This window comes from Malus domestica, chromosome 03, assembly GCF_042453785.1.
Source record: "Malus domestica chromosome 03, GDT2T_hap1".
NCBI classification, from domain to species: Eukaryota; Viridiplantae; Streptophyta; class Magnoliopsida; order Rosales; family Rosaceae; genus Malus; species Malus domestica.
In genome coordinates, this window is record NC_091663.1 from 23490300 (window position 1) to 23605999 (window position 115700).

Sequence of the window (115700 nt, forward strand, 5' to 3'; positions counted from 1 at the left end):
CTGCTTCTGTGGAGGCTGCTGAGATCTGTGTGCTTTTAAAACTAGATCTGCTTGAAGTCATGGATGTTTATGCCAAGTTTGTTGATAGCGGTAAAAAGGTTGTTTGCCCAAGTTCCTTTGCGAAACATGTATACCCAATATAGAAGGACTGCTCTGCTTGCTATGATGCATATATAGCAAGGATATCAATGAGGTGGCGAAGATTATGGCAGCTGAAGCTTATTCTTCAGCCAAGGAGATCAAGAGGTTGGATTCTGAGCTTGTTGCTTTGAATGGGTCTAATATTTCTGCCCCTACTTCTTTGCAGCTTGAGACCGCTCGCCACGAGATCGTTGACTTGAAGACTAGGCTTGACGTGATCCAAGTTAAATATGAAAGTGCATAGAAGGAGATTGAATGTTACAATACCTTAGATTCAAGATCTTGAGTTTGCAGTTTCTGAGCTTCGTTTTGCTGCTTATGCAAATGATGAAAAGTTGATTGCTGCTTATGCTAAGAAGATAGTGGATGAGCTGCAGCGCGTCCGTGTTAGTCTGCTTGAGAAGAATGAGCAGCTGAAGGGTGAGAATGATGGGCTTAAGGTTTCAAGACCTTCTCTATTTCTCCGGAAGACTTGCTTGTTTTTACTTTTGGGGCTTCCATTGGTGAAGTAGTTGAATAAGTTAGTGCCCAAGCTGGGGCAGCCAGAAGTGCAGCGCCGGATGATGCCGCTGCTAAGAGTGTTACGGCTTCTGAAGGTGTGGAGACCGAGTAGTCGTGGGATGTCTAAGCTGCTGTAATGTAGTATTCTAGGTAGCTTTTAGGATTTTCTTTGTTTTTCTTGAACTCCTTCGGCCTTTGCTAGTTGTTTATAAACATGTTTATCTTCACTTTTCTTCATCTTCGCTTCTTTTGTTCATGCCCTAACCTTTAAACTTGATAGACCAGTGGCAGGCATGTTACTTATTTATAAGCAGACAAGCTCGCATAGCCTATGCAGCCGTAGGTGTTGGTGTAGAACTTTGCAAAGTTGTTAGCCATAGGGTTGGCAGCCAGATGCCTTACTTACAGAAGCAGACAAGTTCGCGTAACCAATAGGCTGTTAACCTTGACTTTCTCCAATTCCGTAGGTTGCGTAGCAAGTATCACAACACTTTAGGACTTGGTGTAGGTTGTTCCGTGCTTGGTAGAGGTGAAGCTTATTAACTATGTAGCATGTCGACAGTGGATAAAACTTCGTATATGCACGCTAGCTTGTTTAACATTTCACAAGAATATGCGGTTGTATAAGTCTAACGTGGCTTTACTGCTCGAAGGGCAAGCCGTAGGCAGTCTTCCGGAATCCGTAGGCTACCTTAGTGCACTCGGTAGTAGCTTTAAGGTTCCAGGGCAGCCGTCTGTAAGGCGTCTTTAAGGCCTGGTTCCTCGAGGATTAGGCTAAAAGACCCAAAATCCTTTAGTTAGCTAAGCCTTGAAAAAGACCATTGTGGCTACTTCTAGGAATCCCGGCGTAAACCATCATGCATCTAGTTATACTAGGGCAGCCAGGCTCATCCACGTTTGGATATTCAGAGTGTAAAGTTTATCCTCTCGTCTTGGAGAGCTGACCCATATGGGTGTCGGGGAATTGGTTTACCCTCTCGCACTAGAGAGTAATTAGTTTACCCTCACGCACTAGAGAGCAGGGTTGGTCCCTCGAGGGGGCGCAATTCCTGCGATGGGTCCCTAAGAAGGGCGCAGTCTTCTTTTGAAGTGCTGGAGTGATCAGTTGTTGTAAGTATGCAGCCAAGCCAAGTTGTGATTACTTCTAAATTCCTCATTGAAAAACGAGTGAAATGAATGAGAACTTAGATGTAAGGTATGAACTGCATAACAACTGGATAGTCCCCGACTTATTAGGTGGTGCCCGTCGAGCTTCTTGAGTCTTCGGACTTTGATGTAGTGGGAGGTCACACATGGTACTTCTTCAGATTGTAGGCACTCCACTACTTTTCGATCTTTTTATCGTTTTATGGTGGCGATGGTGTAATTACTCTTGCCGCCTATTCTGCTGATCTTGTACGGACCTTCCCAGATGAGATCCATCTTATTGGAGCCTTCTTTGTGGGCAATGATAAAGGCTTTTCTTAGGACTAGATCTTTGGGCTGGAACTATCGGATCTTGGCCATTTTGTTGTAGCTAGAAAGGAACTGCTGTTGGTAAGCTGCGAGGCAGGTGATAGTTTGCTTGCACTTTTCCTCTGCCAGATTTAAGCTTATAGCCATCTCCTTTCGGTTGCTCGTCTTTTGGTGGTGCGATATGCCCATAGACATCCAGGGAGTTTGTCTGGCCATTTTCTTTTCTTACTGGTGGGGGATTTCTTGTGGCAGTCGATGATCATCTTGGTGGATACTTTGGCTCGCCTATTGCCTTGAGAATATCTTGGCGTAGACATGTGCTGCTTGATGCCATATTTTTGGAAGAACTTCGCCAAATCTTTGCCCATGAATTACGGACCGTTGTGGGTGACGATGGATTAAGGGATACCAAATCGGTAAATGATGTTCCTCCATATGAAGCGTTTTATGTCCGTCTGAATCGTGGTCGTCATGGGCTCTGCTTCTACCTATTTGGTGAAGTAGTCGGTTGCCACGATCATCATGCCTTTGCCCCTAGTAGTTTGGCTGGTGATTAGCTGGGAATCGGAATGAATTGAACGCTTTTTCACCGCCAAGTCTTTTGTCATTTGAAGGCCTGCTAGTGGGGCTTCGTACTCTGCTTCGTTGTTAGATGCCTTGAAACCTAGAATGATCACTTGCTTGGGCATCGAACCGCCTGGGGTGACAAGGACCACGTCTGCTCCTGAACCTTTGTAGTTGGATGCGCTGTCAACATGCAAATGCCAGAAGTTTCCATTGGGTGGAGCAGGCACAGCTGAAGTGTGCTCAGCTACCTTCAGGGCATCATTGAGCCGCTCTGTTACGTTGTCAAGGCTAAGCGTGAAGGCACGGTAGGGAGCCGTAGAACTGGGGCCATGTTACATGTGGCAAGAGATGATCAATTGCCGGTATTGGGCCACTCTAGAGCTGAATAATGGAGCAGGGTTGGCTAGGGCCGTGTGACGCACAGCAGGAGGTAGTGCTCAACTGCCGGTACATGTTGCTCTTATGTAGAATCTTTTGGGGCGACGAGGACAAAACTTGCTTCTAAGTGTTCCTTCCAGTGTTCGTCTGCCTTTGGCATGTCTTTTGGGCTGAGTTGTTGCCTTCGTAAAAAAACTTTGCATCCGCCAAGGTCTACGCCTTTATTGTCACGCGTCTGGATTCGGCAGAATAGTACGTCATGATGATGACTGCGTGCATTTGAAGGTAAAACTTGAGCTTTTAAGTTACAGCAACTATTGCCAAAGTTAACTTTTGAATTTCTAATAGCATCGAGGAGAGCTTTTGAATTGTAGAATACAGTGTAGAATACAGGTAGTTGGGCCCCTAGCTCTTCTAGCATGATGATAGAGCTTATTGCTGCTCTAGATACCGTCAAACACGTGAATAAGTCATCTACTGCTTCCAGTTTGGATAGTAGGGAAGTGACGTCGGGTATTTCTTCAAGTCTTTAAATGTGCATTGGCGAGCCTCGTCCCAAAGTGCATGCTTCTCTGCCAGAGCGAAAGAGTCTGCCAGAGTTAGATCTTCTTCCATGATCAATTTTTCAAATAGCGGGTGGTCTGTTGGAAGTCATTTTTGGAAGGCTGCTTTAGTTATCGAGTCGTTGCATCGGACTATCCTTGCCTTTTCTACTTTGAACCTCATCACATAGTCGTGAAACAACTCCTTTGGGTTCTTCTTGACGTCGAACAAATGTTCGGACTTCTTTTTGATCGAGCGATAGGATGAATATTCTTTGGTGAAAACCAAAGAAACTTCGTCAAAATTCCGGATTGATTGTGGCAGCAAGGTGTAGAACCAATCTTGCACCTCGCCTTGTAGAGTGGTGATGAATATCTTGCACATGAGATCATCGTTGTTTCGATAGAGGATCATTGCGCTTCGGTAGTGTTTTAAGTATCTATCCGAGTCTTCATCCCCTTTGAAATATATGAAATGTGGCATGCTAAACTCGCGTTGAGGCTCTGCCTGCTCGATCTCGTCCGTAAAAGATGACCTACTTATGTTGGTCATGTTCCGTCGTAGTGCCTCATCGGTGACCTCATTGCATTGGAAATTGCGCAATCGCTTGGTCAAAAGTCTTTCTACTTCTGCCTGAATTTGCCTTTGTTGGGGATAACGGAGCTCTCGGCTGCCCCCAATCGTGACTTACTGGCCTAGGCTGTTCTTCCATGTGTTTGGCTCGTCTATGCCGCAGATGATATGCATGTAGGGCGTTCCTAGCAGGCGAGCAAGTTCTTCGCAGGCTGCCAGTTGAACTTGAGCCGTATTGAGTGACTGCTTCTCTCCGTCTGTTGTGTTGCCTACTCCGATGTGAGGTGGTGATGCTCCTTGAGGGCTTAGCCGCGAATGAACACTTCGCCTGGAAAGCTGCTCATGTTGACTATCGGAGTGTGACCCCAACCGTGAATGTATGCTCGTCTGTGGGCTAGTTGAGAGTGCACGCTCCTCCGCACTCTAAGACAGGAGTATAAGCTATCTCTAGGGCCCAATCGGGAGTGTACACTGCCTGAACGCTCGGTTCGTGGCTAGTCGAGTGGCTGCTTACCGAGATGCTGCTGGAGAGGTTCTTTGTCTACCCTTGTCCTACTTCGGGACACCTAATCTGGGGCACATTGCATTTCGATGCGCTGCAAAAGCTAGTTAACCGAGGTTGTCTGCTGTGCGAAGGCACTCGTTAACTCTATGACTTGTCGAGACAAGTGTTGTTCTCCATTTGGGTTGGAAGAGCTTGAAAGGAATGTTTTTCCTTGAGTAGTGGAAGTATGGTAGACTCCAAGCGCGAGATTTGAGTTGGAAAATGTCAAATCCGTGAAAAAATATGATGGGAATGCCCCCGGCTCGATGATAGGTCTGGATAGTTGAGATAGTCTTGGGCTGACTTAGGCTGCTTGGAAAGCCACGGGAGCAGACTGGGCCATGAGAGCAGGCTGGGCCGCGAGAGAAGGCTACTCGGTGGGAATAGGCTGGACCACAAGAGTGGGCTGCTCGTCGGGAGCAGGCTGGGCCACAAAAGCAGGCTGCTTGGCGGAAGCAGGCTGGGCTGTGAGAGTAGGTTGGGCCACGAAAGTAGGCTGGACTGCGAGAGTAGGCTGCTCGGCGGGAGCAGGCTGGGCCACGGGAGTGAGCTGCTCGTCGGGAGCAGGCTGGACCACGGGAGTGAGCTGTTCGTCGGGAGCAAGCTGCTTAGCGCGTGATGCATGCGAATGCGAGGCTTGGGCTCGGACTCGTGCAAGCTTGGATGGCACGGCTTGGGCCATGGTGGAATCTCGTAGTGGTGGTACCACTCCACCTATGACCATTTAGCCTCGTGGATTGCCGCGGTCCCATTTCTTGAGTATTAGAATTTTCACTTGTGGAATTTTCTAAATTTCTAGCCATTATATTTTTCTTATACGTTTTATCAAAGAACCTTTGCAAATAAAAAATTCTAATAATAAGAACGTATGAAAAATATTCAAATGGACTAGAAAATAGAGAAAAACCTTTTTATGCGAGAGTCTTCTACGAGTATGGATCTCAGCTCTTAATGAAAGCACCAATTTGTGGATGCAAATTTCTTCCTCCTTGATCTTGGACAATTTTGCACCTACAAAACAATTAATACCTTAGGTTAAGGCCAAGAGCCTCATGCACCCACGATGAATGGGGGGGCTTTGGCCGAAGAACCTCCGATGCCAAAGTTAGAATTTAGAGAGAAAGAGTGTTTAGAGAATTTTGGGATTTTTGCCAAAGTGTTGGAATGAGTGTTTGGTGAAAATGGGAGCCTATTTATAGGGCTAGGCCAGTACACTTAGGAGAGAAAGTGGCCGACCAACTTGTGGATTTTTTGTTGAATTTGTGGTTTAATTAGCCAATTTATTGGCTAATTAAATATGAAAGAAATAAATGGGGGGTTATCAAATTGAATGACTAACTTTATTTGGGTAATAAAGTGGAGAAAATAAGAAAGGTAAGGAGCAAGGGGAGGTGGCCGGTTTTGACTAGCTTTTGGGATTAATTTGGGTGACTTATTTGATATAATGGGTGATTAATTGATTAATTAGGAATTAATCCATTAATTAGCCAATTAATCTCTATTTATATGAAATAATTTATAGGTTATGAAGTAATTACCTAAGATGAGGATGGATGAGATAACTTTGAATTTGTTATCTTTTTTGGGCACTTTTAACTTGATTTAGGGATGATTGCCCTGCTCGCATGTAGGAATCCCAGTATGCCTCAAGGGTATTTTTATCCTCTTTTACCCCAAGAATCCACGTGTCGCCTTGTGATTATTTTTGGCTTCACAATATCCTTTGCCAAAAGGATCAAAAATAGGAATCCAAAATGAATTCTCAAGAACGAAAGAATTCCCAAGAATGAAAGAACCATCCCCAAAGCCTGAACCACCGGGATAGGAAACTCGACGGGGGCGAGCTGCAAGTCGAACTCCATCAACGGCATCCAGTAATCGAACATGGCAACATGTGCCACCAGATCATGCAAATTCACCACCAAAATTAACGCCAAGGCTATTAGCCTTAGGACTAGGCCTGGCAATTCCTGACACGACCTGATAACCCGACACGACACGACAGGAAATTAACAGGTGTTCGGGTCTACACGATAACGAATCGGGTCGTTATCGGGTAACCCGATAAGCACCTGTTAAGATAACGGGTTGATTCGGGTATACACGTGGGTAACACGATAAGCAGAATATTGATTTTATAATTTTATAACCCTAAAAAAATATTGTAATAATTATATATATATATTAATTTAACAATTTTATACCCCTAAAAACTATAATAAATATATATATATATATATATATATTAAATTAACTATAATAATTATAATAATTATACCCCAAAATATTAATTTTCTATAATAATTATATATATATATATATTAAATTTTGAATTATAAAAACTATAATAATTATTAATTAATATGTATGCGTCCATTGATTTGAATTTTGATTCCATAATTGATCAATTCCATTCCCTGCTGCAATGCCGCCCTTTTTGAAGAAAAAGGGAGGGAAAATGAAAATGATAAGAAAAGTTGAAAAGGAAACAAAAAAGAGAGAGAATTAGGGAAAGATGGATGGATAGGGTGGAGGGAAAAGTGAAAATTATATGAAAAGTTGAAAAGGAAACAAAAAAGAGAGGGAAAAATGAAAATTAATAGAAGTGCAGTGGTGAGAATATTTTTTTTAAGTTATTAACTTTTTATTGCACATGATATATCCCACTATTTTTATAATGACACGTGATGTACTACTCTGTGTACCGGTCAATTATACATACAAAATAAATAGATTTAAATCTACTTAATATATATATATATACACACATACACCATTGAACTTGATGGGATATGAAAACAAATTTCAACGATCACAACCGTCAAACTTGTTTGTATATGCTTCGAGATCACATCAGCAAAAAATCACAAAAAACAAACATTCAGAGATCAAGTAACGGGACAAATCTTTTCAACGGTTATAAACGAAAAATCACGATTTAACGGTTATTTTAACTCCGATTTTGATGATTTTTTACAGCTACACTCCTTGACCCTATATGAATACAATGAATACATTCGATCTTAAATTTAAAATATTTACACAAGTGGATACCACAAAATCTTATGTTATACTTAATGAAAGTATAAATAAACTCTAAGTGTTAGTCAATCTATTGTTTTGATGGGATACAAATTCTCTGAAACTAATTTCAACAATCTCAACCGTCAAACTTGTTTGTATATGCTTCAAGATCACATCAGCAAAAAATCACAAAAAATAAACATTTAGAGATCAAGTAACGGGACAAAACTTTTCGACGGTTATAAACGGAAAATCACGATTTAACGGTTATTTTAACTCTGATTTTGATGATTTTTTACAGCTACAGTCCTTGACCCTATATGAATACAATGAATGAATTCGATCTTCAATTGAAAATATTTACACAAGTGGATACCACAAAATCTTATGTTATACTTAATGAAAGTAGAAATAAACTCTAAGTGTTAGTCATTCTATTGTTTTGATGGAATACGAATTCTCCGAAACTAATTTCAACGATCCCAACCGCCAAACTTGTTTGTATATGCTTCGAGATCACATCAGAAAAAATCACAAAAAACAAACATTCAGAAATCAAGTAACGGGACAAAACTTTTCGACGGTTATAAACGAAAAATCATGATTTAACGGTTATTTTAACTCCAATTTTGATGATTTTTTACAGCTACACTCCTTGACCCTATATGAATACAAAGAATGAATTCGATCTTCAATTTAAAATATTTACACAAGTGGATAACACAAAATCTTATGTTATACTTAATGAAAGTATAAATAAACTCTAAGTGTTAGTCAATCTATTGTTTTGATGGGATACGAATTCTCGGAAACTAATTTCAACGATCCCAACCGTTAAACTTGTTTGTATATGCTTCGAGATCACATAAGCAAAAAATCACAAAAAACAAACATTCAGAGATCAAGTAACAGGACAAAACTTTTCGATGGTTATAAACGCAAAAATCATGATTTAACGGTTATTTTAACTCCGATTTTGATGATTTTTTTACAGCTACAGTCCTTGACCATATATGAATACAAAGAATGAATTCGATCTTCAATTTAAAATATTTACACTAGTGGATGTGGATATCACAAAATCTTATGTTATATACTTAATAAAAGTATGAATCAACTATAATAATTATATATATTAATTTAACAATTTTATACCCCTAAAAACTATAGTAATTATATATATTAAATTAAATTTAAAAAATTGATGACCATTTGGATCGGCTAAGATTTAATCTTTTGAGAAAGACTTACAACCTTGAAAACAAAAACTCTTTCATTTTGCATATCCTTGCACATTTAATATTTGTTATAGATTAGTAGTGTATGTATTATTTTTTTATTAGGCTCTTATTTTCGAGTGTAGTTATAGTACTTAAATGACAAATGTTTTAATGTTTTGAAGTAATATTTATGTGGCAATATGTGGTATGTGCAAATTTAAAAAAAAATATATATTTTTCTTAACGGGTCATAACGGGTCGGGTCACTTTACCTGTTGGGTAAAGTGACATGACCTGTTAAGGAACCGTTAAGATAACGGGTGTGACACGACACGACCCGTTAAGATAACAGATGTTACACGAAAACGACACGAACACAACAGACACGACCCGTTTGCCAGGCCTACCTAAATATACCTAATCATATTGATTAACTTAAGCAGAATTTCACTAATATTATCTCCACAAAACTTTAGTAAAATTATGCTTGAGTTAATCAAAGTACAGATAATATTAGTGAAATTCTCTCCTATCAACAAAACTAAAGATAAACAATTAAAATAAAGTTATAAGCAACATAGTAAATTACATACAAAATAATTTTATTGTTTTTTTTTCTCTCTCCCCCATAACCATGTAACAACATCAGTTGGCCCCATTTTTCTTTCACCTCCCTCTCTCTTTGACCTTTTTCCACTTGCTCTCACAGTAACACAAATTCTCCATTAAGATTAACAACAATTATTTCGAAAAGTCAAGTCAAGTTTATCGACAATATATTCATAACATATATTATATATACAATTGAAAAGTTGAGTCATCGACAATATAAATAATATTCAAGACATATTAGAGAAAAATTTATTATGCTAATGTGGATGTAAACGTGCAGAAGAAAATTACAATTAATCATGACAAAATGGATGATGTGCAATTGTTCAGAAATTCAAGAAGTGGAGGCATCCATCATCATTGGATTTAATTAATACGAATATCGACGGTGAGGATTATGTTTCTATTATTATGACCTGTCATAAATAATTGTTGATAGAAATCAGGACCAACGACCTTAGCAATAGTCTGGAATGACAAAAAAAAGAAAAAAACAGAGTTGTATATAGTTAGTAAACGGTTCCTTCCAATTGGAGAGATGAGCAGTTGCCAATTTCATCAAGAATTTAAAACAAAAACTGAACGTAATACAAATAATTTAAAACGTATTGGTTTCAAAATGTTGCTTCTCAAATTGTTCATCCATGGTGATTGAAGCGAGAAGAGAAGGGGAGAAGAGAAGGAGAAGGAAATGAGGAGAGGAGAAACGGGGAAGGAAGGGGGAAGGGAGAAGGCACCGATGCAAGGAAGAGATAGAAGGGTTTTATTTTGGAAAATTTTCATTACTATCGGTTAAAACCGACAGAAACATTTTTTAAAATAAAAACCAACAGATAAATTTTCATTATTGTCAGTTATAATCGATACAAACAAAATGGCAGCAAAAATACCCCAAAATTCCCTCCCAAAATTTTAAATTTCCCCCCCCCCTCAAAATTTTTGTTACGGTTTAAAAAAATAAAATAATAATTGTTTGATTTAATAAATAAATAAATAATATGTATTTAAATAGAATACATTTTTAAAAATTAAATAAATAATTGTTTGGTTTAATAGATATTACCTATGTAAAATATGCGATAAAGAAACAAAAAGATAATTGTACAATGAAAATGTCATCACACAAACTAAATATTGTCTAATCAATACTTGAAAAACATAAATAAAAATTTAGCACAAATTACTTTTCCCATTTCAAAATTTAGGCAAATTTAACGGAGATATGCATTCTACGAAACTAGTTTCCATGATCTAACCGTCAAACTTGCTTGTAGATACTACAAGATCGCATACGTAAAAATTGCAAAGAAAAACATTTAGAGATTGGGTAACGGAACAAAAGTTTTCGACGGTTATAAACGAAAAATCACAATTTAACAGTTATTTTAGCTTCAATTTTGATGATTTTTTTACAGCTACACTCATTGACCCTATAAGAATGCAATAAACGAATTTGATCTTCAATTTAAAATATTTAAACTAGTGGATACCACAAAATCTTATTTTATACTTAATAGAAGTATAACATTAACTCTTAAGTGTTTATTTAATCTACCGTTTTGGCACGATACACATTCTACAAATTTTTTTCCAATGATCTAACCGTCAAACTTGTTTGTACACAAGCCGAGATCGCATACGTAAAAAAATCACAAAAAACAAACATTCAGAGATTAGGTAACAGAACAAAAGTTTTCGACGGTTATAAACGAAAAATCACAATTTAACGGTTATTTTAGCTCTGATTTTGATGATTTTGTTACAGTTATACTCCTCGACCCTATAAGAATGCATTGAACAAATTCAATCTTCAATTTAAAATATTAACACTAGTGGATATACTTAATAGAAGTATAACATTAACTCTTAAGTGTTTATTTAATCTACCGTTTTGACAAGATACACATTCTACGAAACTTTTTTCAATGATCTAACCGTCAAACTTATTTGTACACACTCCGAGATTGCATACGTAAAAAATCACAAAAAACAAACATTCAGAGATTAAATAACAGAACAAAAGTTTTCTACGGTTATAAACAAAAAATCACAATTTAACGGTTATTTTAGCTCCGATTTTGATGATTTTTTATAGCTACACTCCTCGACCCTATAAGAATGCATTGAATGAATTCGATCTTCAATTTAAAATATTTACACTAGTGGATACCACAAAATCTTATTTTATACTTGATGGGGAAGTATAACATTAACTCTAAATGTTTGTTTAATCTACTATATTGATGCGATACGCATTCTACGAAACGTTTTTCAACGATCCAACTATCAAACTTGTTTGTACACACTTCAAGATCGCATACGTAAAAAATCGCAAAAAACAAATATTCAGAGAGTAGGTAATGGAACAAAAGTTTTCGATGTTATAAACAAAAAATCACAATTTAACAGTTATTTTAGCTTCGATTTTGATGATTTTTTACAGCTACACTCCTTGACCCTATAAGAATGCCATGAATGAATTCGATCTTCAATTTAAAATATTTATACTAGCAGATAAATCTTATTTTATACTAAATGGAAGTAGAACATTAACTCTTAAGTGTTTGTTAAATCTATCAATTTGATATGATATGCATTCTACGAAACTAATTTTAACGATCCAACCATCAAATATATTTGTATATACTTCGAGACAGCATGTGTAAAAAATCGCAAAAAAAAAAAAAAACATCCAGAGATTAGGTAACGGGACCATAAGTGAAAAAAAAAACATTCAGTAATTATTCTAGCGGCCGCCCAAAATTTTGCTTTGTTTGTGTCGGTTATATCTGACAGGGCCATGAGTGAAAAAAAAATATTTAAACCATGTGTTTATTTATTTATTTATAATCAATATAACATTTTAAAATAATAAAATAGTCAATTTCTGTCGGTTATAACCGCCATCATTAACTTAAAAACCGCCGGAATATGTTAAAAATATTATAAAAAAAAGAATTCAAAAATACTGGCGGTTATAATGATTTTATAGTGGTTGCATCCATCACTAAATATCCTCCAGGAATTTATGTCGGATATAACCCATAGGATTTCATTGTTATTCGACACTAACTGAATGATGTGTCGGATATCTTTTATCCGACATAATGTCTTATTAAACCGTCACCATCATTCGACACTTAAAGCTAATATTGTAGTAGTGGCATAGAGGTATCATCCTACTCTCCTTCACTGACCACCAAGCAGCATCTTGATAATATCGTATTCACCTGAAGATAATACCAAATGACAAAGTTGGCCAAACCAGTTTTTCACAGGTTGGCAAACAAATTGCTTAGAATGATACGAAAACTATAGAGTACCTGCATCAATGATGCTAAGGCAAGACACCCCGGAAATACTTTCCACATACTGTACCGAGCTCAGCATTGTCTGAAAACAGAACAAATGGTAAGCCAGATGAAAAGATACAGGTATAGTAGGCAAACTAATTCTCATTTTATTAAAATAAAATGAATAAAAGCATAAGACTCGGGATTCTGCAGCATATATGATCATACTTATGTTATACATGGGAACACGAAGAAAGACCCCAAATACTAATAAGTAAAGGGCATTCCTCTTCCATACAGGATACAAAACTAGATGATAATAAAAAGGCATTTTATGCATGCGAGAATATCAAACATAATGAGAGTAGTGTGACCTAAGAGTAACTCAACTAGACTAAGCAACAACATACTACCACAACAAACCAATATTTCAGGGAAGGAAGATACATGTTCCTAAATCACCCAAACATAGAACAAGATATGAATGGAAGAACTGATGAATACCCACAACGAAGTATACCGTCCAGTGAAAATCCAAGAGCCAATAGGGTAAGGTAAGATGACCACGACAATCATGCACCATGGACTAATCGACACAGTGAGATAAGTTGCAACATCTAACAGCCAATACATATCCCATTAATCTAAACCTTATGGCTTCTGCGTACCAGCAATCACAGAACAATCAAACAGCTACATCCCTATCCAAAAAGATTGAAAAAGAGTATCTATCAAACTATAATGAGGAGTGGGGACAACAAAGCGTCCCTCAAATGGTCTTATTTGAGGGATATACATATGTTAAACACATTGGACAGGGATCAGTTTAATACACTGACAACAGAGCAAACATCTTTAGATACTTGAGGTAAAACATTTGCATGACAATATTGCTATAGTGCTACCCAAATCGAGCAGTGTAATATATTTATCTAACTCTAAAGGATTATCATGGCTCTTTACACATATAAACAACTACAGAGGTTTAACATATGTAAATCCCTCGAGATTTAACTTTAATTATCCTCATAGTTCCTCCACAAACCCTAATTTTTTCCCCAATTAATTTTTTCTCAATTAAATTTTTCCACAAACCATATCCCTGATAACACTAAGAGAAAGCTATGGTGAAAAGCAGAGAAGAACTAGAGAGCTTTCGAAGAGAGAGAGAGAGAGAGAGAGAGAGAGAGAGAGAGAGAGAGAGAGAGAGCGAGCGTGTGTGTGTAGAGAGAGAATCTGTTATTTCATTATATCTCAACTATTACATCATTCATCCTTATAAATACAATCGCACATCACTAACTTCTAGAATCTCCACTACAATTGTGACACATGGCAGTGTAAAACAATACTAACTTTTATTCTAACATTCCCCCTCAATCTTATGCTGGGCATTCCCAAGCATAAGATTGGTGCAGTGAGAACTAAACATAGACCCTTGGTAAGAATATTAGCAAACTTTTCTAAGGAATTAACAAACTGCATCAAAATTGTGCCTTGCTGCACTCTTTCCCGCACAAAACGACAGTCAATCTCTATGTGTTTAGCTTTAGAATGTAAAATGGGATTAGTTGCTAAAGCCATAGCTGATATATTGTCACAGTGGAGCAATGAAGTTGCTGTAGAAAATAGAGATAGGTCATTGAGTAACTAATGAATCCATACAACCTCAGCAGTGGTAGTTGCCATTGCCTTATATTCTGCCTCAGTCGAAGAACGACTAACTGTATGTTGTTTCTTAGAACTACAAGAAATCGAATTATCACCTAAAAATACAATAAAACTAGTGGTTGACCTTTTGTCATTGGGATCCCCAGCCCAATCAGCATCTGTGTAAACTCTTATATCCAGATTTCTAGGTCTAAAGCACAAACTAAGAGTCATAGATCCTTTGAGATACCACAAGATTCGTTTCACAGCAACAAAATGACTTTCAAGAGGAGAATGCATAAACTGGCATACCTAATTGACTGAGTAGGCTAAATTAGGCCGAGTGAAAGTCAAGTACTGTAAGGCTCCAACTATACTTCTGTAAAGACCTGGATCATGAAATAGAGGACTACCATGATTTAAGAGCTTTTGGTGAGGATGATAGGGAGTGGTACAAGGCTTACTATCAAACATATGTGCCTTATGCAGCAAGTCCTTAATATATTTGGACTGATGAACTAGCAATCCCTGAGGTTGATACTCAATCTGTAGCCCAAGAAAATAGTGTAAGAGCTCTAAATCCTTCATATCAAACTCCCTGGTTAATTGATTAATCACATACTGTACATGGGAATCATCATCTCCACTAAGTATAATGTCATCAACATATAATAGCAACACAACAAGAGAATGACCATCACTCTTGACATATAAAGAAGTATCTGCATATGAAGCTTTGAACCCCAAACTGAGAAGAAATCTGGAAAATATTTCATTCCAAGCTTAATGAGCTTGTTTGAGGCCATACAAAGACCTTTCTAATTTGCATACAAAATCTGGATGATCCTTTTCCATAAACCCTTATGGTTTAGACATGTATTATTCTTCATTTAGAAAGCCATTTAAAAAAGCGTTTTTCACATCTAACTGCTTAAGTTTCTAGCTCTTTGTTGCAGCTAATGACAACATCAACTGACCTGGTTTGCATTGGATGAGTATTGAGACTGACCACAGATACTTGTTGCAAATCTGGAGCCTGAAAACTAGTTACATCAGGATGAATCTTAGATGGCATCAAGGAAGATGAGGAATCTAAAGTAGAAATGCCTCTATTAGGACCAAGATCACCATTTGATTGGGAACATGACTGAGTAACAGGTATCGAAGAAGATGATATATGTGGAAATGGTATGGGAATAATAGAAGGATGATGAAAGGTAGTATGATGAGTTATGATAGCTCGAAGTGACTCAGAAGATATGGCAGGATCGGAAAATGAAGAAGACAACTCATGTTCACTAGGAAAAACAATTTCATCAAACAAAACATGCCTAGAAACAATTAATTTGGTATCCCTTATAGCATAGCATATATACCCCTTATATTGAGCAACATATCTCAAGAACATACACTAAGTAGTCTTAGGGTCAAGTTTATGATGTCTATAACATTTTAAGGAAGTATAACAAGCACAACCAAAAACCTTTAAATGATTAAGTGTAGGTGGAGATTTATACAACACTTCGAATGGAGATTGCATCTTTAAGACAGAAGTAGGCAGTCTATTAATAAGATAGGTAGTTGTGGCACATGCATGAAACTAGAACTTAGATGACAAGAAGACTTTTTGAAGTAATGTAACAACAATTTCAACAAGATGCCTATTCTTTCTTTCAGCTAAACCATTATGTTCAGGGGTGTATGAACAAGATTTTTGATGAACAATGCCCTTGGTTGTGAGAAAGTTTTGAAAAAGAGTACTAACATATTCACCTCCACCATCACTTTGCAAAACTTTAATATTTGCAGAAAAATAGTTGTGAATATAAGCATGAAATTGGACAAATATCTCAAAGTCAGCAACTTTATTATTCATGGAGAAGATCCATGTATATCGTGTACATTCATCAATAAACAACACATAGTAGCTATACCCTTCTATAGACTTAGTAGGAGAAGAACCCCACACATCTGTGTGAATGACTTCAAAAGGAACAAGAGACTTTTAAGCCATTATAGGAAAAGACAACTTGGTGAACTTGCCTTGTAAACAAGCAGTACAAGTTTGAGGTGATGAATTACAAGGGAAATTAATGGCTGACTTACTAAGAGTTACTTGAGTTACAGAATTAATGGGATGACCCAATCTGCAATGCCAAAGGATTGCATTTATTTAATGTCTAAGAAATGCTGCAGGATTTGTCTTTGGTGATTTGAGAATAGGAAGTGGGTAGACAGCTTGGTTACTCAATCCTTGATATAGAACCCTGTTGGTGACCTTGTCCTGTATACACACAGAAAACTAATCAACAATACACCTACAATTTTTGTCTTTGCATAATTGATACGTAGACAGTAAATGTTGTGATAGTTGTGGAACATGTAACACAGATTTTAACTCAAGTGTATGAGAAGGAGTAGATAAACTAGCTTGACCAATGTGTGAAATTTGTAAACCTTCACCATTAGCACTAGTCATAGTCTCTGAGGAAGCATATGGAGTAACAGCTTGCAGCTTAGAAAGATCGGATGTCATATGATTAGTTGCTCTGTAGTCCAACAACCAATACTCTTGTTGTAAGGTTGTTGGACAAAAATTGGTTCTGGCAGGAAAAGCAACAGGTGAACTCTGGTGAGGAGACATCACCGCATTAGGAAACTGAGATGGAGACATCATAGTGGGAGGCTGCACTTGAGATGGAAAAGAATTTGGAGACTGAAGATGTGGTTACAACTGTGAATGAGTAAAATGATATGAATGCTGCTGAAACATCATAGGAGATAGAGAGAAAATTCGAGACATAGGCATAGTCATAAATGAAAGATTGTTTCTGTCAAAACAATAGCAGTTGTGTGTCCCTTTTTGTGATAGATTTGGTAGCCTTTCTGAAAACAGTTTAAAGCTACATGTCCCTTCTTATCACATATTTGGCAAACAAGTAGTGGTTGAAAAGATTGACCTGAAACCATTTGAGTTCCAGGATTTTGAAACTATGACTGAGACTGGAGGGGAGGTTGTGCAAAATTCGGATATATAGAAGGTTGTGGATAACCAGCATTGAACCTCTTCCCTTTACCCTTGGATCTATAGTTATTCCCCCTGAAATTGTTATAAGTTCTAGAACCAATTTGAGAAACAAAAGCAACATAACCATTGGAAGAAAGAAATGGCAATTGTTGAAATTGAGCCATTGGTGAAAAGGAGGAACCATTAGATCCAAGATCAAAGTTGCCAATATGTGATTTAGAATTGGAAGAGCCACCAGTTTCATAAGTTGAACTAGAAGTATTGGCAAACATAGCTGCCATTAAATGGGGTGGTTTAAGAACTTTTTTCCAAAGTAGACTCTTCGGCCTTGAGCTAACACCTAAGCTCTTTCAATGAGACCAAACTCTCTCTGCCCCGAATCACAGACTTAATGGTATTGTATTATGTAGATAAACCTCGTAAAGCCACAATGATAATATCCTCATCAAAAATCACAACACCAGTAATAGTTAATTGATCCATACACTTTTTAATTCTCTGCAGATAAGCATCAATGGATTCTGGCCCTTTCTTAATGTTCTGCAGATCAATCTTCGTCTGAACAATGCTAGTGCGAGTCATATGGGCAAATATTTCTTTCAAATTATTCCACATATCACTGGAGCTTTAACATCTAATAACACAAGATAATGTAGCAGTAGAGAGTGTTGTAGTGATCAAGGTCATAAGAGCTTTATCATGGATTTTCCAAACTTTATAAGCATCAGTCAATGGATAATTATTAATAACCGACTCATCATCAGATTCCAATTTAGTATATTTCTAAGGACATGGAACAGATCCATCAATAAACCCCATAATTCCATTCCCTTCTAGTAACAATGATATCTGAAAATTCCAAGTAACATAATTCAAATCATCCAATTTCACAGTAATCGTGTTTCCAACACTAGGTATAAGCGAAGAAATTGAAGATTGTGTAAGGGCTAATTGTGTAGTGGTAACCATAATGCAACAACATAGATCAACAGTTCAACAATGGAAGTAACTTTCAAGAACCACAAAATCTGTCGTCGATAGTACGTAATCGCCTAACACAACTCCTTTACTCAAGAAATCAACAGAAGCACAACGAATCACGCAGCAAGAATTGCCAAGAATCAACAATTTGATAGACACGGAACTATCAAAGCAAGAATGGAAAGAAAACTCCTCAATTGTAGAACCACGGCTGAACAAATTGCAAAGTAGCAGCAATTGCAAGGATCGACGAACAGAGCAACAATCTTCGACGACATAATTGAACAACCAACAAGAAGAAATTCCACCGAACCACCAATACCGATCACTGGAACGACGAAAACGAGCGAAAGCACATGAATTGTTAAGTAATGGTGTTAACCATGGCCGACGAAGATACCATGATAACAATAAGAGAAAGCTGTGGTGAAAAGAAGAGAATAACTAGAGAGCCTTTGAAGAGAGGGGAAGTGTGTGTAGTGAGAGAAATTGTTATTTCATTATATCTCAACTATTACATCATTCATCCTTATAAATACAATCACACATCACTAACTTCTAGAATCTTCAATACAATTGTGACACATGGCAGTGTAAAACAATACAAACTTTTATTCTAACAATCACCTTCCCCAATTAATTTTTTCCCTACACCCATACACTCATCCCTTCACTCTTCCCAACCTTCTTTCACTCACTTTCCCATCCCCAAATTCTAAATCCAAACAAATAAATAACAAAATTTTAGACAAAAGGAGCTTACCAGAGGAAGGACGCCGAGCCGAAGAACGAGAGAGATCGCTAGAGAACGAGAAAGATAAATGGCTTCTTTTAGATTAGGGTCAAGTGGTCGTTGGGGTTCGAAAATGGCGTGCAAGAGTGAAAGTGTGAGGAAGGCAATGTTGGCAAATTGAAAAATTCATTAAACCAATTTACTGTTCACCCCGTGTTTTTCAATAAGGTGGTTTTTTTTAAGCTGCTTTTTGCAACTTCAGATTTTTGGCTTTTTTTTCATCCTAAACTTTGAAATAAAGTTGGTTTGGGGTGTTTACCAAACACCAAAAACTCTCCCAACTTTTTTTTATACCCATTTTTTTTTAAAATCACCTCAGTACCAAACCAAGGCTAAATATCCAGTCTCACTACTTTAGTACGTTTCACGCCTACTTAATTATCCTTCCCCTAAAAACCTATGGATAACTAGTTGGGAGAAACAACGCTCGCATTCGTGAATTCCTTCCTCCGTTCCATCACCTAGGCGTTTGCAAATTGCTTCCTCAGTTCCAACGTCTGGGCGACTGGCGACTGAACTCCAAATATTGCTTCGTCTTCTTCTTCTTCTCTATTTAGTCTTTCTCTCACACAGTTTCTCTCTCTCTCTCTCTCTCTCTCTCTCTCTCTCTCTCTATATATATATATATATCTATCTATCTATCTATTTATCTATCTATCTTCCTCCATTCCCCTCTTTTGTTCTTCCCTCTCTCAAATTTTCTTGCAAATTTTTTTTTTTGTTGTTGCTTGATTTATGTATTGAATCAAACTAATAATATTATTATTGTCTTGTGAGATTGCAAACCAGACTTCATAATTTGCCTTGTGAGGTTGCTGTCAGGCTTCATAAACATTTTGAATTTAATGTATGGAATTTACTATTTTTTTCTTTCTATTATTGTACATTTGTGTGGTTTCCAATTGGTATAAATATGAGAAAAATTCAACAAACAAATAAGGACTTGTCAAAAAGATTTTTTTTCCTTATCCAGGTGCAGTACCAAACACAGTACAAATAATATAGCCATTAGTCAGTTGTTGCCCTGAGTGGGCAATAGAGAATAGAGCATCTTTAATTTCTTCTTCATACATATTCCTACCTTAGATCAACAGGCTCAATTATAGGAAATAATCTAGGTATAGTTCGATATTGCACCAAACGCCCGACTAATTTAGTCAGTACTATCTTATGACTACTTTTTCTATCCGACTAAAATAGTCAGTAAAGTCCGATGTCACATCCCAGACCGGCTCCGCCGTATCACGATATTGTCTGCTTTGGGCCCCGACCACGCCTTCACGGTTTTGTTTCTGGGAACTGACACGAGAACTTCCTAGTGGGTCACCCATCCTGGGATTGCTTTTACCCGAACTCGTTTAACTTCAGAGTTCCGATGGAATTCGAAGCCAGTGAGTTCCCAAAAGGCCTCGTGCTATATTGAGGTGGGCATGTACATATAAGGCACATCACCCTCTCTCCGTTAGTCGATGTGGGATGTTACAATCCACCCCCCTTAGGGGCCCGACGTCCTCATCGGCACACTCGCACCACACGACAGAGTGGCTTTGATACCATTCTATCACATCCTAGACCGGCTTCACCGTAGCACGATATTGTCCGCTTTGGGCCCTGGCCACGCCCTTATGGTTTTGTTTCTGGGAACTCACACGAGAACTTCCTAGTGGGTCACCCATCTTGGGATTGCTCTTGCCCAAACTCGCTTAACTTCGGAGTTTCGATGGAATCCGAAGCTAGTGAGTTCCCAAAAGGCCTTGTGCTATATAGAGGTGGGCATGTACATATAAGGCACATCGCCCCCCTTTGTTGGTTGATGTGGGATGTTACATCAGAGCTACCAAACGAGGCCATATAGTAAAAACCGTTCAAGTACCACTACAAAAAAAACACCTCGCTAAATGAAAAAGTTTTGTCGGCTCAAAGCTCGTTTTGTTGTCGTAGCCTTTAGCCAACGAAGGTTCTTCGGGAAAGATTAGTCGAGCAAAATCCGTAGCATGAAACCTTAAACGAAGACAACACAATTCCGTCGCCCAAAACTAAGTTAACTTGACGAATGACCCAATGAAATCTTCTTGCCCGAGAAGGATATCTCGTTGACCAGCAAAGAATTAAATAATTTTGTGAACTTGATGACGAAAAAGTAGTCGGGCCAACTCTAAGATTTAAAAATAATATAAATTTTGAGCGACGAAATCATCAGTTTGGCTAACATTTTTTAATATAAAAAATATTTAAAAAAAAATATTTATAATAAATAATTTATTCATTCTATTTTTAAATTATAATAAATATTAAAAAAATGATATTTACATTCGAATTAAAATTGTTTGTACGATTACATGAAAAAAAAAATTAGATAAACGTAAACTATGGGTGCTGGGGTGGCTGGGGGAGTGGCTCCTGAAGGTTGGCCTGGGGCTAGGGAATCCTGATGCCAGAAGTTGACAAGGATTAGGATACTCGTTCATAGGCACACTCGGTTGATGCTAGGAGAGGTTGGTGACATATTCGTTCTTCTTCTGCATCATAAAAGCTTACCCAAAAAAAAAAAAAAACAACAACAAAAGAAATCAATTAAGATTATGGATCAGAATTTAAACCTTATTTATTGTAATGAAATTGACAATCAAAACACAAAAGGTAATACATACAAAAATGTCGTTGGCGATGTCGTTACCATAATGGGCATGCGTCTCCCGCCAAACCTCCAGGAAAGGCGAACCAGTAGAGCCCCCAATTTTATCACGACACCCACCACCCACCACCCACCACCCACCACCCACCACAATTTCCAACCCTCAATTTCAGTTTTCTTTAATTTTTTTAGCTGTGAATAATTTATGCTTAGTTGGAGCTGAATTTGTAATGTTTAAGCTTGTTGGTAATTTTTGGTGTGAAGTTTCAACTTCAGTTCCAAATCCCCTACAGTGTCCTCTCTTCTCTCTCTTCCACACTCGCTCCCTCTCACCCCACAAAGGCAAACCCACCAGTTGGAACACAACCCACACTTCAGTTCGAACAAACCCACTACTCTCCCTGTTCGAGACATGCAAATCCATGTCCCAGCTGAAGCAAATCCAATCCCAGATGATCCTTACCGGCTTAATCTCCGATGGGTTCGCTTCGAGCCGCGTTATCGCCTTTTGCGCGCTTTCAGAGTCTCGAAATCTTGATTATTGTATCAGGGTTTTATGCAATGTGCATAACCCAAATGCGTTCTCTTGGAATGCGGCCATTAGAGGGTATTCTGAGAGCGAAAATCCGAGGGAAGCGATTGTGTTGTATAAGAAAATGTTGAGGAATGGTGGGTCGAGACCGGATAATTATACTTACCCGTTATTGATGAAAGTTTGTGCTAATTTATCGTTGAGTTTTGTGGGTGGTGAGGTTCTCGGGCATGTGATGCAATTGGGTTTGTATTTGGATATGTTTGTTCACAATGCTGTGATTCATATGCTTGTTTCGTGCAGGGAGTTGGAGGCTGCACATAAGGTGTTTGATGAAAGTTGTGTGAGAGATTTGGTTTCTTGGAATTCTTTGATTAATGGGTATGTCCGATGTGGGTTGGCGTGCGAGGCGTTGAGGATTTATCGGCAAATGGAGGTGGAAGGAGTGGTGCCGGATGAAGTTACAATGATTGGGGTGGTTTCTTCTTGTGCTCAACTTGAAGATTTGAGTCTCGGGAGACAACTTCATTGGTTGATTGAAGAAAATGGACTAAGTTTGACTATTCCTCTTACTAATGTGCTTATGGACATGTATGTGAAGTGTGGGAATCTTGAGGTTGCTCGAGCTTTATTTGACACTATGAAAAAGAAAACTATTGTCTCATGGACTACAATGATATTTGGATATGCCAAATACGGGTTTCTGGAAATTGCTTGCAGGCTTTTGTATGAGATTCCGGAGAAGAATGTCGTGCCATGGAATGCAATGATTAGCGGCTATGTCCAAGCCAAGCATGGAAAAGAAGCTCTGGCTCTGTTTCATGAAATGCAAGCGAGAAATATACTTCCTAATGAAATAACCATGGTTGGCTGCTTATCCGCATGCTCACAAATTGGAGCACTTGAGGTCGGAATATGGATTCACCATTATATTGAGAAACAGGGTCTTTCGTTAAATGTTGCATTGGGGACTGCCCTTGTTGACATGTATGCTAAATGTGGGAACATCACAGAGGCTCTCAAGGTTTTCCGGGACATGCCAGGAAGAAACTCTCTGACTTGGACAGCTATTATTTGTGGTCTTGCCCATAACGGACATGCACATGATGCCATAACTTACTTTGCAGAGATGATCAAAACGGGATTGGAGCCGGACGAGATCACCTTTCTTGGGGTGTTATCAGCTTGTTGTCATGGAGGTTTGGTTGAAGAAGGTCGTAAGTACATTTCGTTAATGAAATCGAAATTCAATCTTTGCCCCAAAGTTAAGCATTACTCTTGCATGGTGGACCTTCTAGGTAGGGCTGGACTTTTGCAAGAAGCAGAACAGCTTATCAATAGCATGCCAATGAAGGCGGATGCTGGGGTCTGGGGTGCATTGTTCTTTGCTTGTTATGTTCATAAAAACGTTTCGATGGGAGAAAGAGCAGCTACCAAGCTTCTTGAGTTGGACCCTGGTGATGGCGGAATTTATATTTTGCTTGGTAAAATATATAGGGAATCACATATGTGGGAAAAAGCAGAGAAGATACAGAATTTGATGAAGGAGCGAGGAGTAGAGAAGAGTCCTGGTTGTAGCTCAATAGAGGTGAATGGCATTGTTCATGAGTTTATAGTCAGAGATAAATCACACCCTCAGTCTAAACATATATATGATTGTTTGATTGAGTTAACAAGACAAATGGACCTTTATTTGCCAAACATTTAAATTAACATCACATCCAATATTATGCCCTTTTTGATCATTTTACTTGGTATCAAACACTATAACATTGCATTTTTTGGTACCCCTGTATGCAATCTCATTCTACAGGTAGTACATACATAGTTTCACTTTCACTTAACTACGCTTCTTAGTGTCACTTAGTATACTATTGTCTAGTGATATTCCTCTTCATTTGTAAGTGAGAGGTTTTAGGTTCAATTCTCGTCGAAGGAAAATTCGAACCAGTTTATTTTGACCGGCCCCACTTCCTTAGTGTAAATACATGGTTATGTTAAACCTTAGGGACTAAATTGAGGAGTTAAGCTAATCTCATATTCATGAACCATTTTGGTTAAAAGCCTTGAAAATAAAATAAATAAATAAATAACACTTCTTAGTACTTTGCCTTGACCACCATGGTAGAAAGCAAAGACGCTTCCTATGATTATATATGACCACCCTTGTCATATATAGTTCTAATTGCTCCCCCGTTACTAGTTACCACAGGGTTTAGATAGTGGGTTATAGGTAGTTAATTGTTAGGGGAGGGAATTGATATGGACCAAACTCGCGCACGAAGGTACATAGACATGATTGTTTTCCGTCACTGTAGAGGTCAAGAGAGTTCAGCATTTTTAATGTGTATGTTTAACGTGGACTGATGCCATCAAAATATGCAAGAAACAAAGAGCGAGAGAGAAGATTATGACAGCATATGGAACACAGCTTCAGATCGGTACCAACATTAATACGTATAATTAAGCTTAAATATTTAACAGTAGGAGCTTGCAACAGCTCCTATAGCCAGGATAATGCGAACAAAACTCCCAGAATATGGTGTTTAGGAGACGAAATCCTCTAAACTAGGTTATTCAGTGAGAATCCCATTAATTAATTCCAAAATTTTGAAATATAACTCAAGATATGAAATGATGTTTTCTTTCATCAATATCTGTAGCTATCTGGGGGTGCCGTTGTCCGTTCAGTTTTACTTAAGCTCCACCAGAACCATACTTCTTTCCGAACACTAGCACCTGAAGCTTGTCGTAACCTGCAAGCACACCCGCGCCAGCAACTGCACGAAGAATGTTAGCACCAGCACCCTTGAAGAGAGACCTCGCACCCTCATTCTTAAGGATTTGAGAGAAAGCGTCGAGCGAGCTCTTGTACTTGACGGCTTCACCAGATGTCATCATCATCCTTCTACGGACAGTGTCAATTGGGTAAGATGCAAGTCCAGCGCCGTTGGTGATAACCCAACCAAGGCCAAAGCTAGCAAAGAAACTATCCTGAAATTTCCAAAAAAATGTGAGATAATCCCCATTAGTTTGTGTATATGGACAGTGGAAATATGACTTAGTGCACAAGCAATCCACTTACCTGCAACTTTCCAGTGAGGATCACAGGCTTCAAAGAATCATACATTCCAAAGTAAAGACCACGGTAAACAATGATTCCGACACAAGAAATGTTGAAGCCGCGGTAGAGGCCAGCAATGCCATCTGATTTGAGAGTCTTTTTGTAGACATCAACCAGGCCATTGAATTGCCTCTCTCCTCCCTTCTTTGCAGCCTTGGAATCATTTGCAAGACGGGTACGAGCATAATCCAAAGAGTAGACAAAGAATAGAGAAGAGGCACCCGCAGCACCTCCAGATGCCAAGTTACCGGCAAACCATTTCCAATAGCCATCCTTGTCCTTTCTGAAATTGAACAGGCTCTTGAAGTAATCTTTAAACGCGAAGTTTAAGGCCTGAACAAAGGGAAAACAACGTAAGCACACTGCAGTAAGACTCACAGATACAAGAGATAGAGTGCGAGAAAAAGATGACATAGTTACCTGAGTTGGGAAGTAACGGATGACATTTGCCGTGTTTCCTCTCCACAATGCTACCATTCCCTCATCTTTCATTGTTCGGCTAAAACAATCTCCAATTCCCTTGTAGGGTTCAGAGAGCCTGCCAGCCTTGATCATCTCATCCTGATTTTGAATTAAGAGCTTTACGCGCTCAATTGGAGCAGCAGCAGTCTTGGATACAGCAGCAGAAACTCCACCCATTAGAAAATCAATTGCAAAGCCTGAAAATCCTTTCTCCTTCGGGGCTTCGACACAGACAGGCAAGGAACGTGAAGCCACCAACGGATCATTAGCTCGACATGCTTGGTTCATGGGATATTGCAATGCTGCATTTGAATAACTTCCATATGAAAAACGCCTTTGATTGATAGAAGGCCTCTGGATGACCCCATAGTGGCTGGAACTCAGATGTAGCTCATGACCAGAAAACTTTTCCGTGATAGTTGGGTGCTGGCGCCTATCAGCCATTACTTGGAAAAGAATCAAACACCTGTAAACTCATCCGATCTTGTAATCAGAAAGAAGGCCAAGGGAAAATATCCACTACGATTCCAACAGTTTGACAATATCATGCAAAATATAGAATTCGATGTTTCCAGACAGATCAAACAAATTATAACAGAGACTCCAACGGATTAACGGATCAGCAACAACAATGAACCCTAAGTTAATTTTTTTTGAAAATATATGACCGGAACAGTATTCAACTGTTGAACAATGTTAATCACGTAAGAATAAAAGGAACCCGCTGACAAATTGCTTCTCGATAACTCTAAAGGTATTCCATCTGTTGCATTCAAAAGTTATAAAAACAACGTAAACTCAACATTTCCAGCTTGAAGTTAGCAAGATCATATGGGAACTCGTTGCTTAAAGTTTTAATACAGTTCCCTAATAGACCATTTAAACTCCAAAATAAATAAATAAATGAATGAATGAACAAAGATATTGGTTGAAATGATCATTTTACAAATCTCAATTGTTGTAATGACTATTGTTCAATCGATATGTCATCAGTATTTAATTTTGATCATATCAGCAATCGGAATAACCAAGCAACTGGGATTTGTATGATCACTTCAGCCAATTTCCCAAAAAATAAAAATAAAAACAATTAATAACACTGAGTCACTGACTGAATATGGATTTCTAAACATGATGAAAAGCTTAATTATATGGTAAAAGGAAGGAGTAGAAAGCGAGTGAAGGGAAAACTATATCGTTAAGAAAAAAGGAAAAAAATAAACAAATCCACGCTTCACATAAAATGATAGGAGTAAGCAAAAAAAGGTTCAAAACCAATGAAAGCAATCGACAAAGCATATATCAAACGTGGATCACAAAGGGTGCCAAATATTTAGACTACTATTTTGATAGATTGGCACTTCTGAGTCCTGATCCAACTTATTTTTGTGCTTGGTAATTGAGTTAACAAAATGAGAATGCATTAGACCACCGAACAAGCACGAAGAGTCGACAAAATGGAGTGCAAAAATGGCTACCCTAACCCTAAACAAGAACCGAAGGTACATTCAACAAATAGATATACCGTTTACACCAGTTGATGTATGCGATGCAGAGAGAGAAAGGGGAAGAGTGGTAGATTTATGCGACCCAAAAGAAAAAACAGAGATTTGAAAAAACCCTTTTGATGATGGTTTATAACAAAAATGAAAATACAACAAAATATTTGAACTCCGAAAGTTAAGCAACGTACGAGGTCAATAACATAAACACCACATAAAAAATATTAGGTCAGAGAGAGAGAGAGAGAGAGAGGTTACCCTTTGAGCTTGGGAAGCGGAAAGTGAAAGGAGGAGAGATTAAGGAGGAGATATGATGGGGAGGCCAATGACACTGGCAAGGGTTTGAAACCGAAATGAACACTCCCTCTTATACTTATAGCCTCTGAATATTTTTTATTTAAATTTTTTGCCAATAGAAGAATGATTTTTTATTTTTGGTTCTTTTAAGCAAACAGTTTTACAATATTTCCCTAGTGGCCCGGTGATTTGGAAGGTAATCTACAGCTGTTGATATGGTAAAATTTAAATGTTTGTTTGGGAGATGAGTGAGTGGACTTGGTGGGTATTGGATGCACCACTTTTTTAGGAAAGTTCTGCATTTGGCATGAAATTATTTTTTCCTTACAAATTGGTATGTGATTAAAGTGATTCTTCGAATTTAGTTTGGTTGGTTCTTGGTTTGATTCAACAATTAGGTTGTTCTTAGAAAATATCTTAGTAGCATTTTCATGCTTTGAAATCACCGTTTTACATTTTTTTTGTTGACCGGAAAGTTCTTCACTAGGCAAGTTTTAAGGGAATGTAAAATGCAAATACAAATTTTTCCTCAAATTTACATCTTTAGGAGATGAATCTTGTCAATCAAGAAAAGAAAAATAAATGAGATTGTAAATTTACATCGTTCTCACTGGCGTAGATTCACATCTACATTTCCTGAAAATATGATTTTTACATTTCAATTTGAAGATGATGCTCTTGACAATTTGAAAAGCCCATTGAGTTCACGAATTAGAGATTCAAGAATGAGTATGAAATTTCCTTCTTGTTTGGCAAGTACAATTATGAGAATGCCAATTGTGTTGCATGGGTTTCAAACTCCCAGAATTCGAAAGCTTCATGGGTGGTATTGGGATATGATTTATTGCATATGTCCACGATATTTCACATTAATGCTTCGTGATAGTAAGATGTTTTGCTAATCAGGCCGCATGTCTAATAGAAGGACGCAGTTATAGTTTATGATATTCACGTCTGGGTATAAATATTTCATGTTATTCTATTTACATTATCTTGTACAGTAGTACCGCCGTCAGTCATAATACTTCCATTTAAATTTCACCATCCTTATTTTAAATCCGAAATGAACTTGAACACCTCCAAGAACTTTCCCGCCCCCACACCTTAAACCTTAAACCTTAAACCATAAACATTCCCCACACAAAGGAAAGCATGTTGAGAAAGAATATGACTCGACATACTTCACATTCAAAATTGTAATATTTCAAATTTCAAAATATGAACCATAAGAAGAAAAATCATAAAACATAAGAAAATCTTCAACCTAACCAGATTAATATATTTAATTGAACAACTTATTCTGCACAATGTCACGTAGTCATCCATACGTACTACATAATTCTCTCTTCACTCTTATTGTTCAAGCAAATATTTGTAGAGAATGACTCTGTCACTTCTATACCCATTCTCTAAGCCCTCTGCGGGTCTTGAATGACATCATATTTCAACATACACAAGACTACGGATATTCAAAATATAGATAAATGCCCCAAACACGCACCCTTGACAGAATCACCCTTACAAGTTGTGGAGCAAAAAATAATCGAGAAAAATATGGAAGCGACAAGTGGATTCTAGGGTTAAAAAGGCAAAATTACCCTCGAGGCACACAGAAGCTTCTATGTGCGAGTAGCGGACAATCATCACTCAATCGAGGTCAAAAGTGATCAAAATAGGTATTTATTCAAAACCTATATTTCATCCATCCTCATCAAATCCTCCCCACAAGATAACTCTCAAATTATTTCTTTCAAATTATATTAATTAGCTAATTAATTAATTTATTACTCAATTAATTTATTAATTAGCTAATTGATTGTAATTAACAACAAAAAATACCACATATTGCCGGTCCCCATTCTCCTAATAAGGCCGGCCATACCCCTATAAATACCACTTCATTTTCTCAAAAAACCTAAGTTGAATCCTCTTGCAAAATTCTCAAAACACTTTTCCCTCAAAGTTCTAACTTTGGCATCAGAGGTTCTTCGGCCAAAGCCCCCCCACCCCCAATTCATCGTGGGCGCGTGAGGCTTTTTGCAGGTGCATTTTCGTCCAAGAACAAGAAGGAAGAAATTTGCATCTACAAATTGGTGCTTTCATTGAGGGTTGAACTCAAGCGCTTGTAGAAGACTCTCACATTCAAGGTTTTTCATTTTCTTGTTCATTTGTAGATTTTTCGTACGTTCTTATTCTTGGAATTTTTATTTTTAAAAAATTCTTCAATAAAACATAAAAGAAAAGTACAATGGCAAGAGATTTAGAATGAATAGAAATTCCAACGTTCAAGGATTAGGACCACGACGATCTACAAGGCTCAACACAATGATGAGTGGAGCGGCACCACCCCCACGGGGCACCACCGTGGCCACCCTCAGCAAAACCCATGACGCCAAGGTCACGACCCAAGCCGTGCCACTTTAACCTTTAAGGGCCTAAGTCCTAGCCAAGCCGCCCAAACCCTAAGCGAGCTCAACGCGTTGCCAAGCTGAGCCCTAGCCTCGTACCCACGTGCGCCACACGCCGAGCAGCCTACTCCCATGGCCCAGCCTACTCCCGTGGCTTTCCAAGTAGCCCAAATCGATTCAAGATTAGTTTAACCGTCTCGACTTTAAATTTTTGGGACTACGATTGAACTAAGGGCAGTTTCACCACACTTCTTCGCGGATTTGACATTCCCTAATTCGAATCTCGCGCTCGAAGTCTACTATACTTCCACTGCTCAAGGAGATGCATTTCTTCCAAGCATTTCCAATCCGAATGACGAACAAAACTTGTCTCGACAAGTCATAGAGTTGACAAGCGCCCTCGCACAACAGACGACCTTGGTGAATCAGCTCTTGCGGCGCACTGAGATGCAACGTGCCCCGACGAGGTGTCCCGAAATAGGACAAGGGCTCAGACGAAGAACCTCTCCAGTAAAGTCCCAGTAAACAGTCACTCAACCAGCCATGAATCGAGCATTCAGACAGAGTACACTCCCGATTGAGGCCCCGAGATAACATATACTTTCGTCTTAGCATGCAGAAGAGCGTGCACTCTCGACTAAGCCCACAGAGGAGCATAAACTTATGGTTGGGGCCATACTCCGATATTCAACGTGAGCAGCCTTCCAAGCGAAGCGTTCATTCGCGGTTAGGCCTACAATGAACATTATCCACATCACATCAGGGTAGGCATCACGTCAGACAGAGAGAAGCAGTCACTCAATCTAGCTCAAGTTCAATTGGCAGCCTATGAAGAATTCCCTCACCTGCTAGGAACAAACCACATGCACCGTCGTTGCGGCATAAATGAGCCGAGCACGTAGAAAAGCACTAGACCAGTAGGTCAAGACTAAGGGCAGTTGAGAGCTCCGCTACCCCAACAAAGGCATATTCAGAAAGAGGTAGAGAGGCTCTTAAACGACCGATTACATGATTTCCAATGTAACAAAGTTACCGATGAAGCACTACGACGGACATCACCAACATGAGCATGTCACCCTTCACGGATGAGATCGAGCAGGCAAAGTCTCCACGTTAGTTTAGCATGCTACATTTCACATCTTTTAAAGGAGATGGAGATACAGAGAGGCACTTGAAGCACTACCAAAGCATGATGGTTCGTTATCTGAACAACACTGCCCTTATGTGCAAGATATTCACCACCACTTTACAAGGCGAGGCACAAGATTGGTTTCACACCCTGCCATCACGATCCATCTGAAGTTTTGATGATATTTCCTTGGTTTTCACCAAAGAATACTCATCCTACCGCTCGATCATGAAAAAGTCTGACCACTTGTTCAACATGAAGAAGAACCCAAAAGAGTTACTCTGCGACTAGGTGAAAAGGTTCAAAGCAGAGAAGGCGAAGATAGTCGGATGCGACGACTTGATAACAAATGCAACCTTCCAAAAAGGACTCATAGCAGACCACCCACTGTTCAGAGAGTTGATCATGAAAGAAGATCTAACTCTGGCAGACTCTTTCGCTTTGGCAAAGAATCATGTACTTTGGGAATAGGCTCGATGAGCAGACAAGGCACCCGAGCAGCCTCGAAAAGATTTGGCAGTGGCTTAAAAATGAGGATGGGAAGCAGTCCAATAAAAGTATGTTGGAGGCCAAACGTAGGGACCGACCCACGACCAAGGAAGGCTTAACAACCAGGAACTACTCTAAGTTCTCAATCTCGATCCATTAAATCTTTCGCAACATCAAGAACGAGCCATGGTTCAACCTCAAATGTTAGTTTTGTTTAAATTGGGACTCTTCTTTGGAGACGTGATCTCAGTAGACAATATTCTTTTCTTTTTCCCAAAAGGTTGTAGCGGAAGAAAGTTGGAATTCTCACAAAGTGTTATGAAATTCAAGATATCTTTGGTCTTGTCAATTTTATCGACAGTTTGTTAGCGATTTCTCAGCTATAGAGTTTTTCCTCACTTGTCGATTGAGGAAAGTTAGTCTAGTCTGTGATGTTGATTATGAATAAAGTTTCTGACAACCAAACAGTTCTCTCACCTCACATTTGTTTTGCACTTTTCGATGACATTGATCATTTCAAAATCCACGATGACGTTTTCTATGGATGTCTTGGTTGTGTAGATGTAGCATGACAGAGTATCTGTTATATTTCCCAACGGTTGGAACCATACGAAATGAACCATCTTACTCATGACTTAGAGTCAACAGTTACAATCTTTATTTGAAAATTGAATGACACCTCTCTGTGGAGAATGTGTCCAAAATCTTTACCAAACATATACTTCTCAAATACATCTACACTTGAAATAAGCTAAATTTCTAACAACGATGATGGAAAAACCAAATCAACGTCTACGATTACATTATTATGTATTACCCTGGTTATGCAATAGTTATTATTTGCCACATCAAAAGACATATCTACCCTTGAACACCTTCAGTCTGTCCTACCTCATTTCAATTGGAAATTCATGAGTATTGATATGACGTTACCTACAAATCATCAAGAAATCGTTCGAGTGGTTATAATCACTTTCTGTATCTAAATGGAAATTGGGAAATATCACCATAAGGTTTCCGATATGAGGTATCTTATGTGTATGGAGATTATGATGATGTTTCGGTGATTATCGACCGATTTAACAAGTTAACTCGTTTTTCGTTGGTCTAGAAGGACTACATTTTAGACCACTTGGTGAAAGTTCTTATTTTTGAATTTATCAGATTTTCTAGCATTTCGATCGACATCTACTTTAACCGTGATTTCATAGTCACCTCCTTGTGCCTGAAGGCATTCTAGTTAACCTTGAGTACGCGTCTACCATACTGCATTTCATATTATCATTAAAGCAGACATACCATCAAGAAGAATCGCTCAAACATTGAAGTTTTAGTTTTGACCATTAATTCCTCAATCACCCCACAAATACTCTGCTAAACGAATCCTTATCGTTTGTGATTGAATTTCTTGGAAACTACCGTTGTAGTGAGATGTCATGCATTAATTCCAGTTACCTTGTATTCTAGATTTGATGGACTTGTTTTGACCCTCAAATTCTTGATTGTTCTTTTAGCCTTCTTGACATGGTTTTTAGCTAAATTCGAGAGAAATTCACTATGAATATGCTCGCTAAGGGGTTATGAACTACATTGTTTGGCTACATGGTGTGCATGTCACTATTGTATTTTATCATGATGTGCGGTGGTTTACTTTCAAGTCTTTGGAAGCCTACTTGAAGGTTATGAGTACTAAGTTTTGTCTAGTACCACATTTTACCCACAGACTAATGGTCTGTCTGAATGAACTATCTAGACCTTAGTGGACATGTTGCGTTTATCTGTTCTACAGTTTTAGTATGATTATAACAGACGCTTATGATGTGAAATATATAAGCACACAAATTAAACCCTCTTTTTATCAAATGTAGTAAAGTATGTAAGTAGGGATCGTTCTAGGCCGGGGATTAGGAGGGATTGCTAAACACTTGAAAACTGACTTAAAAACATAAAAACAAAATTTAAAACACTAAACTAGACTCAAAGAATGCAAAACTATACTTTAAAATACTTAAACAAACATAAAACTCAAAACAGCAACCTAATGACTCAAAACTGCCTAAAAACCACTTTCTGGGCAGTTTTGAGAACCTAACAAGAACTTGGACGAAGTTGGATGAAAACTTGAATCAAAACACTTAGAAACACAAATCAAAACACTTTCTAACTAATCTAAGACTTCAAAATAAAGGGGGATTTGTTTGGGACGAAAATTGAAAACAAAACAGAAACTTTAAAACAAAACAGATTGTAAAACGTTTTTGGATGAAAAGGATGGATAAAAGGCTAGTTAGGAGGTTCTTCTCCACACATGACACACTTGCAAACAAAATGATTTTCAGTTGTTCTTTCAATAAATTATGAAACTCAACACCCCAAGTTAATTAGATACGCTTAAATTAACCTTCAAGTTCTCCTTAAGTTAATGAATTGGATGGAAAAGCGCATACAACAATTCAAAGCATTCCTCAAAGGTTCCTTACGTGATGAGCACAATAAAGATACAATCAAGAATCATGAAGCACAATGAGAACTATAAGTGTTGACGAGGCATTCGTTACTATGATGAGCATGAAACTAGTGCCAAGAATTCATTCAACGCGATCGTTTTCAAGCGACCTTCACTACTTGTGATTATAAGATTGTAACTATTAGGTGAAACTCCCTCATAATCTAGCATCATATTCATGCATGAAAACTAAGCGTGCACTCTCAATCAACATACACAAATAAGTTATCAATCAAGTAGATGAACGAATTGAATCCGCAACTTATGAAATAACAACTTAATGTAATCAAATCATATTGCAAGCATGTACATGGTTTCGAATCACCCCCCAACTAAGGGGGTTTAGTTCCTCATTCTTGCAATACAAAGATACATAAAATTAGACATTAAAATCAAAGGAAAGAAAACACCTAAAATGCTCCAACTTGGAAAGCAAGTGCATCAATGGATCTCCCTTCCTCCTTGTTGCGGCATGAAGCTTGTGGACAGATTTTTGGGTGGATTTATGGTGTAGAATGGATGGGGAATGATATGGAGGGGTTTAGGGTGAGTGTGGAAGAGTGTTTGATGGTTGGAAGGTGGTGGAGAACTAGGCAAAGAGGGTGGAAGAAGGTGGAGTGGCTGTTATGTTTTCTAGGCACTAGAATGGTGTTTTTGGGGTGTTTTGCTTCCTAGGGTGTGTATGGACGAATTTCTGTGATAAAATGATGAATATGGGGGATTGTTCTTTTGCCAAGGGGTGTAAACATGTATTTATAGGCCCCAAAAACCTTAGAAAATCAGGTTAGGTTAAGGATGAAATGCATGGCAATTTGTGTGTGTGGTGTGCAATGGTCCAAGGGTGAAAATGAAGTGATGATGCAAAGTGTGAAGGGTAAAATGGAGTGGTCTTGAAGCTAGGGAGCATGAATGATTGTGTACATTGCATAGAGATGGAAAGGGAGGTGAAAATGTGTCAATAAATGGGTCAAAGGTGCAGCAACATGTGGTACACAAGGCATGGGATTCCAAATGTGAATGATGGAGCATCAATTGGTGCATGCAATGGATGTAAATGTTGTCTAAAATCTAATGAGTGAAGGGAACAAGAGGTATCAAGCAATTGAGTGTAATAATTAAATGAATTGAAGCATGAAATTAGAAATTATGTAGGAGACAAGAGTGATCAAGCATGGCATGGAATCCAAAGGGAATTCTATGTGGTTTGCATGGCAAGGAATGCAAGTTGGGGTGACAGATTTTTGGGCTGTTTTCTTCATCTTTTGGACCATAATTCTTCATATTCTTGGCCTCTTTAGTTCTCAAATTCGTCCATCCACTTGGCCCATGCATTTTCTATCCATTCCAAGCCCCGAAACATGCTCCAAAGGCCTCCAAAATGCATCTTCTTGCATACTTTGTCCATAAAATCTGAAAACAAACGAAAATGACTTTAAACATTAAAATAACTAAGGAAACACGACATAAATGCACAAGAACAAGCCAACTAAGTCGCATAAATGTGCTCCTATCAGCTTATCCCTTTTAAAGTTGTTTGTAACTACAGGTACTATTTTGATTTTTGGTATAGCACCATTTAAGACGTATAATACACGATTGGCATAACAGTATTGAGAATGGGTATTCGAACGATTGAGTTTACGGTATAGGAAATTGCGTACTTTTGACAATGTCACCCGAGAGGGTAGTACGTAAGCATGATCAAGGCGTTATTCGGTTGATTTATGCATATTTCCCAATGGGGGTAAGATGGTAATATTGCACCCTCAGGAATTATTCACTTGCTTATCGTGACGACAGTCAGTTGTCGGTATTGCAAGTTGCAGACTGTAATATCGATAACTTATTCGTTGGATTCGTTAAGCAAGTGGATAAGTAGGCCCGCCTACGTTAGTATTTTTTATTCATTTATTTATTGATTTATTGTTTGGGCTTGACCCAAAGATACTATATAGTATCTTCAGAGTACGTGAAGCTACGAATGTGTAGGTGAAAAACTTTCTATTTTCAGTTTTAATTTCAGTACAATTATTTTAATTTTATATTTTTATATATTATTACGTTATGTTATTATATATCTATTTTTTATTTTATGTTTTTATAAAGGTTTTATATTATAGTTTTGTACTAAAGGAGAAGGAAAGTATGAGTTTGGAGGCATGAAAGAGGAATCATTGCATTTTGATCGCGATGGAATGACATTTTCTTTTATGCAACCGCTCTAACTTGATGCCTTTTTTACATATATTTTTCTTCCATCTCTTCACTATTTTATGTACAACAACTTATTTCAAATTTTGAGGACGAAATTTTTTTAAGGTGGGTAGATTGTAACAACTCGTCCTTAATTTTACAACTTTATAAATTTTAAAAGTGTGAATTGACGAAAATGCCCTTAGAGACAAGGATCTTGACTTTCATTTACCATCATTTAGAAGGATGTATGACCCATTATTTTAGCTTACCCTTATAGCACTCAACGTTATGAATGCGTAGGCACAAGCGAAATTGAATTTGGAGTTACGACGAAGATTTTACAGATTTACGAATCCGAAAGATTAATTTTTCGAAATTACTGTTTTAATTATTTTATATTATTTTTATTACTATTTAAATATTTTCTGATTAGATATTTTTAATATTTTATTAATTTTTCTTAAATGTGAGGCCCACACCCATACTAAACTCTCCATTCTTTCCATGCACATGTTTTATTTTCCCCCACACTTTGGGGGACACTCTCTTCCGTCTTCCCTCAGACTCTCTCTCGTCCCTCTCATCCTTTCTGGCCTTTTCTCTCTCTAACTTCCCTCTCCGTGAGACTTGCCGGACAACCACACCCATCATCATCTCCTACGAGTATCATTGCCACGAACCAGAAGCCCACTTCGTCTCTTGGCCGTGAAACCGAATACCTAAGCCTTGAGCTGCAAACACAAACCCAGACTGTCAACACCATGTTTTTAGACGAGAAATTTGAGAATTTCAATGTGGGTAATTTCGAAAACCACTCTAGATCTTCATGGATCATATTTAGGAGTACAATCAGAATGTTTTTGAGACTTTTTGGTGGCTTTTGGTGCAGAGACAAGATGGGGAAAATCGTCCCCAGTTTTTGGGTGAGAACCGACAACTTTCGAGCTGTTTTCTAGCTAACTTTGGTCACGATCGAGGAACCCAATGGTATATTTCGTGTGAAATCCCAATCCTGGATTTCACTATTGTAATTTACATAATTTGTATTCGCGAGATTTTATAGTATTTTTACGAATTTAAATTAATTTTAGATTTTAATTACTTAATTACAAACTTTGAATTTTTAAAAATAATTATTTAAAATCCGTAGACCTTCAAGGGTCGCTATTAATGTTTTCGAATTGAGCTCGTCCCCACGAGCGCATAGGCGAATGCCATTCGTGAATAGGGACGAGGAAGAAAAAGTTACAGAAGATAGAAGTTTCTTAAATAAAATAGAGATTTAATATTTTTACGAGTTCCCATCACTTTGGGAAGGAAAGACCCAGCAAACCTAGACCCCTCTTCGACCCACTGACCCAACTCGACCTTATCTCCCTATTCCGACCACCGCTGACGATGTGACCAGTGCCATATTGATCCTTACTTCGAACCCAATCGATCTCTCTTCCATATTTAACCAAGCTTGACAAGGATTGGCACCTTTTTCGTGAAGAATAGAGTTAGTGGCGCAGAGGGGTGCACGATGGCGATCCGCCATTTCTAAAATCAACACCATCAATCACCACTACCAATAGACTCCCCTCAACCACAGGAGCAAGGCCCAAGCATTGGATGAGGCGTCGGAGTTCGTTTTGGCAACGAATCAAGAACACCCATTTTTTGGGTTTCCGGGGGATCAAGGCGTTTTCAGGCCACTTCCCGGTCGAATTGGACTTCATATGAGGTATGAAAATTATTCCCCTTTACTTGCTCTACATTTATGTGAAAATTGGTAATTTTTGGAGTTCGTCAGAAAAATGGGTTTCTGTTTGCTGGAAACTACCACTTGCGGCGGTGAGTGGCCTGTGGGCCGACTTTGTCTTCTAATTCCATATTTGACATCTGATTGATAAAATCCCATTGTTTAAACATATTTTTGTTAGAGGCCGCCACTTGATCATTATAACAATCGACAATTTGACCGTTCGATCGTTAACAAACTTTAATATGTTATTATACGTAATCTTTGAGGATGTTAGGAACTTACGGATTGGAAATCCGGTGGGCGGATCTTTCTGATTGATCTACTATGGTTGATTTTGATCAAAATGTTCTTAATCATTCTTGAATACTAAAATTTGTATTACTATAGACTACGTAGGGCTTAGTGAACCTATATCGGTTAGTGAGCTATCTCAGGTAATACATACCTCAGTTTACAATATGGGACGCTTTATTGTGATATAGATGTGTATTTATCTTCTTGATAATACAAATGACATGTATGGTAACTATTATGATAATGTGAGACTAGAATCCTATTAGAATTATCCTGTGGAACTTGTATGCTTGCGTGACATGTTGGTCAGTAGTCACGAGAAATTGATAGTGCAAGTGATTACGTTGTAAATCATAGGAGAGATAAGGGTAAGTAGGTTGTGTGTTGATCTAACTGCACCATGTAGCAGTGGTACATGGATGGTCCTGCTTTGTATATCTGCAATAGCGGACCATACGTATTTCAGGGGTGATCATGCTTGGTATATCCACGATGGGTGATCACCGCCTGCACGATTAGACTATGCTTATGGTTCTGCTTGGTTTATCCGTAATAGGGAACCATACTTATTCTAGGAGTGATCATGCTTGGTATATCAGCGATAAGTGATCATTACCTGGAGTTAGGATATGGTCCTGCTTGGTATATCCGCGATAGAGGACCATACGTATTTCAGGGGTGATCATGCTTGGTATATCCGCAATAGGTGATCATTACCTGGACGATTAGATTATGCCTATGGTCCTGCTTGGTATATCCGCAATGGGGAACCATACGCATTCTAGAGGTGATTAGGATTAGTTGTACTTGGTACATTTCGATAGGTGACCATATTTTAGTTAGATTCTGTTGAGTGGTTTAGAATCCCTATTCTTGCTCATTTCCATAAGGTTAGTCCAGCCCTAGATTCGAGTGAATATGAATTGCTCACAGACAGTCAAGGTTCTAAAAGATGCTAGGTGCTAGTCGAGCAGCAAGCTGGGGCCTAGCTCCTAGGCGGACTAGGATGATTTAAGTAAATATATTATATTTTATGTAAATAAGTGTCTATTTATACTTAAAATATATATAATTTCATTATAAACTACAAAATAGAATGACATATATATTAGGAAGTATTTCAACATAATGAAAACATGTATATAATGTATATTCATTTAAGTATTCAACAAGTCTCTTACAATTTATTGAAAAAAAAAAATATGCAAAATGAAAATTATCTATTTTCTAAGTGAGTCGCAACTTCAGCGAGTGCCTGGGCGTGTCTCGGCGGGTGCCTAGGCAGTCTCGACGGGCGCCTCAGCAGGTTTAGACACCATTTTTTAATTTTCAAATGCCTAGGCATTAATCAGGACGGTGGCCAACCGCCTAGCACTTAGGCGAGGCTTAGGCAACGCTAGGCGGGGATTTCTAGAATAGTGCTCACAGTAGATGTTGTGTTTCTAAATTAGATTTGTCATATTATTGCTTGGAATCCAAGTAGGGAATTATGTAGAATTCCTTTATTAAATTTCATGAATTGATATGTGATCTTATTGATTGATTAACGTAATTAAATGTTAATATTGTGCATCTTTGATTCTTGGGATTGATTAATTGGAGTGATTGTGGAATGATGTTGGATATGATTGTTTTTACTATGATCATATTTGTTCACCAATGTGGCTAGAGAATAATATTATGCTTCGTTGGTTTTTTTTCCTTTTTTGAGATGCTGCATGCTATAAATTGTGGTATTATGTTGAAACATAGTGATTTATATGATGGATGAAGTGGAATTCTTGATCGTCATGTGGGTTTGCTATGTAGCCCTGAGCCTAGTAATTTCATCATTGTCAAGTTCTAATAATTCATTGAGGAATGCTATGCTTTTCTACTTGAACGTACTGTGATAAACGTTGAAGTGTAGTAAAAGGTGAACTATGAATGGCTTGATCCCTTCTTAGGGTACGCAGGCAATCTAACACAAGGTTAGATGCAGCCATGAAATAAAGAAAATGACTACGTGGTTAAATCGTTGATTGTGTTTTGGTCTTGTCTTGGAGGCGAGACATGATAGACAAACAAGAATTTGGCAACATCACATGTCGATCTTGGTCATATGTCAGGATCGGGGCGTGACATTTCGATTCTTTGTTTCATAGGCTTCAATTTGATATATCAGGTTGCTACTTTTAGTTGAGATTTGAAGCTAAACGGAGCCGGGGAAGTTTCCCGACCAAATTTCCCAATGTTCAGCCTTCTTCTTTGTTGGGTCCGGTCGACTTGCAAGCCCAAACGGGTCAACCTAATCCGAGAGAAAAAAAGGGCCCAACCGGATCCATGGGCCCATAACTTGATCCGGCCCATTTCTAAAATGGACCTAGAATATTCCTAGAATATTCTCTAGAATTTTCCTTGCTTTGACTTTTTCAAAATTTTCTCGAAAACCCTCCAAAGCTAAATTTGAAGTCCCGAGTCCATTTTTGGCATCCATTTAGTGAAATTTTGAAGTTTTAACGTAGTTGACCGGCTCGACTTCTCCGTTAACTTTTTAAGGTTGATTGTTGACTTTTTATAAAATTTGTCGGGACCCTTCTTAGTGTATTTCAACGCGCTGATTCTGAATCCGTTGTTCGTTTCTCCAAATTCAAACGTTTTAATTGAGTTTTACTAATGGGTCTCGATTATGCTTAGGTGCGATTACTATCAGAGACCCCAACTTTGCTCGTTTGAACAGTTACGACTTTGCAAGTATCTGTGAATGGGTCTTTTCTTTTATATAGTACATATATGTATATATACTTGTTTAGTTTTCATATATACATCTAATAACGAAGTTCCTACGTGATTTCCATAATTAAAATAACGTTTATAAGAAATGTCGTATCGTTGGGGAATTATGAAATAATCATACGGGATGCACATGTAAGATTACTATAAGGGGATGCCTTAATTAGATTTATGATTATGAATAGCTTTATGTTGACTAGAACTATCAAATAGCTATGGCATGACTATATTTATGTTATCTGCACATCATGTGCAACACTGGTGTTTGTACTTGCTTGGGCTAGGGCCAGTCTTTCAAGTGTATGTTCACATCGCATCGTACACTCACTTTTGATCCATTATAGGTGCCAGTCCTATCCTAGATTGCTATAGGTAGTTAGGAATCATATGTGATGCACATAGCACCAGCCTTCACGTGATTGTAGTACTAGAGCATAAATCATGATTACACCCGATCCTCTTCATATCAGAATATCTTTGCATGAACTCGTGTGTCAACATATGTCAATGAGCACTTAATATGATATATTTGTTATGTGAGATTATGTGATTATCGAACATTAGGTGTTTATTTATGAAATATTATGGTGTATATTAATTCTGGAAATATTGATGGCTATGGTAAGTAATTTCATACTATACGTAGTATGTATATTTTAGAAACTATAATACTTGTTTTATGGTAAGGGGTTATTATGTTTTCGAAAAGGTTTTTACAAAACTTTATTTTTAGGCCCACTCACCCTTGTTTTTCGCCCCTCTAGGTTCTAGTAGCAAAGCTTTCGTATTGACAAGGATTCTTGGCAATTATTGGTATAGGTGATCACCTTCGATGGTATAATTCCTATTCTACCTTTACTGTGTTTTACTTACGCTCTGACATCACGTGTGAATTGGGTTCATTCCTGCTCACTAACGCACTCTTACATATAGGCACTTTTAGGTTTAAATTTACTCATATTTTTCATATCACTACACTTTATGGCTTCGTTACCCTCAAAGTGTCGGCCAACACAGCTCGATTCGGAGTTCAAGTGGACATTCCGAATCGGGGTGTGCCAATGAGGATCTCTGGCAGATTTTGACGTTCACTTTTGATAATGTAGGAAGTTATTTCTATTATCTTCGTATAAATATTCTTTCTATTTCTGCACTTTTATTTATGCTTTGACACTACATGCATTGTAATAAAGGCTCATCCCACACTATGCACACTTAGTTTAATTTTATCTTGATATGAACAAAAAAAAAACCTTGTCACGCCCCGATCCCAACATACGTCGCAAATCGACACATGGCAAAGGAAAAATAACATTCATTGAATATGACATACCATACGGAATGAAATACTTTAATTGCAACCCAAACTAAAAAGAAGGCTCAGTTTTTCACAAGATATTTACAAATATGTACATTCCAAAAAGAAGCATAATTTTTTTTGCTTTACTAAGAACAAGTTTGAAATGCTTAAAAGAAAGTCCCAAAAGATAAAGTACAAGAGTGAATCAAGGGTAACCGAACGCTCCACGTCTCTAATAACCGCACTGCTACCCCTACCTACGGACTTCTCGGAGTCTACTCAAACCTGTCACCTGTATGATCAGTGTCTGGAGTCCGCGCTAATGCACCTTAGCACAAGAGTCAAGGCATCACGTTCTATCACCGCCTGTGGCCGAGTCCAATTTGGCCGGGAAGGCCCTCAAATTGGCTTGCACCCGTCGAAACCCTAAGGTAGGTGTTCTTCAATTCGGCTTCCTTGGTGTTCCAACGCCCTACCCACCAGTTGGATTTTGTTCTTGGGTCCAAGGGAAGTTGATTAAGGGTGATGGTGAATGGTGATACTCTCCAGAACGACAATTTGTCGTCGAGAACCCCTGAGTTCTCCTGTGGAGCTACCCGAATTAGGCCTTAAAAATCCTTGATTTTTTGTGGAGGTGTAAGGAAGAAGATAGTTGAGCAAGTTGCAGGTGAAGGAGATAGGAAAATCAGATGAGAAATGGAGGGATTGGCCTGAAATTGGCCGGTTTGAAAGTGTGCTGGTGGAGCACACATTTTCACAAATGGGGGAAGGAGGATTTTTGCTTTTGTCCTTTTAATTGGTCCTGTCTACCCTCCAAAAATCTGATTGTCCCCTTTTTATTATTAGACTAACTTAATCTTTAGCCCACATGTGGAAATTAAACAATTCCCACAATCTATAGTTCACAACTTCAAACGTCAGTAACTATACCGTTATAATTCGGACTCGCAAACGGTTTTCCCCTATACGTTCGTGGGTTTGAGATCTATTTAAAAACACTAGTTGTAACTTCGAAATATCAACGAAAGACAAAGATTGATTAAGAAACTTCCGACTCGATAACTAATCAATTACTAAACTTATAATTAGCGGAATTAAAATTAACTAATAAAGATAACGTAATCGCGAAATACGAATTTAAAATACAAAATACGTAATAAATGATGAAATTCTGGGAATGGGATTTCACAAAACTACACTTAGTAAAGGGACATAAACCTTACCCTTCTCGAAAAAGAAAATACAAGAAAAAGATGGGACATAGGTCCAAAACCCTCTAAAATTCAATATATACTAAAACTCAAATATAACTGAAACACTGTTCATAAGCACAGTGTGTTTCTTTTTTTGCCTCTATTAGGTTTTTGTTATTATAGGTATGCCATTGTTTTACAAATTATATATATTGATCTTTTTTATTTCTTTCTTTCCTTTCTTCTCCGTTCTCTCTCTTTTCTCTCGCTCCTTTCCGTGACTTTGCTAGCAACGACAACAAGCTGTTGCCGTCCGAACGCCGGCGAATTAGACCTCATTGTTACTGCCAGTCATCTCCCGTTCATCTCAGGAACAAGAAACAGCTGTTGCATGCCTCGAATCGTTACTGTTTCGACGAAGGTTTTCGAAATTAACCCCAATTGTATTTCAATCTCTCTCTTTCTGCATTTTCGATAGGTTACAGTTTTCACGTTCTATTGATTATGAATTCTGATATGTTGCGTTCAATTTGGGTTTTTGGAATTTTGAATTTGTACCCTATTTCCTATTTTCCAAAATTATTCCCTAATTTCACATTTTTCATTTTGTACAGGCGTGGGTGGGACGCGTAATTCTACAACCTCTTCAAGGTGTACACGCAGCTAGGAAAATTTCAGCAAGAAAAATCCCCAGAAACTCCTCCTCCTGTTCTGTCATTGATATCTCAGCTCTGTCTCTCTCAATCTTGAGGTACCTGACGTTGGCTTCCATTTTCGATCTGAAATGTATAATTATTTATTTGAGTTTGCTGGGATTTATTCAATTCAACCGGGGTGGGTTTTTCAGTTGTTTGGATTAATTTTTTTTATCAATTTAGGTTTCTGGGTTTTTTTTTGTTGGTACGGTTCATATGCAATGAAAAATTTATGCGTTCTTTTGATTCTTGGGCATGCATCAAGCTTCTGTCTTTTTTTGTTTTTTTTTTGTTTATGAAATCATGTTCAGTGAACTTATTTTCTCGGGGATTGAATTACCCAGATTGCCCAAATACACACACACACACACACATACTGTTTGAGAAGGCAATTAAAAATTTACTCATTTCTAGAATATGACGAAAAACATATTGTAACTGTTTTGTTTTATAAGAAAGTATATTATCATCATTATGTCATTGGCTATTCTTTGGAGAATTTGATTGCAAGTTCTTGAGGTTAGCAATTGTAATTAAGATAACGAAAAGATTTGGACTGTCAAATACCTACCATTTCAAAGAAATATACACTAAACCCAACAACATTCCTATGTTTTGTATAACAGGTTATTGAACGATACCATATTTCAAAAATATTTTAAAATGAGTTGAGGTAATGGATGCTTTGAAAATATTAAGACCCCTGAGATTTTCTTATTAATGTTTAGTCTATTTCATCTTTTTTTTTTTCTGTATGAAGTAATACAACATTTGTGGCTGCTTGAGAGCTTAAAATAAGCCTACAAGAGCTTTTATGATAGATATCTGGTTATGATATTGTAATGAAAAAGTTTGTCATATGATTGTGTCTCAATTGATTTAGTCCCATTGAAAAGGGATCAACTTTTTATCATTGTTTTAAGTATGCTATACACTGGCAAACAAAACTTTGTTCTACATCGCTCATATATATACATGTAATCACTTGATTTACCTATATTATGAGGTATTTGATATGGAGCAGACACAATTATATGACATTGTCGTACAATGCTTAAGAATGTCTAAAATTGAAGAATTTATATGCTTTGTATATATATATATATATGAAAACTTGGTTTTGATAGGCACCAAAAGTTTGGCCATAATAATTTGTCGTTACAGTAAGATTAACGATTCAATGGGGTTGTGTTTAACTTTTTTGGAGTTTAAATTAAAGGGTTGAGCTTGATGGCTTATAATTTTCTTTTTCACCTTTCCTTTCTGCATTCTGTGTAAAGTTCAAATGGATTCTTCAATATTTTTTTTTTTTTTTTTTTTTAGTTTTTTGGAGTTTTCTTCGGTAAAGTTTGGTTTTTTATGGTGAGTTCTTAACTGGGTTTTGCTTATTTTTCTGTCTCCAAATATAAGTTATTCGATGCTTTTTTTTTTCCTCTAATTTTTAAATTTATTTTTTTGCTATTTAGTGTGAGAAAATGGCTTCAAAATTGGAATTTCCAATATTTGGGCAAAGGACAACAGGAAGAGAACACCAATAGTGGTGACGATGGAGAATCCCTTCTTTGCAGTGGAAATCGACGATCTATGTGCAACATTCAGCGCAGTTTATAAAAGCAGGGGTCAAAATGAAGAATCAATGAAATGGGGATTTGTTTAATTTTATCAAGTTTTGTACTGAGGTAAAACTCCCCCCATTTAACATAGTTTTAAATGCTTTTTAGTATGTGTGTAAATAAGATTGTGAGCATGGTTGTATATATATATGTAGTAGTAGTAGTAGAATTAGAAACATTGTTATAATTATGGGTAACTAGAGTTGTAAACCTGCGGAATCGCGCAGACTTTGCTTGTAAAACCTAATAGGGACAAATTGGTATCAGAAATATACATATCCTCGGATTCTTCGTTATAAAAAGAAAATCGAAGATGTATGATGAGAAGTACAATCGAGTCTCTTCTAACCCTTCTTTTCACCATGGTCATAAGCATAGTAATCTTGACATGAAGCCTATCTTGTACATTGTCCAAGAATTTAAAATATGCATATCTCCATGTCTTCTTAACAATTAAAGAACCACACACTCCCCAAAATCCTACGATGAAACCTAGTACAGTGAAAATATACAACCATGGAAATTGATGTTCACTCTCCACACCTTGGTTGTTCTTACTATCTGCATCAATGCCCTTAATTGTTAGACACTCATTCGGAAGTGAAGAGCCACAGTTTTGAATTCCCCTCAAACGCAGAAGCATCAAAACTTTGGAGTTGAGTGCTTGTCGGGATTGGTCCTTCGAGATTATTGTACTAGACAATGAAAGATTTTAAGAAATTAAGGCTTGCCAATGACAATGGGATGTTTCCAGACAAATGATTCATGGAGAGGCGCAAAGTCTCTAGATTTTTTAGGTTGGATATTTGTTCTAGAATGTTGCCGGAAAAGTAGTTGCCACTAAGTTCCAAGTTGTGGACAAGGTGTATTTGGCCGATCTCATTAGGTATTCTGCTGTGAATGTGATTGAGAGAGAGGTCTATTGTTGGTGGAAAGCTAGACAATCTTCGTTGGTTTGCAGCTGTGAAGATAGGGAGGTCAAAATTATCGTCTACTTGATTTGTGGTCGGCTTTTCATGTACCAACGTTGGTAGTCTATAAAGTTCTTTCGAAAATTCACTGGAAAATTGGTTGTCTGCCTGTCTGCCAAGCTCAAGTGAAAGAGTTTGGGAAGAGTCCCAACGATCTAGGAATTGGCCCTGTAATTCTGCTACCTCTCAAAACCAAGATCTCTACATTCTTGAGTTTGATAACCATAAATGCATTTGACCAATGAACTCACAATAATAAAAAGTCAACATTTGAAGATTTTGGAACCCACCGAAATCAACCATGCCTTCATCAGCTGATGAAAACGAAAAGCGGAGTATTCAAAGACTTTTGCAATACATTAATATTTTCATTGCCCCAGTAATGTTGGTTAAGTCACTTAGTGCGAGAAAGGTCAAAGATTTCAATGAAAGAATTTCAGGTTGTATTTTTCCCTCTATACTTTTTGCAGTCAAACGAATAGCTTTTAGGGACTGGCATGAATAAAAGCTTGTTGGAAATGTACCAGTAAAGTGGTTTTGAAATAGGTCAAATTTACTGAGATGACTGAGTTTCGATAAGTTGAGCATGGAGATATCTCCTCCCAAATTGTTGGCTGTCATATGTATTTCTACAAGGTTCGTGCAATTCATCAATGATGGGGGCAAAGAACCTTCAAAATGGTTGTAATCAAGAGCCAAGATTTTCAATTTGGAGAGCTTCCCAAAATGGAGAGGGAGCACGCCACTCAACTGATTAAAGGAGAGGTCAAGGATTGCAAGGTTGGTGAGGTTGAAAATTTTCTCACTTATGTCTCCATGGAGTGAATTGGAAGGGAATGCAATTTCTTCAAGTTTAGTGGCATTGTAGATATCCTTCGGGAGTAGCCCTGAGAGGATATTGTTACCAGAACGAAAAATTTGCAGTTTTGAACACTCCCCGAGTCCAGGAGAAATGTTACCACTGAATGCATTGAGGGAAAAATCCAACAGCCTAATGAAGGGAGAAGAAATAAGACATATAGAGGATGGGATCAAACCTGAGAAGCTATTGTTTTGGACGTTGAAACTAGTTAAATTATGAGCTCATTGAAAGAATGATGATGGAATTGCACCATGGAAGCGATTGCTTGATAAATCCAACGTCTGTATATTGTGGGATGACGGAAAAAACGGTAGCTTTCCAGAAAGAAGATTAAAGCTTAAATCAAGGATCTCAAGACGATTCAAAGACGAGAAGAAATCAGTTTCAAGTGATCCGGAAAGTGAACGGTGAGAGAGATTCAAGTAGGTGAGGTGTATGAGATTTCCTAGTGATGATAATGAGAGGGAAATAGCTCCTTTGAGACCCTTGGAGGATAAGAGCAAATGGGTGACCAAACCATCCCGATTACAAGTGATGCCCTTCCAACGACAATAGTTAACTGAAGTCCAATTTAAAGGGCGAGAAGATAAGGTGGAGGCGAAGGACAGAAGAGAGGCACGCTCAGTTTGGTTGCATGCATGAACATTTGTGGAGATGATGTGAGAGAATAAGAGGATGAGAAGGAAGTCATGAGCCATTGGGTTAGAAAGTAAGCCGCTCTAGCGTAGATATGTTTCTTTACATTCAGAATTCTCAAAGGTATATATAGAGCAACTAATTGCATACACAGTCCAAAGTTTTTCCTGTCTTCTTCCTTTTAGCCAGCAAACGATGAATCATTAAAGCTCGAAAACATCTCTGCAATCTGAAAATTTTGCAAACAACCATAACCATACAAATGTTCTGAATTAAGGAGGGGCCAGTGGCCACCATGAAGGGACCCGAGCTTATGCCTTTTTTTCTACACGGTTATTTAAAAACAAAACGGAGCTTTAATTTAGGGGAGCAGAAGAATATGAAGTGACACCCGTGCAGTTTTCGTACATACGTGTTGTTTAGTACTATCAACATTTCATATTTGGCGTGCCAAAACTTGAATTGACCCAACTGAACAACTATTTTAAACATATCTATTCTAAAATGCAACATAGAAGTTATCTAGTTTCTGATTAGTGTCACCTAAGCAGTATAGATGGGTGCCTAGGTAGGTGTAGGCGCCGTTTCTTATTTTTAAACGCCTAGGATTTAATCATGGCGGTGACCAACCATCTAGCATCTAGGCGGGCTAAGACGGCCCTAAGCGGGACCTTTTAACATAGCATTTCAAGTCTACGACAGGCCATGTTTAGCAAATTAGACGAAGACAACATTCAAAAGCACTAATGCCTTTCCTGCTAGGTAGTTGAAAAAAAGAACAGAACATTTGAATTTTGGGGAGTATAGCTAAAATACAACGACGCCTATCGATGGTTACATATAACTGTAAACAATATCAAAGTGTCGTACACAGAAAATGCATGGCCTGAATTACCTCACAGTAGTCATACAAAATATCAAATATTAAAATATGAACCAAAAGAACAAAATCATAAAACATAAGAAAATCCTAAAACTAACCAGATTATACTTCGGTCTATGAATTGACTCAATTGAACAACTTAGCCATGCAGTCTTCCGAATCGTGCTATGTTAATTCCCTCTTCAGTCTTTTTTGGTCCGAGTAACATCAACAATGTATTGATTCAAGTGCTGACCAAATATTTTGGTTGAGAATGACTGACATGCCGTCGTGCTTCTATACCCATTCCCTGAGCCATGTGCGGGTCTATTATGAATTTAGTCGTAGCCAAAGAGACCTCTCTTCGGTTACAGTCACACAGAAATCCCGTTTCACGATTCTTAACTCTCTACAGTGCCCCCACTGTTGCACGCAATGACAGGTTTATGAGCAGCTATTGCCTCCAGAGGTACAATCCAAAGTGCTCATCCTGCAGTTTTGAATATCTCACATCAATTTAATTTTCCCCACAATATCTAATCAACAGAACAAAATTATGTGATTTTCACCTTTGGTTATAAAGGACGCATAGGCATTGGGAGAGAAGTGCATTTCTTTCTGCTATCGAGCAAGAGGTGATGAAGTTAACTTGATTGGACACTCCTTCCCTTTCTACTAGACTTCTGAGCTCCTCTAAGTGCTCAACATTTTCTCTTAAACGATTATCAAAGCCACCTAAAACATGTTGTGCTACAATAGCACCAAACCAATTGGAACCAACTCAAGCTAACCCACAGGAAATATATCAAATGAAATGCAAGAACAAAATATCAAAGACACCAACATTTTAACGAGGTTCCTCAACAGTCAGTTTAACTGGAGTACGTCCTCGGAGCAGTAGGAGCTCATCCAATAATTCGTTATCAACCAAATGGGAGTTTACAAAATGTTGGCAAGCTCACAACCTAAAACCCCAATACAACCAATAGCTCTCACACACCAAAGAAACAAATAGAGAAAGAAATATAGTGATTAATTTCTTCTCTATACAAAGCTCAAAACTAGTACAACAATAAAACTTTGATGGAGTGAGAACTAAACAATGAGAGGGCACACTTTCTTCTTCTCCCCAATACAAAGCTCAAAGCTACTGAAAAATCCAATCTGTGCTCTTTATTTTCTGCTACTATGTGGCTACCCTTGCTCTCTCAAAGATGGGCTAATAAAACAAATGTGCTCTCCATCTTCTCTGTCACATTTGGATGCTAAGTTTCATCCTTTTTAAAGCACCCAAAAACAAAACCAATAATAAGACTACTTGCTAGCCTTTACCTTTTTTTTCTACAAACATCATCATGACCCATTTTATCTTTTCAACAAACATAATGAGGTTGTCTACTTCCTTTTGTTTATTTTATTTAGCCGAAAGTTGTTTTGTCATTTGGCCATAATTCAACAATCTCCACCTTGGCCAAATCCTGAAAACGCCATGACGAGCCAACCAACACAAAGATTACTCCCAAACACTAGCAAGAGAACAACTCATGCCGAGCCAAATGCTCCAAAAACTCCTACTGCTCAACGTCTTCTTTATATAGGCAAAATGTGAGCCAAGTTCAAACAATGAACAAACTTGGCTACACCAATAACCTTAGTCAACATATCAGCGGGGTTGTCTTTAGTTGGAATCTTCTAGAGAATAATCTCTCATTCACCAATGACTTCACGCATAAAGTGATAACGCACATTTATGTGCTTGGTTCTCGCATGATGAACCTGATACTTAGCCAAATAAATGGCACTCTGACTATCACAATGTACCTCCACCTGCTTCTGATCAATCCCCAAATCTCTAATCAGCCCATGTATCCAAATGGCCTCTTTTATAGCTTCAGCAACTACCATATATTCAGCCTCTGTAGTAGACAAGGCAACAGACGACTGCAAAATTGACCTCCAACAAATTGGCCCTTTAGCCATAGTAAACACATAGCCTGTAGTAGACTTCCTTCCATCCAGATCACCTGCATAATCTAAATCAACATAACCAACTACAAAATGACCAATACCAGAGTCATCTGTCTCAAAGCATAAACCAACATCTCAAGTACCATGGAGATACCTCAATATCCATTTAGCTACTTGCTAATGCTCTTTACCTGGATTATGCATATATCAACTCACCATGCCAACCGCATGAGCAATATCCGATCTAGAGCATACCATTGCATACATCAAACTACCAACCAAATTTGCATATGGTATATTTTTCATTTGCAGCTTCTCTTTATCAGTTTTAGGACATTGTAAAGAACTCAATTTAAAATGAGGAGCCAAAGGGGTACTAACCGGTTTGGTTGAATCATGAACTCCAAACTTCCAAATCAACTTTTCAAGGTATTGTCTTTGATTCAAACTGATCAAACCCTTCTCTCTATCTCTATTGATCTCCATGCCAAGGATCTTCTTCGCTTCACCAATCCTTCATCTCAAACTCATTCTTCATTTGCTTCTTCAATTTCTTAATCGTTTCGACATTCTTTGAGACAATCAACATATCATCAACAAATAAATGAAAGACTCATCTTGCAACTTCTTCAAGTACATACAATGATCATATTGTTGAATTATGGCCAAATGACAAAACAACTTTCGACTAAATAAAATAAACAAAAGGAGGTAGACAACATCATTATGTTTGTTGAAAAGATAAAAAGGGTCATGATGATGTTTGTAGAAAAAAAGGTAAAGGCTAGCAAGTAGCCTTATTATTGGTTTTGTTTTTGGGTGCTTTCAAAAGGATAAAGCTTAGCATCCGAATGTGAGAGAGAAGAAAGTGAGCACCATTTGTTTTAGTAGCCCATCTTTGAAGGAGCAAGGCAGCCATATAGTAGCAGAAAAATAGATAGCACAGATTGGGTTTTCAGGAGCTTCATTTTGAAGAGAAGAAAGTGTGCCCTCTCATTGTTTAGTTCTCACTCCATCAAAGTTTTTATTTGTTGTAATAGCTTTGAGCTTTGTATAGATAAGAGATTATTCATTATATTTCTCTCTATTTGTTTCTTTGGTGTGTGAGAACTATTGGTATATTGGGGTTTTGGGTTGTGAGCTTGCCAACACTTTGTAAACTCCTATTTAGTTGATAGTGGATTATTAGGTGAGCTCCTACTGCTCCGAGGACGTACTCCAGTTACACTGATTGTTGAGAAACCTCGTTAAAATCTTGGTGTCCTTTATATTTTGTTTTTGCATTCCATTTGATATATTTCCTATGGGTTAGCTTGAGTTGGTTCCAATTGGTTTGGAGCTATCCTAGCACAACAATTGGTATCAGAGCACTGGTTGCTCTTGGGTACTGTCTAGTTGCCAAAGATGTTAGACGGGTCTTTTGGAGGCAGCTCCGGGTTTGCAAGAACTACGGTGCAAAATGCAAAGTTCGAAGTGGAAAAATTTGATTGCACAAACAACTTTGGGATGTGGCAATGTGAGGTCAAAGATGTGTTGGCTCAACAAGATCTACTTGCCGTTTGGGAGAGAAGTCGCAAGCTATGTCTAAGCCGGAATGGGAAAAATTAAATTTGTGGGCTTGCTCTTCAATTCGGTTGTGCCTTGCAAAAACTCAGAAGTATTTTGTGATGCGAGAGACACTAACAAATGTGTTGTGGCAAAAATTGGAAGACAAGTATATGACGAAGGGTGCAGAGTACCGGCTACACCTGAAGAAAAAGCTATACCGCTTCCAATACAAAGAAGGTACAAAAATGATTAGACACCTTGATGCTTTTAATAAGTTGATTGCCGACTTGTTAAATTTAGATGAAGATATTAAGGATGAAGATAAGGCCTCAATATTGTTGAATTCTTTGCCGGACTCTTATGAGCATTTTGTTACCACTATTATGCATGGTAAATAAATTGTGAAATTTGAAGATGTGTCAAATGCCTTGATGAATTATGAAATGAGGCATAGAGATAAAAATCATGATAGTACCTCTGAAGCTTTATTTGTTAGAGGTAGATCATCGGAAAGGAGATCATCTTCTAGTAGGAAAAAATCACTCTCGACCTAGAGGAAACTCTAAAGGTAGAAAAACCTTGGAAAGGGATGAATGTGCCTTTTGTCATAATAAGGGTCATGGGAAGAAAGATTGTCCTAAGTTGAAGACCAAAGGAAAAGAAAGTTCTGAAACCAATGTTGTTGAGGTTGAAACAAATTTTTTTTATTTTGCTTTAACCACTTCCTCATCATTTGATTGTGCTACTAAATGGGTGTTGGATACGGGTTGTACTCATCATATGACTCCTCACAAGGATTGGTTTTCAAGCTTGAAAGAGTTTGATGGTGGTGTTGTGTTCATAGAAGATGACAATCCTTGTACAACAAAAGGGATTGGTACAGTTCGTTTGAAGTTGCATGATGACATGGTTAAAGAGTTGACAGGTGTTCGGTATGTACCGAATTTGAAGAAAAATCTTATTTCTTTGGGTATTTTAGAATCCAAGGGCTTAAGATTTCATTCAGATGAGCAGACATTGAAAGTTACTTATGGTGCACTTGTTGTAATGAAATCTTCTTGATGTGGTCATTTGTATCTATTGCAAAGAAGCACCGTAACAGGTGAAGCGTATATAGTCTCAGAAAATATGGGCACATTTGATTCAGATACTACTAGACTGTGGCATATGAGATTAGGCCATGCCAGTGAGAAAGCTCTACAAGAGCTTGTGAAAAAAAGTCTTCTAAAAGGTGCCACGACTTGTAAGCTTGTTTTCTGCGAGCATTGTGTCTTGGGAAAGCAAACTAGAGTGAAGTTTGGTACTGCAGTACATCAGACAAAGAGCATCCTTGATTATGTGCATTCGGATGTTTGGGGTCCTACAAAGACTCCCTCTTTAAGTAGTAGACATTGGTTCGTGACCTTTGTATATTATTCAAGAATGTATTGGGTCTACACTATGAAGCACAAGAGTGAGCTGTTGAGCATTTTCTTGGGTTGGAAGAAAATGGTTTAGAACCAGATTGGGAGAAAGATTAAAATTTTACGATCAGATAAGGGTGGAGAATACACATCTGATCCTTTCTTTAAAGTTTGCAAAGATGAAAGAATTGTGAGACATTTTATTGTCCGAGGAACTTCACAACAAAATGGAGTTGTAGAAAGATTGAATCAAACCTTGCTTGAAAAGGTTAGATGCATGTTGTCTCAGTCGGGTTTGAGCAAGTCGTTTTGGGCAGAGACAGTTACTTATGCATGTCACATTATCAACCGGTTACCCTCAGCTGCTATTCAGAGTAAGACACCAATGGAGGTATGGACTGGGAAACCTTCTGCTAATTATGATTATATTCATATTTTTGGTTCGCCTGCTTATTTTCATGTAATTGAAAATAAACTTGATCCTAGAGCCAAAAAGACTATCTTTCTTGGTTTTAGTAGTGGTGTCAAAGGTTACAGGTTGTGGTGCCCAGAGATGAAGAAACTTGTAATCAGCAGAGATGTGACATTTGATGAAGAAAGTATGTACAAAGACTCTGAGAAGAATGTGAAAGATGTCCAACGGGTGGAGCTTGAGAAAGTTGCCTCTGGTACTTCAAATCATATTTCCGTTGATGTCAAAGCCACTACAAGTGAAGAAGTTGGAGACCATGAGGATGTTGAAGAAGTTGAACTTGAAGATTCTATTCAAATTGAAGAGCAAGTTTTACCTCAAGAGTCTATTGCCAAGAACAGAGGAAAGAGACAAATTACAAAGCTAGCTCGGTATAGTAACTATGTTGCTTTTGCTCTTCCTATTATCATTGATGATATTCCATCCAATTTCGAGGAAGCCATTGAGAGTGAGGAGAAGGAGAGGTGGTGCAATGCCATGGGTGATGAGATGAATTCTCTCTTGAAGAACAAGACTTGGGAGTTAGCTAAATTGTCTAAAGGCAAGAAAGCTATCGATTGCAAATGGGTGTATGCCATGAAGGAAGGTGCTGATGAGAAAAACAATGTGATATTCAAAGCAAGATTAGTTGCTAAAGGGTATGCACAAAAAGAGGGTATTGACTACAACGAAATCTTTTCTTCGGTTGTGAAGCATTACTTAAATGTTAGCTCTTGTTGCACAGTATGATCTTGAGCTTGTGCAACTTGATGTAAAGACGGCTTTCCTACATGGTGTTTGAATGAAGAGATCTATATGTGTCAACCGGATGGGTATACAATAAAAGGGAAGGAGAATTTGTTTTGCAAAGTAAAGAAATCACTTTATGGCTTGAAGCAATCTCCAAGGCAATGGTATTTGAGGTTTGATAAATTTATGAGATGCCAAAATTATTCTAGAAGTCAATATGATCATTGTGTGTACTTCAAGAAGTTGCCAGATGGGTCTTTCATTTATTTGTTGATATATGTTGATGATATGTTGATTGCCTCAAAGAATGTCAAAGAGATTGAGAAATTGAATAAGCAAATGAAGAATGAGTTTAAGATGAAGGATCTTGGTGAAGCGAAGAAGATCCTTGGCATGGAGATCACTAGAGATAGAGAAAAGGGTTTGATCAGTTTGAATCAAAGACAATACCTTGAAAAGTTGATTTGGAAGTTTGGAGTTCATGATTCAACCAAACCGGTTAGTACCCCTTTGGCTCCTCATTTTAAATTGAGTTCTTTACAATGTCCTAAAACTGATAAAGAGAAGCTGCAAATGAAAAATATACCATATGCAAATTTGGTTGGTAGTTTGATGTATGCAATGGTATGCTCTAGACCGGATATTGCTCATGCAGTTGGCATGGTGAGTCGATATATGCATAATCCAGGTAAAGAGCATTGGCAAGTAGCTAAGTGGATATTGAGGTATCTCCATGGTACTTGAGATGTTGGTTTATGCTTTGAGAGAGATGACTCTGGTATTGGTCATTTTGCAGTTGGTTATGTTGATTCAGATTATGCAGGTGATCTGGATGGAAGGAAGTCTACTACAGACTATGTGTTTACTATAGCTAAAGGGCCAGTTTGTTGGAGGTCCATTTTGCAGTCGTCTGTTGCCATGTCTACTACAGAGGCTGAATATATGGCAGTTGTTGAAGTTATAAAGGAGACCATTTGGATACATGGGCTGATTAGAGATTTGGGGGTTGATCAAAAGCAGGTGAAGGTACATTGTGATAGTCAGTGTCATTTATTTGGTTAAGTATCAGGTTCATCATGCGAGGACCAAGCATATAGATGTGTGTTATCACTTTGCGTGTGAAGTCATTGGTGAAGGAGAGATTATTCTCCAAAAAATTCCAACTAAAGATAACCCCGCTGATATGTTGACTAAGGTTGTTGGTGTAGCCAAGTTTGTTCATTGCTTGAACTTGGCTCACATTTTGCCTATATAAAGAAGGCGTTGAGCAGTAAGAGTTTTGGAGCATTTGGCTCGGCATGAGTTGTTCTCTTGCTAGTGTTTGGGAGTAATCTTTGTGTTGATTGTGTTGGTTGACTCGTCATAGCATTTTAAGGATTTGGCCAATGTGGAGATTGTTGAATTATGGCCAAATGACAAAACAACTTTCGGCTAAATAAAATAAACAAAAGGATGTAAACAACATCATTATGTTTGTTGAAAAAATAAAAAGGGTCATGATGATGTTTGTATAAAAAAAGGTAAAGGCTAGCAAGTAGCCTTATTATTGGTTTTGTTTTTGGGTGCTTTCAAAAGAATGAAGCTTAGCATCCGAATATGAGAGAGAAGAAGGTGAGCACCATTGGTTTTAGTAGCCATATAGTAATAGAAAAATAGATAACACATTGGTTTTTCAAGAGCTCCATTTTGGACGGAAGAAGAAAGTGTGCCATCTCATTGTTGAGTTCTCACTTCATCAAAGTTTTTATTTGTTGTAATAGCTTTGAGCTTTGTATAGATAAGAGATTATTCATTATATTTCTCTCTATTTGTTTCTTTGGTGTGTGAGAGCTATTGGTATATTGGGGTTTTGGGTTGTGAGCTTGTCAACACTTTGTAAACTCCCATTTGGTTGATAGTGGATTATTGGGTGAGCTCCGAGGACGTACTCCAATTCTAGTGACTGTTGAGGAACCTCGTTAAAATCTTGATGTCCTTTATATTTTGTTCTTGCATTCCATTTGATGGGTTAGCTTGAGTGGGTTCCAATTAGTTTGGTGCTATCCTAGCACAACACATATTGACTTCTTGAATAATTTTGGCCTCTCATAAATTTATCAAACCTCAAATATCATTGCCTTGGAGATTGCTTCAAGCCATAAAGTGATTTCTTCAATTTGCAAAACAAATTCTCCTTCCCTTTCATTGTATACCCATCCGGTTGACACATATAGATCTCTTCATTCAAATCACAATGTAGGAAAGTCGTCTTTACATCAAATTGCACAAGCTCAAGATCATACTGTGCAACAAGAGCTAACATAATGTGAATTGAGGAGTGCTTCACAACCGGAGAAAAGATTTCATTGTAGTCAATGTCTTCCTTTTGTGCATACCCTTTAGCAACTAATCTTGCTTTGAATCTCACGTTGATTTTCTCATCAGCACCTTCCTTCTTGGCATACCCTCATTTGCAACAGATAGCTTTCATGCCCTTAGGCAATTTAGCTAACTGCCAAGTCTTGTTCTTCAAGAAAGAATTCATCTCATCACCCATGGCATTGCACCACCTCTCCTTCTCCTCACTCTCAATGGCTTCCTCGAAATTGGATGGAATATCAATGATAATAGGAATAGCAAAAGCAGCATAGTCACTATAACGAGCTGGCTTGGTAATTTGTCTCCTTCCTCTTTTCTTGGCAATAGACTCTTGAGGTGAAACTTGCTATTCAACTTGAATAGAATCTTCAAGTTCAACTTCTTCAACATTCTCATGGTCTCCAACTTCTTCACTTGTATTGGCTTCAACATCAGCGGAAATAGGATTTGAAGTACCAGAGGCAACTTTCTCAAGCTCCACATGTTGGACATCTTTCACCTTCTTCTCAAAGTCTTTGTACATACTTTCTTCATCAAATGTCACATCTCTGCTGATTACAAGTTTCTTCATCTCTAGGCACCACAACCTGTAACCTTTGACACCACTACTAAAACCAAGAAAGATAGCCTTTTTGGCTCTAAGATCAAGTTTATTTTCAATTACATGAAAATAAGCAGGCGAACCAAAAATATGAATATAATCATAATCAGTAGAAGGTTTCTTAGTCCATACCTCCATTGGTGTCTTACCCTGAATAGCAGCTGAGGGTAACCGGTTGATAATGTGACATGCATAAGTAACTGCCTCTGCCCAAAACGACTTGCTCAAACCCGACTGAGACAACATGCATCTAACCTTTTTAAGCAAGGTTCGATTCAATCTTTCTGCAACTCCATTTTGTTGTGGAGTTTCCCGAACACTAAAATGTCTCACAATCCCTTCCTCTTTGCAAACTTTAAAGAAAGGGTCGGATGTATATTCACCACTATTATCCGATCTCAAAATCTTAATCTCCTTCTAGTCTGGTTCTCAACCATTTTCTTCCAACTCAAGAAAATGTTCAATACCTCACTCTTGTGCTTCATAGTGTAGACCCAATACCTTCTTGAATAATCAACAAAGATCACGAACCAATGTCTACCACTCAAAGAGGAAGTCTTTGTAGGACCCCAAACATCCGAATGCACATAATCAAGAATGCCCTTCGTTTGATGTACGTACCAAACTTCACTCTAGTTTGCTTTCCCAAGACACAATGCTCGCAGAAATCAAGCTTACAAGTCGTGGCACCTTTAGAAGACATTTTTTTCACAAGCCCTTGTAGAGCTTTCTCACCGGCATGGCCTAATCTCATATGCCACAGTCTAGTAGTATCTGAATCAAATGTGCCCATATTTTCTGAGACTACAGATGCTTCACCTGTCAAGGTGCTTCTTTGCAATAGATACAAATGACCACATCGATGAGCTTTCATCACCACAAGTGCACCAAACCAATTGTTGTGCTACGATAGCACCAAACCAATTGGAACCAACTCAAGCTAACCCATAAGAAATATATCAAATGAAATGCAAGAACAAAATAATGAAGACACCAAGATTTTAACGAGGTTCCTCAACAGTTAGTTTAACTGGAGTACGTCCTCGGAGTAGTAGAAGCTCACCCAATACCAAATGAGAGTTTACAAAGTGTTGGCAAGCTCACAACCCAAAACCCCAATACAACTAATAGCTCTCACACACCATAAAAACAAATAGAGAAAGAAATATAGTTATTAATTTCTTCTCTGTACAAAACTCAAAGCTATTACATTAATAAAACTTTGATGGAGTGAGAACTAAACAATGAGAGGGCACACTTTCTTCTTCTCTCCAAAATGGAGCTACTGAAAAAATCAATATGTGCTCTTTATTACTATGTGGCTGCCTTTGCTCTCTCAAAGATGGGCTACTAAAACAAATGGTGCTCTCCTTATTCTCTCTCACATTTGGATGCTAAGCTTCATCCTTTTTAAAGCACCCAAAAACAAAACCAATAATAAGGCTACTTACTAGCCTTTACCTTTTTTTTCTACAAACATCATCGTGACCCTTTTTATCTTTTCAATAAACATAATGATGTTGTCTACCTCCTTTTGTTTATTTTATTTAGCCGAAAGTTGTTTTGTCATTTGGCCATAATTCAACAAAACATCGTACATGTATTATGTATTATATTTATCGTTCCCATATGTGCAGAACATATGCAAAAGTACCAATCAATTAAGAAATGATACATGGGTATATCAATGTTAAATTAAAGTCAACCAATACGCCATTGGAGTAGAATTGATTCCTCTTGGTACATGGCCCAGACAAGGGTTGACCAGGGTCAACCACACCTAAGGAACTTCTCCGGCTAGCTCATTTCTTTGGACTTGATGGTCACTCTGTATATATATATTCACATATTTCATGCAAAACAAAGTGGAATATCTTCGCAAATAACAAAGGAAAATTTGAACACCCCATACAGGGTTCTGATTCGGCTGTACGTCAGAAAAAAGCTTATAAAACTGCTCAGAAGGTGACATAAGATACTGTAAGATAACAGCACTATAGTTCATTCATTGCTATTTTGACTACATATGCTTTTTCTTCCTCATAAATTACATTTCTAGGCTTGGCTATTGGTCTATGCCTTCACTAAAAAATTAAAAATTCTAGATATAGGCTAATGTTTCATAATTTACCAAGAAAACCACAAAAGAATGTCTTTCCACATCCAGATGCAAATGTTAAATTGCAAGATCCGTAAAGCTCTCAACAGGCAAATGAACTAAGGGAAAGCTTAATCACACAACCAGGGTGATTACTGCATGCTTCTACTTGGTTATTCATAGCCTAACTAAAAGATAAACAGTCTTCAACAGAAACATAAGGTAATGAAGGAACATGCATTTCCGTATAGAATCATTTAGATTAGTAGATTACTCAGGGGAGAAAATAAGTAGGAACTTGCCTGCAACTATCAAGGAAGCTTCAGCCAGATCAGGCCTTGAAGCATATCCCCTTCGAGCATATGCAGCAAAGCAAAAGCTGAAATTGCCAGGTCTACATTCTTTTCCTCTCAAAACAATTCATAGACAGAAAATTTAGCCTGGAATGAGAAAACCAAAGCAGGAAAAAAAAAAGTAAATTACCATATGAAATTCTTTGAAGAAAATCTTCAAAGTTATGGTTAGATATAGAATCATAAAGGAAGTATAAATGTAAAACCAAAAGGCACCAGCAGATATACAAACATGTTCACTACTTGTAAGAATTGGCTGGTTCATTAAACTGATTCACGTTGACAGCTGGATAAAGAACAGCTGGCTCAATCCCTCGTGCGTCAAGATGCTTAAATTTCTTCGCAAACATAGATGCTGTGAGTTTGCTGTTAACAAGAATCTTATCTGCCATTCCTGCAGCAGTATTTATCAAAATGAAAAAGGAAATCTAGTAAGAAACAGTAGTACATCCACAACAAAATAACACTGAAAAGATACACAAGAAAAAGTAGATGAATGTCATAAAGCCGAGATATGGAATCAGACCAGTTGTCATTTCTTCTATGAAATCTATGGTTTTCTATATATCCTCCTCAAAACAGTTGTGTGCTGAGCCAGCAATAAATCCAGACAATGACAATAAAACAAAACCTGGACAGAAAGATGTAATACATTGAACAACTCTACTACCAGAAGCTACCAGATAACAATTCACATGAAATAGGAGCAAATTCCTTTGTTGCCTTCTTAAGCTTCAGCAGTGGGATGACAACAGAAACCTGATCTGCTAGTATTACATCAAACAATGGCCACATGAACAGCATGCAGAGAGCAACAAAGCACCATATATATGCACACAAAGCATGGAGTCGATAGAATATATGTCGGGGTAGGAAGGCACAATATACAGTAACTAGAAAGATACCTGTGAAACCAAATGACAGAAAAACATCAAACTATGCAGTGATCTTAAATGACAGTTGATCAACGTGAAACTGATAAAAATTAAACGAAAGAAAGGAAAACATGTTCTATTTGTTCCAACTTTTATACATTCCCAAAGGGCATAAAGGAAGCAAAACGTAAAAACCACCTTCTAACCCCCAGGCCTAACATCCATCTACATACGCAGTACCCAATTTGATGAAGCTCCCATTTACCACATTAGAATGTGAGCATCCAACCCAAATCCAATTTGTAACAGGTGGAGAGGCCCAAGATAATGAAAACCACTTATGCAGGCAAGGGTTTCATTCCCCGACGTGGGACTCACACCCTCAACAGGCAGGTCTGTATTTTTAATTATGTTTCTCATAGATTACACACCCATGAGCGGTAGGTCTCGGGTTCGAGACTTGGGAGCAGCTTCTCCATAAATGGGGGTAAGGCTAGCCGACATTCACCTCTCCCAGATCTGCGTAAAGCGGGAGCCTTGTGCACTGGGTACGACCTTTATAGATTACACACCCCAGGACTACCTGGTGTGAAATTATTTCTCCCTAAAACAATGCATACTATTTTCTGTGCACACAAACAAAAAAGGAAGTAGAGAAAGCCACACACCAGAAACGGAAGCATGGGATGCAAGTTCGACAGCCGCGTCGACGATCAGTTTTTCAGCTCCACCTACCCATCACATTCACAACATAAAAATCTCAATCCCAACAACTCCTTCACAAAAACAACAGAAGGAAAAGAGAAGAAGAAGAAGTTACCGATGCCCCGATCGGGATGAATAATTGCAACGTTCAACCTGGAGCCTCCTTTCTTCCCCGCCATTTTTTCGGCTCCTTCTTTCTCCCCAATTCTCTGCAGATTCTAATTCAAAATCTCAAACAGGAGAAACCATTTCTGCTATATTGGGCCGAAACGGGTCGGGTGTGGTTCTTCCACAACGCGCCCCCAAAGGCCGAATAGGACGTAAATCTACGACCTCAATAAAGGAATAGGGTCCTACACGGATCCTCATGTGAGGATGACCTCATCATGTCCGTTCATCTATCATTTTGTGATTATAAATTATTTTAAATTTTTTATTTAAAACTGAACACAAACAGTATATAACGAAAACTAGTCGGTATAATGAACGAACACGATAAAGTGATCTCTAAGATCCTCACAAAGAGGATCCGAAAAGAGCTAAATATAGTCTCGTTCAGAATTATAGCCTTGCAAAAAAATATTTTTAAATGAACAATATCAGACCCTACTCTTATATCATCTTCAACCAAAGGGGCTAAGAGTACCCCCCACAATAATTTATTAGTTTTAAGTTTTATACTTTAAATTTATCGATTAATTTAATTAAACTACCTTTAGATGTTTTTAAATCAAGTCGTTAAATTTGAATTAATTATTGTCTAATTGCCATATTAAATCACATGGAAAATCTAGAAATAATTCATGCAATTATGTATCAAAGTAATGCATGCACATGAGTAATTAATGTTAAATGAATATGATATAATGGATTAGAAAAACCTAGAAAATACGGTCGAGGCAAGTGTTGGACACTTTGTCCTTAAGACAAGTTTACGCCCCACTACGGTTTTCATGGTTGGTCGGCGCATGTGTCCCAAGATACAACAATCACGTCCTTGTAATAGTAGCACTCCAAATCACAAGGCTCCATGAACTACAATTATGTTGAAAACTCTCTCATATAGAATCAATGAGACTCTCTAATATTTAGTGCACTCTATATATGATTATGTAAACAATGAAAAGTTATTTTGTGATTATAGGGGGCTTCCCTATTTATAGAATGTGAGATACCTCTTTGGAAAGCATGTGACTATTCATGAAGAGTCAAAAGTTGCAAATCTTCATTTGAGTAGACATATCCTTCTACCAAAAGGCTCCACTTCTAATTTCCAATCAATTAATAAATTTAATTTAATAATATTATTATTAAATCTTCCAACAATTATTGCATTTGAGGAGTTGTGCCCCAAAAAAAATGTTAAGAGGGGCTATGTTTGGCTAGCCTGATGCCCCTTTGGGCAAATAATGGTCTGATAGGCTCCACAAAATTATAGCCTAGCCATTGGTTGGAGAAAATCAGGTCATTTTTTTGGCTTTTAGACCTTGAGCCCTCTCTATTGGAGATGGCCTAAGAGAAGGAGAGGTTGGACCACACATGGGCCAATCATAACTCGAGTTTGAACTTGACACAAATGTTATACGTCCTCAATATCATATGTTAGTTGAATTTAAAATATCTCACTTACAAGTAAAAATGAATACTACTAAACCTTCGTACTAGTTGTTGGCCTCATTTAGTTATTGAGACAAACACACTTGTAACCAAAGTTAGTGATTGATTCATAAAATCTTTATTATTGCACCCAAAAAATCCAGTGAGGACCTAAGTTGAGAACCTTAACTTGAAAATTACATGTGGGATCCAGTTTGTAATATTTCATAATTTGAATCAACTATTTTTAGGGTCAGTTTGGGAAGAGCAACTTACTTGGCATGGACTATGACATCATGTACCAATGATACAACATCATGTGGATAGAAACTTACACGTGCCGTTATACCATTGGCACAGGACATCACGATAATAGTGTACTTGTATTATGTAAGTCATCCAATTTAGAGTAATTTTTTAAGAGTCAAAATACTTGAGAAGAGATTACATAAAGAAACGCATTGAAAGTGTTTTTTCCACAGAGTGATTCTAGCCCTCTTAAGAACACTCTCAAATGAGCTGAATCACACTTCAGAGTAACCTTTTAAAGGACATAAATTATCAAATGCACACCATATGTAAATAAATAGGTACGGAATATACGACCCTTGTAGTTTGTCTATTTTGAGGAGAGCAACTTATATAGATTGGCTACACCACCACAGTAGCGTCCCAGTTCAATCACAAAATGTCATGTATCAATCTAGTTACGACATTGTGTTATTAGGCCGAGCGCTACCGTGATGTTGTACCAAGTCCATCTAAATCATTTTCCTATTTTCAGGGACTATCAAAGATTGTTCACACAAATCATTCAAATCGAAAATGAAGTACTTGTTAAATTCGAATAAATAGACGGACATTGTGCACTTCATAAACCCAACGAAGACGTTCCACAATCCTCAAACCAACAAACGATGCAGTGAGGCACACCATTAGCTTCACGTCTCGTCCATTTCCGCTGGAAATCCTCAAATACGTGCTGCTTATGTGATTGTCAACAAGAGACGATAGAGTTCCCAAGCACCCGTAATTATTTCACCGTGCAAGCATGTAATAAGGTTGGAGAACCCCAAACTTGCAGCAAGATTCAAGCCTTCAATAGCAGCACCTCCTCTGAAAATACCCAACTCATCTCGAATCACTACTCCGAAGCCAGCGCTTTACAAAGAACACCAAGCACCATCAGAATTCACCTTAACAAAATTCCATCAGCAGGGCACCAAAACTCATTAGTAGCATTAATATGTGGAGCCTCATGTCTCAAGAAAGCCGATGGCTGCACAGTCCTATAAACCTCAAACGCCTCGCCGATTATCTAAATTACTCTCTTTGGCTCTAGCAGCACATCATTGTACAAAAACGCACACCTTGCTTTTCAAATCTCCCACAAGTAATGCTAGCTAGCGAATGAAAAGTGTCCAGCTGCTCTCCCTTTGCCCATCTCGAATTTTTTTCAAAACCAAGAGTGGTAACTTCATTATTTTTCATCCTGTAATTCATAGTACCAAAGTCCATGCACACTGGACATAGGCCATTTGAGGTGATATGCCAGCTAGAAATATTCTCTCATAAGGAACTCGAGGAAGGGCTTTAATCTTCCATAAATCTTCCAAACTGTGGAGTTGTTAATAAGTACAATAGCAGTGTCACCGAATGTGGCCTTCAGCTACAATCCTTTATAATTTGCATGACGATGGTCTTTTTCAGCTCAAATTTTTGAAAAAAAAAAAACATAAACAAGAAGAGTGCGGTATTTTACACTACAATGTCAAGGTACCAAACAAAGTAGAAAAACTTCTAGTAAGTCATCTAAACATTCCCACCATTTGACAGCAGTATGTAACACGTTGATTCCATCAGAAATCTCCAAATAGTTACTTGTAACTAGACCATGAAAGAAATCAACGTAAAACTGCAACTTATACTGAATTACAATGTACGAGAAATAAGAGCTAAGCCTATGATCTTCTATGGATTTTCTTGACCAAGAGGTAAAGACCAAAAGAATCAGACCACAACCAAAAAGGATGCTGAAAGAGCTATACTTTATGTGAGGACGGCATCATTCACCTTCATTTCCATAACTCAAATTAACAAGTTTTTATTGAGACGGTAACATAATTAGCAACAATGACAGTTTGAAGACTAAACCATATCAATATATAACACCTACTACATGCCTTAAACAAGTAGAACAATACAAAACTAACTTACATCTTTACAGGACCGCATCCTACATCCACAAAAATCTCCGTTATTCAAAAACTAAACTCGATAGATAGGGGTTTTAGTATTTTTCCATAAAACTAAACAAAAGGGCAAGGGAGATCTCACAAGGTTAGAGTGCTTCAAAGGTCTTCTTGCAGAGTGTTGACTAAGCACGGGATGTCTCTCATGATCCAGTTAGTGCACACACAGACAGCACTTGCACTCTGAAGCTATTAGTGCCTTCCCAAATCAATATGGTCTCTTCCTAGCCCAAGTGAGGAAGGCTCTAAGGAAGCTTCTGACCTCCTCAAATCTATTTCCAGTTCCTTCTGTCTCAGTTGCAGTACCCTTCTCTCGTTCTCTAATTTCATTCTCTCATTCTCTAGTCTCAACCTCTCCAGTTCCCTGTCTTTCTTGCTACAATATCTTAGCCATTTATACCTCTGCTTCTCAATCTCCAAAGCTTCAGCCTGGAAGCTGACTCTTTGCTCTTGGAGTTGCTGCTTCTGTTTCTTGATCCAATCTCTTCGCTCCCATAAAGACTTCATTGGGTCTTGAAAAATCTCACCCATTTCAACTTGAAAACTATCGAGAAGAACATATTGCGGCCACAAATGGCCATCTTCTTCCCTAGCCCTCTTCATCTCACCCATTTTTCTCATTCTCTCCCTATCGTTATTGGCATCATTATCATCTTCATTGTCTAATTCATCATCCTCACTATCATGGTTTTCTTCAGCTTCTTCTTCTGCGGATCCATTATCGTCTTTCGAGCACCTCCCAAGAGGTAGAGAATAACCATGGTGATCGAGATCTTGGCAGTCAGGTGTCCTCTGTCCATTATGATAAGCACACATTTCTTTATAAAACAAGTGTTTTGAGCTCAGTATCTTCCTAACGTCATCCTTCAACTTGGCAGAGAGGTGGGGCATTGCATCCATAAGAGCAGGATTCTCTACCACTCTACAACTAGTTCCTCTCCCGAGATTATCGTTCAACCTCTTGTACCTTTTGTTCAAGTCATTAAACTTGTCTTCACACTGCTGAGGAGAGACATGACAACCTTTACTAATCATTAGTTTTGACACAGTCTTCCACTTACCCTTCTTCTGTAATATCCCAGATTTCCTCTTAAGCCCCTCACCGCCTTCAACCGAACCATCATCACCCACGCAAGCAACAACATCTATAAGAAGCCTGACCACATTATCTGTCCACTTCATTCGCTGCCACGGACATCCCTTTTTGCCCTTGGCACCCTCAATGCTCTCATCATCTGTATAATTTTGTTCATCTTCATCACTTAAGTTGTAACCGTTATTGGCATTAAAGGAAGCAACAACCTTCCCTTTGCCAATAATCGAACCAACTTTTGGGATTGACCCTTTCACTTCCACAAGCCCAATGGGATGGCGATCGCCTGCAACGCCCCCCATCACATTCATGTGATGTTGTTGATGTCCTAACAATTGATGACCCAACTGCATCTCTTGGCGTCTAGGAACCGGCGATTCGAGGTCTAGTATCCCCCCACTAGGACCAGACAAAAACCCACCTCCCAACTCTGAACCATCCATCTTGCCACACTCAATCACAATGCCCTAATATCCAATTTAGTTTTTAACAAAAAGCAAGAGAAAATCGGAAACTAAAAGCTTCGATCCTGAAAATCAACTCAAACCCCATACACAGACGGTTGGCATATCTCAGCTGTCGACTAAGAACAGATTAGGAAACAAAAAATTCCCATAACCAAGTCTGATGCAACTTGTTGGTTTACCAGAGAGGCTTTTTCATCTACTAGCACCGAAAACAATGGAAAGGTTTTAACACTCACAGTTTCTTTCACACTCCTCCATTTTCTCACCAACCAAACAGATGGTATCTCGAGATTCCCATAATGCCCAATAGACCAACTAATGGCAATCACTCAATGCCTATTCAGGGATATATGTCGACACCCAAAACTTGTGACTGAATGTAAACCGAACCCTGAAACTCCAAAAAGATCCAATCTTGATGTTTACCAAGTTGTGGAAATTTTCCTAGAAAGTTGAACAAGGAGTTATAACACTAATTGATCCAAAGTCCAAACATGAAGAGTAAATTAATCCAAATTCCAAATATAGACTCCATATCAAAGAAAAAGCATAGATTTTTGGAAGCATATATACCTTTTCAAGATCGAACACGAGGACTTGTACCAATCAGTGAAGAAAGCTTGAACTGAGGTTTGAGAGAGGTTTCAGCGACGAGTTAAAAGTGGTGACCAGTTTTAAACTGTTTTGAGTTTGAATCGAACGAGTTAAAAGTAGAATGTACGAAGAACTCACCGCCGTTTATTACATTGACTGTCTGTAGCGGAGTCAAATGCAATGAACAGTGGTGGTTGGTAGTACGATGTTATCCTATTGGTTTCTTAAGACGGATCCTTTTCCAATGGATACTAGCATCCGTGATCTCATCCATTCATCGTATATCGTACAGTTATAAATTATTTTAAAATTAAATATAAATAGTACATAACGAAAATTGATCGCATGATATACAATGAACGAATGAGATCACAGAATCCTTAGGATCCTTAGAAAAATAATCCGACAAGGATCCTTGACATCACCGTAAGTTTCGAAAAAATAAAAATAGGAAAAATAAAATAAAATGTGCGGGCTTGAGGCAGATCGAGGCGAGGATGTTGAAATCTTTTTTGGGTAAATGCTACAAGACAAAATTTACGAAAGTGTCAATTTGCAAACATAGACCAAGCGAGTAAAGGTTTTTTTTTTTTTTTTTTTGTTTTTTTAAATTCTTGTGATTGTGTTTAGATTTGACTTTTTCCAATACGATTGCGGATTAAGGAAGGAATGCATGATGGTCGAGGTTTCTCCGTGCCTTGAGCACAACAATTTTTGAACGAGCGTAAAGTGTGTTGTTCATGTGGAAGTGAAGTATATTTGTCTCTAACGGATGTGAAGCATGTTGTCTTTGACGGACGTGAAGATTGTTGTCTTTGGCGAATGTGATATGGATTTGGGGATGATGTAATCACTGAATTGATGAGAAATCACATCAACCTAGACAAACAGATGAATGAATCGAAATGATAAGTAATCAATTTACAATGCTCCTATTGCAAGCTGTTGGGCACCTTTTTGCCGAGTTGGGTATGGACCACGATAGAAACTGTCTACCCTCCTGGTTGGTTTTTGGCCCGAGTCTTAAAATACTTTGAAAGAATTAGCACGTTTTAAGAAGTATTCCAGTTGAATCAATGACTCTAATTTAGCAATGATTGCATGATTATGTAAATTGTAACTTGCCTAAATGAAGCGTAGCGTGAAAGCTAAAAGTTCAATGTTTTAGTGAGAGAGAGAGAGAGAGAGACTATGCGTGCATGCATGGTTAAAAGATAGCTAATCTAGGATTTCTAATTCTTTGGCAGTTTTACAGAGACTAAGGAAGCTTATGGGGAAATCCAAAATGAAAGGAAAGCTTATCCTTAAAAGAACTAAGGTTTCCTGCACATAGAGAAAGTTTGCTCTGCTTGGTGCATTCTTGCCCTTGTCCTAGTTGTCATCATTCCTCCTCCTTGTTGCGTTATTTTTCATTTTATTGGTGTAGGGATCCTTTCCGGTTTCACCTAGGGAATCCCTTAGTTTCCTTATTTCTTCCTATTTTGGCTAATTCTTCTCTTCTTCTTCCATGGGCACATCTATAGCATTTGTCTTTGGTGTAACATTGAAGAATGTTACTAGCCTTGTGACGACTGGGTTGAACACACTACCCATAGTGTTTTCTTCCAGCATTAGTACACAGACTCTATCTTTGGCAACGCTCCTCCTTGTTTTCCTTTCTTGTTTTTCTATGTAATCTTGGAAGGGAAGTGTTCCTTTTCTCTCTATTAATGAGGCGCGCAGCTCTATATTTGAACGTGATCTTGTAGGCGGTCCAGTTTTGGGTTTGGTTGTTTCATAAATGTCCTATTTGGTTTGTAAGGTAAAGAGAAAACTTGGTTTGTTCTCTCTTAAACTTTCCCACGTGAAGCCAAAGATTATGGGTTGGACTTTTGGTGCTCCAAGCATCCCAATGTCTTCCACAACCCTCGTTCCACGTAAGGCCAGTAAACTTCCACAACCATCCACACTACGATCCACTTGGTAAGCCTCAAGATGTGGCTTGGGCCCACTTTAACATGTAGCGTGGTTGGCGTGATTTATTTACAACGTTAGCATTGTAATAGGGTTTGGTGTGATAAACATGTATGAATATGCACGGGTTTAGCGTGATTATACAAATGTCCAATTTATATATTATCTGTTTTTTGCATGAATTTAAGCTTGGGTTGTTACACTTCTATAGTTGGGCTTTGAGATATGATTGGACTTGTAGGTGATTTTTGAAACCTTGACACAAGCATTTAAAGAGAAAAAAACTAAATGGCGATAAATTAAAGTGCAATCAAATTTTTTTGTTAAATGATAGATTCAATTTTTTTTGTCAAACGATAGATTTGTTAGATTAGAGAGCCGACGGGGTTTGAAACCATGCTATGATGCAAGGACAACGCTCCTCTCCATCACTGTGGTAGAGGATCACTTGCTAAAGTGCAATCAATTTAAATGGTAAAAAATAATTAATTGATTTGTAAGAAAGAAAAACAAATTTATTGTCGCACTCAAAGAATTCCACGTATATGTATTTCTTTTGTTGAACAAATTACTTCCATTAAAAAATAAACAAATAAAAAAAAAAAAAAAAAAACTAGTACAAGGAAGAGAGAGACCAAAAGACATCCAACAACAGGAAAAAAGAAAAAACAATAAAAAGGCCCTAAAAGAGATAGCTAAACAACAACAGATAGAGTAAAAAACTCAAGCAAAATGAGAGCTCCAACCCAAGATACAACGGGAGACACACACATACTTAGGCCCCTAGGCAGCAAGAACAAACAACAAAAAAAACTCTAACCTTAAGCAGTATAAGCCTACGCGCCATCACCAACACATCCTTGAAAGAAGTCAAACTTCTAACTGGGAAAGTAAACACCGAATTCAAATCCCTTTCACGAACCCCTTCAAATATACACAAAGAAAGTACCATATGGATAGAAGTGAGGTTAAGGGAGTATGTAAAATACCTTTACTATGGTTGAACTGCAGAACACATGGCCTCGATGGGGGAGAGAAAGTGAGAGAGGGAAGTGGATTTAATATCCAATTTTGAATCAGTGACCGCATATCCGAGCACATGATGGGGTGATGATGGAATATCATGGCTAATAAAGAGGGATGAAAGAAAAGCAAATAACAAAAAGAAGTAAAAGCAAGCGAAAAACGCCGGATGAAGGGCATGGCTCAGAAGATAATTGAGACCAAGCTCAAAGAAAACTGAGATAAAACTAAAAAAAAAAAAATCGAAATAAAAGAGGGGAGAAGACTGGAAAGAGGGGGTGGCATGTTGTAAAAGGGAATGGACAGAGGAGTTGGGAAGGAAAAAAGAGGGAAAGGGCAGAGGACATGGGAGTGAAGGAGGAAAATAGAAGGGTATAGCCAGCCCCCCAGGGAGGGGGGTGAGAGGGGGGCGAGGATTGCCACTGGCACCCAAGCCAAAGGATAAGGCCGGCGGCGAACAGTTTCCTGGGTTTATGTTCAATAAGGACTAAACGCAATCTAAATTGGAAGAGTTTCACTTCAAAACCAGAACAAACTAGTTAGATTTTGACAAAAAAATTCTAAGGAAACCAAAGCAATGTCGAACGGTTTTTTCGTGTGGATTGGGCATATTCACAAAAAAAAAAAAAAAAAAAAAAAGTCAAAAGTTTTTGCCACTTAGAATTACGGGTGGATTTTTTTGCCAAATTGCCAACTGTACCATATCGATAATGGCACGGTATTGTACTGAAACTAAATTTTGTGGTACGGTATTGGTATTCAATACCATTACTGATGGTATTAATGTATCATACAGAAAATATATTTTATATAATATATATAATATTTTAATAATAAAAATGGTATTCAACTTCAATTCTTGTTCTAAATGCTACTAATAAGTTCAATGCCTCCAATTTTTATTTGGTTTGAAAATTTAATTTCTATTTGAATTTTAAACTTAACTTCTATTTGATTTGGTTTGTAACTTCTATTTGGATTGTAATATTAATTTCCATCATGAATCTTAATGCGTCATTTGACTTATTATACATGTATGAATTGTGAATAATGAATGATTGATGAATTTAGGCTACCTTATATGAGATAGAGGCACAAAAATGGTCTTACCCTTGAATTGGTTGAAAAATAAAATAAAATGTTGGCCAAGAAAAGTGGCTCAAAACAAAATGACAATTACCATTACCATACCATACCAATCGAACTACTTGACATATCGAAATTTGGTATACTGAAAGTTTGGTGCAGTAGTGATAATAGATTTTGTCAAACCAAAAATTTGGTACGGTAATTGGCATAGAGGTTTTGGTACTGTAATCATACCGAACCCATCCCTAATTAGAATAACAAAATCCCTTAACTTGTTATATGTTTTAATTTTCTAATACGTCAAACCATCTTAAAATCCAATATTTCCTTGACAATTTATTTCCTTTTCAATCCGAGGCTCCGATAACAAGAGCTTGACATTTTGCATACACTTTTGCACTCTTATCACTTGAATGAGGGAAGGAGATTTGAACATGGGATATAAGAAATCAAACGACGCCAAAATGTCTCCCACTAAACTCATATTTGTTTGGTTAATATTTTAGTCAAAATTGAAGCTTTAGACCCTAACTTTGATTGAAATAGAACTGTAGTCTTTGAATTAAAATTAGTCCATCCCAACTTATGCCCTTTATTTGCCCTTTGAACGTTTTATTTCGGATGAAAGTTCTAACAATGTTACAGCAAAAAGACCATTATTTCACATTATTAGAATCCTTCATTTTGGATGAAAATTCTAATAATATTACGACAGAATGACTATTATTCCACATTACTACAAATTCAAGAACAAATACACATAAATTTTTAGTTGAGGACGAAAGTCCAAAGACCAGTCTCTCCAATCCCCTCTTAATACGACATGTCATTTCTTGTTCGTTTCTGTCTTCCAAGGAGAGGAGATATTCTTTTGGGCCATGACCCAATCTCCCAGGCATCTTTCTCTTCTCCTCTTTCCATTCCACCCAAAAACCCAAACCTTTCATTTCATTTGCTCCGAAGAGATGGCTATGTCCAGCCTTCTCTCTCCCACCACCCCTCTCACCGTCACCCTCTCTCACTCCAAACCCCTCCTCCGCCTCCACTCCCCCTTCCTCTTCTCTCTAAACCACCATCACTCCATCCTCACTAAACACACCAACAAAATCAAACCCAGAAGACCACTCACCACAACCCAATCCAAAGGCACCGACGACTCCGTCGACGCCCCCGACCGCCTCATCTCCGCCGTCTGCTACTTCTACCCCTTCTTCGACGGCATCCAGTACGGAAAATACGTGATTACCCAGTTCACCGCCATCCAAACTCTCATCCAGCCGTTGATTCCAGCCATCAGGGTCTTCAAGAGCTTCCCCTTCAATGGGTTTTTGGTATTTTTAACCCTTTACTTTGGGGTGGTTAGAAACTCAAATTTTAGCAGATATGTGAGGTTCAATACCATGCAAGTGATTGTGCTTGATGTGCTGCTGATTTTTCCGGATTTGTTGGAGAGGAGCTTTAACCCGAAAGACGGGTTGGGATTGGATGTGCTGATGAGCTTGGATAGTACTGTGTTTCTCTTCCTTTTGGTGTGTTTGGTTTATGGGTCTGCTTCTTGCGTTTTGGGTCAGGTGCCCAGATTGCCCATTGTAGCTGAAGCTGCTGAGAGGCAAGTTCCTTAGAGCTTTTTTTTTCTTTTTTGGTAGCTACTTGATTATGTTTTAGCCAAAAGAAGAAAGAAGTTCATATAGTAGAATTTGTTGTTGTAATTGGCATTATATTTATATTTGTTGAATTATATTGAAATTGTGGTATTTACTTTTTTTGTTAGTTCGAGCCACATTCTAATTTATCTTATCTAAACTACGGCAAGGAGATAAAGGGTTTGTGGGGTTTGTAGCTTAGTTGGTTAAGAGCATTTACTTTGCACACGAGATCACGAGTTCGAATTTGGGTGTAGATGAGCACACTGTTGTAGTCAGCTTAGCTACACCGAGGTTTGTATTAGAACCTTAGTATGAATAATGATGTGGTATTTTCTTATGGGGAAGGTAATCTGATTGAATGAAGAATGAATCATCAAGTATGAAAACTGTGATTCAGTTTGCAAGATCATATCCATATTTCCTGTCCTTTTTGCTGTTAGTGTCACCCAATGTACTTCAAAGGGAAGCAGGAACAAGGAACCGAAAACCCTTCTTGTAGTTTCTATACCATGTTGATTTGTGTGTTCCAAAATCAAAGCTTGCAACCACAAATGTTTGAAATAATTTTTAAACTTGTTTCTTCTTTTTGCAATTTTGGGTAGTGTTTTTACCAATCTTTGATTCGTTGTTCGAGTTATAGATTTTGTAACTTGTATTTAGATATAAGAGTTCTTACCCGTGGCATAAACCTTCCCTACTATCAATTGTATACAACCATTTGTTTATCTGTCTCGTCACGTGTTCTCATTATGAAGAGGAATTTCTTCAAATGTTTTTCCCTTCTCAAGTAAGTCCCTCATAACTCATAAGATAACTCATGAGGCATGTCATCATCTAAGAAATCCATATAGAAGAGCAATAAAAACAAGACATGAGATGTATTAGGTGTATTAAGACATTGAAATCAGTGTTGAGTTTACGTGACCTCAAGACAGGGGATTAGGTTTTTATCCAGTTAAGTTTTCTCGACTCTGGAACAGCCTATAGGCAGCAATGGTAAGAGCTAGACATGTAAACGGGTCGGGTTTATTGGGTTTGGGTTGGGTTCAACCCGACCTGTTAAGCTAACGAGTCACCCGAACCCGACCCGTTAAGCTAACGGGTCATCCGTTTCACCCGTTAACAATTATTATTATTATTTTTTTGCATAAAGTTTATTTTTTGTTATTAAGATTTTACTAAAATGACTAAAATATCCTTAACTAACGGGTCTTAACGGGTCCTAACGGGTCTAACGGGTTGATCCAAAGTGACCCGTTATTTAACGGGTTCGTCCGTTAGCAATCCGACCCATTAAGCATCCACTTAAATACAAATATTAACGGGTTGGGTCGGGTCGGGTTAACGGGTTGGGTCCAAAATGCCAGGCCTAGTAAGAGCCGGTAAGCATGGTAACTCGGCGACCAATGCCGGCGCTCTACCTAGGTTCCACTCTTACGTATGCCCTACCTCACATAGAAGAAGCGGAACCCCTTCACTAGAGGAACCGGGTGGGAGGTAGGGGGTTAAATCATTCATTCATCACATACGTCTTCTTCCGTGATCCTTTACAAAGGGAACGTCGTTTTCCGGAGTCCGAATAGTAAAGGGATATGGGATGGAAAGGGAAATGACTATTGCACTTCCATTTTCTCATTATTAGTGTTTTTATTTTTTAATTTTCATTTGATTTATTCAATTTAAACGTCAAAAATAAACAAGAGTACATGAGGAGAATAATAGAGTGCACAAACCATTCCCTGATTACAAAGACCTAAACATTCCCAGCCTAATCCTATCATCACCTAGCATAGAAGAAAAGGAAACAAGGGAGTTGAAAGCTATGAAGATCCGGAGTGGGCTTTGTCGGCCCTAGTTAACAAGATGATCAGCAGCTTTGTGGATCGAGCAAAATATTGGACACAAGCAAGGCTTATAGGTTGAGTTTGAAAAATTAATTTAATTATGGAGGAGGGGTAGAGTATTGGTGCGTGCATATAATTAAGGAGGGGGTAGGGTGTTGGGTGTGTAATATTCACATCTCTTTTTACTTCTCACGCAACCCTTATTAATTTCTGTCATTTGATTTTCTTCAATTCATTGATCTGACGGTTGAAAATTAAGAGGGTGTGTAAGAAGTAAAAATTCCACAAATCCCATAATTAAAACTAAAAACTCCAAGCTGAAAATGATTATAAGTAGTTTTCTTTTTCGGGTGTCGTTTAACTTGGTTTCATACGTTTAGGGTTGTAATCAGCTCGACCAATTCAAGTTCGACTCGTGTTTAGGTTGTTTTTATGTGAATATATCGTTAAAAAACAAGCCGAGCTTGAAAAAGCCATTCGAACCAAGCTTTTATACGTTTACGATGTTTTTTTTTAATTTTTTAATTTTTTTTTTCAAGCTTGAGGACGTCGATACTCGGCTTGGCTTGGCTCATTCATAACTCTACATTACATACATTCTCCTATTCCTCGCTCCTCCATTGCACATCATCCTTCCTCTTCATATTATAATTCAAAATTATAGATCAACTTTGAACTAAAGTGTGTTATAAGTTGGAGAATGTTAAGGAGAATACATTTGTAGACTACATGTAAACCATATGCCTAATAGAGTGGGATCTACTTGTAGTGATGAGCTCTATCTAGCATCACCCAGATAATTTTTACCCCAAAAGTCCAAATCTTTGAATATTATAGGTCAACGAGCATAAACTATTTTGGAGATCTTAGAGGATAAAATTTGGGTGTCATGACTCATCAGCAGTAAATATTTTGTGGAGTAAATTATATTTTACCATCTCAACTTTAAGTCACATGACTTACATTGCTTCCTCATTCCGGTACAGTTTCTCTTTCTAACCTTTCTTCACCAAAAAACCCTAAATCTCAAAGCTTTTCAGCCCCTAGTCCCTTGCTTCAGCTTAGGGCTGTCGGCAACCCTCTGAACCCTCATATAATTTTTCCTCTCGTCTCTCCTTTGTTTCAGCTTGGGGTTGTGGTTCCATTCTCGAATTAGCTAGTTTTATTGTTTTGTGATGTATTTTTTGGTGCTTCAGCAATTGTTGCGGCCTTGCTATTTTAGCAATCGTTGTTGTGGCCTCGCTTGTTTGAGTGATGGCTTTATGTGGGTATTCGGTACAAAATCTTACGTTTCTATCGTCTTTGCGTTAGATTTTTATTGTTTGTCGTTCGTGTTTGTGGTAATCTTTGATGGTAGCTATGTAAAGGTTTATCTGATGAATTAGTTGTGCAAATTTTTCTCCATATCAAGATTTGGTTGCTTGACAATATGTACCTAATATGGCACCCTTTTGTACTGTTCGGTTCTTATCAATGAAATCACTCTATCGTTGCTGTTAAAAAAAAGTCACATGACTCACATAACATAACAAACTCACACCTCATCTTTTCAACATTGCAATGCTATACATCAACTTATGAATTTGTTGCAATGTTAGACCTTCATTAATCAATCCGTGAAATTGGCAGTTAAGTGATGATGTGACAAATACAAAGCCCATATTTTTACTGACTCCGTTAGCCAATCCGTGGAATTGGCCGTTAAGTGATGATATGACAAATGCAGAGCCCATATTATATTATTGACGTGGCAATCAATTGTGCCATGTAGGTGAAAAATAAATATAAAACAAATCAATTTAAGAAGAAAATCTTTTTTATACCAAAAAATTAAATAAAAAGACTGGCCCCTAAACCCCAATTCACTAAATCCATTGTCTTCCCCGACAGGTGCTCCGCCCTAGCCTCTCCCTCCTCCCCTGACCCATCCTTACCCCTCCCTTTTTAGCCCCCACCTCCAGCCTCCTCTTGCCTCGCCTCCCCTCCCCCAATTAGCTTTTTCTGGCGATTTTTTTCTTGTTTGTCATTTAGGTCCTTTCACCAGTGCATCCCAGCATCTCTCTTTCCCACCATTTTGTGGGCAACCAGGGTTTTATGAATTTGATGGAGCCTCCGCCCCAAATTCGAAATATGCCCCTCCTACAAGTTTTCCCTTGATTGAGGCAAGATCCGTGGTTTAGAATTGGTTTACTGGTTGTTGGGCGTGTCAGCTCCACCTCCCACGGCTGATTTCAATAGTGTTGTTCTTCATGACTGAACTTGAGTATACCTTTACGAGTTTTTTTCCTGAACATTAGTATATTTACAAGGGTTATAGGTCCCATAATGCCAAATTTAATGGGAGATGACCAACATGACTCTAAATCAACATTCTACGAAGGTGCATTATGGCCTTGTTTGGCACGTTGGACCGTCATGAATAGGACTATGTTTAAGTACTAGCATGATGAGATGGAGAAAGAGGTTATTGTTATAGAATTAGTGGATGAATAATGAATGCCCACTCAAAGTTGTAAAGACTTCGTAATAGTGAGTAATAGTGTTTGATACTTTCAAAAGTATCATCATTATATTTCGATGGTTGTAGTTACGGGAATCGCTCTATAAATAGAGCACTTCATCTGTTATCAAATACACTGCGAAAGAAATCAAGAGAAATAATATCAGTATCCCTCTCTCTCTTTATCTGCCATCATTTTTGTGTTATAGCTACTAAAGTTATAATGTGATATTTTGCACCTGCTTTGCTCATGTCCTTAGAAAGGTTATCTCTCTAACTTTTGCTTATTTATAACATGTTATCAGCACGACTCTCTAATCTTAAATAGTTTCCATCTACCTTCACTGAAAGAAAGAAAAACAAAATGTGTCCTCTAAGGATTTTACTGTTCATCTTCTTCTTCTACCTCAACTGCTGGACATACCCTCGCGAACAACTGTTTGCACCATGCCTGCTTTTAGTTCTCAATCTAATAGTTACATATATCTTTGATTTTTTGTTTGGTGTAGCGATTGATTATTAACCCAGTGTTTATTTATATTTTATTGCAATCCAAGATGGTGCGGTACAATCGCCCATCTTGAATTGCGAATGTAATCTTATTGCAATCTAAGATGGTGCGGTATCATCGCCTATCTTGGACTGCAGATCTAATTTTACTGCAACTTTTAGGTGGAGCGGTATAATCGCCCACCCAACCCTGCATATTTAAATTTGCCTGCTGTTTAATTTCATTGCAATTTTAGGTTGTGCGGTATAATCGCCCACCTTGCTCTGCGTATTTAAATTTTCCTGTTGTTTAAGTGGTGCGGAATAATCGTCCATCTTAATATTGTTTCGATGAGAATGGTGTGGTACAATCGCCCTTCTCATTAATCATGAAAATCTCGAGCCTGAAGTTTCGAGTGCTTATCATTTTTGGCCCGAAGATCAAAATGAAAAAATTTGTAAGAACCAGAAGTTCTAACACTATATTCCTCCAGGAATACATATTATTGCAAGTTCTTACACATCTCATTTTTCTTTCAGAAAAGAAAATGACGAACTTGACAAAGCTTGATTTTGCTGCCCTGGACATTATTGGGAAGAATTACCTTACCTTGGTATTGGATACCAAGATCCATCTGGAAGCAGGGAATCTTAGAGATACCATTAGGGAAGAGAACAACTCATCCTCTCAAGATCGGGGGAAGGCTATGATCTTTATTCATCGTCATCTTGATGAGGGACTAAAGAGCGAATACTTAACGGTTGAAGATCTGTTAGCTTTCTGGAAGGCCTTGAGAAACAGATAAAATCACCAGACAATGGTGATTCTTCCAAGAGCTCGCTATAAGTGGACTCACCTAAGGATCCAGGATTTCAAGTAAGTAGCTGAGTACAATTATGCGTTGTTCAGAATTACCTCTCAGATGAAGCTCTGTGGGGATACTAGGCCTGGCATTCGTGTCGTGTTTTCCATGTTCGTGTCGTTTTCGTGTCATACCCGATATCTTAACGAGTCGTGTCGTGTAACACCCGTTAAAATAAACGGGTAAAATGACCCGACCCGAAATCGACCCAATAATATTAATAGGTAATATGACCCGATCCATTACCCGTTAAGGAAAATATATTTTAAACCAATAAATAATCAAATGAAAAACATAATACTAAATAAGTATATACATACCATATTGTCACATCCAAAACATAAAAACGCATTTTTCTTTTAAGTTTAGTTTCACTTACCTAAAGCCTTTAATAGTTTTTTAATTAATGTAAAGTGTAAAAAAATATAGAAAAAATATATAAACACTCGTAATGACAAGCTTTACAACTGTCATGAAGAGCTTAACTTTGAAATTCGCCACTATAATCATATAAATCATAAATTAAAATTTAACCGTTGATTGTTATTTACATTTACGCTTCATTGTTCTCATCAAATTTTGTTTTTTCAGATTTTCTTTTTTGAAAACTTGATCTATTAGAGGATGCAGGAAGATGAATGGTTTGGATCGTTGATATTATATTCAAAGTTTTACGGTTAGTGAAAATATTGCTTGATGTTTATAAAGTTTCTACAAACTATATGACATCGACTCATATTTCAGTTAACCATAAATATCGAAACATGATACCAAAGATTTGAACCATTTATCGTCTTACATCTGCCAAATGATCATGTTTTCAAAAAAGAAAATTTTAAAAATGAAATTCAGTAAGAAGAATAAAGCATAAATGGCAATCGATGGTTAAATATAAATTTAAGGTTTATGAATTATAGTGTTGGATTTCGAAGCTGACCCCTTCATGAAAGTTGTAAAGTTTGTCACTATGAGTGATTGTATATTTTTTTTACGTTTTTTACACTTCTACAATAATTTTTATTAATTTTATTAATTTTGCCCTCAAATAAAAAACATTATTCATGAAGGTTTGGAGAATTTTAAAAATCTAAACGATAATGTAAAAGTAACCACTATCTATTCATAGAGGAATAATGATGAATCATGAGTGTTTATATATTCTTTCACATTTTTCATACTTGTATGTATGTCTTCTTAGTTCTTGCCTATACAAATACTATATTAGTTTATTTTAATTTTGGACAACAACATATTAAGTAAAATTTATGCTAATAATGATAATAAGGAACTCTCATAATAAAAATAAATAATGACTAAAACTTTTTTTTAAACTTATATAGAATAATAATACAAAACTATATATTTAATATAGAATATATTGTATATATTAATATGGCTATTGTATTTTATAGTAAATCTTTTAGTAATTAAACTTTAAAATTATCAAAATAAATTTTTTCTTAACGGGTCGAAACGGGTTATCCACATGTTACCCGCATGTATACCTGTTAAGAACCCATTATTAACAGGTTCTTAACGGGTCACCCGATATGACCCGATAAGTTATCGTGTTGACCCGAAACCTGTTATTTTCGTGTTGTGTCAGAAACTGCCGGGTCTAGGGGATACCATTACTGAGGAAAATATGTTGGAAAAGACTTTCAGCACATTTCATGTCTCTAACGTGTTCCTGCAGCAGCAGTATAGAGCGCGAGGCTTCACTGAATACAACCAGCTGATATCTGTGCTCTTGGTAGCTGAACAAAACAATGAGCTATTGATGAAAAATCATCAATCCCAACCTACTGGATCTGCACCATTCCCAGAAGTGAATGATGCTTCCCTTGAAGTGAACGCCACATCCTCTGGTGGCGATAATCATAAACGAGGACGTGGCCACAAACGAGGTCGGTGGAACAGGAAAGGCAAGAACCATGGTGGTCAGTCTCACAACCAGGTTCCAAGGAAAAATTCAGGCCCAAGCTTTAAAAATGGAAATCGCCACAAAGGCAAAGCTCGTATGAACAATGCTCTTAGAAACTTTGATGGAGCTTGCCATAGGTGTGGTGGCGATGGGCACTGGGTGCATACCTACCCCAAAACATCTGGTGGATTTATATCAAGCCTCCTTTAAGGAGAAGGATGTCGAGACTAATTTCCTCAACCATGCTAGACCAATGGATATACCTGATCCAGTGTGCGACTTATCAGGACAGTTGAACACAACCCACCTAGATGTCTCGAACTTCATTGTGGAAATGGGGAATAAAGTGTATCGGTCTGGCTGAATCATTTATGTTTGATGTACTTTTATTATTCTAAACTTGTAGTTTAAACTAGCATTTTAATTCAATAAAAGTGGCATTTAAATTTCTTGTTATAAGTTGTTTTTAACTGTGATCCCTTTTACTTAGAAAGCATGGATAAAAACTATGGTTATTCTCAGAACATGAGAAATGGCGGAGATATTTGTTTTGCAGACAGGCAACCACACATACAATACTTTGTGATTGAAAGTAATTCTCAAGCTTGATGCTTACAAGAGTAAGGGTAACAACAATATTAGGCCAATCAGATGTAATTGAAGGCTCAGGGAAATCCCAGATTATGTTACCAAATGGAACAATATTGTCCATATATAATGCATTGTATGCTACTCGATCTACTTGAAATTTGTTGAGTTTCAAAGACATACGTTTAAATGGATACCACATTGAAGCAAAAAGTGCAGAAAATGTGGAGTATCTATGCATTACCTCCAATGATACCTAGAAGCGTATATTGGAGAAGTTGCATGGTTTGTCGAGTGGATTGTATTATACATACATAAGGACAATTGAATCACATACTGTCATGAACCATAAGTTCATTGATTCAAAATTTTACATGTTTTGGCATGACCGTCTGGGTCATCCAGGATCCACCATGATGCGTAGGATCATTACTAACTCTAATGGACATCCATTATTGAGCAGAGACATTGCTATCTCAAATGATAACCCTTGCAAGGCTTGTTCTCAAGGGAAGTTGGTAATCATACCATCACAACTAAAGGTTGATGCTGAATCCCCATCATTTTTGCAAAGAATTCAATGGGATATTTGTGGACCTATTCAACCATCATGTGGACCATTTCGATATTTTATGGTTTTGGTTGATGCGTCTACCAGATGGTCACATGTTTGTCTCTTGTCTACTTGAAATGTAGCTTTTGCAAGACTTCTTGCTTAGATAATTAAGTTACGAGCACAGTTCCCAGATTACCCCATTAAGTCAATTCGACTTGATAACGCTGATGAATTTACATCTCAAACCTTTGATGATTATTGCATGACATTGGGCATTGATGTTGAACACCTTGTTCCTTATGCCCATACTCAAAATGGTTTAGCAGAAGCATTGATCAAGCAGCTTCAGTTAATAGCTCACACTCTGCTCATGAAGATAAAATTGCCAGTTTTTGTATGGGGACATGCCATCTTACAGGTTGCATCATTGGTTCGATTGAGACCTATAGCCAATCACCAACACTCCTCAATACAACTCGTGTTTGGGTATCAACCAAACATTTCACATTTACGAGTTTTTGGTTGTGCTGTTTATGTGCCTATTGCACCACCGCAACGCACTAAAATGGGACCTCAGCGTAGACTGGGAATTTATGTGGGTTTTGATTCACCATCTATCATTAGATATTTAGAACCCTTGACAGATGATATATTTACAGCTTGTTTTGCTGATTGTCACTTTGATGAGACAGTCTTCCTATCATTAGGGGGAGAAAAGACCATTCCAGAAGAACGGCAAGAGCTGACATGGGTTGTACCCACCTTGTCTCATTTTGATCCACGTAGCACTCAATGTGAAAATGAAGTGAAAATGATCGTTCATCTTCAAAGTATTGCCAACAAATGCCAGATGCATTTAATGATGCTATGAAAGTGACAAAATCACATATACCAGCTGCAAATGCACCTGCAAGAATTGATGTCCATGTTGAACAAAATAAAGTGGCAGCGAATTATTCATCTGGTACACGCCTGAAGCGTGGTAGACCCCCAGGTTCAAAAGATTCGACCCCTCGAAAGAGAAAGACAATGGCAGAACTGAATCCAAATGAAATCATTCAGGAAGAGAGAATGAATGAAAAAATCCACAATTCATGATTCTGGACTTCCAGAAAAAGAAAATGTCCTTGATGAGACACATGTCCCTGAAGAGACAGTAGTACATGATAGCAAAGAAATCTCCATAAATTATGCATGTACAAATGAATTGTGGGATCAGAATGAAATAATCATCGATGATATGTTCGCATTTGAAGTAGCCACTGAAATCATATTAAATGATGATATTGAGCCTCGCTCTGTTGATGAATGTAAACAAAGACAAGATCGGCCTAAGTGGAACGATGCAATCCAGGCAGAATTAAATTCCTTGGAAAGGCGAAATGTTTTTGGATCGGTAGTCCAAACTCCGCCTGATGTAAATCCCGTGGGTTACAAATGGGTATTCATAAGAAAACGCAATGAGAAAAACGAGATTGCAGGATACAAAGCATGACTCGTTGCACAAGGCTTTTCACAAAGACCTGGAATTGATTATGAGGAGACATATTCACCTGTAATGGACGCAATTACGTTTCGTTACTTAATAAGTTTAGTGGTTTCAGAAAAGCTTGACATGCGACTTATGGATGTCATCACTGCGTATCTATATGGAGAATTAGATACTAACATATACATGAAGGTCCCAGAAGGACATAAGTTGCCTGAAACAACTAACAAACCACGAGGTATGCTCTCAATCAAATTAAGGCGATCATTGTATGGGCTGAAACAATCTGGACGAATATGGTATAATCGTCTAAGTGAATATTTGATCAAAGAAGGATATATCAACAATGTCATTTGCCCTTGTGTGTTCATTAAGAAATCTAATTCTGGATTTGCTATAGTGGCAGTATATGTTGATGATATGAACCTAGTTGGAACTCCTGAAAAGCTCAATAAAACTGCTGAATATCTGAAAAGTGAATTTGAAATGAAAGACATCGGGAAAACAAAATATTATCTCGGCTTGCAGATCGAGCATTGTGCTAATGGAATTTTGGTCCACCAATTAGCTTACATTGAAAAAATCCTGAAGCGATTTGGCATGGATAAGGCTTATCCACTCAACACGTCAATGGTCGTTCATTCTTTGGACATTAAGAAAGATCCATTCCGTCCAAAAGAAGATGATGAAATGGTCCTTGGTCCATAAGTTCCATATCTGAGTGCAATAGGTGCTTTATTGTATTTAGCACAATGTACTAGACCAGATATAGTTTTTTCAGTTAACTTGTTAGCAAGGTATAGCTCTGCTCCAACAATTCATCATTGGAAATGAGTCAAAGATGTTTTGCAATACCATCGTGGGACAACAGACATGGGTCTCTTCTACTCAGAGAAATCCACAAATGACCAGATACTTGCTGGATATGCAGATGCTGGTTTCATCTCTGATTCACATAAAACCCGCTCACAAACTGAAAGGAGCATATTTATGCGACTTAGTTAGCTTGTTTTCTTGCATTTTCATAGTTTGTTTGTGTTTATTATAATGTTTTAAGCTATTTTCGTGTGTTTATAGGTCTATAAAGTTGGCAAGAAAGTGCAATTTGGAGCATTTTGAGGCAGTTTTGGGCACCAAATGGATAGCTTATGAATGGAGCAAGATGGATGGACGAATTTGAAGTTTAAGAGGCTAGGAATGTGCTGAAAAGAGTGAAGAAATAAATCCAAGTCAAGGAAGATAAGAAATCAGCTCAAAAGAAGGAACATTATCCAAAACCTTATCTTATCTTATCCTTGCCTAACCTAACCTTATCTTATCCTATCTTATCCAAATCAATTTGTGCCTTAATTCCAGCTATTTCTAAGGGATAATTATGCATTTAAACTATATATTTCAGATTCTACAACCTTTATCCTTCTAGAACCCCTAAATTGGTGCTAAAACATATTTTCTAGAAGCACCTAAAAATCTGGCGCCTAGACCCTTTCTAGAAGCCCTAGAACCAGCAATCATTTTCCCTTCAGATTTTGGTGAACCCTAGTCCTATAAATACAAACCTTTGTGCAGCAATTAAACCACCACCCTCTACCATAAATCATCTACATCCATCCACCACACCATCCACCACAATCCTCTTGTGCCGCAGCTAAGGAATGAGAAGAAGGAGCCATCTGGAGTGTTTCTAGGTGTATTCTATCTTTGTTTTCAATGTTTAATTCAAGTTATCTTTGTTTAATTGCGAACATGAGGAATTAATTTCTTTATAGTTAGAGGGGAATTTGAAACCATGATTATACTTGCAATATGAATTGATTACTTTCAATTGCGATTTGATAAATTGTGAATGCAGTTTGCTTAACTATTTATTTAAAACTTATTCTTGTATGTTGATTGAGGGTCAACACTTAGTTTGCATGCATGAATTTGATGCTAGAATATAAAGGGATTTTCACCTAATCGTTATGAACTTATATTCACAAGTAGTGAAGGTTGCTAGTCACAATCGCGTTAAGTAAATTCTTGGCATAAGTTTTATGCAATTCATAGTTACAAGTGCCTCGTCAATGCTTATGATTTTCATAGAACTTAATGATCTTTGCTTGTATCTCTATTATGCAATTCATGTAGGGAACTTGTGGGGAATGCTTTGGATTGTTGTATGCAATCATCCAATTCAATGAAATTAGGAAAATCTGAGGGTTAATTAGTGCAATTCACGGTTAATCTGGGGCGTTGAGGTTCATGGTTTATTGAAAAGCAATTGGAGATTGATTTGTATGCAAGTGTGTCATGTGGAGAAGGACCTTCTAGCTAGACCATCACCCATCCAATTTCCCAATTTCGTCCAAAATCTGTTTTAGTCTTTAATTTGTTTGTTTTACTTTATTTTCGTCCAAAACCCAATCCCCCTTTACTTTGAAGTGTTAGATTAGTTAAAATCTGTTTTGGTTTGTGATTTTAAGTGTCTTGAGTCAAGTCATAACCAATTTTCGTCCAATTTTACTCCTAGAGTTAGTTTTGAGTCTATTTGGTTGTTTTGTGCTGTTTTGAGTCTTTTAAGTTTGTTTTGAGTCTTGTGAATCTTGTTAAGTGTTTTTAAGTTTATTTTTGTGTTTTTAAGTCAGTTTCAATTAGATTGGCAATCCCTCCTAATCCCTGGTCCAGAACAATCCATACTTATACATATACTACAATTGTCAAAAGATGGTTTAATTTGTGTGTTAGTTTATAACGCATCACAAACTGGATATGTGTTCAAGAATGGAGATACAACAATCTCATGACGCTCAACAAAGCATACATTAGTTGTTACATCTTTAAATCACTCAGAAATACTTGCTTTACATGAAGTAAGTCGTGAATGTTCTTGGTTAAGATTAATGATCCATCATATCCGGAATTCATGTGATCTACCTTCAAAGACAGACAATCCAACTGTCATCCATGAAGATAATGCAGCCTGTGTTGCCCAAATGAAGGAATGATTCATTAAGGGCGATAAGACTAAACACATATCTCCAAAGTTTTTCAGTGCACATGAGCTTCAGAAGGCTATCTGGCAGACCTGTTTACCAAGTCTCTACCAAAGTGCATGTTTTAGAAGTTAGTTCAGAGTATCGGACTACGTCGACTTACCAATCAGCTAAATTTGAAGAATGCGGACTCAGGGGGAGATAAATATCAGGGGGAGCATCCATGATACATGTTTGTTGTACTCTTTTTCCTTCGACTAGGATTTTTCCCACTGGGTTTTTCCTATTAAGGTTTTAACGAGGCAACATAAGTATACTTAACACTATATCAACAATCCAGGTAAAGTTGTACTATTTTTCCTTCGCTATGGTTTTTTCCCATTGGGTTTTTCAGAGCAAGGTTTTAACGAGGCAACTGATGTTGATATATGGGCATCCAAGGGTAGAATTAGTGGATGAATAATGAATGCCCACTCAAAGTTGTAAAGACTTAGTAATAGTGAGTAATAGTGTTTGATACTTTCAAAAGTATCATCGTTATATTTCAATGGTTGTAGTTACGGGAGTCGCTCTATAAATAGAGCACTTCATCTGTTATCAAATACACTGCAAAAGAAAGCAAGAGAAATAATATCAGTATCCATCCCTCTCTTTATCTACCATCCTTTTTGTGTTATAGCTACTAAAGTTATAGTGTGATATTTTTCACTTGCTTTGCTCTTGTCCTTAGAAAGGTTATCTCTCTAACTTTTGCTTATTTATAACAGTTATTTAGTTAAGGGATTTTTACATTGTGATATCTAAAGAACAAATAAGAAGGATTTTAAGTGGGATCGGGCCAACACAATCCCTTTTTAAAATAAGAAGTGACGAACCAAACATGGGATAATTCTCCTATCTAAGCGAGTCTTTCTTAGTAAACCTGACATTTTCAACCCGACCCGACCCAGCCCGTTAAAATTAATTTTTGGGTGAGTGATAAACGGGTCGGGTGGTTAACGGGTCAACCCGTTAAATAACAGGTAATTTTGGGTGAACCCGCGAAACCCGTTAACCACTCGTTTCACCCGTTATTGAGGACTTTTGTGTAATTTCAATAATCCTAATAGAAAACTCTCCGTCCCTCTCCATTCTCTCTCTCTCTCTCTCTCTCTCTCTCTCTCTCTCTCCAATCAATGCTTTATCTAAGCAAAACCAAAAAGCTTTCAACTTCCTCAAAAGCCACACTGCGAGCAAAGCAACACAAAAGAACACAGAGAGAGACAGCCATGGCATCTCTGGCTCAGTGAAGATGCTCATCACTCTCCACCTTGAGGCTCTTGATGCCCTCAATCATGCCGAAGCAAAACAAAATGTCGGGTTTGCTCCCCATCGTTTCCGCCGCAGTCATCTCGAATGCACAGACCAAAAAGCGCCTCAAGCTCAAGGAAATCTTCGAGGATGCTCACGAACGGGGCTGTATTGATTTGGATGAAATGTTAAAAAAAAAAGTTAACGGGTGAAACGGGTTAAAACGGATCACTCGTTAGCTTAACGGGTTAGGTTCGGGTGACCTGTTAGCTTAATGGGTTGGGTTCAGATGACCGTTAAATTAACGGGTCGGCTTCAACTCGACCCAAACCCAATAAACCTGACCCGTTTACAGGTCTACTTCTTAGTAAGGCATACCAAATGAGGCACCAGAAGGATATGAGATGACATGCAGTAGCGACGTTAAGATGGGGTCAGTTGTTATCTATGACTTCAAAAGCTTCAAATCCTTATGTATATTTGTTCGCCATTTCTAAGGTGCGGACAGAGTTTTGCATACGGAATATGGACAGTAGTATTAAATTTGAACGGCTGAAAACGAATCCATAAAAAAGAACTTAGTGTGAAATCGAGCTGAGAAAGACCCGTAAGTTAATGAAAATGGTACCCGCGAAAATTCAAATAGGGAATTAAACTCTCCCTCTCCCTCCCATGACATCAACAGTTCAAGCCTGAAGCAACAGGTGAAACCAGAAAATTTTCTTATCCTCTTAAAAATCTTCTTCTCACCCCGAGATCGTGCTCATTCAAAACTTTGGCAGCGTTCAAAAACTTCATTTCCATTTCGAAACCCAGTCAGAGTATTGGTGAGGTGGTTGTCTCTTGGCTCAGTGTAGTTTGATATATGGTCATCTTTTTTTTTTTATTGGAATGGGTTCAGAGTGGTTGCTTCTGCGAAAGTCGACGGCAAACTTGATTCTGTAAACTAAATTTGAAATTTGGTGAGTTGGGAAATTTGGAACCCTAGAAAATAATTTTGTAATGTATGTAAAATTGTGTATATTTTTTTGGGTTTATGGTTAATTATGCAAGTGGGTTGATGAAATTAGTTGATGTGGATCATCGGAAAATTTAGTGAGATGTAAGTTTATGAACTATGGTTGACAGGTTGTGTACAAGATATATGTGCTTCAGTTTGTTTCGTTGAATTTATATTGTTCACTTGGGAATGATTTTTGTCGATGAATCTTTGTTAATTTTATGAATTAATTTGTTACTTATTAACTCATGAAAGTAAGTGCATAGTAGATGTATAGCTATGACAATTCGTTGATAGGATGTGTCAAGTAGATGTATAGATATGATAATTTGTTGACATGTTCTATCAAGGATAAACATTGTTGTATTTGGTTGTTATCGGGGTTTATGTTGTTCAATTTGGTTGGGATGAATGGTTGTATTATTATGTGTACAAGAGATGGCAAATTAGAGGTTGAACTCACAACAAAACAGGAAGAATCTTATAGAGGAAGGGTTAACAACCTTTCTCAAGCTAGTCATGTCCTAGGAGTGTTGTTTCACAAGTTTAATAATGCACAACTTGCTGAATTTAAGGCCTCATGCTTTGGACACTTAGAGAGTGTCGATAAATTAGCCTTTAGTAGGCAGCTGGTGCATGAATTGTCGACCCGTAAAGTGACAAATCAGGGGGTGAGGGACCTAGAGGAACTTACATATTTAATAAGTTGTGAGATCACAGGTTCATGAAGAAAGACTTTTGCCTCATTATGAGGCTTTGTTATGACGAACCCTATGATCTAGAGGTTGAGCCTTCCAACTTTAGGTTGTTGACTAAGTATTTTCCTTAAAAGTTTGCTTTTGTTGGAGAGAGCAGCAAGGGTAAAGGTAAGGTTGTGAAGGGGAAAGGTAAAGGGAAGAACGCCCCCAAGAAAGCTACAAAAAAAGTTTTAGTGACATGTGCCAAGAGCTTGAAACGACATTTAAACAATGCGAGGATGAGGATGATCCATTGAAGATTAGGCTGGTTTACTTCACCGGGGGTGTGTTGATAGGGGCAAAGAGTAATGTTTGTGTGTTGATAGGTTCAACACTTATTCTTAGGGTGCGATATCTTTCGAACAACTACAGGACAACTCCTGTTTTGCTGCTACTAAGAGAGAGAGATGAAGAAGGGGCACAAATTCAGATAAGGCTGCAAAGGTTTTAGTTATGCCTTTCAGGTACAATTTGTTGGTTTAAGTACTAATGAGGGTCAAATTGTTGTGATTATGATGAGCACTAATTTAGTGTACGTGCACGTGTGGGCATAAGAACAAAACTGCGTAACTAGAAAAGCCACTATGCTATTACAAGATGACTGATCTGGCAGCCATCCTAAGAATGCTTCAGTGGTCGACAACAAATAAGCAGCAAATCCATGAACATGTCCAGATGTACATACATAACTGAGAGCAAAAAGGTATGACCTTATTTCAAAAGTTATGAACTTATGAAGTATTGTGGGCTATTTTAATATTTGTTTGAAGCCTGATGAACGTTTATGAATGTTTATGAATACATGTTTTAAGAAATGTACATAACTGAGAGCATAGATGTATGACCTTATTTGAAAAGTTATTAACTTATGAGGACTTGTGAAGATATTTGAAGATCTGTGTGAAGAATGGTGAACCTTTTTGTATGTTTATGAAAGCTTGTTTGGAGAAATGAAATTTTGATGACTGGTGATAAATGGCAGGCAGTAGGGATTCGGGAGATAGTGCCCACTGAAGTGGAGAAGAACTCAGGCTACTGGACATGAGGCGATGATATTGATGTCGTGATGCTGGAAACCCTGACTCCGAATACAAATGATGTCAGCCAGCTTAAAGTACAAATTAAGTAGTTGAAGGTGGCAGTGAGGTGTTTGGCCCACAATAATGATTTTTTTAGAGGAATGTGTTGAAAAAGGTGGAAGAGTTGACGGAGGAGGTGAAGGCATTATGGAGGGAAGTTAAGGGAAAATAAGAAGAAAAAGAAGAAGAAGAAGAACGAGAAGTTAAGGAGGAGGAAGAAGAAGAAGAAAATGAGGAAGAGCAAGAAAAACAAGAAGAAAATGAAAAACAAGAAAAAGAAGAAAAAGAAGAAGAAGAAGAAGAAGAATATGTAGATGATGATGATGATGAGGGGAAAATGTATGTAAATAACATGTAAAAGAAGAAGAAGATGATGGTCAAAGCTGCGGCGCTGTACGAAATGGTGTCCATGAAAGGAAAGTAGAATTAAAGGGTGGTGAAAACGCAGGTGAAGAATGTAAAGTGGGGGAAGCCTAGGGATTAAGAGGGAACGAAGTTATGGGAGGTGTGGAGGAAGTGGGTTTTCAAGACCTTGTAGGGACTATTAATTTGGAATGTCCTAGAGATTTGTGTGAAAATGTGCTTGCACTGGTCGAAGAAAGGATAACACACAACCACGCAGAAGTCCAAAGTTCCAATGATGATGATGCTGCTATTTACACACTAGGGTGAGCATGTTGGAACAAAGAGGAAAGTTCGGTACACTAGGGTGGTGGCAAAGACCGGGGGCACCAAAGGGGGGCAAATAAGAAGACAAAAGTGGTGCGTCTCATGTAATTGGCATTTGACTTGACAAATTGTGTAAAACTCCAAGATGGTGAGCCGAATGAGCATGTTCTGCAAAGGAGAACGGCGTTTAAAGCAATTGAAATTAGCCTGTGCGATAGAGACGCTTCAATATTTCTATCAATTTCATAGATTGAAGAATGTCGGTAACAAGTAAATGATCATTGTGTTTTGCTTATGGTGCTTTAGAAGTTATATGCAGTAAACGACTAGAATGATAACGATAAATCTATTGTTTTTTTCAGTTACATTTTAGTCCGGTTGCCCGGTTGGAATATGACGGTTAAAGACACGGACTTTAAGTAGCCATACACGAGGTCCTTGATTATGGTAATGCTTCAACTATTTAAGTTCGTGGGGGTGGCTAGGATGGGTACATGTTTTTTGGAACACAAATGTTAGTACAATGTCTTCAATAATGGATGTGGGAGTGGAATGACTAGATGTTTTTTGGAACACAAATGTTTGTATAATGTCTTCGATCGCGGATGTGGGAGTGGAATGAGTGCATGTTTTTTTGGAACGCAAATGGTTGTGTAGTTTCTTTAACACTGGATGTGGGTGTGCTCACTGGTGTAAACTTGCAAGTGCACAAGATAGTCGTAATATAGTGTTTTGCAAGTCCAAGTATCGTTCCCACCAGGATTCTAATTCAATCTCCAATTTGATAAACTAAACCAAATCTAATTATATTAAAGACACACAAACCCAAAAATATAAGCCCAAACAACGAACTAGACTCGATCTTAATTAATAATTCAATCAAAGATGTGAAGAGTTTGTTGTGATGATTTTATAAACAAACAAACACAGAACCTTAAATTAAAACTAAAATTAAAGAGAAGAAAACGTTGTGTTTTAAGGCAAGTGATGAAAAAGTCTAGGGATTCGGAATCAACCACAAGCAATCTAGTTTAGGTTTCAATGCATTCAATGGATCCTTCGATTCTTTAGATGACAATTCCCGTATCTAAGTCATTGTCAGGCACATTAGACCATAGTCTTCCTTAAGTGAATGATTCTCTCCTAGTTCAGGCAAAGGTCGTTTATCCTAACATGCACTCTATCCTGGTTAAGGCATAAATTTAACAAGTTAGATTCTTTACGCTCTAGAAAACAAGGGAACCAAGCAAACCATTATTCTTTGTCAAGCAATAATGTAATTTACCACACTTAACCACAAGAAGCTAATTGAATTATATTACTAGTTCAGCCTCAAATTCATTTTCCAATCTTACTAGATGTAAAGTCCTAAGGTGATCAATCAAAGAACTCAAACAAAAAGTAACAATTCAAACAGTGATTAAACATTCATCTAAAAGAAACTAGAAATCCAATGAATAACATTAAAAACCATAAACATCCATGCTAGGGCATCATCCTAACCCTAGAAAAAAGATGCTTAACCTCATATCTCTCTAGCTATATATTTGATCCCATCCTAATTATGTACATTTTCTAGGGAATTTTGTAACTATATTGTAATTTCAAGCTTAAGTATGTATTGCAAGTAAAAGTTTCATAGACGTTCATATATGTTCACAAATTATCATAGGATCTAATTAACGCGTCAGCTACAGTTGATGACACATTCCATCACTACTGTCACCCACACAAACTTTGAAAAGCCAACTATGACCACAGGTAAATAATAGTTCATCCACATCAAATTTACACATCTTGCATATAAAATGAATATCCACAATTTAATTATTCACAACCTCTTCAATGGTCATTCATCATATATTCGTAAAAATCATCTAGCACCCCCGAATTACCCCCTGTAAGTTCAATGTTACTGCTTTGGGTTGACATTGAATTAGGCTTAGGATCAGCAACTTCATTTTGCCCGGTAATATCACCGTGACCGATGCTCGGTGGTGTTTGTGTGCATTCTTCGAGCTCGGTCCGGCATGAACGGTACAATTACAAATCAATGCAAGGTTATTTCAAATATTACAGCCACAAATATATTGTCAAGCAAATTGTATTTACGTTGCGTACCTTCTGTCTGGCCGTGGATAATTCTTCTTCCCACCCATGCGTCTCCAATTTTAACTTCGTTTCTCTTTTGTACTTGTCTTAGACGCCCCTTTTCTTTTAACTTGAACAAGATCTTTAAGCAACTTGAGTTGGGAACTCTTGGCCCCCTCTGTAGTCTATTTTCTTTTACGACCATGATTACCACCACCCAAACAGTTCAGCTTCGATCCAACGATTTCAAAGTCTAGGATAGAAGTGTGGTACCTTTCTCCGACATCACCACCTTGTTAATCAAGTCTGAAGCTTTTTTAGAAAACTGAGCTCTATTGGACATGGTAGAATTGTCGGCGTGTTTGCCCATTCGTTTCCCTTCCATGTCCAAAATAAAGGCACATTTGGCGGTTTGAAGCTACCTTTTCAATATGTAATGTTCCGGCAGTAGCTCTATTTGTTTCATTCTCAAATACGCCAATATGTGTCGACAAGGAAGTCCCTGAAGCTCTATCTCTTTGCAGGTGCATTTAGTGTAACTCGAGGTCGTATCAACCAACGACTTCTTCCTATTTGTCACCCTTGCAGCACTCTCAAGTACTTCGTACATGGCCTCATTCTTGTACCTGGAGTGCTCCCTCAAGAAATAAGTCAAACTTTTCAACTCGTCTACTTTAAACTTTTCGAACATAAACCATGTGTACAAATTTGGCCATTTGCTCTTCCATTGGTATGCGAAGCTGCAATGGAGGGGCACGATTTTCATCATTATGGTCACCAACCATCTCTTTCTAACGTTGTCGTCCAATCAATCAAAGAGTGCTTCTTGTGCACATATTGCTTGAAAAATGAATGACTACTTTCAGCATGCTGACTGCTCAACATTCTGGCAGAAAACATGCTTACAAAATGTCGGAATCCATTATGCATGCAAGTCATAAATGTCTTGAAGTCACGTTTTATCAACTAACTCACGTTCTTCTACCAACCCCTTTCACCTTGTCTCAAGTTCTTCTTTGCTTTCGATATCCCATATGCAATCAAGCAAATCCTTGAAAATGCCCCCAACCCAACTTTGGTCATTGAATTTGTTACTAATATGCCATATTCAGTACTAATGAAATGTGATCGGTAGTTTGTTGCCAATAGCCTTTGCTATGGCTTCATCTTGATCTGTAACTATGACTTTCGATGGCTTACCCAGCGTAACCTTAAGCATTTCTTCAAACAACCACTCAAAGCTCTCAGTTTTTTCATTTTTCAAGAATGTACAACGGAATACCATGGTTTAACTGTGGTTATTAACTCCTAACAAAGGAGCAAACATTATCCTGTAGAAATTGGTGTTGAAAGTGGTGTCAAACACAATCATATCACCAAAAAGACCGTAACCACGTCTTGACTTAGCATCTTCCCAAAAGAAATTCCCAAGTGCCTTCGTCAATCTCCATCTTGAAATATAATAAATAGTTTTTTCTTTCTCATCCTCAAAATGCTCTTTCAACATTTCAGCACCATGCCCGATTAGATGGGCTCGCAATTGTTGTTCCGCATTATACATCTCTTTGGGGCTGCAACCAATATTTCCAATTCCTCAACTTTGCACCTCCAACAAAGCCATTTGTTTACTTATGGAAATATTGGCCTCCATGCATTGTTCAATCATCGTCTTCTTTGCCTCCGAAACTCGATTGTGTGATCTAAATAAGTGTGACGCACTTGACATAGGGTAGTTGTGTCCTTCAATGAAAACCATTACAACAAACTTTTCACAACCACTTCCCCTATTCAACGCAAGTTTCGCCTTGCACTGAGTTCTAGCATCTCCCATTTTTCCTTTCTTATTAGTTTTGGGATTACCATCCTCCCTCTTATTCCCTTGTTTGCAACAAACAAATTCTTTCCTTAACCAACATTCACCATCAATGGACTTTCTACTACTATGCTCCCTAATCCCGAACCCCGCTGCAAGTGCATACTTGTTGTAAAACATATACCTTTCATCTAACCAATCAAACTCCATTCTCAATTTCGGTTTCAACTCTTCATCTACTCTTTGTACCAAAATTCAACCCTCCCTACACCTAATTCATCCCCTGCACCTACATCCTCTATGTCGATGACAATTTCTTCTACTTCTACCTCACCCCCCTCATCGAATTACACTTCAATGTCTACCTGAAATAAAGTTACACAAGCACAACACAACTTATCACAAGACAACACAACATTTACACCTATATATCTAAAATCCACTTTCACAATTTCAACCAAATCCACTGATAACCACCAACCACTATGGTTTCAAATCCCAGGTTTTATAAAAAAACCATACTCCAATGAAAATGCATTATAACATAGGTTTTGCAATTATTCAAACACCCATTTTCATAATCTGGGTTTCTTCTGAGGTTGTGGATGAACCAATCGTGTCAACTTCAATCGAAGCACAACTTCAATCCTCTATAAATCGAGCGCGCGCACACCTTTCAACATTTCCCTCTCTATGCCCCTCTTCCCCAGCGGAGAAAACCCTAATCCACCATTTTTTCTGCGTCACAAACCCACTAAGTGAACAAAAAAAATTTAAAGCTATAGGATTACCGAGTCGCAGCCGCAACCCAACTTCGATCCACCACAAATCCATTCCAAACTCCAACTCCCTATGTCTGCCTCTCTTCCCCTCTTTTCCCTCTTCAACACGAGCAACAGGCAACTCCTATTTCCTGCTTGCCCCTTGTTTCCCTCCATCAGACAAAAACATGTAAACTAAATAAAAAAATTTAAATTTTCCAAATGCAAGGGGTCATAACGACCCGGTTTTACTCGTGAGCTCGTCCACTTTCAGCCGTTAGATCCTTGTTCGCACGGATTATCCGCACACTTCGTATGCACCTTAGACACGCCCTATATTTGTTTGTGTATTTGTAGTTGGCCCACTAAACATATAGCGTAAACTAAATAGGAAGTCAACAACACTGAATTAGAACCAACCTCCTCCTCCTTCTATTTTCTTCTATCAGTCTTGTCTTTCATCTTTTTTCTTCTTGTGTGTTACTCTATTGTGTGTATCAAATGCTCAATGAAATATCTCAATTGACAAGCTTTGATAGTCTTTAGCATTACTCAATAATTTCTTACAACTGTTCCAACAAGCCTCTACAGATCACAATAGTTATCAGCATACGTGGGCATAAGTTTATGGTCCAATGAAGTTTTTTTTTTCTTTCAAAATCATGGCTCCTATAGATGGTTTATAATTTTAGCTTTGCCATTAACATGCATGCAAACTTGTTCTTGGAATTGAACGAGAGTTGGTTGTTGAAGAATCGGCAGCACCCTCTGCAGATCATCATTCACGGTTGAACACGTGTCCAAATTGTTGATTTTTTAATCACAACTTGAACATATGTCCAGCCTTGTTGATGACCAGCAGGGAGTGCTGCTGCTGATTCTTTGAGCAAAGTTCTATCCCTTGGAATTTCTCAACCACTAACCAGCACAGTATAATATCTACAGTCAAGGATAACGTGGTTCCAACAATGCTACTGTCGGTGGAACCGTGGAAGGATCCGGAGCCGATGTAAGATCGTAGAAATATACCACCACGTGTCCTTATGTTATACGTCAACGTCATGCCAGCCTGGCAATCGTTGGATTGTGTAGCAGATTGCCAACACTTTGACCTGGATCACTCACACCTTCTTCCCGCTAAACCACCCTCCTTTGTTCCCAAAACCACAAAACTACCCCTCGTACGTGCCGACAGGTTCCTGGCACACGGTCGTTATAATCAACGGTCATGTCCACAGTCAATCCATTGTTCTTCTCAGCAGTCAACGATTTGACGGCAGTGATGACTGACCACTGTTAACATCCGTGGACGTGCATGCAGGCAAGGATTTTTTGGGGGAGGGTGAGCAGGTCCCATATATTTTTTGGGTCCCACAAATAGCAGACTTTTGAACGTGCGGTAGCTGATTCTATGCGTGCGGAGAGTGCTGAGCCTTGATTTCTGACGAGGAAGATGCCTAATACCACGTGATCTGCCGCTAACACTCCTTCTTTAACAATTTTTAATGAATTAATGTTTTTCGTAAGTTTCGCCCCTCATGACATTGTATTGTTAGATAAGAACGCGACATAACAAAAAGCTCGTTCACATAAGTTGCTTTTCTTTGTGATGGGCTTAGTATCTAGTTGTGACTAATCTTGTTGTAATGATGTAACTTCGTTGGAAACGCTTGAAATATTCTGTTTGTAAAATAAAATTATTAAAATTTGTATGGTTTGGAAGTAAGAATGTATGCTCCAAAGACCAAAAAACTTAAATGTATGCCATGTGCTAATGCTAACGTAACAAAGAAATTTACCCTGCCGAGAATCTAATCAAACTCATGAGATTATCAATAATAATTGAATTCATCTACTTGCAATTACAAATAACGTATCTTTTTGTGGAAGTTTTAAAATTAGAATCATTTAATTTCTTAATGTTCATTTGAAGATCATTTTTATAAAAATTCGTTCGAATAAAAAATCGTTTAGTTATCCACAATGTATCAAATAAATTGATTGTTCATCATTAATATGTTATTGATTTGGACTTACACTATCAATTTATTGATATATTTGGATGACTAAACAATCTTTTATTTGAAGATTTTTTTTAAAGAATATCTACAAATAAAGGTTAAGAAATTGAGGGCTTTATTTATAAAAATTTTCACAATAAATATACATTATTTGTAAAGGAATTGTTATTGGCACTTTAAAAATCTCATATGTACTCCAAACTTTTATAATTATAAAACAAAATACATTTGTAAAAAGTATAAAATAAGATTTTTAAAGTGCTAATAACAATTTTAATTTGCAAATAGTGAAATGTGCTTACTTTTTTTTTTTAACAAACGATAGTTTCTACTCTAAGAGAGTGGGGGAGAGAGCTAAGTCTTACAATGGGCTTCCCATAGTAACGTGGTTCAACTTCGTCTTTGACGAGAATTGAACCTAAAACTTCTTAATTACAAATGAAAATGAATACTATTAGATCGTAGTACTAAGTGATAGTGAAATCAGCTTATTTGAAACTCAAATAAAAATAAAAAGTTAGATGGTTTGATGTTACAACATACACTAAAGGCCTAATTATTGCTCCCTTTTTATACAAAACTTGAAATCTGAGATACCAAAACCTCACCAAATCCCTATTTCTCCATCAAATTTATATAAAACCAAATACAAACGCCAAACTTTTTCCCCCACTTTCCTCATCCTCTTCTTCTAGACATAACTAAAGAACAAAACAACCCAACACAAGAAAGGCAAGGTTATTCATGGGAAGGGACCCACCTGATGACACTTACTCAATTTTTTTTTGTTTTTTATGTTTTTTTGCCACTTTTACGATTTAATTATATTTCTCTTTTACATATAAGTGAGAGTTCTTAGATTTGATTATCACAAAAAACGAATTTAATCATATTATTTTTAAATAATATCGTTTGTTAAAAAAAAAAAAATTCAAACGACAAAATCACCAACACAGGCTTCACTTGTAATATATCTCACATCCAAGCCCCATTCTTATAAACCTCCCTCTACCTTCCCCCACTCACTCTCACTCTCACTCTCTCACTTTACAACAAGCTAACCCACAATCACAAGCTCCGCAACGTCTCTCTCCCCCTCCCTCTAGAACCCTCTCACACTCTCTCTCGAACCCCAACCCCCCAAAATCCCCAGATCCAAAACCCACACAATGCAGCTCCGCCGGGCCACCACTGCCGGCGCCTTCCTCCTCACGCTCACCCTCCTCACCACCCTCACCGAAGCGCACAACATCACGCGCCTCCTCGCGAAGCACCCCGAGTTCTCGACCTTCAACCACTACCTCACCCTGACCCACCTTGCCGCCGACATCAATGACCGCACCACCATCACCGTCTGCGCCGTCGACAACTCCGCCATGTCGGCCCTTCTCTCCAAACACCTCTCCATCTACTCCATCAAAAACATTCTGTCCCTCCACGTCCTCCTAGACTACTTCGGCGCCAAGAAGCTCCATCAGATCACCAACGGCACTGCCCTCGCCGCCACCATGTACCAGGCCACCGGCTCCGCCGCGGGCTCCTCCGGCTTCGTCAACATCACCGACTTAAAGGGTGGAAAGGTCGGTTTCAGCCCCGAGGCCAACGACGGCACCTTCCCTTCCCATTTCGTCAAATCCGTCGAAGAGGTTCCGTACAACATCTCTATCATTCAGATCAGCACCCTCCTCCCCAACCAGGCCGCCGAGGCCCCCACCCCGGCCCCCGCTGAGCTGAACATCACCGGAATCATGTCCGCCCACGGCTGCAAGGTCTTCGCCGACACGCTCCTTGCAAACTCCGACGCCTTCAAGATCTACGAGGACAATCTCAACGGCGGGCTGACCGTTTTCTGTCCGATGGACGACGCACTCAAGGCCTTCTTGCCGAAATTCAAGAACCTGACTGCGGCCGGGAAGGCTGCGCTGCTCGAGTACCACGGCATTCCGGTCTACCAATCCATGTCGATGTTGAAGTCCAACAATGGACTGATGAACACTCTGGCCACCGACGGCGCGAGTAAGTTTGACTTCACCATCCAAAACGACGGGCAGCAGGTCACTCTAAGGACCAAGCTCGTCACGGCGAGGATCACGGGGACACTCATCGACGAGCAGCCCGTCGCTATCTACACCATTGACAAGGTCTTGCAGCCTAAGGAGCTTTTCAAGGGGGCTTTGACTCCCGCACCGGCTCCGGCCCCGGAGAAACCGGCCCACGCGCCGAAGAAGTCGAAGCATGCGCCCTCACCCGTCGCCGACCAGGAGGCCGATTCGCCCGCTGCGTCGCCGGATGAGGACCCGGCGGATCAGACCGCAGATGACAGTAACGGAGCCGTGAGGGTTGAAAGGATGGGGTTTGGGGGTTTGGTTTTTACCAGTGTGTGGTTAGTATTTTCATTGCTGTAAGTTTTTGGTTTAGTTTTAATTTTTACAGACTTGTTATTTACTGGGTAATAAGTGAGAGATCAATTCGAGGTAAATCTCTTTTTCTTTTCTCTTTTTATCTAATTGTTTTTGTGTGAGTGTGATTTTTTTTTTTTTTTGGTTGATGGGGGAAATTTGTAACATTGTGATATTTGTTTGTTGGTGGAAGTTTGATTAGTACTTTGGTAGAGACCATTTATTTATTATACAATTGTCACATGTTACTTTCTTTTAGTGAGATATTCTTGTATTTTTTTGTGCTGTTTTAAAATGGTTGTCTATTTTTTTCTTATATAAGAATATTCGGAGGCAATTTGGTATGAAGACCCTCTAAACCAGTGGCCAATTTAACATTCTAACATCGCGTGATTCTAATTAAGTACGTTTTAGTCAGGTGGCGGCGAGCTGGGAACTAATGTCTATATTACTAGATGAACTTTTTGTTCGTCACACAATATGGTAAATCACGTGTTTTTATATAAATAGTATGATATGTGTATTAAAAGATTAATAACTTAAAAATTAAAATTTTTCATCACTTACATAAAAATACGTGGTATATCATTTGTATTTTCGTTACAACTAAAAATTTATCCTAGGCAAGGGTCTAAGCAAATTTAAATAAATTAATTATCACATAAATAAATGTTTAATGATACTTGAAAAATATACTATTACACTTGTATTGACAGTTTCGATTTATTATTTTATAAAAATATTAGAATTTTTGTTTTAGTATTTTAGTGAATTTGATAGTACAAGATGAAAATTCAATTGATTACGAGTTTGTAGTATTTTACAAAAGATTTTTAAAGTTTGAAAAGTTTTTTATTAGGATGTGCTATCCACACATCCCATTTTACTTCTCACACACTCCTTGATAATTTTTGTCCGTTGATCTTCTTCAATTCATCTGATCCGACAGCCGAAAATTAAGAAAGTGTGTGAGAAGTAAAATGGGATGTGTGGATATCACATTCCTTTTTATTTACCTATTGACTCAATTTGCAACCAACTCCAAGCTTTTAAAATCCCACATACAGTACAGTAATCCAAAATAAAGGAAGTCTTAAGGGAAGAGATTCTCATTTTTTTTATTTATAAAAATGAGAATTAGTTGTAGAGTTCACACTACATCGAACTTTAACGATCCAAATCATCTATTTTTCAAATTGTACCTCATAGATCATCTTTGCAAAATATTAGCCAAATCGGAAATATTTAAGACATCTAATTGGGTTCAAAGAAATGAACGAATACTTTATTATATAAGAAACAATGAAATTTGATCTTGATAATTAAATAGGAAAATAGTTTCGGATTGAATTGAATTTTTGCAATGATGATCAATTAATCGAGACTTACAAAATAGACAGTTCAAATCGTTGAAATTCGATGTAGAGTGGGCTCCACACATAATCCCTATTTTTTTTCTAAAAATGAGAATCCCTTTGCATAAAGGGCCGGCCAAAGTGGATATCAACATTTGATAAAGATCAAGAAGAATAACTCCAGCCCACTTGAAGAACTCAAAATCTAAATCTACTCTTATCAGTGGTCTTCTCTCTTCCATCACCTGCTCAGACCTTTGAGCGGTCCTCGGAGGTTCTCACATACGCTTCTTTAGACTTATGGGTGGTCTCGGGACCATCTGGTCCATGAACGGATCCGCCTTTGCCCCGAACCATATTGCAGATGTATTGATTGAGGATAATCTAAGTTATTAATGTATTTAGTATTGAGTTTGACATTCTTTAAATCATCAAAACAAATTGTATTTTCTCATTGCAAAAACATTATACCGAAATGGTTCCCTAGTAAAAGATAAACAAACAACTTATACTTTAGCATATACTTGAAGTGTAATGTAGGTCAGAAACACAGGTGATTATAGTTTACTTGGTTATTAACATAGCATTGTGTCTTGTTCAAGTCAACAACAAAGAAGAAAAAGTGGTTTGTACGTTCGAATTGTTTTCATTTCTTTTTGGAAATTGTTATTTGTACTTTGAAAATTTACTTGTGCATATGTAATGCTAGGGAGACTATTAATTTAAAGTATATTTTGTAAACCATATATTATAGTTGTTGATGATTGAATTATTACTTAAGTATTGATTAAACTGCTTATTTTCTAATGCTAAGAAGGCTAGCTTTTTAAACTAAATTTGTAAACTATATGATGTGTCCCCAATAAGAAGTAAGCATGTTAATAAACACTTAAGTAGTAATCCAATCATCAACAACCACATCATTTGTTTTACAAAATTTGGTTTAAAATGTTAATCTCCTTAGCATTACTCATTTCTATTAGTGGCACATCACATAGTTTAAAAGTGTGGTCTAAAAAATTGGTCTAGCTAGCATTACTTATTATGCACTCCAAACTTTCTAGATTCCATATGAAACTCCATTGGAGGTGAGTTTTGTAGGAAAGGGGGCCAAATTGGACCATTTAGGTTATCGTTGAAGATCAACATGTCCTTATGGGTGTGTTTGGTACGCAGACGGGACGGAACGGAACCGGACGGGACGGGACGGAACGGAACGGGACGGGACGGAACGAAGGTGTAATTTTTGAAAAAGACATGGGGTATATTTGTCTTAAAATGGTAAAACATTGTGTTCCACAGACGTGGAACAAACCCGTTCCAGGGGGTGGAGGTGGGACGCAAAAACACCCAAAATCTGTCCCGTGGAACAGCCCGTTCCACCCATTTTTGGCGCACCAAATGCGGGACGGAACGCCTCGTCCCGTTCCGTCCCATCCCGTCCCACGTACCAAACGCACCCTATAAGCACATCAATGTCCTTTATTTACTCGATGGTGGGAGTGATACTCTCAACATTATATCATTTGTACCCCTTCGTCTATTGTAGAGGGTTTCAATCATAACTAGATCCTAAAATTGACATATCTCATCAAGATGGTGCCTAAAATTGAAATCGATTTTCTATTTCAAGGCTCATCTTAATGGAGTGGGTCAACTTCAGGAATTACTTGTGATTAAAACCTATTATATATTGTTAACGTTCAAAACTTGCATGTTAAGAAATTAAAACAATAAACCCTTGGTGGATTTGGGATATGGACTAAAATGAAATAGGCTCAAAGATTTAAATGGTTCACTCTGCAAAATTGGGCCACATCCATTGTGTTGCTCGGATTATGTTGATTTCAAGTCTAAAAAGTGCTCTAGGCTAATAAATGAACTCGCTCTCTTTTTCTAGTCATTCGACACCAATACAAGAGGCTCCCATTCTTTTATGTAGGCCCTCAATGAAACCGTCAACATTGGGTCTTCCCAACTTGGCATTTAATGTCCACCAACGCAAACTAGCATGTTGACACCTTTTCACCTACCAACCAAACATTCAGCAGTGGAGTAACCTATATTTAGTCAAGAAGGCACATATTTCCAGAATGATATGGGTTGAGCATCTCGCTCGGCCTTGGTTATCCAACCCCTCATCTCTAAGAACCATTCCAACCACCTTTACGTCCCATCCTGAGTCTCTGCTAATGATTGTGAGTCATAACATGGCTTAATTGGCATCTAGGTAGATATGTCATTGGAGACTTGTGTCATAAAGCTGTCAGTCCGCCCATGTTCCCTTAGCAGTCGAAAAGCTCTTCATGTATCTTGGTTGGAAGGAGCAAGAGGCAGTCGACTTTAGTACTTGTGATCATCGTCCTCTTTAAGCTCCTTAGACCTTGGGCTTTTCAATCTCCTTTGGGTTTTTCGTGGCTTCTTTCTCAGATTGCGTCATTATATGAGCCTAAAGTGCCCAACATTAACATATATTGTCTTACTTCATCCTGTGCACACATCTTCTATGTCTAGTATTTTCATTGCGTCAACTGAGTTGAGAAAACTTGTAACATCCCACATCGCCCAGATGAGTGATCCTTAAATGTATATTGCCATCCCTACCTAGCACGAGGTCTTTTAGGAGCTCACTGGCTTTGGGTTCCATAGGAACTCCGAAGTTAAGCGAGAAGGAGGCCAAAGCACTCACAGGATGGGTGACCCATTGGGAAGTTGCTCGTGAGTTCCCAAAAACAAAACCGTGAGGGCGTAGTTAGGGCCTAAAGCGGACAATATTATGCTACAGTGGTGGAGTGGGCCCGGGAAGTTGTCCGTCCTGGGTCCAATTTGACATGCCTCGATCCCGATATTTCCCGATTACCAAGAAAGGCACGTGCTGGCCGACACCCGAGGATGACGAAAGCCATTTATTGAGTGCAATTGCTGAAAATAAAGGATAACTAAGACTTATAAATATAAAAGAATAAAGAATAAGCATTTAAGGAACATGTTCAGAGCATACAACTAACTAGAACACTAAAGGAAATAATATAAAATTAGATGAACAAGGAGTGGGTCTTACACCGAGAGGACTCGAAGATGCCGACGCAGTAGTGCCTTGATGCTGGGATTGTATGCCTCGATTCTAAGTCCTGAAGGGGGCGCAAAACAAACATGAGTGGACCAATTTGATATATATAATAAAACAGTTATCAACGTACTAACCCCCAGGTTTTATGAAAACACATATATATCATGATAAACATAGGTTTTCCGAAACCTAGCATGCCGTGCAATGTCTCAAACCATAACTTGTATATATAATAATCACTAGTGAATTGTTCGATAACCCCCAGGCCCCATGCCGGCGCCCCGTCTCTGAGCAGACAGTCAGAGGAAAATACACTTCAGGCCCCATGCCGGCTCCCCGTCCCTGTGCTAAATAGCTAGAGGAAACACACTCCAGGCCTTATGCCAACACCAAACCGTCACCCGGGACGGACCAGAATCTATCCCTACGTCCCGTAGCGGAAATGACCACTAGGTAAGTACAAAACCATTGAACATATATATATATATATATATATATATATATATTGAAAAAAAACTTCATAGTATAAAGTCATCCATCATCTATACTATAAAGAGGTGTTCGAAACATGTTCTAAATATCATATCATCATCCATCAGATATTCTATAAGAACATGGGTTATAGGAAAAATAGTAGTAATTCAATCTAGCCTTAGTAAGCATGTTATCTCAAAGCGTTTCATAAAACGTAATCATTAAATCATGCCTTTCATGTATGCATTTCTACCATTAAAACATTCATTTTTAGAAAGGGTCCACTCATAGTACTTTGCCGTCAAAAAGTCACGCAGCTAGCAAAGACAGAAACACTACTATAATTGCCCCTAAACACATAAAGAGTGCAATAAATAAAACTATATAATAGCAATTGAATTTGGGGGAACGGACGTCAGAAATGGATTCAAGACGTCGAATTATCCTAAGTAGGGTCATGGATAAATTTCGTAAAAGTCAACAGAATATCCCTAGAATATTCCAGAGAATATTCCCTGATGGAATATTCCACATAAAGGGTTTGGGTTTAGCTAATTAGGTGGGTTAGGTTTAGAAGAGAAGGCTTAGGGCCCAGGTTAAAAAGGCATGAAGGCCTTAAGCCTAAGGGTTTTGGGTTTTTAGATAAAAAGGCTTAGGGCCTTACCTAATTTGGCCCAAAGGCCTTTAACTTAAAACAATTATAAAATAAATAATAAAACTGAAATGGGTTTTGGGTTAGGCTCGACAGGAAAGGCCCAAAGGCTTTAGGTTGGTGGGTTGCCGGATTCAAAGGGAGGAGAAGGCCGGATTTCGGCCGAAGAATTCCCAAGCTTCGATGGAGCTCAAAACTCAACCAAAACATGTCATTCAATATACCAAATTGAAGCCCCGAAGGTAAGGAATCGAAATATACCCTTGGTTCCTGTCATTGTGGTTGGAGTTGGCTAGAAAATGGCATGGAAGGCACGGGTTTGCCGAGAAAACTTGGCTTTCCGCCATAATTTATGGGCAACATTTAAACATCAATAACTTTGTCAATACTCAATGAATCGAGTGAAACAAAAACGAAAGTTATAGTTCTCGAAGAGACGAAGATAATGGTACCTTGCAAAACGTCTAACTTGCCGTGGTTTGGTCGGAAAATGCCTCGAAAGCCACTAAGGTCGCCGGAAATTGGGTAAGATTCAAATGAGTATAACTTCTTCAATACTCAACAAAATCGGGTGAAACAAAAAGGAAAGTTGTAGTACTCAGCGAGACAAAGAGATAGATACCTTGCACGCCGGCCAACTCATCGTAGTTTGGCCGAAAATTGGCTCGAAAACCGTTGGTTTCATTTGGGGAGTGAGCATATTAATTTAAAGTATATTTTGTAAACCATATGTTATAGTTGTTGATGATTGAATTATTACTTAAGTGTTGATTAAACTGCTTATTTTCTAATGCTAAGAAGGCCAGCTTTTTAAACTAAATTTGTAAACTATATGATGTGTCCCCAATAAGAAGTAAGCATGTTAATAAACACTTAAGTAGTAATCCAATCATCAACAACCACATCATTTGTTTTACAAAATTTGGTTTAAAATGTTAATCTCCCTAGCATTACTCATTTCTATTAGTGACACATCACATAGTTTAAAAGTGTGGTCTAAAAAATTGGTCTAGCTAGCATTACTTATTATGCACTCCAAACTTTCTAGATTCCATATGAAACTCCATTGGAGGTGAGTTTTGTAGGAAAGGGGGCCAAATTGGACCATTTAGGTTATCGTTGAAGATCAACATGTCCTTATAAGCACATTAATGTCCTTTATTTACTCGATGGTGGGAGTGATACTCTCAACATTATATCATTTGTACCCTTTCGTCTATTGTAGAGGGTTTCAATCATAACTAGATCCTAAAATTGACATATCTCATCAAGATGGTGCCTAAAATTGAAATCGATTTTCTATTTCAAGGCTCATCTTAATGGAGTGGGTCAACTTCAGGAATTACTTGTGATTAAAACCTATTATATATTGTTAACGTTCAAAACTTGCATGTTAAGAAATTAAAACAATAAACCCTTGGTGGATTTGGGATATGGACTAAAATGAAATAGGCTCAAAGATTTAAATGGTTCATTCTGCAAAATTGGGTCACATCCACTGTGTTGCTAGGATTATGTTGATTTCAAGACTAAAAAGTGCTCTAGGCTAATAAATGAACTCTCTCTCTTTTTCCAGTCATTCGACACCAATACAAGAGGCTCCCATTCTTTTATATAGGCCCTCAATGAAACCGTCAACATTGGGTCTTCCCAACTTGGCATTTAATGCGCCACCAACACAAACTAGCATGTTGACACCTTTTCACCTACCAACCAAACATTCAGCGGTGGAGTAACCTATGTTTAGTCAAGAAGGCGCATATTTCCAGAATGATATGGGTTGAGCATCTCGCTCGACCTTGGTTATCCAACCCCTCATCTCTGAGAACCATTCCAACCACCTTTACGTCCCATCCTGAGTCTCTGCTAATGATTGTGAGTCATAACATGGCTTAATTGGCATATGGGTAGATTTGTCCTTGGAGACTTGTGCCATAAAGCTGTCAGTCCGCCCATGTTCCCTTAGCAGTCGAAAAGCTCTTCATGTATCTTGGTCGGAAGGAGCAAGAGGTAGTCGACTTTAGTACTTGTGATCATCGTCTTCTAAGCTCCTTAGACCTTGGGCTTTTCAATCTCCTTTGGGTTTTTCGTGGCTTCTTTCTCAGATTGCATCATTATATGAGCCTAAAGTGCCCAACATTAACATATATTGTCTTACTTCATCATGTGCACACATCTTCTATGTCTAGTATTTTCATTTTGTCAACTGAGTTGAGAAAACTCATTCAATTGTTTGTTTCATTGACATGACAAACTTTGTAGTCTTCTCAGTAGTTAATGTAGGGATAATTTGTGATCTCTAATGATGGAGTCGTCAGGGATGGAATCTGGTGTAAATTGGCAAGAGTTTTGGTTTATCTTTTTTCGTGGCATGAATATTTTTGAAGTTTTAGATGTCTAAAATGTGCCAACAAGCTAAATAGACCAACGAACTCATGTCACTTAGCGGCCTATTTCAACCTAACGAAGTGGCACACAAATAATGAATACAGGGAGTAACTTAAGACTATAGAGTTAGCGTTGGTGAATAAGATCCCACATTGGTCATATGACAAAATAATATACAATTAATATATCAAAGTTTTTACCCCTAATATAACCAAGTCCTTTTGTGATAAAACCCAAAACCCAAAACATAATAATAGGTAATTAAGTTGAGACAATATTTATAATATTGGTGGTGGACCATGCTGAGCCTATAAAGTTATCAGTTAAAGTGTAGGATGTAAAGTAAAGATATAATGTACGTCGCAATTAGTTCTTGTAAAAGAGCCCTAGAAAGTTATTGTAAGAACGATTATACTACATTAACTTGATGAGATTAGTGAAATTCTTTTTCCAAAACAATATATTCAACTGTAGTAGTAAATCTGTACCTTTCTGGAAACGAAAACAATAGAGATACAAAGAAAAGAGGAATGGACATAAAACCTAACCCCTCTGAAACCAAACCTAAAGGTCTAAACCTGCAAAACAAGTTGAGCAACACCACAAAGTTAGGGAAAAAAAAGAAAGTAAGACAAACCTGGATGCCAAGATGCACATTAATTTGAGAAGCGGTAACGGGGCAAGCCAACATAGTCTGAAAACAATGCAGCAAGAGCCGCTGGCGAAGGAGAATCGTGCCAAGTTAAAGTTGGAGAAGACAAGCCCATGTTAGCAAAATTGTTTGCAACAAAATTTTCCTCCCGATGTATGTGAGATGAGTAGAAAGTCATTTTCTGGATGCAGTCCAAACAAATCGACCATTGCATACGAAGAGGCCATGGAGGATCAAAATCAGACGATTGAAGAGCAAAAATAACACTAGAGTTGTCACTTTCCAACCAAAGACAATGCCAACCCAGTTGATTTGCAAACTCTACACCAATAATAATTGCAGATAATTCTGCAAAAAAAAAAAAAGAGTTGCGATAACCAATCTATTGGTAGAAACCACCAAGAAAATGACCATGACAATTCCTGAAAACTCCTCCACAAGTAGCAGGACTGAGATTTCCTTTAGATAAACCATCTGCATTAAGTTTAATCCAAGGAAACTAAGGAGGAGACCAAAGGATAGGAAGAATAGTAGGCGTCTTACGAGAGATAGGTCGGATCCCCATTGAAGAGATGATTCGAGTGTCAAAACCCTGAGAGTAACCAGGAATAAACTTTCCACCATGAACAATCGCAAAATTGATAGACATGCAGAGATGATGAAAACTGAGTGGTCGGCCATAAAAAATAAACTTATTTCGAGCCTTCCAAATAACCACAATAGTAGAATGACCCGCAAAAATCCAGAGATTGTGCAACTGCTGGGAAAAGGTCTTACGCACATAGATATCCCAAAAAACATCCAAAGAATTTGAAGGAGGTAAAGAGGTACCAAAATGGCAAGCAAACCACCTCCAAAGCTGCCTAGATATCTGACAGCTGAAGAAAAGATGAGCAGTAGATTCTTTAGAATTACAACATAAACAACAAATGGATGCCAAGGAAATACCACGTCGTTGAAGCGCACCCTCGGTAAGAAGTTTATCATGAAAAAGCTGCCAAGCCAAAATAGATAGCCGTGGCGGAATAAAATGACTCCAAATAACCTTAGCCCATGCACAATCACTGCGTTTCCTTCGAATAAGATGATAACCAAAAGAAAAGGAAACTTCCCAATAGGTGATGAGGGCTCCCAAATCAATTTATCATCCTCGACATTTAAGGGCAAAGGTAGACGTAAAATTTGTTGCATCACATAAGGGAATAAATATATAAAATAATTTGGGAAAGACCAATTTTTTGTGCTTCAATAACATCTGAAACCCGAGGAAGAACCTTAGGTGAAATGACCAAAGATAAACAAGGGCTAATAATAGATTCATCCAACCATTTGTCAAACCAAAAGGAAACGGACTTCCCATCACCAATAATCCAACGACTATTATTATTCAGAATAGGCAGAGCACGCTTCAGACCATGTCCCCCCTTATTTTTCATGTATTGTTTTTGTTATCTTTGTTTTATGAGGGGTAAGGTTTATGTCCCCCCTGACTAGGTGTAACTTCTTTTTTTGTTATCAATAAAATTTTCCTCATACCGTCGAGGTTTCCTGAAAAAAAAAAAAAAAACTATAGTAGTAAATCCATTTTTAGACATAAAAGCAAATATTCATTTTTGCTCATCATGATAGAATAATGGTGATGTTTACTACCCTATTTATTATTTAGATGTGTTTAAATTTTGAGATTTATAACTACACAAATTTCGAAATTTAAATTCATTCAACGATGATAAATTATAAAATGGTGAGCAAAGTGACTGATTGATCATCTTTCACTGATTCAAATTCTTATTAGATTGCTAGTGAGTAGTGAGAGAGATCAAACAGCCTCATCAATTCCCATTCCCTTTAATTAAGATGGTTCACAAAATGCGAGAGATTTCTAAGTGTGCTCAGAACACGAATGCATACGCACATGTGTCATTATACAAGTGAAGGTATATTTGAAAAAAAAAATTCACTACACTTGTATAATAACAAATGACGTATGCCCTGTATTCTGAGCACATTGAAAAATTTCTACACAAAAGCCGGGATGATGCAATGGTTCAATAACTGTGAGTAGCTTCCAGAAAAAACACAATGAAATTAAGTTGTATGTCTAATTCTAACACACCGGGAAGGAAAGGATAGAACCTAGGAAATGAAACAATACATTTCCAAGCCATATTGACTATTAAAATTGTCTACTAACAATGGTGTTTTTCTATTTTGCACAAGAGCATGATATCGATAAATTTTTAGTTGTGACGGAACATAAGTGGTATATCACGTGTTTTAATAGGAATGATGGAAATTTTTATTTTTTAAGTTATTAACTTTTTAGCACACATATCACACAATTTGTTTAGTGACACGTGATGTACCATCCCGTATACTGGTCACACTGAAAAATCTCTTCATGATATCATCGGTGTTCTAAACCATTTCAATTCGTTAGACTTTTTGACCAAATAGAAAGAAAAAAAAATAATAATCTTGACCTTTTGTTTGCTAGTGCTTGTTATAAATAGAGGATGGTAAAATTTTCGACTGACAATGAACTGTTAGGTCAACATTATCCACGTTTTCATGGCAAAATTATCCACGTCACATAAGTAGGCACTGAGTTAAGGGATTATTGCTTAACTTCTCCATCGGGTTCATCTTGGATGGAATTGTTGCCCGAGTAGGTTGGAGTGTTTTGGAGAGGGGAGAGAGTGGATTGAGTTGCCATCCCAAAGGCAATAAGCAACGGTGAAGTTGCTCTAATAAGGCTCCCTCAAAAGTGACTCTTCATAATTTTCTATCATTTTGTATTTTTAGCACAATGTATTGTAATATTAGTACAAAAATTAACGTTAAACTGTGGTATGGTATGTCAAAAAATTCATAAAATGTCTCACTTTGAAACACTCCTTAGCATTTCTCTAGTCAATAATTATCAGCACTGAAAATATGAAGATAGATGATGAATGAATTCGATAAGAGAGTTGAACCCGCTCACTTCTTCGCCAGCAAGTGAAGGAGCAATTAATAAAGGAAACTTTAACGAAAAGCATCCGGTACTGTTCACTTTAACGAAAAACCACATTTTTACACTAAAAAGTCAATTCTAGTACTATTCACTTTACCCTTTATTTTGTCCTTATCATTAAAACTCAAAGTTTTCAAGCCTTTTTCATTAGTTTTCCTATTAATAAATGGTTTGTCTTGCATTCGTCACGCGTAGCATGCAAAGTGGATAAGTTCTTTGCAAGAAAAGGCCAGTTGTTTGTCAGTTTGTCAAAAAGGGAGTAAAGAGACGTATCATTTCAGATTTTAGTGAAGCAAAATCAACCATGCAATTGCCAGGTACAGCAGAAAGAACAAGCTCCTTATGCTACATGGCAGAGAGAGATCGACGAACCGCCCTGCGTCTCTAAGCCCACCGATCCCTCTCTTAAGACTAATTTGTAAGACATGTATACATTGTAGAATAACTTGTAAGACATGAGTACACTGTAGCATCTCGTGTAACAATGTAAGAATGTGAAGAAAAATTAAACACGTCTTTTGCACACTTATGCCATACAAGTCATCCTTACAGCAAAATTATAAGCTGAATCTGCCTTTTAGTGTACCAAGATATGACAATTAGTGCTCTAGACTTAATCAAGTTCGTTATCGATCTGGACTTAACCAAGTTGGTTTGAACAGTGTACTATCTCTCTCTACCTAAGTTTGAAACCTTCTCCTTAATTAAACAAATTTGATGTAAAATATATATGAAAAAAAGAGAGATTCCAATTAATTGAAAAGGGTTTATTTACCACTTACATAAGATTTAGATAATTTATATACTCCCACATAAGAAGAACAGAAAATATAAAGCATGCAAACTTAAAAGAAAAGTACAGTAGAGTAAAACAACATGACCATCATAACAGAAAGGAAGATTGAGAAAGGAGATGAATTAGAAGCATGGTTGTCATCAGGGTAAGGCACGTATCCTCCTGGTGGAGAAAGGTATTGAGGATTTTGAGGGTATTGCTGGCAGCACTGTCCAGGCTGAGTTGGGGGGCATTTTCCTTGACCACGAGGCGGCGGCGGTACTCCTGCATAAGGGTAGCCAGGACTTGAGGGGGGTGGCGGTGCTGGTGGAGGAGGGCCATATAAAGGGTACCCCGGAGTTGGTACGGAGGGAGGACACTGACATGAAGGGCAGTTGGCACAATTATCAGTAGGGGAAGGATTTGTACTTCTGGTAACCTCCTTAGCAGCCACAACAAGGTGGAAGAAGATAGAGAGAGAGAGTGCTGTGACAAACGCAAGTTTTGCAGGAAACATTCTTCCTCCTTGTGGCTAGCTTGAAAGAGAATTGAAAAGAAAATAAGGGATATATACAGAGAGAGGAGTTATTTGGTGTATAGAAGAAATTGATAAAATCATATTATTGTAAATTGTAATATAGAGAAGCATGCACCAGCTTTCAACAGTGGTTTTCTGAATCCCGGGTTTGGTGCCGCATGGCAGACCATCTGTCATAACAGTGTACAAGTAGCATACAAAGACTTAACTTACTATGCATGCTTTTCTATACATACGGACAACTCGGAAGAAAAAAAAAAAGGGACTTTAACGAAAAGCATCCGGTACTGTTTACTTTAACGAAAAACCACATTTTTACACTAAAAAGTCAATCCTGGTACTATTCACTTTACCTTTTATTTTGTCTTTATCATTAAAACTCAAAGTTTTCAAGCCCTTTTCATTAGTTTTCCTAAAAAAAATTGATTAAGAAACTAAACGGTTTCGATTATAAAGTTTATATGGTTAAAATAATTTTTTAAGGGTTTGTACTGATGAATGCGAGTGGGCTAAGCCGAGTGGCTTATGGAGATATATTTTAAAATTAAATATAAAACTCATTAAGAATAATTAAGAACATACATAGAGCAAGTATGTCAAATGTAACCAAAATGTCATACACGTCAAGAGGTACCTCAACTTTTAATTATAAACTCATCAAGAATACAATGCAATTCCTCAGCTACGGATGACCCACATCTAATCAAATGCAAGGTAACACTCATGAGAACTAAACTTTGTTGTAGAGTTGCTGTAAAGGCACCACAATGAAAAATTTTCAGTTTTCTCCTCATAGTTATTTTCCATGCATACAAACCACAAGAAACATTAAAAATCACCTCGTCAACCTTGCTCAAAATTAGTGAGTTTGAGTCGCAAGTCATAAACATTACAAAGTCCTACTTAATAGAGCGAAAAAGCGACCCCAACCAGAAAGACTTTTGTCTCTAGAGTGAAAAAGGGATCACAACCAATGATGCAAATGGTTATTTAATGGGATAAACAAAGAAAAATAAAGAGGGAAGAGACCAAAAGGAATTGACGCTAAGGCCAAAAGTAAAAGTCAACAACTGATGGTGGATTTTTTTTTTTTTTTTTTTTTTTTTTTTTTCTGTAGGGGGGAGGAACTAGGGCTAGTGCTTATAGTTGTAGAGAAGCAACTTTATGTGCGATTCACAATTATTAATATACTCATGTTATAGCATGTATGAGCCATAATGTTGATATTTTACCCACCTAAGTATGTTAATAAATAAATGTATGATAAGCAGATAAGTCACTAAAAAAAATATCTTGTGAAAAATGGTAAAATTGTAAATAACGTCAATCTCATTGTGTTTT

The 115700-nt window shown here is 37.8% G+C and overlaps 9 protein-coding genes and 3 long non-coding RNA genes across 15 annotated transcripts; 5 read left to right on the top strand and 7 right to left on the bottom strand.

The window, feature by feature from the left end:
- Positions 1-3693: 3693 nt before the first annotated feature.
- Positions 3694-4137, bottom strand: LOC139194735 (uncharacterized). The gene has a single exon (XM_070819642.1). The coding sequence runs from the start codon at positions 4135-4137 to the stop codon at positions 3694-3696; it is 444 nt and encodes a 147-aa protein (XP_070675743.1).
- Positions 4138-5072: 935 nt separating this feature from the next.
- LOC139194736 (uncharacterized) lies at positions 5073-5384 on the bottom strand. The gene has a single exon (XM_070819643.1). The coding sequence runs from the start codon at positions 5382-5384 to the stop codon at positions 5073-5075; it is 312 nt and encodes a 103-aa protein (XP_070675744.1).
- A 16666-nt stretch (positions 5385-22050) lies between these two features.
- On the top strand, positions 22051-24215 carry LOC103436023 (pentatricopeptide repeat-containing protein At2g22410, mitochondrial). The gene has a single exon (XM_008374437.4). It carries the CDS (start codon positions 22169-22171, stop codon positions 24176-24178), a length of 2010 nt encoding a protein of 669 aa, XP_008372659.1. The 5' UTR covers positions 22051-22168; the 3' UTR covers positions 24179-24215.
- A 691-nt stretch (positions 24216-24906) lies between these two features.
- On the bottom strand, positions 24907-27720 carry LOC103436022 (ADP,ATP carrier protein 1, mitochondrial-like). Its single transcript, XM_008374436.3, has 4 exons — positions 27582-27720; positions 26015-26522; positions 25556-25927; positions 24907-25464 (listed from the first exon to the last, which is right to left on the bottom strand). Exons 2-4 carry the CDS (start codon positions 26498-26500, stop codon positions 25168-25170), a joined length of 1155 nt encoding a protein of 384 aa, XP_008372658.1. The 5' UTR covers positions 26501-26522; positions 27582-27720; the 3' UTR covers positions 24907-25167.
- A 16296-nt stretch (positions 27721-44016) lies between these two features.
- Positions 44017-46504, top strand: LOC114823985 (uncharacterized). The gene is made up of 3 exons (XR_011579368.1): positions 44017-44310; positions 44504-44640; positions 46051-46504. It is a non-coding gene; the product is annotated as an uncharacterized lncRNA (long non-coding RNA).
- A 2993-nt stretch (positions 46505-49497) lies between these two features.
- LOC114823984 (uncharacterized) lies at positions 49498-51307 on the bottom strand. The gene is made up of 2 exons (XR_003772169.2): positions 50098-51307; positions 49498-50018 (listed from the first exon to the last, which is right to left on the bottom strand). It is a non-coding gene; the product is annotated as an uncharacterized lncRNA (long non-coding RNA).
- A 9638-nt stretch (positions 51308-60945) lies between these two features.
- Positions 60946-62934, bottom strand: LOC103431629 (uncharacterized). Of its 3 annotated transcripts, none has more exons than XM_029100066.2 (5): positions 62754-62934; positions 62602-62664; positions 61739-61963; positions 61302-61452; positions 60946-61145 (listed from the first exon to the last, which is right to left on the bottom strand). In XM_029100066.2, the coding sequence occupies exons 1-5, from the start codon at positions 62815-62817 to the stop codon at positions 61100-61102; spliced, it is 549 nt and encodes a 182-aa protein (XP_028955899.2). In that variant the 5' UTR covers positions 62818-62934; the 3' UTR covers positions 60946-61099. The 3 variants fall into 3 exon arrangements, with proteins under 3 accessions (XP_028955899.2, XP_028955900.2, XP_070675280.1); XM_029100067.2 differs by having other exon boundaries at positions 61291-61452; XM_070819179.1 differs by lacking the exon at positions 61739-61963.
- A 1858-nt stretch (positions 62935-64792) lies between these two features.
- Positions 64793-68826, bottom strand: LOC114823983 (uncharacterized). Of its 2 annotated transcripts, XR_011579369.1 has the most exons (3): positions 68620-68826; positions 66572-68490; positions 64793-65935 (listed from the first exon to the last, which is right to left on the bottom strand). XR_011579369.1 is itself a non-coding variant. In XM_029100065.2 (2 exons), the coding sequence occupies exon 2, from the start codon at positions 68020-68022 to the stop codon at positions 66679-66681; it is 1344 nt and encodes a 447-aa protein (XP_028955898.2). In that variant the 5' UTR covers positions 68023-68490; positions 68620-68826; the 3' UTR covers positions 66313-66678. The 2 variants fall into 2 exon arrangements, 1 of the variants encoding a protein (XP_028955898.2); XM_029100065.2 differs by lacking the exon at positions 64793-65935 and having other exon boundaries at positions 66313-68490.
- A 4707-nt stretch (positions 68827-73533) lies between these two features.
- Positions 73534-74466, top strand: LOC114823982 (protein TIC 20-v, chloroplastic). Its single transcript, XM_029100064.2, has one exon. It carries the CDS (start codon positions 73584-73586, stop codon positions 74325-74327), a length of 744 nt encoding a protein of 247 aa, XP_028955897.1. The 5' UTR covers positions 73534-73583; the 3' UTR covers positions 74328-74466.
- Positions 74467-79732: 5266 nt separating this feature from the next.
- LOC139194737 (uncharacterized) lies at positions 79733-82181 on the top strand. The gene is made up of 3 exons (XM_070819644.1): positions 79733-79956; positions 80095-80146; positions 81654-82181. Exons 1-3 carry the CDS (start codon positions 79733-79735, stop codon positions 82179-82181), a joined length of 804 nt encoding a protein of 267 aa, XP_070675745.1.
- A 17832-nt stretch (positions 82182-100013) lies between these two features.
- Positions 100014-101697, top strand: LOC114823981 (fasciclin-like arabinogalactan protein 1). The gene has a single exon (XM_029100063.2). The coding sequence runs from the start codon at positions 100210-100212 to the stop codon at positions 101443-101445; it is 1236 nt and encodes a 411-aa protein (XP_028955896.1). The 5' UTR covers positions 100014-100209; the 3' UTR covers positions 101446-101697.
- Positions 101698-109772: 8075 nt separating this feature from the next.
- On the bottom strand, positions 109773-111243 carry LOC139194484 (uncharacterized). The gene is made up of 2 exons (XR_011579371.1): positions 110574-111243; positions 109773-110378 (listed from the first exon to the last, which is right to left on the bottom strand). It is a non-coding gene; the product is annotated as an uncharacterized lncRNA (long non-coding RNA).
- Positions 111244-115700: the final 4457 nt, after the last annotated feature.

What these genes read in the sequence shown, in the direction of transcription:
- LOC139194737 (XM_070819644.1), top strand. Translation starts at nt 79,733, where the DNA reads ATGACGAACTTGACAAAGCTTGATTTTGCTGCCCTGGACATTATTGGG. An exon ending in TACTTAACGGTTGAAGATCT is followed by an intron (nt 79,957 to 80,094) that starts GTTAGCTTTCTG and finishes TGCGTTGTTCAG; the next exon opens with AATTACCTCTCAGATGAAGC. An exon ending in CTAGGCCTGGCATTCGTGTC is followed by an intron (nt 80,147 to 81,653) that starts GTGTTTTCCATG and finishes GTGTTGTGTCAG; the next exon opens with AAACTGCCGGGTCTAGGGGA.
- LOC139194735 (XM_070819642.1), bottom strand. Translation starts at nt 4,137, where the DNA reads ATGACCAACATAAGTAGGTCATCTTTTACGGACGAGATCGAGCAGGCA.
- LOC114823983 (XM_029100065.2), bottom strand. Translation starts at nt 68,022, where the DNA reads ATGGATGGTTCAGAGTTGGGAGGTGGGTTTTTGTCTGGTCCTAGTGGG.
- LOC103431629 (XM_029100066.2), bottom strand. Translation starts at nt 62,817, where the DNA reads ATGGCGGGGAAGAAAGGAGGCTCCAGGTTGAACGTTGCAATTATTCAT. An exon ending in TTCATGTGAATTGTTATCTG is followed by an intron (nt 61,453 to 61,738) that starts GTAGCTTCTGGT and finishes ATACTGCTGCAG; the next exon opens with GAATGGCAGATAAGATTCTT. An exon ending in GAACCAGCCAATTCTTACAA is followed by an intron (nt 61,146 to 61,301) that starts GTAGTGAACATG and finishes TTCTCATTCCAG; the next exon opens with GCTAAATTTTCTGTCTATGA.
- LOC103436022 (XM_008374436.3), bottom strand. Translation starts at nt 26,500, where the DNA reads ATGGCTGATAGGCGCCAGCACCCAACTATCACGGAAAAGTTTTCTGGT. An exon ending in TCCGTTACTTCCCAACTCAG is followed by an intron (nt 25,928 to 26,014) that starts GTAACTATGTCA and finishes CCCTTTGTTCAG; the next exon opens with GCCTTAAACTTCGCGTTTAA. An exon ending in TCCTCACTGGAAAGTTGCAG is followed by an intron (nt 25,465 to 25,555) that starts GTAAGTGGATTG and finishes TGGAAATTTCAG; the next exon opens with GATAGTTTCTTTGCTAGCTT.
- LOC114823981 (XM_029100063.2), top strand. Translation starts at nt 100,210, where the DNA reads ATGCAGCTCCGCCGGGCCACCACTGCCGGCGCCTTCCTCCTCACGCTC.
- LOC114823982 (XM_029100064.2), top strand. Translation starts at nt 73,584, where the DNA reads ATGACCCAATCTCCCAGGCATCTTTCTCTTCTCCTCTTTCCATTCCAC.
- LOC139194736 (XM_070819643.1), bottom strand. Translation starts at nt 5,384, where the DNA reads ATGGCCCAAGCCGTGCCATCCAAGCTTGCACGAGTCCGAGCCCAAGCC.
- LOC103436023 (XM_008374437.4), top strand. Translation starts at nt 22,169, where the DNA reads ATGTTTAAGCTTGTTGGTAATTTTTGGTGTGAAGTTTCAACTTCAGTT.